Source organism: Rhinopithecus roxellana, chromosome 13 (genome assembly GCF_007565055.1).
Source record: "Rhinopithecus roxellana isolate Shanxi Qingling chromosome 13, ASM756505v1, whole genome shotgun sequence".
Taxonomy (NCBI): domain Eukaryota; kingdom Metazoa; phylum Chordata; class Mammalia; order Primates; family Cercopithecidae; genus Rhinopithecus; species Rhinopithecus roxellana.
Window position 1 is genome coordinate 109,275,180 of NC_044561.1, and position 118,773 is coordinate 109,393,952.

The following is a 118,773-nucleotide window of genomic DNA, read 5'->3' on the forward strand; positions in this document are numbered from 1 at the left end:
TTGTTGTTGTTGTTGTTGTTGTGTTTTGAGACAGAGTCTTGCTCTGTTGCCCAGGCTGGAGTGCAGTGGTGTGATCTCAGTTCACTGCAACCTTTGCCTCCTGGGTTCAAGCGAGTATCCTGCCTCAGCCTCCCAAGTACATGGGACTACAGGCGTGTGCCACCACAACCAGCTAAGTTTTTTTTTTGTATTTTTAGTAGAGACGGGATTTTGCCACGTTGGCCAGGATGGTCTTGAACTCCTGACCTCAAGCAATCTACCTGCCTCAGCCTCCCAAAGTATTAGGATTATAGGTGTGAGCCACTGTGCCCAGGCTTTCTTTCTTTCTTTCTTTTTTTTTTTTTTGAGTCAAAAAGTCTCACTCTATGGCTCAGGATGGAGTGCAGTGGCGTAATGTCGGCTCACTGCAACCCCCGCCTCCTGGGTTCAGGCGATTCTCCTGTCTCAACCTCCCAAGGAGCTGGGACTACAGGCATGCGCCACCACACTCAGCTAATTTTTTTTTTGTATTTTTAGTAGAAATGGGGTTTCGCCATGTTGGCCAGGCTGGTCTTGAACTCCTGACCTCAGGTGATCTGCCCATGTTGGCCTCCCAATGTGCTGGGATTACAGGCATGAGCCACCGTGCCCAGCCTCCATCACGGAAGCTTTCTAGCATCCGGTTATGTGGCAGTTGATGTTGTTGCCAGATTACACGCTGAGTTTTCCTGACCATGAGGACAAATAATGAGACAGCAAGGCAAACCCCACTGGCTTCTCAAAGCGCTCAGCGGTTCAGGTGTTGAGCTTGGAGGAGGGGTGGCAAGAAGTGCTAGGCATGCGATCCCCAAGCCGTTTATAGCTTAAACACACATTGCAACAGCCATGTTTGAGATGGCAACAGGGCGCTTCACTTACTTGTTTTCCCCATAATACATGTCCTTTTGGCATCCCACACTTCCCGGAGGGAACATTGCCCCAGGACACCCGGCCATGAGCAGGGCATCTGGGGACCCAGGTCCTCTCCACCAAGTCCAGCAGAACAGGGTCTCTTCCAGCTGTGGGAAGATGGCACAAGCCATCTGTGAAATGGTGGGCTCACCCACCTAACAGGCCAGTGACCTGGGCGCATTCCCCAGGGATTCCCACCCCAGGGCAGGCTACTGAAGCCCCTTTCAGCTTTGAAGTTCTGTGAGTCAACAGCAGAGCAGTCATGGAGATCTTACTGTGAGCTGGGGACGGAGAAGTAGCCCCCTCTTCAATGGAGCATCTACTGCATGCTCAACGTGGCTTCCTGTGTGTAACCTCACCTAATGTCACCACAGTCCAGTGAGAAACGTCCTCATCTCATCTGAAAGGGAACCAGCAGGGGCTGAGCCTGCCAGGCCTGGAGCACAGGGTGACTGACGGAGAACCCCACAACCTCACCCTTTCCTGTAGTGTTTGTAGATCACAAATTTTATTTTATTTTATTTTTGAGACAGGGTCTCACTCTGTTACTCAGGCTGGAGTGCAGTGATGTGATTTCAGCTCATTGCAGCCTCGACTTTCCCAGGCTTAGGTGATCCTCCCATCTCAGCCTCCCAAGTAGCTGGGACTACAGGCATGTGCCACTACACCCGGCTAATTTTTCTGTAATCTTTTTGTAGAGATGGAGTTGCGTTGCGCCATGTTGTCCAGCCTGTTCTCAAACCCCTGAGCTCAAGCAATCCTCCCACCTGAGACTCCCCAAATCCTAGGATTACAGGTATGAGCCACCGTGTCCAGCCATATTGCAGATTTTAACCTCAAGAGAATGGTCTTCAGTGGTGAGCATCAAGCTCCAGGACCTGGCATCTGGCAGCTGTGGTGAGAGGCTTCAGGACAGCCAAGATGCCTGGTATCCCCACCTCTTCGGGCTGTTGGGGGCAGAGCTGGGGGCCAGGGGGATGACAAGGTCTTGTTTGTGTGTGCTTGTGGGATTTGAGTTTCTGATGTGTCATAATCACTGCCAGGCCTTCCCAGTTGGAACCAGAGTGGGCACAGGGCCAGGGCTTGCTGCCCTCTGGGCAGATATAAGAGCTAGGGAGGAGAGCCTGGAGCCAGAGCTGGGGCAGAGGGGCCAGCCACCTACCCGGGGACCAGGGATCGGAGCTAAACCTGCCGCATACGGACCACCAGGTGGGCAGGGTCAGTGCCATCTGTGGCCCCCTATCTGGGGATCAGGGAGATACGCTAAAGGCAGGGTGAGTACATTCTTCCACGGCCCCTATTTCCCTTCTCCCTCTGAGTTCCTCACCCTGCAACTGACCAAGTGACTGCCTGTCCCAGAGGCACCCAGGTAGAGGCTGAGGGGCCACTTGTCAGGGATTCAAACCCTAGACTCTCGAAGAGTCAGTGTAGGGAGATTGTAATAAGTATTGCCACTCACCCAGCACCCACAAACAACAAAAGGTACTGTTATCTCACCAAACCGAGGTCAGTAGGTTGGATGCCTGGCTTAGCACCCTAGCTCTCTAGGATTTAACTTCATTTACTCTTACAACCAGCCCTGATGTAGGTGTATATATTAATATTTACAGGTGAGGTGACTGAAGCACAGAGATGTAAAGTAATTTTCCCAAGGCCACACAGCAAAGTAAGTGACAAAACCAGGATTTGAACTCCCTGACTCCAGAGCTTGTCCTCTTAACTGCCATACTACAATGTCAAGTGACTGATGAGTTCCTTCCCGTTTCTGAATGGCAGTTTCCTTATCTCTAGTCTGAGGGTTTTGAGGTTTGATGACCAGAAAGATATTACCTTGAGCTTCCCTAAAAGTACTCAGACATGGGTCAACTTTAAGCACCTGGGTAACTTTGTTGGAAACACTTATCAAGAACTATGTGTATGGCCTTTGATCCAGCATTCAACTTTTGAAATTTATCATAAAGGCTGCAATCAGTTTTATGAACAATGTTCATTGCAGTTTTGCTAATAATTAGAGAAAATTAGAAATAAACAAAATGTCCAACAGCAGGGGGAACAAATGATGAATGTCCTGTGATTAAATACTACGCAGCCACTCAAGGAATCATGCACTCCAAGAGCGTAGGGTACCTTGGAGAATTCTTGATTGTTGTTAGTAGAAAAAGTACTTTATAAAACTGTGTGGTTGGACGGGCGCAGTGGCTCATGCCTGCAATCCCAGCACTTTGGGAGGCTGAGGAGGGCAGATCATCTGAGGTCAGGAGTTCGAGACCAGCCTGACCAACATGGAGAAACCTCGTCTCTACTAAAAATACAAAAATTAGCTGGGTGTGTTGGCGCACGCCTCTAATCCCAGCTATTTGGGAGGCTGAGAGAGGAGAATCTCTTGAACCTGGGAGGCAGAGGTTGCAGTGAGCTGAGATCATGCCACTGCACTCCAGCCTGAGCGACAGAGCAAGATTCTGTCTCAAAAACAAAAACAAAAAAAAAAACTGTGTGGTCAATATGGTATGAACATATGGTGTGATCCCTTTGCCATGGGTATACGTGTCTATGTGCAATAAATACAAAAGACTGGAACATACACCCTTGGGGGTTAAGAGTTTATTTGTGACAGAGAGAATTGTGAACATTTTTATATTCTTATTCTTTTCTGGTTTCTCAAATTTTCTACAATATCTAAATATCACTTTTTTTTTTTTTTTTTTTTTGAGACGGAGTCTTGCTCTGCCGCCCAGGCTGGAGTGCAGTGGCCGGCTCTCAGCTCACTGCAAGCTCCGCCTCCCGGGTTGACGCCATTCTCCTGTCTCAGCCTACCGAGTAGCTGGGACTACAGGCGCCCGCCTCGTCGCCCGGCTGGTTTTTTGTATTTTTTAGTAGAGACGGGGTTTCACCATATCAGCCAGGATGGTCTCGATCTCCTGACCTCGTGATCCGCCCGTCTCGGCCTCCCAAAGTGCTGGGATTACAGGCTTGAGCCACCGCGCCCGGCTAAATATCACTTTTTAATTAGAAAAAAAAAAAGCTTTGGCCAGGCAAGGTGGCTCATGCCTGTAATCCCAGCACTTTGGGAGGGCGAGGCAGGCGGATCACCTGATGTCAGGAGTTCGAGACCAGCCTGACCAACGTGGAGAAACCCCATCTCTATTAAAAATACAAAATTAGCTGGGTGGAGGCTGAGGCAAAAGAATCACTTGAACCAGGGAGGCGGAGGTTGCGGTGAGCCCAGATGGCGCCACTGCACTCCAGCCTGGGCAACAAGAGTGAAACTCCATCTCAAAAATACATAAATAAATAAATAATTTTAAAAATCTTTTAAAATAATCTATTCTTTTCTTTCTTTTTTCTTTTTCTTTTTTTACTGAACATTAACAAAAGTTTATTTATGTTTCAATTTAGAAATGCATCTGTTCCCCCCACCCCCATCTGAAACTAAATATGGAAAAAGAAACAAAGACTTAGTAAAGAAACTTTCTGTTAAATGACAAGCAAAGCAATGATGAAAGCCTAAAATACATCTATGTTTAGGATGCAAAGTAAAAACAGATTTTTTTTTTTTTTTTTTTGAGACAGGGCCTCACTCTGTCGCCCAGGCTGGAGTGCAGTGGCGCAATCTCGGCTCCCTGCAGCCTCCTCCTCTCAGGCTCAGGTGATCCTTCCACCTCAGTCTTTTTTTTTTTTTTTTTTTTTGAGACGGAGTCTCGCTCTGTCCCCCAGGCTGGAGTGCAGTGGTCGGATCTCAGCTCACTGCAAGCTCCGCCTCCCGGGTTTATGCCATTCTCCTGCCTCAGCCTCCCGAGTAGCTGGGACTACAGGCGCCCGCCACCTCGCCCGGCTAGTTTTTTTTGTATTTTTTAGTAGAGACGGGGTTTCACCGTGTTAGCCAGGATGGTCTCGATCTCCTGACCTCGTGATCCGCCCGTCTCGGCCTCCCAAAGTGCTGGGATTACAGGCCTGAGCCACCGCGGCCGGCCACTCACCTCAGTCTTCCGAGGAGCTGGGATTAAGGCACACGACACCACGGCCAGTTAATTTTTGTTTTGTTTTTTTTTTGTAGAGACAGGGTTTCACCATGTTGCCCAGGCTGGTCTCAAATTCCTGGACTCGAGTTATCCACCTCCCTCAGCCTACCGGCATGAGCCGCCGCACACAGCCAGATTGTTCTTTTGGTCTAGGCATGCCCCCTTCTAGCTTCCGTTCTAACATACTCATCGGCTTGGAGAGGGAAGTGAATGGCAGCCTGTCAGTCCCGCAAAGGCTTCTGAGGTTATCTGGTTCAACATGTTACGTGTGGGCCGGGCGCGGTGGCTCAAGCCTGTAATCCCAGCACTTTGGGAGGCCGAGACGGGCGGATCACGAAGTCAGGAGATTGAGACCATCCTGGCTAACATGGTGAAACCCCGTCTCTACTAAAAAAATATAAAAATCTAGCCGGGCGCCTGTAGTCCCAGCTACTGCGGAGGCTGAGGCAGGAGAATGGAGTAAACCCGGGAGGCGGAGCTTGCAGTGAGCTGAGATCCGGCCACTGCACTCCAGCCTGGGTGACAGAGCGAGACTCCGTCTCAAAAAAAAAACAAAAAACAAAACAAACAAACAAACAAAAAACATGTTACGTGTGGTAAAACTGAGGCTCAGGAGTTCAAATGGGCTTATGCAACGTCATACGGCGAACTAGAGGCCCCAGACCTCCAGCCTGGGCCTTAGTCATCTGGCCAACGGCCCACAGTCCCCAGGCCAGGCTGCCAGAAGGGCAAGGAGGTGGAAAGGAATTGCAACTAGAATTTATGGTGTACGGTTAATCCATGTTAGATGCTAACTGCAGTGAGGCCTTGAATGCCGAGTTGCTCACAGACCCACCCAGCAGCAGCTCGGCCTGGGAGTGGCAGGTGAGGGGGAGCAAAGGGCAGCTGGGGTGGACATGGAGCTGGCTGGGTGTGTCCCAGGCCTCTCCCTCTCATCTCTAGGCCTCACCTATCAGCGCTTCCTTCCTGGGCAGGGCTGAGGATTCACTCACTGCCCACGGCCGGCTGGGCAGGGACAGGAGAATGAGAGGCCTCCGCTGGCGTTACACTCGGCTGGTAAGGGTTCCAGCTCCGGCTGTGGTGCAGGTTAGGAGGTGGAAGGAGGTGAGGTCTCTAGCAGGCTGGGGCCTGGGCTAGGGTTGGATGCGGGTGGTGACTTGTTCCCCTCTCCAGTCCCTCCCTGGCAGGCCTGTGGTTTGGAACAAGGACTGACTCAGGAACGTGGGGTCTTAACCCCCCTCCTCCAAGGTCCTCAAGGAGGACAGACCGATGTCTCTGTCCCTTCCTCCCTGGAGTGGGTGCTGGATGGAGCTCTGTTCAGAGCCACACACAGCTAGACCCTGCCTCAGGCCTGAGCCTGGAGAACAGAGAGGGGCAGGAGAGGGGGTCCTGTCCATCTCTCAGCCCCTGAGAGGTCTCTTCTTCCTGGGAAAAGCCTTCAAGGTCATTGTGTGGAGGCACGTGCACACATACATATACACACTCACACACATACACATGCAAACACACACACTCAAACATACTCAAATGCACTCACACACTCGGACACACACACGCACTCAAATACACACACACATACTCAAATGCACTCATACACGCAAACACACATACAGACATATACACATTCAAACACACACACTAAACACGCACACACTCACACTCTGGTACAGAGTGGAAGCTCAATTGAATGAATGAGTGAGTGAATAATGATGCCCCTGATGGATGTACATATTTACACCATCTCAACTCACACAAACACATTGATATATAAATACACAAATTTACACTCACTACCTCCTCACATTGATGTGCCTACACAACTCTATTCCAAGCCAACACACAATTCACATAGACAAACACATTTTACATGAACTTACATATATGATCTCACATATGACTGCGTGCATCATTTCACGGGCTTCATGGGGAAACCTTTGGGCTTCATTTTCTTCCTTTGGAAAATGCTGATAAATAAGCCGGGCGTGGTGGCTCATGCCTGTAATCCCAGCACTTTGGGAGGCCGAGCCAGGCGGATCACTTGGGGTCAGGAGTTTGAGACCAGCCTGGCCAACATGAGGAAACAGGCATGTTGGTGGGCATCTGTAGTCCCAGCTACTTGGGAGGCTGCGACAAGAAAATTGCTTGAACCTGGGAGCTGGAGGTCACAGTGAGCCAAGATTGCACCACTGAACTCCCGCCTGGGTGACAGAGCAAGATCCTGTCTCAAAAAAAAAAAAAAAGATGAAGAAGAAATACACAGAGATCACAGACAGCGCACACTGAACACACTGAGCACACTGAGCACACTGAGCACACTGAACACACTGAGCACACTGAGCACACTGAGCACACTGAGCACACTGAACACACTGAGCACACTGAGCACACTGAACACAGGCCTGGGTGAGGCTGGGCTTTCTGTTGTTTTCATTATTCAATGTACAAACACACACAATTGAAGCTCCCAGGGCTGGGCCACCATCTGCCTTCTCCTCTGCTCCCAAGCTTAGAACTTGATCCCTGCCACCCACCCAGGATCCAGGGCAAACAGGCCGACAAACCGCAGGGCCTACGGCCCCATCTGAGCCTTGTGGGGTGCTGGCGGGGGTCGGGGGGACTGTGCTCCAGCCCTGAGCCGGCAGGGACCAGGGAGGAAGCAGGCTGGCAGCAGGGGCAGCATCCTGTCTGTCGTGGAAACCCCCAACTACCCTGGGCTGGGCTGGGGGTTACAGGCACATGGGCAGGGAGTGATGAGGTGGCCCGAGGGGGCTCCTGGGCTCAGGAGATGGTAGAAGCTGGGACCTCCTGTCCCTGGACCCACCAGGCCTCTTTATGTTTTCGCAGCCCACCCAGGTGGAGGACACCCTGTCTGGGGAGGAGGGTAACGAAGAGGAAGAGGAGGAGGAGGCAGCTCCAGACCCAGCTGCTGCTCCTGAGGATCCCATGGTGCCCCAGCTGACAGAAGCCAGCCAAGTTTTGAGTGCCTCAGATATTAGGCAGGTCCGGACACTGCCCATGGCACAAGAATTTCAGCCCTAAACCTGAGTCTCACCCTCCTGCCCTATACCAGCCACACCCAGAGGCACCTAGAGTCATCCTTGCTCTGTTCTCATCATGCATTACTTCTGGCAAATTGCTTCTTCTCTCGGGGCTTTGCTTCCTTTCTTGTGAAATCATCCAGTGTTGCTAGCACCTCCCTCTACACTGGGCCAAGAGGTTAAGGAGGTAAAGAAAGAGGCTAGGACAGGCGCGGTGGCTCATGCCTGTAATCCCAGCACTTCGGGAGGCCAAGGCAGGGGGATTGCTTGAGGCCAGGAGTTGGAGACCAGCCTGGCCAACATGGCAAAATCCTGTCTCTACTAAAACTACAAAAATTAGCTGGGTGTGGTGGTGTGCACCTGTAGTCCCAGCTACTCGGGAGGCTGAGGCACGAGATTTGCTTGGACCCAGGAGGCGAAGGTTGCAGTGAGCTGAGATTGTGTTGCTCTACTCTGGCCTGGGTGACAGAGTGAGACTCTGTCTGAAAGGGAAAAAAGGAAAGAGACTAATTCCTACATAGAAGAAGCCCTTGGGAACTGAGGCCAAAGTTGGAAAGGGGTGGGTGGATGAGACGATGGATCAGGCGGAGGGGTTCAGCATCTTTCCTATTCTCTGGCCTCTGGGGGCCAGGGTGACTGAGCAGAAACAGTCCCGAGAGTCCTGACCCGGGTTCAAATCCTGGCTCTGCCATTCACTACCCATGTGAGCTTTGGGCTAGTTGTTCCACCTCCCTGAGCCTCAGTTTCCTCATCTGTAACATGGGAATAATAACCCTTATCTCTGAGGGCTATTGCTAATGGCATGAAAGTCCCTAGAAACAGCAAACTGCTCTATCGCCTGTAAAGCACTGGGCTGGATGCATGGTGGCTGTCCAAGCCCATCCCCAGGATATGGCAGGAGGGAGCAAGAACTCCTCCATTCACCTCCAGCCCTGTCCCCAGCTCAGCTTTCACTTCCCACCAAGAGTCACCGGCCATCCCTGGAGTCTGGTCTTCTGCACGTCGAGGGACGGTTTCAGCCTGCAGAGCCTGTACCGGCAGATGGAGGGCTGCAGCGGGCCAGTGCTGCTGGCGCTCAGGGACCAGGACGGGCAGGTGAGCTGGGCAGGGGTGCCACCCGAGGCTCTGGGGGCACCCCACCAGGTACCCGTGGGTCCCGACCCAACGCAGCTCAGGGACGAGCAGGCAGAGTGAAAGACTAAGTCACCTATAATGGACACTGATGATGGCAATGAGACCTGTTCACTCAGAGCCATTCCCCCATTTATGCGTTCAACACATCTACATGGGGCGCCTTCTGTGTGCCAGGTGAGAGGTGGGATAGAGCAGATCAACCCAGAAGCAGCCCCAGCTCTCTTGGAGCTAATGGTCTAATAGGGGAAGGGTCAGACAATTAAGCAAATAATCATTTGACTGTAAAACTGCATCTTCATCCTCAGAAGTAGAAGAAAGTGTGGGGGGTGCCGGGCACGGTGGCTCACACCTGTAATCCCAGCACTTTGGGAGGCTGAAGCAGGAGGATTGCGTCAGTCCAGGAGTTCAAGACCAGCCTGGACAACATAGCCAGACCCTGTCTCTAAAAATAAACAAAAACAAAAACAAACAACAACAACAAAATTAGCCAGGTGTGGTGGTGTTTGCCTATAGTCCCAGCAACTGCAGCTGGGGGCATTGTAGAGGGGTTGAGGCTGCAGTGAGCCATGATTGCACCACTGCACTCCAGCCTGGGTGACAGAGTGAGACCCTGTCTGGAAAAAAAAAAAAAAAGATATACACTGGCATTAAACTGATGTCAGAAGGAAACGTACCAAAATATTAAGAGTGATTATCTTGGGGAAGAAGGAGGAGGACTGGGAGATGGCTTTACTTTTTTTATTTTGCTTGTCTATAACTGCTACTTTTTTCTGTGATTACTTGCATAGAATATATATATATAAATATAAATATATATATATATATATATATATAATATTTTTTTTTAAGATGGAGTCTCGCTCTGTCACCCAGACTGGAGTGTAGTGGTGTGATCTCAACTCACTGCAACCTCCACCTCCTGAGTTCGAGTGATTCTCCTAACTCAGCCTCCCAAGTAGCTGGGATTACAGGTGCCCACCACCATGCCTGGTTAATTTTTGTATGTTTAAGTAGAGACAGGATTTCGCTATGTTGGCCAGGCTGGCCTTGAACTCCTGACCTCAGGTGATCAGCCCACCCCAGTCTCCCCAAAGTGTTGGGATTACAGGCATGAGCCATCGCACTTGGCCTAGAGTAAGTATATTTAAGAAAAAGGAGGGCCCTGACCGCCCAGAGGAGGAAGCCAGCAGGACCTCTTCCTTGGGGAGCATTAAGGGAAAGGATGCATAAGGATTCCTCCTCTTGGGTGTGGAGCCCCCATGCCTCAGCTCTGTCCCAGCTTCCCAGGTGACCTCTAGGATGAGCCTGTATTACTAAACCTGAAGAATGAGGGTCGTCAGAGGACCCCCAGCTCCTTCCAGCTGCAGACTGCAACTTCCGCTTTCCAGATATTTGGAGCCTTCTCCTCCTCGGCTATCCAACTCAGCAAAGGCTTCTATGGTACTGGCGAGACATTCCTCTTCTCCTTCTCACCACAGCTGAAGGTGATGTTCCCAACCTTCCATGGGGGGAGTGGGGTGTGTGGCGAGACAAAGGTCCTGGGGTCCCAGTGGCCCTCAGCTCCATCCTCCACGATGGGCTGCCTGGTGTGCCACCATCCTTCCACAGGGGGAATGAGCAGGGCAGTGGTGGGCAGAGCATCCCCCTTGACCTGTCTGTCCTGCATTTAAAACATACTTGGTGGGTCTGGCCGGGCGTGGTGGCTCACGCCTGTAATCCCAGCACTTTGGAAGGCTGAGGCGGGCGGATCACGAGGTCAGGAGATCGAGACCATCCTGGCTAACATGGTGAAACCCCGTCTCTACTAAAAAATACAAAAAATTAGCCGGTGTGGTGGCAGGCGCCTGTAGTCCCAGCTATTCGGGAGGCTGAGGCAGGAGAATGGCATGAACCGGGGAGGCGGAGCTTGCAGTGAGCCACTGCACTCCAGCCTGGGCGACAGAGCGAGACTCCGTCTCAAAAAAAAAAAAAAAAAAATACTTGGTGGGTCTCTGGCAACCGCTGACTGGCTGAGAGGAGGGAGGACCATGCTTTCCAGGCACAGGGTGGGAAGACAAGACAGACCTGAGGGCGTGGTGGCAGGACGACGAAGAAGGACACAGCCAGTGGCTTCTCAGGAAGTATGGGGGCCAGGCACCATGGCTCATGCCTGTAATCCTACTTTGGGAGGCCAAACGAAGGTGGATTGCTTGAGTCCAGGAGTTCAAGACCTGCCTGGGCAACATAGTGAGACCCCATCTCTACAAAAAATACAAAAATTAGCCAGACATGGTAGAGCACACCTGTAGTCCCAGCTACTTGAGAGGCTGATGAGGGAGGATCGTTTAAGCCTGGAAGGTTGAGGCTGTGGTGAGCCGTGATCGCACCACTGCATTCCAGCCTGGGCAACACAGCAAGACCCTGTCTCCAAAAAATAAAGAAATACGGGGTGAGGTCATTGCTGGAGGAAGGTGAAGGATCGGGTATCGCAGTCATCACAGGTGTGGGAAGGGAGGGAAGCCTGCTGGAGAACACCAGAGCAGCAGAAGTGCCGCTGGGTCGTGTGAGTGGCAGCTTGGGTTGTGAGGTTAGGGCGCCGCCACTTCTGTGACTGCTTCTTCAGCAGCATTGGCTGCTCAGCGCAGGCCTGCAGAGAGGGGACACCAGAGAGTGGACTGCAGAGAGCAGGCAGCCAGGGTTAGAGGTTTTGCCCAACTGGTTTAACAGCAGCAGAGAGGGAAAGAAAGTTGAAGGGAGTGACAATACAACATGGACCACAGAACCTCGAATGGAGAAGGAGGGGAGGGAAGCAGGGGGCACAGCGGGACACCAAGGCAAAGGTGGGCTCGGCCTGAGAGGTCTCCTTGACGTCAAAGGCTTGGAGTAGTGACAGCAGTTGGACAATGTGTTGGAAGACAGGATACAGTGGACAGAGAGAGGGACATTTGAAATAGGCTGTGGAAGAGCCACCTGCCATCCTTGCTGAGGACAAATTCTCAGATGTGACCATGGAAGACAGCAGCAGAAACCCATTCTAGGGCAGCGCCTGGACAGGTCCACGTGGATAGTGAAGTTTACCAGAGAGCTGTGAAGGGTTGGGGGTGGTGAGTCAGAGCTCAAGTTTCTAATTAATGACGAGTGGGAGAGTGAAAGGCACAAGATGACTGGTATAGTCAGGTGGCTCGACCTGCCCAGGAGCTGGGTGAGAATAATAGTCCCAAACATCTTCCATCCAAAGATTTCCTGCCTCTGGGTTATTTATCCACTAAAGCCACTGAGCAGTACCTGCTTGGCACAGAGCAGACTATTTTTACTACTAGTAAAAATGGCCAGGCCAAGCGCTGTGACTCATGCCTATAATCCCAGCACTCTTAGGGAGGCAGAGGCAGGAGGATCGCTTGAGCCCAGGAGTTCAAGACCAGCCTGGGCAACAGAGCAAGATGCTATTTTCCACAAAAAGGAAAAAACAAAAACAAAACAAAAAATGGCCAGGTGCGGTGGCCGGCTCACACCTGTAATCCCAGCATTTTTCGGGACTGAGGTGGGAGGATTGCTTGAGCTCAGGAGTTCAAGACCATCCTGGGCAACAGAGTGAGATGCTGTCTCTTGAAAAAAAATTTTTTTTTAATTGTTCAATGGATGAAGTCGTTCCAGGTATTTTGCTATTAGAGATCTCTCCAATGCACAGACTAAGATTCCTTCAGACACATCCAATCACACAGTCATCTGGTCTCATGACAGGGAGTTCACAAGGAGCTACGGACTGCTTTGCTAAAGGCAAAATACACCATATCTATTGCATTGCTGCCATCAGCTGGAGGGGCTCCATCAAGCTTCCCAGGATCCAGGAAAGGGTGAGGGAGGCATAGTGAGCCAGTGCTGGTACTACTCATCACCACTTGCCTTCCTGAACTTAAGTCTTAGTTCTAAAGTTCTAGAATTTTCCTTCCATTGCACTGACAGCTCCTAGTAGAATCTTTTGCTGGTTCCTCCTCATCTTCCCAGCCTTTCAACATCAGAGCTCAGGTGTTGGTTCTCATCTCTTCTCTAGCGACCCTCATTTATTCTGTGGTTTCATCCATTCCCACAGCTCTTCATGCTGCCTGTATACTAATGGCCTCTTCCCTGGACTCCAATCTCACATATATCCAACAACTGTCCATCATCTCTCTTTGCATCTCAAACATGGCATTTCTTTTCTCTTTTTTTTCTGAGACAGAGTCTCACTCTGTCACCCAGGCTGGAGTACAGTGGCGCCATCTCAGCTCACCACAGCCTCCACCTCCTGGGCTCAACTGATCCTCCTGCCTCAGCCTCCCAAGTAGCTGGGACTATGGGCACATGCCACCATGCCTGGCTCATTTTTGTAATTTTGTAGAGACGGGGTTTCACCATGTTGCCCAGGCTGGTTTTGAATTCCTGAGCTCAAGTGATATGCCTGCTTCCACCTCCCAAAGTGCTGGTATTACAGGTATGAGCGCTGCATCTGGCCCCAAACATAGCATTTCCAGCTTATCGTGTCCCAAACAGAGCTCCTGGCTTTCCCGCACACAGCCTCTTCCTCCTGCTATCTTCCCCCATCAAAGTGAATGGCATCTCCCTCTCCTGCTGCTGAGATAGAAAGTCTTGAAGTCCTCCTTAACTCTTGTCTTTCACAACTTCACATCTGAGCTGTCAGCGAATTCTGATAGCTCTGCTTTCTCTCTATATTCGGGATCCACCACTGCCATGTCCTTTGCTGCCATCTTGGTTCAAGCCACCATCATTACTTGTGTGTCCCTGCTATTGCCTCCTAAAAGGTCTCTCACTGCCTCCACTTCAGTCAGCACAGTAGCTGGAGCAATCCTTTCAAAAGGTAAGCCAGGGCAGGACGCAGTGGCTCATGCCTGTAATCCCAGCACTTTGGGAGGCCGAGGTGGGTGGATCACTTGCGGTCAGGAGTTTGAGACCCATCTGGCCAACATGGTGAAACCCCATCTCTACTAAAAACACAAAAATTAGCCAGGCGTGGTAGTATGCGCCTGTAATCCCAGCTACTCGGTAGGCTGAGGCATGAGAATCTCTTGAACCTGGAGGAGGCAGAGGTTGCAGTGAGTTGAGATCGTGCCACTGCACTCCAGCCAGGGTGACAGAGTGAGACTCTGTCTTAACACAAATTTAAAAAAAGGTGGGGGGAAGCTAGAACTCACAGCATGTCACTCCTTGGCTTCCTCTTTCACTTGGGGAAGAGCCAAAGTGTGTCCAATGATCTACGTCCCTATGCCTTCTGGCCTCTCCCTGAATGGCATGTCTTGCTACTTTTCCTTTCTCTCACTCTGCTCCAACCACACTGACCTCTGAGCTGGTCCGCAAACATGGAACTTCACGTCTTTAATGTAAATAAAGAGAAATAAAACAGGGTCTGGGAGGAAGGGCTGCTTCAGATAGGGTGGTCCAGGAAATTTCTCTGAGATGACATTTGGGTGGAAGGATGAGAGGTGGGCCCTCTGAGGATCCGGGGGAATTGCATTCTGGGCAGAGGGATTCTAGGGCAGGAACGGGCTTTGGGTGTTCCAGGGATGGAAAGACTGGAGTAGCTAATGTGTAGTCAATAAGGGGGAGAAGGGGCCAGAGAGAAAACCAGGGGTTAGAGCTGGCTGCACTTTTAAGTTTTGACAGTTTTTTTTTTGTTTTTGTTTTTTAGAGTTGGGGTCTTGCTCTGTTACCCATTGCTAGAGTGCAGAGGTGCAACCATAGCTCACCGTAGCCTCCATTCCTGGGCTGAAGTTATCCTTCCACCTTAGCCTCCCTAATAGCTGGGACTATAGGTGCACACCACCATGACCAGCTAGGTTTAAAAAAATTTTTTTAGGGCCGGGCGCAGTGACTCACGCCTGTAATCCCAGCTCTTTGGGAGGGTGAGGCAGGCAGATCATGAGGTCAGTAGATTGAGACCAGCCTGGGCGACATGGTGAAACCCGTCTCTACTAAAATACAAAAAGTTAGCTGGGCGTGGTGGCGCGTGCCTGTAGTCCCAGCTACTCGGGAGGCTGAGGGAGGGGAATTGTTTGAACTCTGGAGGCGGAGGTTGCAGTGAGCCGAGATTGCGCCACTACACTCCAGCCTGGTGACAGAGCGAGACTCCGTATCAAAAGAGAGAAAGAGAAAAAAAATTTTTTAGAGATAGGGGAGGGTCTTACTTTGTTGCCCTGGTTGGTCTAGAACTCCTGACCTCAAGGAAACTCCTGGCCTCAAGTGATCCTCCTGCCTCAGCCTACTGAGTAGCTGGGATTACAGGTGCACACCATCACACCTGGCTAGTTAAAAAATTGCTGGGATTACAGGCATGAGCCACTGCACCAGGCCCAGGCTGCACTTCTGGCCATTGTTAAGTTTAAGTTTATCCCCACTGCAATGGGAAGCCATTGGAGGACTTAGGCAGAGGAAACATCTGATTTGGACGTCGAACAGATCACGCAGATTGCAGTGTGGGTATGGCTGTAGGTACAAACAGTGGAGGCAGAGGGACCAGCTGGGAGGCTGTGATCCAGGCAGAGGATAGGATAGAAATGGCGGCAGGCAGGCTACGTCTAGAGCTGCGAGGCTTGTTGATGAGCTGGATGTGAGGCAGCGCTGAAGCGCAGGCGGACTGGTGTTGTCGGGTGAGAGGCGACGATGAGTTACTTAATGGCAGTATCAGTCCCCACTCCTGGCCTGGACTGCTCCCCTCCTCCCTCCAGCTTTGGAAACAGGAAGCCTCAGAGGTTGTTGTCCTATTCTAGAACAAGGTGGCTTCTAGGCTGTAGGAATTCAAACTAAAGGGCATGTGGCGGTGACTCCAAGGAGACTGAGAAGAGAAACCCCAAGATCCCTGAACCCGGAGTCCCACCTGTGGCTCGGCTGCGGCCTGGATGCAGTTCCCACCACAACATTGCCACCCAGTGGTTCGGGGTCAAACTGCAAGGGCGGGACTCGCTCCCGTAGTAACCTGAGCCTTTCCCATCACCCAGGTCTTTAAGTGGACTGGAAGCAACTCTTTCTTTGTGAAGGGAGACTTGGATTTACTGATGATGGGCAGTGGCAGGTGAGTGTCTCAGTCCTCCTGAGTCTTGGGGTGGTCTGTGTTCTGGTCCCTTTCCCTCTGCTGAACTGCTGGGCTAGGCTGCCCTTGATGCAATGGGGAGGCTGGTGGGAACTCTCAGGCTGTTCCCTTCATTGCTCAGCCTCCCAGCCAACCCCCTCACCCTCACGTTAAGCCAGTATTAAGCGGAAAGGATGTATGAGTGCCCCCACCGAAGTGTTACAGCTGGTGACAGTTTAGTCTGAATGTATGCAACTTTTGGAATAGAATTCCACATGGTTGGATGAGGCTAGCGTCAAGAGATGAGTGTGCCTCGTTTTTCCATCAGCCCAGGAATTGCAGGGGACATAACTCATTGCAGGAGCCTCCCTCGGTCAGGACAGGGGATAGAGAGAGGTAGGGAAAAAAAGTTGATCTCATCCTGGTGTGACCTTTACATTCAGGGGGCATGCGTCTTATCCTGAGGCCTGGGATGAGAACATTGCTTGATTAGTACCAGGCAAATTCTTTGCTCTCCCAACTGCCTGAAAAGCCTCCATTGAGGGGCAGCTTGGCACAGAACACATCAGCCATTGCTGATCTGCAGGAATTCACTTCCTAGCTCCGGCTGAGGTTTTCTATCAAATAAGGGGATTAGAATGGATGCTCTGAAGTATTTGGGCTCTCAGAGTTTGCACCCCGAGATGTACTAGCTTTGGTTAAAGAATTGCCATTTTTAATTTTTATTTTTTTATTTTTTTTTGAGACAGAGTCTCGCTCTGTCACCCAGGCTGGAGTGCAGTGGTGTGATCTCAGCTCACCGCAACTTCCCCCTCCCAGGTTCAAGTGATTCTCCTGCCTCAGCCTCTGGAGTAGCTGGGACTACAGGTGCTCGCCACCACGCTCGGCTAATTTTTGTATTAAGAACTGCCATCTTGGGCCAGGCTCATGCCTGTAATCCCAGCACTTTGGGAGGCCGAGGTGGGCGGATCATGAAGTCCGGAGATTGAGGCCATCCTGGCTACCACGATGAAACCCCACCTCTACTAAAAATACAAAAAATTAGCCAAGCGTGGTGGCTGGCGCCTGTAGTCCCAGCTACTTGGGAGGCTGAGGCAGGAGAATGGCGTGAACCCGGGAGGCGGAGCTTGCAGTGAGCCGAGATCGCACCACTGCACTTCAGCCTGGGCAACAGAGCAAGACACCTACCGAAAAAAAAAAAAATTGCCATCTTGGCTGGGTGCGGTGGCTCATGCCTGTAATTCCAGCACTTTGGTATGAGATGGGCAAGATTACTTGAGGTCAGGAGTTCGAGAGCACTCCGGCCAATGTGGTGAAACCCTGTCTCTACTAAAAAATACAAAAATTAGCTGGGCATGGTGGCAGGCATCTGTAGTCCCAGCTACTCGGGAGGCTGAGGTGGGAGAATTGCTTCAACCTGGAAGGTGGAGGTTGCAGTGAGCCGAGATCACGCATTGCACTCCTGGGCAACAGAGTGAGACTCCATCTCAAAAAAAAAAAAAAAAGAAAAAAAGAATTGCCATCTTAAAAATGCTCCAAATTTTTTTTTTTTTTTTTTTTTTGAGACAGAGTCTCGCTCTGTCGCCCAGGCTGGAGTGCAGTGGCCAGATCTCAGCTCACTGCAAGCTCCGCCTCCTGGGTTTACGCCATTCTCCTGCCTCAGCCTCCTGAGTAGCTGGGACTACAGTCGCCCGCCACCTCGCCCGGCTAGTTTTTTGTACTTTTTAGTAGAGACGGGGTTTCACCGTGTTAGCCAGGATGGTCTCGATCTCCTGACCTCGTGATCCGCCCGTCTCGGCCTCCCAAAGTGCTGGGATTACCGGCTTGAGCCACCGCGCCCGGCCTTCCAAATGTTCTGTGGGCTGTGGTGACAGTTGCGCCACTGTATATACTTATTAAAATACTGAACTGTTCAAAAAATACTCTTAGTCGGGCGTGGTGGCTCACGCCTGTAATCCCAGCACTTTGGGAGGCCAAGGCAGGCAGATCGCTTGAGGTCAGGAGTTCGAGACCAGCCTGGCCAACATAGCAAAACCCCATCTCTACTAAACATACAAAATTAACCAGGTATAGTGGTGGGTGGCCTGTAATCCCAGTTACTCGGGAGGCTGAGGTAGGAGAATTGCTTGAACCCGGGAGGTAGAGGTTGTGGTGAGCCAAGGTCGTGCCACTGCACTCCAGCCTGGGTGACAAAGCAAGACTCTATCTCAATAAATAAATAAACAAACAAACAAACAAATACTCTCAACCCCATGGGGAACAATGTGCTGAGTCCCCAATAATTCAGTATAAATTTCTTTAAGGGGAGGTAAGACAGGTGAAACTGGGCTGCCATCCTGGCATGGCCAATCAGTGGCAGAGCCTGAGGGTTTCAGCATGCAGGAGTGAGCTGCACCAAGACTGTCCTCTTCTCTCTAGTGGCCGGTTTGGGCTGTGGTTGGATGGAGACTTGTTTCACGGGGGAAGCTCCCCTTGCGCAACCTTCAACAACGAGGTGCTGGCCCGGCGGGAACAGTTCTGTGTCCAGGAGCTGGAGGTCTGGCTTCTCAGCTGATGGCCCTGCGGCAACAGGTACTCAGCCCTGCTCACGATGCCACCCAGGCCTTCCTGACACACGGCAGCCCGTGCTGTTCGAAACACAGATGCTGAAGGGCCCTAGAGTTGGCTGAGGCTGCTGGCCAGCCTCCTTGTGGCCTGGGGACCCAAGATACGGGTGGGGGCAGGCACTGCTCTTTTGCAAAGGTGACTCTGAAGGATTAAAAGATGCTTACACCTTACCCAAGCAGCACTGAGACCCTAAGCTAACAGGATCTTAGAAAACTAAGAAAAATCCACATCCCTTCCCATGCTAGTGCCTGCCTCCTGGCAAAGGGAAGATTTTTCACTATGCTGTTCCCCACCAGCTACTGAACGAGGAAAACCAACCTCATGAACATTATCATTTTAGAGGTTCTACAACGAATTCATGTTTATAGTAGAAAAACTAGAAGGCATTAAAAAAATGAAAATTGCCTAAAATTCAACCCCCTCAACTCTAACATTTTCATGTATATCCTTCCAGACAATGTTCCATGAATATGTGTGTGTGTGTATTCTTACAAAAACGGGACTCTACTCTGTATGTGTGGAAATGATTTACAGAATATTGTCAAACCTTAGAAACCTGGGCTTGAGCACTGGAACTAATAAAGACTCTAGCAGCATCATTCATCCTCTGGCCTGCTGCAGAACGTTGAGGCCCTTTTGTCTGCCACCAGTGCCAGGTTCTTGTGAATCTGCTATTTAATTTCATGATGAAGATATGAAAGGAGCAAATGAGTAATATGTATATTCAGACAAATAAGTCGAAAACTTTGTAGAACACAACTTTCAAGATGGAGATACATTCACGAAGCTTTATTGCAGCTGTTTCCCTTATCCAGTTGAAGTGGCCATTTTAATTTGCAGTTCTATTTACATTCCCAGGGTAACCACGTTCAGTAACTCTCTAGAGGCTAAGCTGTTAAAATTTCCATTTTTATACAAATAGCGAAGATGTTTCTTTCCTTCTTTTTTTTTTTTTCGTTTGAGACAGAGTTTCGTTCTTGACCCCCAGGCTGGAGTGCAGTAGTGATCTTGGCTTACTGCACACTCCGCCTCCCGGGTTCAAGTGATTCTCTTGCCTCGGCCTCCCGAGTAGCTGGGATTACAAGCACACACCACCACAATTTCGCCTGGCTAATTTCTGTATTTTCAGCAGAGACTGGGTTTCACCATGTTGGCCAGGCTGGTCTTGAACTCTTTACCTCAAGTGATCCACCCACCTCGGCCTCCCAACGTGCTGGGATTACAGGTGGGATTACAGACGTGAGCCACTTCGCCTGGCCAAGATGTTTCTTAAGGAAAATGTAACCTTGTAAATAGCGCAGAGTTATCATAATGAAAACAGTTGCAAAGAACATAAAGTACAGCTGCCTTACGTGTAACAAAAGATGCAAACAAAATCCATTCAAGTTGTTTCACAGACAGCACAGTGACACAGTATTAGGACTACAGAAACTCAGAGTAAACCACAATAATTTAAAGGTAAGATACACAGAAATAAAATGATTTTAACACAATATGACATTCCTGAGGCACCTTGGCTAAAGTGGGAATGACCTAGTGCCATGGCTGACCTCACTTGTGCGTCGCTGAGCCCATATGTGAACAGATCGCCCCGATACCATGGTAGGCATGAGAAGAGAACGGTTTTAACTATTCTCTTATGAATTGTAACCAACCCCTATTATCTACTGATAGATGGAATGTGGGGGTGGGGGCGGGGGTGGTGGGGGGGTGGGGTGATCATACAGGATGGCAGACATTCCAAGTACTCTTCACCCCAGTGTGGACGGAACAGAATCTGGCTACACGGTGGCCAGTGACAGACTGCTGGGAAATCTGCTGGCCTGTGGTCTGAGTTCCCCTACACGCTCAGGCTGACCCTCACTCCCAGTGTGCCAGGGAGGCTTAGTCCGGGGAGCACCAGAGCGGAAGACATTCGGGGCTCATGGCTCCCATCCCCACTAGCCTGCATCTTCAGCACCCTCTGGCCACCACCAGCTTTGGCTCTAACTGCAGACTTTTTTTTTTTTTTTTTTTTTTGAGATGGAGTCTCACTCTGTCACCCAGGCTGGAGTGCAGTGGCTCTATCTCAGCTCACTGCAAGCTCCGCCTCCTGGGTTCATGCCATTCTCCTGCCTCAGCCTCCCAAGTAGCTGGGACTACAGGTGCCCACCACCACGCCTGGCTAATTTTTTGTATTTTTAGTAGAGACGGGGTTTCACCATGTTAGCCAGAATGGTCTCTATCTCCTCATCCGACTGCCCTGGCCTCCCAAAGTGCTGGGATTACAGACGTGAGCCACTGCACCTGGCCCTGCAGACTTTGTTCTTGGTGAATTGCTATAGAACTGGGAATAAGGTGTGCCCTGGGCACAGGGACACTGCCCCACCAAGGTGGTGCCCCCTCCACTGCTGGGAAAACGAAGTTACCTAGGGGAGCCTGGAACCCACTGGGCAGTCACTAATTTCCGCACAGGCAGTGCAGTGTTTGCACTTTTTTTTTTTCTTTTTTTTTTTAGAGACGGAGTCTCACTCTGTCACCCAGGCTGGAGTGCAATGGCATGATCTTGGCTCACTGCAACCTCCGCCTCCCGGGTTCAAGTGATTCTCCTGCCTCAGCCTCCCAAGTAGCTGGGACTACAGGCGCACGCCGCCACGCCCGGCTAGTGTTTGCTCTTAAATACACAAAATGCACTGAACCAGCAAAAACAAAGTCCCAGGTCTGAGGAGCTCTGAGGATGGTGCCTGTGATGGCCTCTGGCCAGCTCTCCAGGATACTCAGAGAGCAGGTCAGGGGAGGCTTTCTCCAGGCTGGGCAGTGGGAAGGCCCTCTGGACCAGGGGAGTGAGTATTCAGGAGACAAAGGCACTGCCCAGGTCTGGAACCGCCATGGAGCCAGGGCACAGCCTAGTTTGGGGGATTCCTCTGTCACTGGGGGTAGGGATCTCCCAACAAGAGGCGGCTTTAGGCTCCACTCATGAGGAGGCCTGAGCTCTCAGATCTTCCCCAAAACCTAATCAGGCCTCTCACCAGTGTGTTGGAGGCCACTCCTGGCCATCATCTACAACTGTTTACCCCAACCTGGCACCTTGTAAGGGGGCTAAAAGGGTGAGGGGAGGTGTTTCTCGCCTATGCTTGAAGAGGACTATCCTCAAACTTGAAGTGACAGGGAACTCTTCACCGGGGCAGGATTTGATGTTTTGTTTTTAGCCATGTTTGTCTATGACAATGTCAACTTCTAATTCCAATTTGTACCCTTGTCTCATTTCTACATTAAAAACAAAAAACAATCATCCGTCATAAAAGTTCAGAGTAAGCTGGGTGTGGTGGCAGGTGCCTATAGTTCCAGCTACTTGGGGGGCTAAGGCAGGAGGGTCGCTTGAGCCCAGGAAAGTGCGAGTCCAGCCTGGGCAACAGAGCAAAACCTTGTCTTTTAAAAAAGAAAAAAAAGAGAGTTCAGAGTAGATAAAAGAGTTGTTATTCTAAGAAAATAGACTACTGAAGGAGAAAGACTTTAGTAATATTAAAAATAGGCAAGGTAATACTTTTCATAGTATAGTAAGATTTGCCTAATACCATCTTATTTCTTTGATTAAAAATTACTTAGCGTCAGCATGCGTGTACATTCAAATTACAAAATTAAAGCATGAGTTATCATAATTTTGCAGAATTCTATGAGTGAAGCCCCTAAATGAATTGTGCTGGGGAGGGAGTTTGTAAACAGCCGACTGCAGACATTCACCTTGGGTCATCTTTAAAAAGCTGGAGTCTGCTTTTGGATGCTTCTCGGAGGCAAGTTGGACTTTGGACTGAAGTCCTGTAGTTCCATTCCTTTTTCTGAGGTGTTATGAGTGGGGCTATAACATCGCCATCCTATTAGGAGGAGAGAGAAAAACAGAGAACAGAGAAAAGCCAGTTTCCATCATCTTATTTGTGAGTGAAAGTCTCAGGTGCGCACATCCTCATCTTGCATATAGATTGCTTCTAGGTGTCCTCACTCCAGGGAAACTCCAAATTACATATGCCCTGTGCTTGGGACAAATTAGAAACACTACAGTCTTATGCAGGAAGAGCCTTCATGAAAACAGACACTGGCCTCTGCAGAGATGACCGGAAGCAGCATACCACTGCCCACCTCTATGGCCTCCTTCACGGAGCACAAACCCTGTCCTGTTTGCCCAGGAGAAAGACAGGATGCACTGAACCCCCAGGTTCTCTCTCGCCTGGGCCCCTCTGCGATAAATGGCCCAGGCCTACAAGATGGCAAAGAAGGGGAGAAAAGACAGTATGTACCTGCAGAATTTAAATTTTTCTCTGCATCAAAGCTCTAACGTTGGCCCCATCAGCATAGGCTCCAGCCAAAGGACCTCCTCCACCCAAAATAAGGGAGAGATCCAAAGAGAGGTGATACAATGACCTGAAACCATAGAGGTAAGAAGAAGCAAGGCCTCCTAATACTCGACTCTATGCTAAACTGTTCTGAACTTGTGTGTAGATCCTCTTTGGTTACGAGAGGATGCAGGATCTTGGAGAGGTTCTGTTGTGTCAGGAATACAATGCTGGTAGGAGGATTCGTGCTCCTCATCTGCCTGTTTGCTCTCAGATCCATTCTTCACTCCTCCTCTCCCTACTCTGTTTCACCGGAGCTACTCCGGTAAATTACATTTCTCAGCTCCCATGCCTGCTGGTTTCCAGTTAGGTTTGGTCTCTCTGGTGGGAGACGAGGTGAGAAGAGGGCAGAGAAATCAGGTTATTTCTCTCCCTACCTCCTCTGGCACGAGTGGCAGTGGCAGTGACTCTTCTGTGGTTCTAGCTTCTGCAGGTGGCCCCAGCTCCGGGACTCCCACCTGCTCCCTTGGTCTCTCCTATCCTAGAGGTGGTAGCAGCTTCCTGCTTTTGAATCACCGTCCTCTGTACTCATTTAGCTCTGCCAAAACTTTTGTATCTCATCCCCTATGTTAAATTTCTTCTGTTGAACCACATTGGATCTGACATGATAGAACCATTAAAAACAGTATTCTAAAAATTTATCATTATTATGTTTTTGAGATGGCATCTTGCTCTGTCACCCATGCTGGAGTGCAATGGCACGATTTCAGCTCACTGCAACCTCCACCTCCAGGGTTCAAGTGATTCTCCTGCCTCAGCCTCCCAAGTAGCTGGGATTACAGGTGTGCACCACCATGGCTAATTTTTGTATTTTTAGTAAAGATGGGGTTTCACTATGTTGGCCAGGATGGTCTCGAACTCCTGATCTCAGTAAAGGCAATCATTTAGGCCAGGCGTGGTGGCTCACGCCTATAATCCCAGCACTTTGGGAGGCCGAGGCAGGTAGATCACTTGAGGTCGGGAGTTTAAGACCAGCCTGGGCAACATGGTGAGACCGTCTCTACTAAAAATACAAAAATTAGCTGGGCATGGTGTTGCGTGCCTGTAGTCCCAGCTACTCAGGAGGCTGAGGCAAGAGAATCACTTCAACCCAGGAGGCGGAGCTTGCAGTGAGCTGAGACCATACCACTGCACTCCAGCCTGGGCAACAGAGTGAGACTCCATCTCAAAAAAAAAGTCATTCTATTGCTGTGATACTTGTTCTTTTTTTTTTTTTTTTTTTTTTGAGATGGAGTCTCACTCTGTCGCCCAGGCTGGAGTGCAGTGGGCGGATTTCAGCTGACTGCAAGCTCCGCCTCCCGGGTTTACGCCATTCTCCTGCCTCAGCCTCCCAAGTAGCTGGGACTACAGGCGCCCGCCACCTCGCCTGGCTAGTTTTTTGTATTTTTTAGTAGAGACAGGGTTTCACCGTGTTAGCCAGGATGGTCTCGATCTCCTGACCTCGTGATCCGCCCGTCTAGGCCTCCCAAAGTGCTGGGATTACAGGCTTGAGCCACCGCGCCTGCCCGATACTTGTTCTTAAAGGTCTATTTCAAAATCGACAGTATTTATTTGTCTTTAAACTCATCTCTATTTCTTTCTTTCTTTCTTTTTTTTATTGAGATGGAGTCTTGCTCTGTCGCCCAGACTGGAGTGCTGTGGAGCAATCTCGGCTCACTGCAAGCTCTGGTTCCTGGGTTCACGCCATTCTCCTGCCTCAGCCTCCCAAGAAGATGGGACTATAGGCACCTGCCACCACGCCCGGCTAATTTTTTGTATTTTTTAGTAGAGACGGGGTTTCACCATGTTAGCCAGGATGGTCTCGATCTCCTGACCTCGTGATCCACCCGCCTCGGCCTCCCAAAGTGCTGGGATTACAGGCGTGAGCCACCGCACCCGGCCTCATCTCTATTTCTACCCACGTTTCTTTCTTTCTTTCTTTCTTTCTTTGAGACAGCATCTTGCTCTGTCAACCAGGCTGGAGTGTAGTGGTGTGATCATAGCTCACTGCACCCTCAGACTCCTAGGCTCAAACAATCCTCCCACCTCAGCCTCCCAAAGTGCTAGGATTATAGATGTGAGCCACCATGCCTAGCATATAGCCAACTTTTTTATTTACACTCATTCTAATTTCAATTCTAGTGAATTTTATAAATGTAAACAAATATGTCACTTTCCTGCTTAAAACCCTTCAGTGCCAATGCTCCCTACTGCTCTTGGCTGACAGGACCATGCATAAAGCCCCAGACACCTCCACACTCTATGCTCCTTCCTGAAATGCACCATGTTCTTTCTCATCTTCCGAATTAACCCTGTGGTGTCTATGCCTCAACCCCTCCCCTACCACCACCTCCTGCTGCCAGCCCTTAACCCAGACTACTCCTTACTCAACCTTCAGGTCTCAGTTTATAAGCCCTTCTTTAAATAAGCTTTTCCTGACCAACCAAGACCAGCTAAATCTTCCTTTTCCTCCTCTAAGACTGTGTACTCACCCTACACCCAAAGTACTTACCATGCTCCTATAATTATTAATTTATGGAGCAAAATTAATAATTATTATTATCCCCAACTAGATTGTTATCCCCAACCTGAATGGGATCCATGGGTTATTAGGAACTGTCTATCTACGTACTGTTCCAGGCACCTAACAAGGGCATGGCAAAATACTCACTCAGTGAGTAAATGTACCAAATTTATAGTAGTTATCATGACACAGCCAAACTTTAATAGCCTCTCTTGACTCTCTGTTTCCAGCCTCTCCAAGTTTCAGTCTATCTGCAGCTAGAGTGCTCAGTGATTTAGTTTCAGGGATTTAATTTCACAGTACCTAGGACAGACATACAGCTGACCCTCTGCATCCATGGGCAGATTCAACCAACTGTAGATAGAAAATGTGAGGGGGGAGACATGGATGCCTGTGTCTATACTAAGCATGTACAGAGTTTCTTCTTGTCATGATTCCCTAAACAATACAGTATTAACAACTATTTACATAGGATTTACATTGTAGTAGGTTTTATAAGTAATCTAGAGATATTTAAAGTATAAAAGAGGATATGCATAGGTCATATGCAAACACTATACCATTTTATATAAGGCACTTGAGCCTCCATGGATTTTTCTATCTGTGGGGTCTATGGGGGTCCTGAAGCCAGTTCCCCACAGATGCCAAGGGACAATTCTACTCTTATTCCCTCGGGTTTCACTCTAGTTGGAGCTGACACACATTCAGGCAGATGCTATAGTGCATGGCAACTCTTGAATGTGCTCAGTGATTCTCTCCCCACTATACGGAGAAAAAAATCTCCCAGCCAATTATCCAAGGTTCTCCATAATCCAGTCCAGCACCGACATCCTCAGCTATGCTTTCATGTCTCACCCTATACTTTGTTCCCTTTAGCACCTGACACACAGGGAGGGAGGTGTGAGGGAGAGTTCCAGACTAGGCAGTAAAGCACTGTTTCCCTGCTTGCCAATTATATTCATTCATTCAGTCAATAAATGCCAACTGGCCACATTGTCTGTGCAGACACCTACTATGTGTAGGTCAGTAACAGACAATTTTAACAACATTCTCTACAGGGTTGGCAACTGTGGCTTGGCTCCTCTTCCCTCTACTCCCATTCTTGATAATTTAAATAGCTAACTAATATACAGAAGTAACCAGGTTTAGAAACATGAAGTCTATTATCAATTGTATGTTAAACAAGTTAACTACTCAGCTTTGGTAACCTCTGAAAGATGGAGACACTATGAACAACCTTGCAGGGCCACTGGTGAACAACATTAGAAAGCATTATTTACATGTTCACGTTTGTATCTTTTCTTATTAGGACAATAATGCTAAACAGTATCCATTCCCAACTCCTGTAGGAAGAAATCACTGGTGACACAGATTCAGACATTTTAAAAGGAAAGAAAGTGAAAGACCTTATTTTCAAAACCATAACCAAGTGACTACAACTGAAATGGGAACTTTTCAGCAGATAGAATTATTTTTGGTTTTTACTTAAAAATAAAAAATTGTGCGAAGTTTGTGAGTAACAGGCCACCTACCTGAGGCTTGGTGAAATTTCTGTCTGCGCACCACTGAACAAAGTGTTGTTTTGCGGCATACAAACTCTTTCTGTCCATCTTCTTACAATATACTCGAATCAGCTGCTCTGCAAATTTCTCTGGCAGAAGTTGTGAAACCTTTTTAAAATGAAGAGATTTCACTATCACCTTGAATTCACACATTGGAGATACCAGCTGGTCCCTAGGCTCCTAACTATTTCTTTTTTTTCGAGACAAGGTCTCCCTGTCATCCAGGCTGGAGTGCAGTGGCACAATCACAGCTCACTGAGGCCTTGACCTCCCAGGCTGAAGCGATCCTCCCACCTCAGCCTCCTAAGTAGCTGGAACTACAGGCATTAGCTACCATGCCTAAGTTTTTTATTTTTTGTAGAGATGGGGTCTCGCTTTGTTAGCCAGGCTGATCTTAAGCTCTCGGTCTCAAGTGATCCTCCCGCTTCAGCCTCCCAAAGCACTGGGATTACAGGTATGAGCTACTGTGCCAGGCCCACTTTAATTGCAAAGATATGCCTTAAAACCTAGTTTGCATACAAAATGCTAATTTACCATAAAGATTTGCTACATGCCATTACAGTATATTTGTTTTGCCTAAGTAGTTACCTGGTTTTTCGTAATCCTGATTGGTCTGTTGGGGTCAGTCTTACAATAGAAGCTAACGTGATCAATTGGATTCTTTTCTTGCATTCCATAATCCATGTTGATAACCTAAATAAAAGCAATACATAAGTAATCATATAGCAACCAGGAGAACTGAATTCAGGGCTGTAGGAGCATAACAAGAAATGGAACAGAGGCCACCTGATTACAGGGCAGGGTGGCTCAGGCCTGTAATCCTAGCATTTTGGGAGGCCAAGGCAGGTAAATCATGAGGTCAGGAGTTCGAGACCAGCCTGACCAACATACTGAAACCCCCGTCTCTACTAAAAATACAAAAATTAGCTGGGCATGGTGGCATGCACCTGTAACCCCAGTTACTTGGGAGACTGAGGCAGGAGAATTGCTTGAACCTGGTAGGTGGAGGTTGCAGTGAGCTGAGATCGCACCACTGCACTCTAGCCTGGCAACAGAGTGAGACTGTGCCCCCCACCCAAAAAAAAAAAAAAGAAAAGAAAAAGAAATGGAATAGAGCCTTCTGGGGATTCGGAAGTAAGAATGTTGATAAGGTGACTCATGATGGAATAAAAATAACTGGTTCATGATCACTCTTAGGGATTTGGTATTGAAATCTGGGGAAAAATGGGAAATGTACTTGTGTGTTCAATCTAAGTATGGTGTAAACTCAATCCCTGCTATGTGACAGATACAGGTAGACACTACAGGTACAACAAGGACACTTTAAAATAAAATCCCAGACCGAACGCAGTGGCTCACTTGAGACCAGGAGTTCGAGACTACCCTGGTCAACATGGTGAAACACTGTCTCTACCAAAAATACAAAACAAAACAAAACAGAACAAAATTAGCCAGACATGGTGTTATGTACCTGTGGTCCAAGCTACTTGGGAGGCTGAGGCACAAGAATTGCTTGAACCTGGCAGGCAGAGGTTGCAGTGAGTTGAGATTGCGCCACTGCACTCCAGCCTAGGCAACAGAGCAAGACTCTGCCTCCAAAAATAAATAAGTAAAGAAAATTCTAGCCCCCACAAACCAGGCAGCCCTAGATTGAAGTTCAACAAATAATTATAAAAGTATGCAACCACAGTTGAAAAGCAAAGGGTACTTTGAAATGTTCTAACAGGGTACCTGATGTAGCCTAGGGTGCCCGGAGAAAACATTTTCCTGGGAAAGTGACTTTACTAAGTGAGCAAGAAACAAACAGGCTTAGGTGGGAAGAAAAAGAATTGCAGGCAGAAGAAACAGCTCAGAGGCAGAGAGTACTGAAACTATCTCCTGGATTTAGCAACTCTGAAGTCACTGGAGATCCTGGAGAGAGTATAGTGATGGTAACAGAGAAAAAGGTTCAGGAGAAAATAAGAAACAGAAATGTAAGAGGCGTGATGGCTCATGCCTGTAATCCCAGCACTTTGGGAGGCCAACGCGAGCGGATCACAAGGTCAGGAGATCAAGACCAGCCTGGCCAATATTGTGAAACCCCATCTCAACTAAAAATACAAAAATTAGCTGGATGTGGTGGCAGGCACCTGTAGTCCTGGCTACTCAGGAGGCTGAGGCAGGAGAATCGCTTGAACCCAGGAGGTGGAGGTTGCAGTGAGCCAAGATCAGGCCACTGCACTCCAGCCTGGGTGACACAGTGAGACTCTGCCTCAAAAAAAAAAAAGTAAGACAAGGCAACTTTTAGAAGTTTCGCTGTTCAGAGGAGGCAAGACGTTAAACAAAACAAAATTACAGCTAGATAGGAGGAGTAAGTTCTAGGGTTCTATAGTTCTGTAGGATGACTATGACTATAGTTAACAGTAATTTCCTTTGTTTTGACATAGAGCCTTGCTCTGTTGCTCTGACTGGACTGCAGTGGCACAATCTCGGCACACTGCAACCTCCGCCTCCTGGGTTCAAGTGATTCTCCTGCCTCAGCCTCCTAAGTAGCTGGAATTACAGGCATGCACCACCACGCCCAGCTAAGTTTTGTATTTTTAGTAGAGATGGGGTTTCACCATGTTGACCAGGCTGGTCTCAAACTCCTGGCCTCAAGTGATCCACCCGCCTAGGCCTCCCAAAGTGCTGTGATTACAGGCATGAGCCACCACGGCCGGCCTAGTTACCAGTAACCTATTACACAGTCTTTTTGTTATTTTTGATATGGAGTCTCTCTGTCGCCAGGTTGGAATGCAGTGGCTCCATCTCTGCTCACTACAACCTCCGCCTCCCGGGTTCAAGCAATTTTCCTGCCTCAGCCTCCCAAGTAGCTCCAAGTAGCCTCCCAGGTGCGTGCCATCACACCTGGCTAATTTATTTTATTTTATTTCAGTAGAGACAGGGTTCCACCATGTTGGCCAGGATGGTCTTGATCTCCCGACCTCATGATCCGCCTGCCTTGGCCTCCCAAAGTGCTGCGATTACAGGCATGAGTCACCGTGCCCAGCCTATTAGTTTTAAATAGCTTGAAGGAAAATATTAAATGTTCCCAACACAGAGAAATGATAAATGTTTTAGATGATGCATATGCTAACTGCCCTGATCTGATCATCAGACATTTATATACACTATGTACCCCATGAAAATGGGACAGTTATCATTTGTCAGTTTAAAAAATACATAAAATAAAAATATAAAGGAAAAAAAAGACAGCAAGAAAGAAGTACCTGGAGAGGAATTTGGTACCTTAGAAAGGTAAGGGAAGATGAGTCTGACCCTGAAAAAGAGGAGAGGGGTGAAGAGCAGTGCGGTGTTCATGATTTTCTTGAGACAGGCTCTTGCTCTGTCGCCTAGGCTAGAGTGCAGTGGTGCGATATCAGCTCACTGCAACCTCCACCTCCTGGGCTCAAGTGATCTTCCCACCTTGGCCTCCTAAGTAGCTGGGACTACAGGCATGAACCACCACACCTGGATAATTTTTGTGTTTTTGGTACAGATGGGGTTTTGCTGCAGCAAGCCATGATCATGCCACTGCACTTCAGCCTGGGACACAGACAGAGACCCTGTCTCAAAATAAACAAAAGTTTAAACTAACATTGGTTGGGTGTAGTGGCTCATGCCTGTAATCCCACACTTTAGGAGGCTAAGGCAGCAAGATTGCTTGAGGCCAGGAGTTTGAGACCAGCCTGGGCAACAGAGTGAGACCCTATCTATACAAAAAATTTAAAAATTAGCTGGGCATGGTGGCATGTGTCTGTAGTCCTAGCTACTCAGGAGGCTGAGGTGGGAGGATCGCTTGAGCCCAGGAGTTTAGGTTATAGTGAGCTGTGATTACATCACTGCACTCCAGCCTGGGCAACAGACCGAGACCCTGTCTCTAAAAAATAAACAAATAATACTAAATACAATAAAAAATGAAGTTATTCAGTTACAGCAACCACATTTCAGGTGCTCAACACCTGCATGCAGCTAGTGGCTATGAAAAGGGACAGCACTGACCAAGAATATCTCTGTCACTGCAGAAAGTTCTATAGGACAATACTTCTCTAGAACACAAGTAGAGTTACCCTAAGCCTTTGACAAGAACAAAGCTGTTTCCCCAGTATACAAATGGGAATACTGAATACAGTTGCCGATGGAGGCAGGCTTGTTTCTTTGGTGAGAAAGGTGTAAGGAGTTGCTACTTAATGTCCTATAGGTTATCTTGGAAATAAGAGTCAAAGGTTAGGTTATTCATGAGGGTGAATATAGCTGGAGGTGGGAAGCATGGTTGGATTTCTGAGAGGAGGGAGGACAGTTTGAAATGATGATGATGATTATTATTAGTATTACTTTTTGAGATGGGGGTCTTGCTCTGTTGCCCAGGATGGAGTGCAGTGGCAGGATCTTGGCTCTCTGCAACCTCTGCCTCCCAGGTTCAAGTGATTCTCCTGCCTCAGCCTCCTTGAGTAGCTGAGATTACAGGCACCCACCACCATCCCTGGCTAATTTTTGTATTTTTAGTAGAGATGGGGTTTTCCCATGTTGGCCAGGCTGGTCTCGAACTCCTGACCTCAGGTGATCTGCCCGCCTCAGCCTCCCAAAGTGTTGGGATTGCAGGCGTGAGCCACCATGCCTGGCCTGAAATGATTATTAGAGACTCGGAGAATCACACTAAGCCTGCCAGACGGCCCAGCTTAGTTTCGTGACCGGGAATTTATAGATATGCCTGTACGGTGATGGTATCCAGGAGCATTTATGTGTCCAGGTATAGGTGTGGAGATGTTTAGATTTGATTCATCTAGGTTGTATGGCCTTCTGCTAGGTAGATGCAAAGAAGGAAAAGAGAGTTGAGGGTAACTGCAGAAAAATGAGTGAATTACTGTATCACAATATCCAAGATACTTTTTTTGTTTGTTTTTTGAGATGGAGTCTCATTCTGTTGCCCAGGCTAGAGTGCAGTGGTGTGATCTCAGCTCACTGCAACCTCTGCCTCCTGGGTTCAAGCGATTCTCCTGCCTCAGCTTCTCAAGTAACTGGGATTATAGGCGTGCGCCACCACGCCTGGCTAATTTTTTGTATTTTTAGTAGAGATGGGGTTTCACCGTGTTGGCCAGGCTGGTCTCGAACTCCTGACTTCAAGTGATTCACCCTCCTTGGCCTCCCAAGGTGCTGGGATTATAGGCATGAGCCATTGCACCCGGCCTACATGTGGAAAGAAATGAAAATAGAAGGCCACTGACAAGCTCGAAGAAAGTGAGGACACAATAAACTAGAGGGCCTGATGAGCTAGGAAAACGTGGATGAGGAGGAAAGGGGTTTGTGGACAGAGAAAAGTATGTTTAAACTAGTGATTTTACAGGGAGGGCAGTTTTGAATGTTGATAAGGTCCAGGGTGTAATCTGCTGAGACTACTGGCCTGAGGTGCAGTGCTGTCTAGCTCTGTCACCCAGGCTGGAGTGCAGTGGCGTGGTATCGGCTCACTGCAACCTCCGCCTCCCGGGTTCAAGTGATTCTCCTGCCTCAGCCTCCTGAGTAGCTGGGACTACAGACACATACCACCACACCCAGCTAATTTTTGTATTTTTAGTAGCGATGGGGGTTTCACCATGTTGGCCAGGATGGTCTCAATCTCCTGACTTTGTGATCAACCCGCCTCAGCTTCCCAAAGTGCTAGGATTACAGTCATGAGCCACTGTGCCCAGCTCTTTTTTTCTTTTCTTTTTCTTTTTCTTTTGGAGACAGAGTCTTACTCTGCTGCTTAGGCTGGAGTGCAGTGGCGTGATCTCGGCTCACTGCAACCTCTGCCTCCTGGGTTCAAGCAATCCTCCTGCCTCAGCCTCCCGAGTAGCTGGGACTATAGGCGCGAGCCACCAAGCCTGGCCAATTTTTTTGTATTTTCACTAGAAACGGGGCTTTGCCTTGTTGGCCAGGCTGGTTTCGAACTCCTGACTCAGGTGATCCACCCACCTTGGCCTCCCAAAGTGCTGGGATTACAGGCGTGAGCCACAGTGCCTGGCCCTACAACTTTCTCCTCTGTGTTTGTATGCAGGCAACAAAAAAAAAATAAAATGTGTTACTTGTGTAATTAAAAATTTTTAGGCCAGGCGCGGTGGCTCAAGCCTCTAATCCCAGCACTTTGGGAGGCCGAGACGGGCGGATCACAAGGTCAGGAGATCGAGACCATCCCGGCTAATAAGGTGAAACCCCGTCTCTACTAAAAAATACAAAAAACTAGCCGGGCGAGGTGGCGGGCGCCTGTAGTCCCAGCTACTTGGGAGGCTGAGGCAGGAGAATGGCGTAAACCCGGGGGGCGGAGCTTGCAGTGAGCTGAGATCCGGCCACTGCACTCCAGCCTGGGCGACACAGCGAGACTCCGTCTCAAAAAAAAAAAAAAAAAAAAAAAAAAAAAAAATTTAATATAGACAATGTAATCACATGACCCCATTATATTAAAAATAATGGCAAAATATCACAAATCAAATTTTTTTGTGGTTAATAATATTGGTTCTCTTTGTAAGGGCACAGATGACTTCCTTTTATCTTTCTGCATTTTTCTAAGTAATTATAATGAACACGTACTACTTTTATAATGGTGGGTGCTTTATCGTTAAAAAATTATTCACTCAGTTTATTACTGGACTAATTACTTACATCCACTATAAAATCTTCAGCCTCCAGTTTTACTTCCAGCAATTCTTTGGGTTTAGCAGCAGCAACCTCTTTTGGAAGAGATTCATAGTCCTCCTGGAAAACACAAGACTCCTCATGTTGGAATCCATTTTTCGTCATTAAGCCTTCATGCCACAAACAGGTTCTCTTTATGAAAATGGCACCTAACTAAGAAAAATGATTAGAGATATCCTTAACAAATATAGCTCCTACCAATGTCACCCGTTAAACAAATAAAGCGATTTTTATAAAAAATTGTAAAAAGTGGCCAGGCATAGTGGCTCATGCCTATAATCCAAGCACTTTGGGAGGCCGAGGTGGGCAGATCATGAGGTCAGGAGTTCAAGACCAGCCTGACCAACATGGTGGAACCCCGTCTCTACTAAAAATACAAAAATTAGCTGGGCGTGGTGGCGGGTGCCTATAATCCCAGCTACTCGGGAGGCTGAGGCAGGAGAATTGCTCAAACCCAGGAGGTGGAGGGTACAGTGAGCTGAGATCATGCCACTGCACTCTAGCCTGGGTGACAAAGTGAGACTGTCAAAAAAAAAAAAAAAAAAAAAAAATTCACATTTTGAAAAAAAAAAAAAAAGAGTGGCATTAACCTATTAGTACAACAAGAGGAAGTATAACCCAAGAAATTATTGAGGTAGGATGTGGTTATAAGTATGACTTGCATATTATACTTTCTGGCAAAGAGAAACTCTTCAACAAGTAGGAGGTGAAAATAGTTATTTGAGTTAAAGAAGACAGGTATGTGCCATCTGGGAGACTGATATCCTGTGAAGGAACCAAGTCATTACAACAGGTCACCACAGCCTCAATGAAGCTCATGCAGGCACTTTCTTTGGAGGTCCCTTTCCCTTATATTCATTTTCCCATGCTTGAATCTAGCCAAAATTAGAGACCCACTCTCACTTCCTGGATGAGAGCAAAGATTTGGAGTTAAGTTAGACCTGGCTTTTGAATCCTGGCTAAATATGCTTTCATGAGCAAGTTATTTAATCTCAGTGAAGCCTTAGTTTCTCTATCTGTAAAACAGGCCTAAGACCCCTGCACTGCTGTAAAGATTAAATGAGAGTAAATGTAAAGCACTTAGTACAGAGTCATAGTATCACGATAGGTTAGTGGTTTCCTCTTGGAGGACAGAGGTAACCTTTCACTAATGGAAAGATGCCTGATAACTCACCTTTTTAATCTTTACTTGTCCCGTTGGCTGGGTCTCACCCACATACTTGAATAGATTACGGTATTCAATTTGTTTTAAAATCTCTCGTGCATCTTTCAATTTGGGATCAGTAGAGTATAAAATCTCCAGAAAAATGTTATCTGCCAATTTGATGACATTTCAGTTACATTAAAATAAAAACACAGAGTTAAAGAATTACATAATGCTATTCTACTGAAAAGATCTTAACAGGCAGGTACATTATTATTTTAGCAATATGAGAAAATTTTTTTAAATACTTAAGTGAAAAAATCTTTTAAAACTGTTCCAGTTGACCAGTCACAGTGGCTCATGCCTGCAATCCCAGCACTTTGAGAGGCTGAGGCGGGCGGATCACTTGAGGTCAGGAGTTCGAGACCAGCCTGTCCAACATGGTGAAACCCCGTCTCTAACAATACAAAAAAAATTAGCTGGGTGTGGTGGCGGGCACCTGTAATCCCAGCTACTCAGGAGGCTGAGGCAGGAGAATTGCTTGAGCCTGGAAAGTGGAGGTTGCAGTGAGCCAAGATTGCGCCATTGCACTCAAGCCTGGGCAACAAGAGTGAGACTCTGTCTCAAAAATAAAAGTTCCTGTCAATGACTTGGATTTAATTCCAGGCAGTCCAGAGAGTGGGGAAGGATAGAGAGAAATAAGACTGCATTGGAGTTGATGACTGCTGAGCTGGGTGATGGGCACATAAATGTGTATGGATTTATTGTTGACATGTTTTATTTTGTTTTTAAAAGAGAATGGTGGCTAGGCACTGTGGCTCACATCTGTGATCCCAGCAATTTGGGAGGCCGAGGCAGGTGGATCACCTGAGGTCAGGAGCTCGAGACCAGCCTGGCCAACATGGCAAAACCCTGCCTCTACCAAAAATACAAAAATTAGCTGGGCATGGTGGTGCATGCCTGTGGTCCCAACTACTCAGGAGGCTGAGGCAGGAGAATTGCTTGAACCCTGGAGGTGGAGGTTGCAGTGAGCCGAGATGGCGCCACTGCACTCCCACCTGGGTGACAGAGTGACACTATCTCAAGAAAAAAAAAAAAGAGAATGGTCCTGAAATATTTACAAGCAAAATTATGTCTAGGATCTGCTTCAAAATAGTCCAGTGTTTGACATGAGTGGGTAGATGAGGAGATGAGGCAAAACTGCCATGTGTTGATAACTGTTGAAGCTAAGTGACAGGTACTTTGTAAATTTCTATAATAATAAAACGATTTTTTAAGTGTCCCATTTGATGATGAGAGTAGAAGAAATATTTTTCCTTTCTTTCATTTTCTCCCAATTTTTATTTTAAAAAATTTCAAAATAAAATATCCTTCACTTAAATTCAACAATTGTTAATGTTTTTCTGCATGCACTTTCTCCATATATATATCCCTGTGCAATTTTTTTTTTTTTTTTTTTTTTGAGACAGAGTCTTGCTTTGTCATCCAGGCTGGCGTGCAGTGGTGTGATCTTGGCTCACTGCAACCTCTGCCTCCCAGGTTCAAGTGATTCTCTTGCCTCAGCCTCCTGAATAGCTGGGACTACAGGTGTGTGCCACCATGCCCAGCTAATTTCTGTATTTTCAGTAGAGATTGGGTTTTACCACGTTGGCCAGGCTGGTCTCAAACTCCTGGCCTCAAGTGATCCACCCGCCTCAGCCTCCCAAAGTGCTGGGATTCCAGGTGTGAGCCACTTCACCTGGCCTTTTTGGTTTTTTTTCTTCTTTTTAAGGAGACAAGGTCAGGTTCTGTGCCTAGGCTGAAGTGCAGTGGTGTGATCATAGTTCACTGCAGCATCAAAGTCCTGTGCTCAAGGCATCCTCCTGCCTTAGCCCTTGAGTAGCTGGGACTACAGATGTGCACCACCATGCCTGGCTAAATTTTTTTTTTTTTTTTTTTTTTTTTTTTTTTTGAGACAGGGTCTCACTGTGTCATCAGGCTGGAGTGAAGTGGTATATGATTATGGCTCACTGCATCCTTGACCTCCTGGGCTCAGGCAATCTTCCTGCCTCAGCCTCCTGAGTAACTGGGACTATAGGCACATGCCACCATGCCCAGCTAAATCAAAAGCTAGTTTAAATAAATGTAAATATAATTTGAAAAAATTAATCTTCCTGCCTCAGTCTCCTGAACAGCTGGGACTAAAGGCACATGCCACCACACCTGGATAAAGATGACTTTTTTTTTTTTTTGAGACAGAATCTCACCCTGTTGCCCAGGCTGGAGTGCAATGGTGCGATCTCGGCTCACTGCAACCTCCGCCCCCTGGGTTCAAATGATTCTCCTGTCTCAGCCTCCGGAGTAGTTGGGATTACAGGCACCAGGCTGGTCTCAAACTCCTGACCTCGTATTCGCCCGCTTTGGCCTCCCAAAGTGCTGGGATTACAGGTGTGAGCCACCGTGCCCGGCTGACTTTTTAAAATGTAGCATCACTTGCATTACTATGAATGAAAATTAAAAGTATCCTCAACTTGTTCAATTTTTTTTTTTTACTTTTATGTTATTTATTTATTTATTTATTTATTTCATGTTTGAGATGGAATCTCGCTCTGTCATCCAGGCTGGAATGCAGTGGTGCGATCATGGCTTACTGCAACCTCCGCCTCCTGGGTTCAAGTGATTCTCGTGCCTCAGTCTCTGAGTAGCTGCGACTATAGGCACCCACCACCACGTCAAGCTAATACTTTGTATTTTTAGTAGAGACAGGGTTTCACCATGTTGGTCAGGCTGGTCTTGAACTCCTGACCTCAAGTGATCCACCTGCCTCAGCCTCCCAAAGTGTTGGGATTATAGGCATGAGTCACCCTGCCTAGCCTTATATATATATATTTTAAAGAACAATGTATATAGTTCTTGTAAGTTAATTTTTTATTTTTTTCTCTATTATTATTATTATTTGATACAGGGTCTTGCTCTGTTACCCAGGCTGGACTGCAGTGGTGCAATCTTGGCTCACTGCAATCCCTACCTCCTGGGCTCCAGTGATTCTCCAACCTCAGCATCCTGAGTAGCTGGGTCTATAGGCACATACCATCACGGCTAATTTTTAAATTTTTTATAGAAACAGGGTTTCAGCATGTTGCCCAGGCTGATCTCAAACTCCTGGGCTCAAGCAATCCATCTGCCTTGGTCTCCTAGAGTGCTGGGATTATAGGCATGAGCCACCTTGTTTGGCCTATTATGTATCTTTTGATTGAATTTACTGAAAGGTAATGTGAAGTCTGTCAAGTTGAATAATAAAAATTTGGGCTTGTATTTTACATGCCTTTTCCCCCCATTTCATTTTTCTAGTAATTCATTTTTATCATACTTTACAGAAATAACAATCTGCATGGGGTTGGTAATTTAAAAAACTGGTTCTTCAAAGACAGTTTAGGAGGAGATAGTTTAGGTTTCATTTTGTCAGTGTGCAGCAAATAGAATCCAGCTGCCACAGAAGTAGCACTCTAGGCAGGAAGCTATGGTAGAGTGATTTGGCTGTGTCTTAGGTCACTTAGCTTCTGTTGTTTTTCTCCATTTTCAGAGCCTCCAACCTTTCCACGGATTCTGTAAGCTATGTGATTGCTTTCCAATTTTATTTTTATTTTTTGTTTATTTATTTATTTATTTTTGAGACAGAGTCTTGCTCTGTTGCCCAGACTGGAGTGCAGTGGTGCGATCTCGGCTCACTACAACCTCTGCCTCCTGGGTTCAAGCGATTCTCCTGCCTCAGCCTCCTGAGTAGCTGAGATTACAGGTATGCGTCATCATGCCTGGCTAATCTTTGTATTTGTAGTAGAGACAGGGTTTTACAATTTTGGACAGGATGGTCTCGAACTCCTGACCTCAGGTAATCTGCCCTCCTTGGCCTCCCAAAGTGCTGGGATTACAGGCATGAGCCACCATGCCTGGCCCAATTTTATTTTTAGTTAAACAGTTTCATAATTTGTAACTAAGAACTCTGACTGGTATATACTTTTCATTTTACTTCTTTTGCTTTATCTCAGTCAATACTTTCCCACAGTAAAGAACTAGCTGTGGCTGGGTGCAGTGGCTCACGCCTGTAATCCCAGCACTTTGGGAGGCCGAGGCAGGAGTTCCAGACCAGCCTGGCTGACATGGTGAAACCCTGTCTCTACTAAACATACAAAAAAAAATTAGCTGGGCGTGGTGGTAGGCACCTGTAATCCCAGCTACTCGGGAGGCTGAGGAAGGAGAATCGCTTGTACCCAGGAGGTGGAGGCTGCAGTGAGCCGAGATCGTGCCATTGCATTCCCGACTGGGCTACAAGAGCAAAACTCTGTCCCACATTCAAAAAAAAAGAACCTTTCCACACTAAGCTGCAGATTTTGTTTCTGCAGAAGTGTGGATAGATGTTCCTGGCATCTTGTGTTTTTGTAATGAAAATAATGTTAAATGGTCAAGTCAGTTTTTTGGTGTTCAATATTAGTCCAGGTATGAGTTAAATAATGACAAGTCTGGGCAACATAGTGGGACCCTGTCTCTACAAAAATTGAAAAAATTACCCAGGTGTGGTAGCACATGCCTATAGTCCCAGCTACTTGGCTGAGGCTGAGGCTGAGGCTGAGGCAAGAGGATCACTTGAGCCCCGGAGGTTGAGGCTGCAATAAGCTATGATGGCACCACTGCACTCCAGCCTGGATGACAGAATAAAATCCTGTCTCAAAATAAATAAAAAAATAAAAATTAAATTAAAAAGTTAAATAATGGCCCAGGCTTGGTGGCTCACACCTGTAATCCCAGCACTCTGAGAGATCAAGGCAGATGAATCACATGAGGTCAGGAGTTTGAGACCAGCCTGGCCGATATGGTGAAACCCCGTCTCTACTGAAAATACAAAAATTAGCTGGGCATGGTGGGGCATGCCTGTAGTCCCAGCTACCCAGGAAACTGAGGCAAAAGAATTGCTGAAACCCAAGAGGTGGAGGTTGCAGTGAGCCAAGACTGCACCAGTGCACTCCAGCCTAGGTGACAGAGCAAGACTCCATCTGCAGGAAAAAAAAAAAAAAGTTAAATAATGTATATTGAGTACTTATGTGTCAAGTCTATACTAGGTGCTATGCCTCATTTAAACATCACAACAAAACTGTATACTAGGTATCATTACCCTCATTTTACAGATGAAAGATTCAGATAGGTCAAATCCCTTTATCAAGGTCACTTTATCGGTACAAGACAGAAATAAAACTCAAATTCAAAAGGAGATAATTACTTGGGAAGCTAAAATCCTTCCACCAGCTGTGTACAGTGGGTCACACCTGTAATCCTGGCACGTTGGGAGGTCAAGGCAGGGAGATCGCTTGAGCCCAGGAGTTTGAGAGAAGCCTGGGCAATATAGTGAGACCCTTTCTTTCTTTTTTTAAAATTAAATAGTTATTTTGAAAAATGAAAAATAAAAGAAAGAAAAATAACTCACTGGCAATTCAAGGACATCTTATAGTTTATCTGAGATGGACCATCTATGTTACCTGTTACTTCTTACCTGTCAGCTTAGTATAGGCTTCCATGTCATCAATTGCTGTAGAAATGTGATACTTTTTTCCTCCAGCACCTGTAATCTCTATATAGTCGTCTGCTTTGAGGAAAGCATCTGTAATCCTAAAAATCATTTTGCAAAAATTTATGCTTATGAGAAATTTTGAATATTTGCCTTATGTCTTACTTAAGGAAATCTTTCTACTTTAGGGAAATAAAATAACGAGGCACAATGTTCTAAAGACAACTGCTTCTCCACCATACCAAATTTGTGCTTGGTGACCTGTGAGCTACCGTGCTTACTGTGTTCCAGGCACTGTGGCAGGGCTTTACATTCACCATCTTATTTAATCTTCCCAACAATAAGGTAGGTGTATTCAGCCCTCATTTTATAGATGCAGAAATGAAGTAAATTTTGATTTAACCAAGTTAGGAAGAAACAGGGCCAGGCTTTGAACCTAGATCTCTCTGAATTACAAAACAACAACAACAACAAAAACTCTTACCAAAGTATTAACATACAAATAGGAGAATGTACTCCAAGTAATCTGCTCATGACAAAGGATAGGTAAAAATAGGAATGAAGCTAAACTTCCTCAACACAAATGTGAAAACGAACATGAAGGGTTAATTAATTTAAGGCTATTTTAGAGACATGGAAGAAGTAACTTGGCTCACACCCAGTGTTTGATAACTCCTCATGGAATCTTTGAGTCACAGGGAGACCTGGCTGTACAGTTTTCTGCTATGGTTCTGACTGGGTTAGGAAGAGGTAAAATTGCTGTTGGTTTTACCATTTGGTACTAATTTTGATAAATATTTGACAGGATACAAATAGACATTAATCTTAATCCTTAAAGTTAATTTTTGTCATTAATCTCAGAATTCAAATATTCACGTCCTACCTCCCATTCTGCTGATGACTAATATCTGGTACGTAAGTGACTAGCTGTGCCGAGGTCCTGGGTGATCTCAGCACTGCCGCTTCATGTCTGGCCTAAGCCCCTTTATCCACTTCTCTCCTTTTCCTCCAACTAAATTAACTCTATGCTAGATTTTTTTCTTTAAGGAAACCATTTTAAATTTGATCACTTAATATTTACTTGAACTTATCTAGAAATGTCTAGTTGAGCCTAGTATGATACTCTAGCCAAGTATCAAGGAAAATTTTATAGGGAAATGACAATCAAGTTTCTTACATTGTATCAATAATGTTGCCAACTTTGTGTTGATAAGCTCTACGGTGTAAAGAGTTACGAGTGTGGAACATGTCATACAGATTTCCAACTTCCTGCAGGAAAACATGAAGTAAATATTAATAGGATCAGATTATGTTACTCTTATTAGAGACAAGTATACAGGACAAGGAAAAGTGATTGTGGCAGACAAGAGGGCTTTGAACAGGGACTTCTTCATTAACACCTTTGACCCCACTACAAAATGAGGAGGCAGATTAGTAAAGCCATTTATTGGCTTGCAACTTTCATTCTTTTTTATTTTTATTTTTTATTTTTTTAAAGACAAGGTCTTGCTATGTTACTCAGGCTGGTCTTAAGTGATCTTCCCACCTCAACCTTGCTGGGATAACATGCATCTGCCACTGTGCCCAGCTAACTTTCATTCTTTTTTTTTTTTTTTTTTAGACAGAGTCTTGCTCTGTTGGCCAGGCTGTAGTACAAGTCTTTCATTGCAAGAACTTTCATTCTTTTTCTTTTCTTTTCTTTTTTTTTTTTTTTTTGAGATGGAGTCTCGCTCTGTCGCCCAGGCTGGAGTGCAGTGGCTTGATCTTGGCTCACTGCAAGCTCCGCTTCCTGGGTTCACGCCGTTCTCCTGCCTCAGCCTCCTGAGTAGCTGGGACTACAGGCACCTGCCACCACACCCGGTTAATTTTTTTGTATTTTTTTTTAGTAGAGACGGGGTTTCACTGTGTTAGCCAGGATGGTCTTGATCTCCTGACCTCGTGATCCACCCGTCTCGGCCTCCCAAAGTGCTGGGATTACAGGCTTGAGCCACCGCGCCTGGCCAGAACTTTCATTCTTAATAAACTAGGCTAGGCATGATGGCTCACACCTGTAACCCCAGCACTTTGGGAGGCCAAGGTGGGCAGATCACCTGAGATCAGGAGTTCAAGATCAGCTTGGCCAACATGGTGAAACCCTGTCTCTACAAAAATACAAAAATTAGCCAGGCATGATGACAGGTGCCTGTAATCCCAGCTAATAGGGAGGCTGAGGTGGGAGAATCGCTTGAACCCAGGAGGCGGAGGTTGCAGTGAGCCGAGACCACGCCATTGTACTCCAGCCTGGGCCACAGAGCAAGACCCCATCTCAAAAAAAAAATAAAACGTGGCTGGGCGCGGTGACTCACGCCTGTAATCCCAGCACTTTGGGAGGCCGAGGCAGGTGGATCCCGAGGTCAGGAGATCGAGACCATCCTGGCTTACATGGTGAAACCCCGCCTCTACTAAAAATACAAAAAAATTAGCCGGGCGTGGTGGCAGGCACCTGTAGTCCCAGCTACTTGGGAGGCTGAGGCAGGAGAATGGCGTGAACCTGGGAGGCGGAGCTTGCAGTGAGCCGAAATCGAGCCACTGCACTCCAGCCTGGGTGACAGAGCGAGATTCTGTCTCAAAAAACAAAAAACAAAAAAAAAAAACAAACCCCTAAAATCTACTACATGCTCAAACTCTGTGACAGGTTCTGTTTCAGGCATATATATATGCATATATATGTATATAAATATATATTTTAATCCTCCCAATAACTGTAGGAAATAGGTATCACTATTCTTATGTTCTTCATTCTTGACTTTCTTTTTCTTTTTCTTTTTTTTTTTTTTAGACAGTCTCGCTCTGTCACCCAGGTTGGAATGCAATGGCACACAATCTTGGCTCACTGCAACCTCCACCTCCCAGGTTCAAGTGATTCTCGTACCTCAGCCTCCTGAGTAGCTGGGATTACAGGTGTATGCTACCACGCCTGGCTAATTTTTGTATTTTCTGTAGAGACAGGGTTTCACCATGTTGGGCAGGCTGGTCTCAAACTTGTAAGCTTAAGCGATCTGCCCACCTCGGCCTCATGAAGTAGTGGGATTATGGGATTACAGGTATGAGCCACCATGCCTAGCAGTTCTTGACTTTCTATAGTATAGTACTATACTACTTTTTGATTACATGACTGCCATCTAACAGGGACCTAGTGATTTCAGTTGTTTAACTACAGTTGACCTTTAACAACACATGTTTGAACTGTAAGAGTTCACTTATACAGATTTTCTTGCCCCACTGCCACCCCTGAGACAGTAAGACCAACCCCTCCTCTTCCTGAGTCTATTTAATGTGAAGACGATGAGGATGAAGACCTTTATGATGATCCACTTCCACTTAATGAATAGTAAATATACTTTCTCTGCCTTATGATTTTTTTTTTTTTTTTTTTTTGAGAGGAGTCTTTCTCTGTCGCCCAGGCTGGAGTGCAGTGGCGCAATCTCGGCTTACCACAACCTCCGCCTCCCAGGTTCAAGTGATTTTTCTGCCTCAGCCTCCCAAGTAGCTGGGATTACAAGTGTTCACCACTGCACCCAGCTAATTTTTGTATTTTGAGTAAAGACAGGGTTTCACCATGTTGCCCAGGTTGGGCAGGCTGGTCTCGAACTCTTTTTTTTTTTTTTTTTTTTTTTTTTTTTGTTGAGACAGAGTCTCGCTCTGTCGCCCAGGCTGGAGTGCAGTGGCCGGATCTCAGCTCACTGCAAGCTCCGCCTCCCGGGTTCACGCCATTCTCCTGCCTCAGCCTCCCAAGTAGCTGGGACTACAGGCGCCCGCCACCTCGCCTGGCTAGTTTTTTGTATTTTTAGTAGAGACGGGGTTTCACCGTGTTAGCCAGGATGGTCTCGATCTCCTGACCTCGTGATCTGCCCGTCTCGGCCTCCCAAAGTGCTGGGATTACAGGCTTGAGCCACCGCGCCCGGCCTCGAACTCTTAACCTCAGGTGATTCGCCCACCTTGGCCTCCCAAAGTGCTGGGATTACAGGCGTGAGCCACTGCGCCTGGCCTTGCCTTATGATTTTCTTTTCTTTTTCTTTTCTTTTTTTTTCTGAGACGGAGTCTTGCTCTGTCGCCAGGGCTGGAGTGCAGTGGCCAGATCTCAGCTCCCTGCAAGCTCCGCCTCCCGGGTTTACGCCATTCTCCTGCCTCAGCCTCCCGAGTAGCGGGGACTACAGGCGCCCGCCACCTCGCCTGGCTAGTTTTTTGTATTTTTAGTAGAGACGGGGTTTCACTGTGTTAGCCAGGATGGTCTCGATCTCCTGACCTCGTGATCCACCCGTCTCAGCCTCCCAAAGTGCTGGGATTACAGGCTTGAGCCACCGCGCCTGGGTGATTTTCTTAATAACATTTTCTTTTCTTTAGCTTACTTTATTGTAAGAATACAGTAGACGGGGCATGGTGGCTCCAACATGTAATACCAGCACTTTGGGAAGCCAAGGAGGGCAAATCGCTTCAGCTTAGGAGTTCGAGACCAGTCTGGGGAACATAGCGAAACTCTCTCTCTACAAAAAAAAAAAAAAAATAGAAAAATTAGCCCGGTATAGTGGCATGTGCCTGTGGTTGCAACTACTTGGGAAGCTGAAGTGGGAGATTTGCTTGAGCTGGAAACGTGGAGGTTGCAGTGATTGGAGATTGCACCACTATACTCCAATCTGGGTGACAGAGTAAGATCCTGTATCAAAATAATAATAATAATAATAATAATAATAATAATAATAATAATATAGTATATGATACATGTAACATTCAAAATAGGCTGGATGCAGTAGCTCATACCTATAATCATAGCACTTCAGGAGGCTGAGGTGGGTGGGTTGCTTGATCCCAGGAGTTTGAGACCATCCTGGGCAACACAGTGAAATCCCACCTCTATAAAATAAATTTCAAAATTAGCCAAGCATAGGCCTGTAGTCCCAGCTACTCAAGAGGCAGAGGAGGAAGGATCAGTTGAGCCCAGGAAGTCAAGGCTACAGTGCACTATGATAGTGCCACTGTACTCCAGCCTAAGTGATAGAGCAAGACCCTGTCTGGAAACAAAACAAAAACCAAAAAAACATACAAAATGTGTGTAACTGACCATTAAAGTTATCAATAAGGCTTCTGGTCAACAGAAGGCTATTAGTAGTTAAGGTTTTGGGAAGTCAGAAGTTGTATGCAGGCCGCAGGCCAGGCACAGTGGCTCACATCTATAATCCCAGCACTTTGGGAGGCCAAAGTGGGTGGATCACTTGAGGTCAGGAGTTCGAGACCAGCCTGGCCAACATGGTGAAACCCCGTTGTCTAATAAAAAGACAAAAATTAGCTGGGCGTGGTGGCATGCACCTGTAAACCTAGCTAGTCATGAGGCTGAGGCAGAAGAATCACTTGAACCCAGGAGGCAAAGCTTGCAGTGAGCCAAGATCGTGTCACTGTACCCTAGCCTAGGCAACAGAGGGAGACTCTAACTCCAAAAAAAATAAAAAAGAAAAGAAAAGTTATATACAGATTTTCAACTAGGAGAGGGGGTAGCACCCCTAAACATGATTTTGTTCAGGTGTTAACTGTATAAAATTTTTCAACACTAATATAGTGATTAAAAATGAGACTCTGGGCTGGGCGTGGTGGCTCATGCCTATAATCACAGCACTTTGGGAGGCTGAGGTGGCTGGTTCACGAGGTCAGGAGATCGAGATCATCCTGGCTAACGCGGTGAAACCCCATCTGTACTAAAAATACAAAAAAAAATTAGCTGGGCGTAGTGGCAGGTGCCTGTAGTCCCAGCTACCAGGGAGGCTGAGGCAGGAGAATGGCGTGAACCTGGGAGGTGGAGCTTGCAGTGAGCCGAGAAGGCACCACTGCACTTTGGGTGGTGGAGCAAGACTCCATCTCAAAAAAAAAAAAAAAAAAAAAAAAAAAAGAGAGACTCTGGAAACAAATTTTTTGGGTTGAGATTCCAACTCTACTACTTGTTAATTATATACCTTCTCTGTGCCTTAATTTGCTCGCCTGTTGAATGGAATAATAGTATCTATCTCACAGGGTTATACGGAATAAGTTGATCCGTCCAAAGCACTTAAAATAATGCCTCATACAAGCCAGGCATGATAATGTGCACCAGTAGTCCCAGCTACTTAGGAGGCTGAGGAGGGTGGATCACTTGAGCTCAGGAGTTCAAGACTAGCCTGGGGAACACAGTGAGATCCTATTTCAAAAAAAATGCAACCAACCAAACAAAAAAACCCCAAAACCAGTGTCTGACTCAAAACTTAATAAATGTCCATTTTAATTTTATTATTATTTAATAATGCAGTAGGAGGGAAGAGACTAAAGATATTTACAAATCCTAGGAATTAAGTAAAGAGATTGTCGATTTACCAATTATTCCAAATTGTCATATGGTTATTTCCAAATTTCAGACTAGGAACAACACTCTTCTTATTATCTCCTCTGGCAGAGCTTACCTTATCTCTAGCACAAATACGCAACTCATTGCCTACTTCACAGACACGGGCAAACTTAATGAAGCGCTTGTAATCAAAATTATTTTGGATTCCAAGATGATGGCAGTCCCTAGAAAGATTCCAAAGCAGAGATATGAAACTTTTCAACAAGGAAGCTGTACCTTAAATAGTAATACTAAATTTATATAAATATTTTAGCCAACTTTTCAGAAGTGTTCAGTGCATACCTGGCAAAATAATCCCATTTGTCCACATCAATGCCATTTCTTTTATTAGACACTATCTCATAAAGGAAGCTTTTCCTTTCAGGACGCCCTTTATATGGCCACTGGAAGGCAAGAAAACCCACTGAAAGTTTTAGGACAGGCACCAAATCTATTTATAATCAAAGCAAAGCCATTTTATTAATCTGTAAATTATAAACAGATACCTGACTGGGAATATAAGATAAACTAGAAGGTTCTGTTCCTTCTTCCACTTCATTTCAAAACTAGTAGAAAGGGAAAAGAAATGCTAAGGTATATGATACCTTATTGTTACCACATTTTCTTTTATTGTGCCACTGAAAAGATCTCAAGTGTATTACATTTCCCAAAACCAACAACAACTGTGTTTTCTTGGTTTATAAACCAAGTTTTTGAAAAATATAAAATCTAGGCCAGGCGCAGTGGCTCACGCCTGTAATCCCATCACTTTGGGAGGCCGAGGAGGGCAGATAACGAGGTCAGGAGTTCAAGACCAGCCTGGCCAAGATGGTGAAACCCCGTCTCTACTAAAAATACAAAAATTAGCCAGGCTAGGTAGCAAATGCCTGTAATCCCAGCTACTCGGGAGGCTGAGGTAGGAGAATCACCTGAACTCAGGAGGTGGAGGTTGCAGTGAGCTGAGGTTATACTACTGCCCTCTAGCCTGGGCAACACAGCAAGACTCCGTCTCAAAAATAAATAAATAAATAATATAAAATCTAATAATAAACTAATGATGCTTGAATTCATGCATTAAAATAGTACTATCTTTCAAAGTAGCTACACACCTAGTCTAAATAATATGCATTGTTGAATGCATTCTTTGAGCTCAATTTTTTTGAAAATAGGATATTTGCTACAAAACCCATCTCTTTACCTTTTTTTTTTTTTTTTTTTTTTTTTTTTTTTTTGAGACGGAGTCTCGCTCTGTCGCCTGGGCTGGAGTGCAGTGGCCGTTCTCAGCTCACTGCAGGCTCCGCCTCCCGGGTTTATGCATTCTCCTGCCTCAGCCTCCGAATAGCTGGGACTACAGGCGCCCGCCACCTCGCCTGGCTAGTTTTTTGTATTTTTTAGTAGAGACGGGGTTTCACCGTGTTAGCCAGGATGGTCTCGATCTCCTGACCTCGTGATCCGCCCGTCTCGGCTTCCCAAAGTGCTGGGATTACAGGCTTGAGCCACCGCGCCCGGCCATCTCTTTATCTTATACTGTAAGTACACTTGTATATATTTGAGGAAACAACCCTAAAAGTCTCAGGGGGAAATTATTTTCCAACTTTATTTTTAATTAAAAAAATACAAAAGATCAAAAAGGAAACAAAACAGATTTTCCATTGAACCAGTTCAACTTTTTTGTAGATCTTCATATATTTAAATATTTCAAATGTAATTTTTTTTTTTTTTTTTTTTTGGAGACAGGGTATAGCTCTGTTGCCCAGGCTGGAGTGCAGTTGCACAATCACAGATCACTGCAGGCTGCCTCAGCCTCCCAAGCATCCGAGACAACAGGCATGAGACAGGGTTTCAGTATGTTACCCAGGCTGATCTCAAACTCCAGGACTCAAGTGATCCTCTCATCATGGCCTCCCAAAGTGCTGCGATTACAGGCATGAGCCACTGAGCCTGGCCAAATATGTTCATTTTAATGGCTAGATGAAACATACACATTTACATTCCAAACAAAATTACTTTAGGCTTCTATATAAAATACTGCAGGCCAGGTATGGTGGCTCACGCCTCTAATCCCAGCACTTTGGGAGGCCAAAGTGGGAGAATCACTTGAGCCCAGGAATTCGAAACCAACTTGGGCAACATAGTGAGACCACATCTCTAAAAATTTTTTTTAAATGAATAAAATACTGCATATATATTCACTAAAAAATAATTTATGGCCGGGCACAGTGGCTCACGCCTGTAATCCCAGGACTTTGGGAGGCGGAGATGGGTGGATCACCTGAGGTCAGGAGTTTGAGGCCAGCCTGGGCAACATGGTGAAACCCCATCTCCACTAAAAATCCAAAGATTAGCTGGGCGTGGTGGCACACACCTGTAATCCCAGCTACATGGGAGGCTGAGGCAGGAGAATTGCTTGGGCCTGGGAGACGGAGGTTGCACTGAACTGAGATCGTGCCACTGCACTCCAGCCTTGTTGACAGAGTAAGACTCAAGAAAGAAGAAAGAAAGAGAGAAAGAGAGAGAGAGAGAGAAAGAGAGAAAGAGAAAGAAGAGAGAAAGAGAGAGAGAGAGAGAGAAAGAGAGAGAGAAAGAAAGAAAGAAAGAAAGAAAGAAAGAAAGAAAGAAAGAAAGAAAAGAAAAGAAAAGAAAAGAAAAGAAAAGAAAAGAAAAGAAAAGAAAAGAAAAGAAAAGAAAAGAAAAGAATTTATGTCAAGCACAGTGGCTTACACCTGTAATCCCAGCACTTTCAGAGGCAGAGCTGGGCAGATCACTTGAGCTCAGGATTTCAAGACTAGCCTGGGCAATGTGACAAAACCCCATCTCTACAAAAAATACAAAAATTAACTGGGCATGGTAGTGCACGTTTGTGGTCCCAGCTACTCAGGAGGCTGAGGTGGGAGGATCGCTTCAGCCTGGGAGGTGGAAGTTGCAGTGAGCTGAGATTGCGCCACTGCACTCCAGTCTGTGTGACAGAGTAAGAAGAAAAAAAAAAAAAAAAAAGAATTTCTGTATATATAGTTTTGGGAAGTAACTTCTAAATAATTCAGTTGAGAGGTAGAAAAAAATACAAGCCTTTTATTTTTTGCATTGAACAGTAGAAACATGGAACTCATATTTTACCATTTAGCTTCTAAAATAGCCAAATGTATAACTCAGAAGGAATCATGAAAAGGCTAGATGAAAAGCACCAGTCAGTTAAAATTAAGTTGTACATAAACTTACCAAAACATGTGTGACAGGTGATTCAAGTGGTCCTACAATTTGTTCCTTGATAAAGCAAATATCTTCTTCAGGGATGAGACCATAGTGTTCCATGACAGGCTTGATTCCATTAGAATTAATAAGGTGCTCAAACATCATAACTGAGCCTTGTTCATGCTAGGAAAAATAAGCACAATATGATGTGTTAAAGATTCTAGCCCACTGGAAGTCCTGATTAACAAAATTATCCTCAATTCCGGCCGGGCGCGGTGGCTCAAGCCTGTAATCCCAGCACTTTGGGAGGCCGAGACGGGCGGATCACGAGGTCAGGAGATCGAGACCATCCTGGCTAACACGGTGAACCCCCGTCTCTACTAAAAATACAAAAAAAAAAAAAAAACTAGCCGGGCGAGGTGGCGGGCGCCTGTAGTCCCAGCTACTCGGGAGGCTGAGGCAGGAGAATGGCGTAAACCCGGGAGGCGGAGCTTGCAGTGAGCTGAGATCCGGCCACTGCACTCCAGTCCGGGCGACAGAGCGAGACTCCGCCTCAAAACAAACAAACAAACAAAACAAACAAACAAAATTATCCTCAATTCCAAGTAATTCTGAGATGAGGGTCTATTGCATATTAATTCTCTAGTTTCTAACCACAATCTTAGGAACATTTTTAAAAACCTGTCAGATTTTTCATGATTTTACTAGTCTACAAAACTTTTACAAAACTTATTATTTCATAAACATATTTAACGCATTTTATGACATAATCACGTACAGTACCTAAGTGAATATTACAAGATCATGTAGATAGAATTACATTTTAATAAATATCATCATAAAATTGAATTTTATTTTTTCATCAGCCTTTGAACATGTGCAGTTATAAGCTCTGTTAGGCACTACCATCTAGTGGTGAAAAGGGGTAACTGCAAACTTGCTAGTAAAAACAAAGCTCTCCCTTGAAATCTCAAATTGGCCTGTTTGCTCATCTCTGCTCACTGATTCACAATCAATGTTAAGGATCAAATGAACTCCTGAAGACATCTGCCCTTTCCTAGGTCCTACCAAAAACTAACTCAAGATGAAAAACAAAACCTGAATTGTCCTGTAACTTTTTTTTTTTTTTTAAAGAGACAGGGAATCACTGTTGCCCTGGCTAGAGTCCAGTGGTATGATCATGGGGGTCACTGTAGCCTTGAACTCCTGGGCTCAAGTGATCCTCCCATTTCAGCCTCCCGAGTAGCTGAAACTACAGGTGGGCACCACCCTACCCAGCTCATTTTTAAATTTTTTTGTAGAGGCAGGGTCTTGATTTGTTGACCAGGTTGGTCTTAAACTCCTAGGCTCAAGTAATCCTCCTGTCTCAGCCTCCCAAAGTGGTGGGATTACAAGCACCTTGCCCTGTAACTATTCTTCCCCCCTGCCCAGAAACAATTCTTGCTCTAGAAATTATTATTATTATTATTATTATTATTATTATTATTATTTTTGAGACAGAGTCTCGCTCTGTCGCCCAGGCTGGAGTGCAGTGGCCGGATCTCAGCTCACTGCAAGCTCCGCCTCCCGGGTTCCCGCCATTCTCTTGCCTCAGCCTCCCCAGTAGCTGGGACTACAGGCGCCCGCCACCTTGCCCGGCTAGTTTTTTGTATTTTTTTTAGTAGAGACGGGGTTTCACCGTGTTAGCCAGGATGGTTTCCATCTCCTGACCTAGTGATCCGCCCGTCTCAGCCTCCCAAAGTGCTGGGATTACAGGCTTGAGCCACCGCGCCCGGCCTCTTTTTTTTTTTTTTTTTTTGAGATGGAGTCTCACTCTGTCACCCAGGCTGGAGTGCAGTGTCGCCATCTCGGCTCACTGCAAGCTCCACCTCCCGGGTTCACGCCATTCTCCCGCCTCAGCCTCCTGAGTAGCTAGGACTACAGGCACGTGCCACCACGCCCAGATAATTTTTTGTATTTTTAGTAGAGACGGGGTTTCACCATGTTAGCCAGTATGGCCTTGATCTCCTGACCTCGTGATCCGCCCGCCTTGGCCTCCCGAAGTGCTGAGATTACAGGCGTGAGCCACCGTGCCCAGCTGAAACTATTCTTAAAAACGGAATCAGGGCTGGGTGCTGTGGCTCACACCTGTAATCCCAGCATTTTGGGAGGCTGAGGTGGGCGGATCACTTGAGGTCAGGAGTCCGAGTTTGGCCAACATGGCAAAACCCTGTGTCTACTAAAAAATACAAAATTAGCCAGGCACGTAGTGCGCACCTATAATCCCAGCTACTTGGGGGACTGAGGCAGATGAATCACTTGAACCCCGAGGGTGGAGGTTGCAGTGAGCCGAGATCGCCCTGCACTCCAGCCTGGGTGGGCGACAGAGTGAGACTCTGTCTCACAAACAAACAACAACAACAACAAAAAGCCCCACAAAAACAGAATCAGGCTGGGTGCAGTGGTTCACATTTATAACCCCAGCATTTTTTTGAGAGGCAAAGGTGGGAGGATTACTTGAGCCCAGGAGGTCGAGACCAGCCTGGGCAACAAAGCAAGACCCTGTCTCTACAAAAAGATAAAAAAATTGGCTGAGTATAGTGGCATGCACCTGTGGTCCCAGCTACTTGGGAGACTAATGCAGGAGGATTGCTTGAGCCTAGGTGGTTGAGGCTGCAGTTAGCTGTGTTCATGCCTGCACTCCAACCTAGGCAACAGAGAAAGACCTTGTCTCCAAAAAACAACAACAACAAACAAATTGGCTGGGAGCAGTAGCTCACGCATGTAATCCCAGCACTTTGGGAGGCAGAGGTGGGCAGATCACGAGGTCAGGAGATCTAGATCATCCTGCCCAACATGGTGACACCCTATCTCTACTAAAAATACAAAAATTAGCTGGGCATGGAGAAACGCGCCTGTAGTCCCAGCTACTCAGGAGGCTGAGACAGGAGAAACGCTTGAACCCAGGAGGTAGAGGTTGCGGTGAGCTGAGATTGTGCCACTGCACTACAGGCTGGGCGACAGAGCGAGACTCCGTCTCAAAAAAACAAAACAAAGCAAAACAAAACAAAAAACCAAATTGAATCAAGATATATGTAATTACAAAGAGGAAAAATAGTAACTTTATAGTGGAGAAATTTGACAATGCCTTAAGTAATCAGAATTAATATCACTGGTATTGGCTCAACTAGGTTTTATGTGCCTCCTGAGATACACTATCAAGGACGTATCACTTTTTTTTTGGAGACAGAGTCTAGTTCTGTCACCCAGGCTGGAGTCCAGTGGCGTGATCTCAGCTTACTGCAATCTCCGCCTCCTGGGCTCAAGCAATTCTCCTTCCTCAGCCTCCCAAGTAGGCATGTGCCACCACCCCCAGCTAATTTTTTGTTTGTTTTTTTTTTTTTCACTCTCGTTTCCCAGGCTGGAGTGAAATGGCATGATCTTGGCTCACTGCAACCTGCGCCTCCCGGGTTCAGGTGATTCTCCTGCCTCAGCCTCCTGCATAGCTGGGATTACAGGTGACCATCACCACGCCCAGATAATTTTTATATTTTTAGTAGAGACAGGGTTTCGCCATGTTGGGCAGGCTGGTCTCGAACTCCTGACCTCAGGTGACCAACCCACCTCGGCCACCCAAAGTGCTGGAATTACAGACGTGAGCCACCACGTCCGACCTGGACACATCCCTTTTGTGGCATTCTACCAAAAATGCATGGCTTGAATCTATGAGGAAACATCACACTGAAACTCAAATTGATGAATATTCCACAAAATAGCTCACTTGCTCTTTAAAAAAAATGACAAAGTCACTAATGATAAAGACTGAAGAACTGTTCTAGATCAAAAGAAATTAGAAAAATGGCAACCAAATGCAATATGTAATTCTGGACCAGGGGAAAAAAGTTTTTTTCCTCTTTTTCTATATGAACAATTAGTAAAATTTGAAAATCTGAATTAGATAAGAGTACTGCATCAACATTAATTTACTGATTTTGATAATTATATTATGGTTATATAAGAAAATGTTATTTTTAGGAAATACCCACTGAAGTATTTCGAAATAAAATAGTTCAACAATTTACATTCTTTGAGAGACAGGGCTCTTGCTCTATCACCCAGGCTGGAGCTCAGTGGCATATTCATAGCTCAGTGTATCCTTGAATTCCTGGATTCAAGCAATCCTCCCATCTCAGCCTTCTCAGTAGCTAGGACTACAGGTGTGCACCACCATGACCAGCTGATGTTTTCATAATTTTGTAGAGACAGAGTTTCACTATGTTGCCCAGGCTGATCTTGAACTCCTGGGCTCAAAGCTATCCTCCTGCCTCAGTCTCCCAAACTGTTGGGATTACAGGTGTGAGCCACTGTGTTCAGTCTAAAAACAAACTTTCTTTCTTTGAGACAGGTTCTCACTCTATTACCTACTTTGGAGTGCAGTAGCACGATCACAGCTCATTGCAGCCTCGACCTCCCAGGCTCAAGCAATCCTGGCACCCCACCATGCCTGGCTAATTTTTAAATTTTTTTGTAGAGACGGGGTTTCACCATGTTGTCCAGGCTGGTCTTGAACTCCTGGGCTCAAGCGATCTGCCCACCTCGGCCTCCCAAAATGTTGGTATTATAACCATGAGCCACTGTGCCTGGTCAAAACTTACTTTCTAATGATTCAGAAAAAAAAAAATTTATATATGAAGAGAGAGTATTTTAAAAAATAAAAATGAGGTGGATCACTTGAACCTGAGAGGCGGAGGTTGCAGTGAGCTTAGATGACACCACTGAGCTCCTGCCTGGGTGACAAGGCAAGACCCTGTCTCAAAAACAATAAAATAAAAATAAATATATAAGTAAATAAATAAATAGATAAAATAAGTAAGGGATTTTCAAAAGAGTAGTTTTAAATATATCAATGCCAACTGTGAATATACTGGCAAACAGAAAAAAATAAGTTTCATAAAGCTAGCACAGACCATAATAACAATAATAACTAAAATTATAAGGAACTTAGGAGTAAGTATAACAAAGATGTATGACTTTCATGGCCAGCCTAGGCAACATAGTAAGACTCCATCTCTACAAATAAAAACCCAGGTGTGATGGTGCAGGCCTGTAGTCCCAGCTACTTGGGAGGCTGAGGTGCAAGGATTGCATGAGTCTGGAGGTCAAGACCAGCCTGGGCAACATAGTAAGACTCTGTTCTCCACAGAAAAGAAAAAATAAAAACATGAATCTTATTATAAAGTATGTCAACCTAAAAGGAAGGAGCTGAGGAATATTTAATATAGAGAGTTTATTTGGGCCAAGGTTGAGGACACATTTACAAATTGCCTTGGGGAATGCTTGGGGAGAACAAAAGAGAGGCTCAAGTTATTAAAGAAAAAAGGACTGGCCAGGTGTAGTAGCTTAGGCCTGTAATCTCAGCACTTTAGGAGGCCAAGGTGGGCAGATAGCTTGAGCTCGGCAGTTGAGACCAGCCTGGGCAACATAGTGAGACCCGCCTCTACAAAAAATACAAAAAATTAGCTGGGCATGGTAGTGTGTGCTTGTAATCCCAGCTACTTGGGAGGATGAAGTGGGAGAATTGCTTGAGCCTTGAAGTCGAGGTTGCAGTAAGCTGTGTTTGCACCACTGCACTCCACTCTGGGTGACAAAGCAAGATCCTGTCGAGGGGAGGGGAGAGGAGGAGGAGGGAAGGGGAGAGGAGGGAAGGGGAGGGGGAGGGGAAGGGGAGGGGGAGGGGAAGGGGAGGGGAAGGGGAAAGGGAAGGGAAGGGGGAAGAAAAGGAAGGGAAAGAAGGGAAGGAAGGGAAGGAAAGGAAGGTAGGAAGGGGAAAAGAAAGACAGAGAAAGAGTGAGACAGAGAGAAAGTGAGGAAGAGAAAAAGAGAGAGAAAGACAGAAAGAAAGGAGAGAAAGAAAAGAAAAAGAAAAAAAGAAAAGAGCACAAATCAGGAGGAGGAGGTGATCTCAAAGAGGAGGTGATCACGAAAGCTGTTAGGAGTGTTCACTGGCTTACAGAAATGACGTAGTTAGTGATTGGCTACATCTTATGAAGTACAGGGTGTATGGCATTTTATGGTTACCTGGCATCCCACACAGCAGCTGACTTCAAGAGGTAATGGTTATTTAGCTCCAGGGGGTGTGACATGATTGCTGTTCTATTTCAAGGCCTCTCTGGGCCTGATTATGTAAAGGGGCTCATATTTCTCAGATACAAATTTCTTTTCTTCTTTTTTTTTTTTTTTTCCTCCCCAAGTAACAAGTATGGAAACAGAACAGAATGCAGAATGATTCATTACATATGGGAAGTTAATAAATGTTGGGGTTGGTATTACAGTCAGTGGGGATAGGATGAACTATTTAAAAATTAGATTTCTCGGCCAGGCGCGGTGGCTTACGTCTGTAATCCCAGCACTTTGGGAGAACTAGGCGGGTGGATCATGAGATCAGGAGTTCGAGACCAGCCTAACCAACATGGTGAAACCCCATCTCTACTAAAAATACAAAAGTTAGCTGGGTGTGGTAGCACACGCCTATAATCCCAGGTACTCAGGAGGCTGAGGCAGGAGAATTGCTTGAACCCAGAAGGCGGAGGTTGTAGTGAGCAAAGATTGTACCACTGCACTCCAGCCTGGGTGATAGAGCGAGACTCCATCTCAAAAAAAAAGAAAAAAAGAAAAAAAGATTTCTCCCATTTACTTACACAAAAATAAATTGTACATGAGCTAAGGATTTAAACGTGAAAGGCAAAATACTTAAAGGAAAATACTTGGTAATGTTTGAGTAGATCCTATTAGATCAACTGCAGGAGAAAACAACTATAAGCTCTGGACAACTCCCTGAAGGTCCTGGAGAGAGACCAAAACCAAGCAGATGTTAGACCTCAATACTTAGAAGGGAGAAGTACTAGGTGACATTACGGTTTTATGGTCTTGAGCCTAAGGGCAGGCCCCAAGACAGAAAAAGTGGTAAGAAACTACCCATTTTACTGGCTTGAAGAACCAGAGTACTTCATCAAAATTGAAAATGTCTGTTTTTCAAAAGGCACCATGAAAAAATGAATTGGTCAAGCCAGACACTGGGGAAAAATATTCACAATACATATACTTAACCATACATATATAAAGAATTCCTACAACTCAATAATCAAAGAGCAAGCAATCAAACTTTTTAAATGAGTAAAATGTTGAGAGTTCTTTGCAGAAGAAGATATGTCAATAACAAAGTACAAAGTACAGGAAATAGTATTCAACATACATTAGAAAATCAAACCATGAAATACAATTTGACACTCATTAGAAGGGCTAATCTGAAAGGCCAAATGTTGGTGAGGCTGTAAAACAACTGGAACTCCAATACGTTGCGGATGGGAGTGTAAAATGGTACAGCCACACTGCACTGAAAACTCTGGTAGTTTCTGACAGAATTAAATACACATCTACCATGTGACCCAGCAATTCTAACTCCTCAGTATTTACCTAAGCGAAATGAAAATGTGTTTCTTTATCTATTTTTATGTTTATAAAATAAAATAATGTATTTCTGCTGAATGTATTTCTTGTTTTAAAAACGTAATTAACTTTCCACACTACAACACAGAAAATGTATTTCTACCAAAATCTTGTACGATAATATGCACAACCACCTTATTTATAACAGCCAAAACCTGAAAACAATCCAAATTCCAACAAAACGAGAAAGGGTAAACAAATTGTGACTTATTCGCACAATGTCACATTACATAGGTGATAAAAAAAAGGATCAACTACTGAGGCACACAACATGAACAAATCTCAAAACCATTATGTGGAGTAAATAAAGCAAGTAATAGAACCTCCTATATGATTCGGCTTAATCAAGTCTAAGAACAACAAAATTCATTTATGTTTGTGAAAATCAGAAGGTGATGGTGGGGTGAGGGGGAGTGGGAATTGGCTGGGAAAAAGAACATAGGAATTTTTCAGGAAGATGAAAATGTTCTATATCCTGACTGGGTAATAGTCATATGGACGCATACACCTGTCAAAACTCACTGAACTTAAGATCTGGACAACTTATTGTGTGTGAACTATACCTCAAAAAAAGAGAGAGAAAGAGAAAAAAAAGTGGTTGGCATGCAAGAAGTTTTCAATATATATTAATATCCTTTTCTATTCTCGTTCCAGAAATACAGTATAGTAAAAACCAATCTAATTTTACTTCTCAAAAATTGATCCCAAAATATGAGACAGCCACCTGCAAATGCCTAATTTTAAAATGATTCACTTAATATATATGACTTGGCTGGTAACAGTTCATGGTCATACCAAATGTGTCAGAATTGGAGTTGGCCTTTTAACATACAGTAGTACAATGGATCAGAAGGAGCATTAAACTGGCAACTGGTTTTGTATTGCTGATTCCAATAGTTAACAGCTTTGTGATTTTTGATGCATCAATACACATCCAAGAGTTTCCAGTTCCTTTATTTGTAAAAAGGGAGATAATGATAACTTCCTTACAGACTACTATGAGGACCAAATAAAAACATATATACATATGTGAATGAAAGCACCCTGGACACTGTAATGGGGAAGTATTTTATAACACAGTAGTGGAACCAAACAGATAAATTAACTGAATAACCTGCTTAAATAATCTTTCTTTTTATTGACTATTGAATGTATGAATACATACCGTCCATTTCACCTCCGGGCGAGCAAGTGGAATAAATCGTCCATCAAACATGTGAGAAAATGGCCCATGACCTTAAAAACAAAATCAGCCTTAGAACAAGAAAAACATCTGTAAAATAACATAAACGTTTTTCTTTCTTTTTTTTTTTTTTTTGAGACGGAGTTTCGCTCTTGTTGCCCAGGCTGGAGTGTAGTGGTGCGATCTTGGCTCAATACAACCTCCACTCCCCAGGTTCAAGCAATTCTCGTGCCTCAGGCTCCCGAGTAGCTGAGATTACAGGCGTGTGCCACCACACCCAGCTAATTTTGTAGTTTTAATAGAGATGGGGTTTCTCCATGTTGGTCAGGCTGGTCTCGAACTCCTGACCTCAGGTGATCCGCCCATCTCAGCCTTCCAAAGTGCTGGGATTGTAGGCGTGAGCCACCACACTTGGCCAAACCGAATTCTTTAATGTTTTTAGTTTAACTTGAATAGCAACAGAAATTAATAATCTAAAAATACAATCACAAAAAGGGACAAACCCTTCCTTCCTATTTCTTTTTTTTGTTTTTGTTTTTTTTTTGAGACAGAGTCTCGCTCAGTCGCCCAGGTTGGAGTGCAGTGGCGCGATCCCGGCTCACTGCAAGCTCCGCCTCCCGGGTTCACGCCATTCTCCTGCTTCAGCCTCCCAAGTAGCTGGGACTACAAGCGCTCGCCGCCATGCCCGGCTAATTGTTTTGCATTTTTAGTAGAGACGGGGTTTCACCGTGTTAGCCAGGATGGTCTCGATCTGCTGACCTTGTGATCCGCCCGTCTCGGCCTCCCAAAGTGCTGGGATTACAGGCTTGAGCCACCGCGCCCGGCCACCTTCCTTCCTATTTCTAAAACAGGAGAACAGGAAGCAGAAACATGGAAAAGTAAGCTCTCCATCGAGCGGTCTCCAGTCACCAGGGCTTACGTAAATCTGATAAAAGGGCAGTTTTTATTGTTTTATGAAGAGACAGAGTCTTGCTATGTTGTTCAGGCTGGAGTGCAGTGGCTATTCACAAGCATGATCATTATGCACTGTAGCCTTGGACTCCTGACCTCAAGTCATCCTCCTACCTCAGCCACCTGAATAGCTGGGACTACGGGCATGCACCACCACGCAGGGCTTGATAAATGGACAATTCCGTGTAACTGAAAAGAATGTTAATGCCAAAAACTTTTTGAAATCTTCAGATTGAAAATATCTGGATTAAAATAGCAGTTTTAGGAAAATCACTGGGGCCGGGGTGTGGTGGCTCATGCCTGTAGTCCCAGCACTTTGGGAGGCTGAGGCAGGTGGATCACTTCAAGTCAGGAGTTCGAGACCAGCCTGGCCAACATGGTAAAAACCCTGTCTCTACTAAAAATACAAAAAATTGGCCAGGCTTGGTGGTGGGCGCCTGTAGTCCCAGCTACTGAGGAAGCTGAGGCAGGAGAATGGCGTGAACCCAAGAGGCGGAGCTTGCAGTGAGCCAAGATCACACCACTGAACCCCAGCCTGGGCGACAGAGCAAGACTCCATATCAAAATTTAAAAAAAAGGGGCTTGGCGCAGTGACTCATGCCTGTAATCCCAGCAATTTGGGAGGCCAAGGCAGGTGGATCACGAGGTCAGGAGTTCGAGACAAGCCTGGCCAAGATGGTGAAACCCCGTCTCTACTAAAAATACAAAAATTAGCAGAGTGTGGTGGCAGGCACCTGTAATCCTACCTACTCAGGAGGCTGAGGCAGGAGAATCGCTTGAACCCGGGAGGCGGAGGTTGCAGTGAGCTGAGATTGTGCCACTGCACTCCGACCTGGGCAACAGAGTGAGATTCTGTCTCGGGAAAAAAAAAAGAAAGAAAATCCACTGGGGTGCAGAAGAAAAAAATAGAATTTATCTTATTACTCTCAAGCTTAAAAAAATCTATCTTTGGCCAGGTGTGGTGGCTCATGCCTGTAATCCCAGCACTTTGGGAGGCTGAGGCAGGTGGATCACCTGAGGTCTAGAGTTTGAGACCAGCCTGACCTATATGGTGAAACCCTGTCTCTACTAAAATTGTAATAATTAGCTGGGCATGGTGGCGTGTGCCTGTAGTCCCAACTACTCAGGAGGCTGAGGCAGGAGAATTGCTTGAACCCAGGAGGCGAGGTTGTGATGAGTCAAGATCGCACAATTGCACTCCAGCCTGGGCAACAGAGTGAGACTCCATCTGAAAAAAAAAAAAAGAAAAGAAGTGAGCCACTTAACTGGAGAGGGACATCTACCTAGACTAGTCCTGGCCCTTCTCTGCAAGTCATAGGCCACACATAAAGGCTGGCTAATGCAGTGCTCAGGCTCCTGGGGACTGGTAAAGGTTTCCCAATGATTCTCTCTCAAAATACCAAGAATCCATCAAATTTATCATTTAGGGGCTGGTATTGGTTCTTTGGAAGTTTCCAGGGGGACATAAAAAGAGTGCCTACTTGCTTTAAGTATCTAGCTATCTAAACAGGGGCACCTCCCTTCCCCTGCCCTGAGGGTACACACCAACTCTCAGGGTCCCTGAATAAGTAGGAATAAACTATAAGGATAGAGGTAAAAACTCCCATGATTTAAAAGGGACAGTCTTGGCCCAACGTGGTGACTCATGCCTGTATTCCCAACACTTTGGGAGGCTGAAGGAGGTGAATTACTTGAGATAAGGAGTTCGAGACCAGTTTCAACAACATGATGAAACCGCGTCTCTACTAAAAATACAAAAAAATGAGCCAGGCGCTACTCGGGAGGCTGAGGCAGGACAGTCACTTGAATCCAGGAGGTGAGATTGTAGTGAGCCGAGATTGTGCCAACTGCACTCCAGTCTGTGTGATAGAGCAAGACTCAAATAAATAAATAAATAAATACATAAATAAATAAATAAATAAATGGGACAGTCCCCTTTCTCTTTGTCACAGGAAAAGGATGATGCTCTTTTGCTTGGATTAAAGTGGCCCAAGACCTCACATGGATCAGAAAACACAAGGAGTTCTCTAAATGTGTTAATCCACTTCAGTAGATTAGAGATTATAAATATGAAAAAAATGGATTTGACCAAATAACTGTAGGAAAAATGGTGATTTTATTTAATAAGAAGGATAAAAGAAAAATAAAATTCACACACCATCCTAAAAACAGTAGCAAGAAAAACTCATTATCAAAACGCCCTTTCATATAACCTGTAATAAAGATGATGGCCAGGCACAGTGGTCCTGCCTGTAATCCCAGTGCTTTGGGATTTGGGAGGCTGAGGCTGGTGGATCACCTGAGTTCAGGAGTTCGAGACCAGCCTGGCCAACATGGTGAAACTCTGTCTCTGCTAAAAATACAAAAATTAGCTGGATATGATGGTGCATGCCTGTAATCCCAGCTACTCAGGAGGCTGATGCACGAGAATTGCTTGAAACCAGGAAGCAGAGGTTACAGTGAGCCGAAAATGAGCCGTTGCACTCCAGCCTGGGCAACAGAGCAAGACTCCGTCTCAAAAAAAAAACAAAAAACAAAAACAAACAAAAAAACACTTTTAGCAAAGATGTCTAACATGAGAAATTCACTGAAAGATGCCAAGAATATAAAATAGCAATGTTTTCTACTTATGAATCATTCTAGGAAGAAGCAACAGTACATTTATACTAATGTCAACTGAAGAATTAAAATACAACTTCCATATTCTCTTGGTTGATCTGATTTTTTAATGTCAAAGAGAGGTAACATATGTTATGATTTTACATAACAACTTTGTCTCTTTGTATGGCTTACCGAGATCATGACAAAGTCCAGCAATCTGAACACAGAGAATATCTCGTTCACTTATCTGCAGCTCTGGTTGTTTTTCACCCAGGGCGCGAACTAGACATCCTGCTAGATACCCCACCCTGCAGAGCAAAAACACAAAAAGTCACTCTTCCGTTTGCAAGAGGAGTGATGGTTCTGGTCCTCAAGAACTTCAGCATGTTTCCTCAAATATTCTAACGTATCTTCAGGGCAACTTTACTCAACAGTGTATTTCAGAACGAGGCAGGAACACACACAAACGGAATCCCAAAAGCAGGACCTCTGGCTCAGTATCACCAATCATTAGAGGAATGCAAATCAAAACCACAGTGAGATACCACTTCACACCTCTTAGGATAGCTACTGTTAAAAAAAGAAAACCAGAAAATAACAAGTGTTGGACATGATGTGGAGAAATTGGAACCCTGTGCACTGTTAGTGGGGATGTATTATGGGGTAGTTGCCATGGAAATCAGTATGGGTGCTCCACAAAAATTAAAAATGGAATTACCACAGTGATTTAGCAATTTCACTTCTGGGTATACACCCACAATAACAAAGTAGGGTCTTGGAAAGATTGGCTGGGCTCGGTGGCTCACGCCTGTAATACCAGCACTTTGGGAGGCTGAGGTGGGCAGATCACTTGAGGTCAGGGGTTTGAGACCAGCCTGGCCAACATGTTGAAGCCCTATCTCTACTAAAAAATACAAAAATTAGCTGAGCGTCATGGCAGGTACCTGTAATTTCAGCTACTTGGGAGGCTGAGGCAGGAGAATTGCTTGAACTCAGGAGGCACAGGTTGCAGTGAACCGAGATCGCACCATTGCACTCCAGCCTGGGCAACAGAGCAAGACTCCGTACCGCGCCCCGCCCCCCAAAAAAAGAAAGAAAATATATTTGTACAGACATGTTCATAGCAGCACTACTCAAAATAGCCAAGAGGTAAAAGCAATAGGTATCCATCAACAAATGAATAAACAAAATGTGGTGTATACATATGATAAATATTATTCAACCTTAACAAGGAAGGAAATAAAAAATAAATTAATTAAAAAACTAATAAAAAAGAAGGAAATACTGACACATGCTACAACATGGATGAACTTTGAGGAAATTATGCTAAGTGAAATATGCCAGTGACAAAAAGACAAATATTGTATGATTTCATTAAGATGACGTACCTAGAGTAGTCAAATTCATAAACAGAAAGAAGAGGGTCAGGCGTGGTGGCTCATGCCTGTAATCCCAACACTTTGGGAGGCTGAGGCGGGCGGATCACCTGAGGTCGGGAGTTCGAGACCGGCCTGGCCAACATGATGAAACTCCGTCTCCACTAAAAATACAAAATTAGCCGGGAGTGGTGGCGTGTGCCACCATGCCTAGCCTAAGATAACTATTTCATGAGAATACCTAAAAACTGCAAGTTCCCCACCCCATTCCCTTCTTACCCTAGACTATGCTCAAATCGATTGTGTGAAGCTCCTGGAAAAACATAGTAACCACCTCCCAGCTGTTTGATGTATCGAAGACGTTGAAATTGAGGTGTGTCAATGATGCGGACGAGGAGAGGGTGGAGCTCAATGTGGCCATGGATAGGATCATTAATAACCTAGAAAATTATGTTTAATTAATATGAGTAATAACATGTAAGTCCACCTGAAATTTGTGTGCAGCCATTCCTAATTATAGTGCAAAGTCAAAGCTATTTGATTTTTCAAGTAAAAATACTAAGGAAAATGACAAGATGGTAACATCATTACCTTATTTAGGTATCACTACCAGACAGATCAAGTATATTGGATCTGAGTATATTTTACTTCTTCTTAATGGATGTGAATAACAGAAAAATGAGGATTTTTATTTTTTAATTATGTATATGACTTAATTAGTCTTTAATAAGTTTGTCTTGTATTCAAGTTAAACATACATATTCATTTCGATTTAAACACATTCATTCACATCATGTAAGCCATATCACTATAGGTACTATGTCTAAATTTTTTTTTTTTTTTTTTGACACGGAGTCTCACTGTGTCACCCAGGCTGGAGTGCAGTGGCACAATCTCGGCTCACTGCAACCTCTGCCTCCCAAGTTCAAGTTATTCTCCTGCCTCAGCCTCCTGAGTAGCTGGGACTACAGGGGTGTGCCACCACACCCAGCTAATTTTTGTATTTTAAGTACAGACGGGGTTTCACTGTGTTGGCCAGGCTGACCTCAAACTCCTGACCTCAAGTGATCTGCCCACCTTGGCCTCCCAAAGTGTTGGGATTACAGGCATGAGCCACAGCGCCCAGCCTAAACTTTTTTTTTCTAAATGTGTCTATACAGTACTCATCATTAAAACAGAAAGGAAAGAAGGGAGGGAGGGAAAGAAAGAAAGAAAGATGGAAATTCCTCTACCATATAGATAAGAAATCATGGAGGTCCGAGTGCAGGGGTTCACATCTGTAATTCCAGCACTTTGGGAGGCCAAGAGTTTGAGACTAGTCTGGGCAACATAGTGAGACCTCATCTCTTAAAAAAAAAAAAAAATGCCAGGCGTGGTGGCTCAAGCCTGTAATCCCAGCACTTTGGGAGGCCAAGGCGGGCGGATCACGAGGTCAGGAGATCGAGACCATCCTGGTTAATATAGTGAAACCCCGTCTCTACTAAAAATACAAAAAAATTAGCCGGGCGTGGTGGCGGGCACCTGTAGTCCCAGCTACTCGGGAGGCTGAGGCAGGAAAATGGTGTGAATCTGGGAGGCAGAGCTTGCAGTGAGCCGAGATGGCGCCACTGCACTCCAGAATAGATGACAGAGCGAGACTCCATCTCAAAAAAAAAAAAAAAAAATGCAGTGGCGCACATCTGTAGTCCCAGGTACTCTAGAGGCTGAGGTAGGAAGATCCCTTGAGTCCCAGGGGACCAAGTCTGCAGTAACCTACTATTGTGCCACAACACTTCAGCCTGGGCGACAGAGAGAAACTCTGTCTCAAAAAAAGAAGATAAAAAGAAAATAATTTTGTACAGCTGAACAATGTATTTGTGTGTGTGTGGTGTTTTTGTTAGAGACAGGGTCTCGTTTTCTCACCAGGCTGCAGTGCGTTGGCTATTCACAGGCACAACCATAGCTTACTGTAGCCTCAAACTCCGAGGCTCAAGGGATCCTCCCGCCTCAGCCTCCCAAATAGCTGGGACTGCAGGCATGTACCACCATACCTAGCTAATTTATTTTTATTCTTTGTGGAGACAAGGTCTTGCTATATTGCCCAGGCTGGCCTCCAACTCCTGGCCTCAAGCAATCGTTGCACCTTTGGCCTCCTAAAGGGTTTTTAAAAAAATCATTTTTACCATAGTTTTACTGCCTTTTCTAAGTTTAGATATACAAATATGGCCAGGCACGGTGGCTCACGTCTGTAATCCCAGCACTTTGGGAGGCCGAGGTGAACGGATCACGATGTTAGGAGATAGAGACCACAGCACCCAGTTATTTCTTTATTTTTGAGACAGAGTCTCACTCTGTCACCCAGGCTAGAGTTCAGTGGTGCAGTCTTGGCTCACTGCAACCTCCACCTCCTGGGTTCAAGCGATTCTCCTGCCTCAGCTTCCTAAGTAGCTGGGACTACCGGCGTGCACCACCATGCCCAGCTAATTTTTTTTGTATTTTTAGTTGAGACGGGGTTTCACTATATTGGCCAAACTGGTCTCGAACTCCTGACCTCATGATCCGCCCGCCTCAGCCTCCCAAAGTGCTGGAATTACAGGCATGAGCCACAGCGCCTGGCTAAAGTCTACTTTTAAACCATTTAAGGACCTAAACGCCTTCACTGTAAATTTTTCAGGTGTAATAACTGTCTTTTTTTTGTTTTTTTTTTTTTGAGACAGTCTAGTTCTATCACATAGGCTGGAGTACAGTGGTACAATCATGGCTCACTGCAACCTCTGCCTCCCAAGTTCAAGCGATCCTCCCACCTCAGCTTCCCAAGTAGCTGGAACTATACCATGCCTGTCTAATTTTTCTTTTTTTGGTAGAGATGGGGTTTCTGGCAGGGCACGGTGGCTCACGCCTGTAATGCCAGCACTTTGGGAGGCCGAGGCAGGTGGATTACCTGAGGTCAGGAGTTCGCGACCAGCCTGACCAACATGACAAAATCCCATCTCTACTAAAAATACAAAAATTAGCCAGGAGTGATGGTGGGCGCCTGTTATCCCAGCTACTCAGGAGGCTGAGGCAGGAAAATCACTTGAACCCGGGAGGCGAAGGTTGCAGTGAGCTGAGATTGTGCCACTGCACTCCAGCTTGGGCAACAGAGCAAGACTCTGTCTCAAAAAAAAAAAAAGATTCATTGATACATTTGAAAAATTAGTCCTCATTATGTCAAACACTGCACTCCTTCTTCACCATTACACAATCTCAGCTTCAGAGGCCAACTGAACTAAATTTAGCATAAAGAACACTGTGACAAGAACAAACCGTGGTGACCTTGGGTTCGGCAATGGTTTCTTAAATATGACACTAAAAGTACAAGACACAAATGAACAAACAAATATAAATTGGATTACATAAAAACTTAAAACTTTTATGATCCAAAGACCACCACCAAAAAAGTAAAAAGACAACCCACAGACTAGGAAAAATTATTTGTGTATCATATCTCCCATAAGGATTTACATCCAGAACATGTAAAGAACTCTTACAACTCAAATAAAATTCTGTGTGATTGAACAACACTGTGAACTTTCTAAAAAGCACTGTCTTGGCCGGGCGCGGTGGCTCAAGCCTGTAATCCCAGCACTTTGGGAGGCCGAGACGGGCGGATCACGAGGTCAGGAGATCGAGACCATCCTGGCTAACATGGTGAAACCCCGTCTCTACTAAAAATACAAAAAACTAGCCGGGCGACGTGGCGGGCGCCTGTAGTCCCAGCTACTTGGGAGGCTGAGGCAGGAGAATGGCGTGAACCCGGGAGGCGGAGCTTGCAGTGAGCTGAGATCCGGCCACTGCACTCCAGCCTGGGCGGCAGAGCGAGACTCCGTCTCAAAAAAAAAAAAAAAAAAAAAAAAAAAAGCACTGTCTTGCACACTAAAAATGAGTGAATCATACAACTTGTGAATTATATCTCAATAAAGCTATTTATGTTTTAAGTATCAAGTTAGGTAGGTATCAAATTAGGGAAGAAATCCTCGAGGGCTGCAGCTGAGTAGCAAACTAGGTCAATTCTTTGCTGAACTGCACTGCTGATGAAGTTAAATTCATTTAAGGTATTGATTTCATTACTAGGCAGTGATTCGGTAGTTTGAAAATCTATTTCCAACAACTATCATTTATAATTTATAAATTAAGTTAAACAATGTTGGTGGTTTTTTTTTTTGAGACAGGGTCTCACTCTGTTGCCCAGGCTGGAGTACAGTGGTGTGATCATGACTCACTGAAGCCTTGACCTCCCTGGGTTCAGGTGATTTTCCTAAATCAGCCTCCCAAGTAGCTGGGACTACAGGTGTGCACCACCACACCCAGCTAATTTTTCTATTGTTTGTAGATGGAGTTTCACCATGTTGCCCAGGCTGGTCTTGAACTTAGGGGCTCAAGTGATCCACCCACCTTGGCCTCCCAAAGTGCTGGGATTACTGTGTGAGCCACCATACCTGGTCAACAGAAAGAAAAAAACTATTTTTCTTTTTAAAGAAAAATAGAAAAAAGAATAAAAGTGGGCAATTGAAACCACTGACTGCCTTAAATATTACTTCAAAAATATATTATTGGCCGGGCACAGTGGCTCATGCCTATAATCCCAACACTTTGGAAGGCCGAGGCAGGCAGATCATGAAGTCAGGAGTTTGAGGTCAGCCCGGCCAACATGTAACTTGCAAAAGCAAAATTAAAGTATGTATTTGAGTTATTTCAGATCCTGCTCTATAAGATCGCGCCACTGCACTCCAGCCTGGGCAACAGAGCAGACTTCGTATCAAAAAAAAAAAAACAAAAACAAAAACAAAAATTAGCCAGGTGTGGTGGTGTGCACCCATAGTTCAAGCTACTGGGGTGGCTGAGATGGAAGGATCACTTGAGCCAGGGAGATGGAGGTTGGAGTGAGCTGAGATTGGGCCACTGTACTCTAGCCTGGATGACAGAGCAAGACCCAATTTCATTTAAAAAAAAATAAAAATAAAAATAAAAAAGAATGTACAAAGGAGGTCTTCAATAATTTCTAATATTTTGCTCTAAAAATAACAGACTTGAAGCAAATTAGGCAAAATATTAAGATTGGACAAGTTGGGTAGTGGTCTACTTATGCTTTTCTGTATGCTTAACATATTTTAGTTCTTCTTCTCATTTAAATACTCTGTGCTCATTTTAGAAAGTGCAGAAAGTTTAGAAAAGATCCACTACTCGCCGGGTGTGGTGGCTCACGCCTGTAATCCCAGAACTTTGGGAGGCCAAGGCGGGTGGATCACAAGGTCAGAAGATCGAGACCATCCTGGCTAACACGGTGAAACCCCGTCTCTACTAAAAATACAAAAAATTAGCTGGGCATGGTGGAGGGTGCCTGTAGTCCCAGGTACTCGGGAGGCTGAGGCAGGAGAATGGCATGAACCCGGGAGGCGCAGCTTGCAGTGAGCCGAGATTGCGCCACTGTACTCCAGAATGGGCGACAGAGCGAGACTCCGTCTCAAAAAAAAAAAAAAAAGAAAAGATCTACTACTCGCAGTTCCATCACTGAGAAGCAGGTTTCCTCCTATTCTCTTCAAAATGAATTTTACATAATTGAGTTATATCACTTTATATTAAAAAAAAAAAAACAAAAAACTCAGATCCTCTTACCTTCATTGTATCAATGTGGATTTGACCCAATCGCTGGATATAACTAAGCAGCTTCTTCCTCTCCCCCAAGGAACTAAAATTACAACAGGATAAGCAAGTCTATCATTATTTGCTTAATAATAATCCCTGTAGCATATAGTAGACATAATCAACTTTAGATAACCTACAGTAACATTGAAGTTAGATTGGAAGGAACAATCAATAATTCAAACATACTCCTCCTAGAAACTGTCTCCTTCCTTTGCTGCTAAGATAGGGAACTCTCCTGCTGAATCAATGTAGGCCTCCCCCAGGCTTCTGTCCTTGATCCTCTTCTCTCTTGATAAACTTACGACTTGAAAAAGTCCACATCTGCTTCATGTCTACTCAATGCTCATGCTGTACTTCATTTTAACCAGACTGAAGTCAACATCTACCCTCGTAATCCTGGATTGATTTATGAGCACCAGGTATGACTCAAGCATGAATGAAATACATATGAAGGCCTTAACTTTATTTATATTCATTTTCCATTGTCAGTAATCCCTCATTAATGCTCCAGTTTCAAGAAAATACATAATGGGAATTAAATTTGAACAGCTCAAAGTCCTGTGATTCATCATCCTGCTTCATTTACAATTACTAGTTGGACCCAGCATATCCTCCTCCCTCTTGGCTGGGTGTCAACAGAGGGTGCAGTCGAAGGGTATTACTGATCTACTAGCTAACCAGATTGAAAAAAAGTATCTTTCTATAAGTCATACATAGACTGGGAGTCAGAGGCACTACACTGGCCTCTATGGTGTACCCTGAGACCCACGGTAATAAGAACACTTAAGAATGATTTCTTGGGATACATAGAAGCATTATTACAACTGATAAATTAAAAAGCAGCATATTTCATGTTTTCCCATTCCCCTATCCTCCTCATCAGTTTGACATAACAAGCACAGTGCAAAGCTAGGCTTTCAGAAGTACTTATAGGTGGACTCAGGTTAAGGGGAGTCACACAGTTGAGCATAACCAGAGTCACAGCATAAAGTATCAAACCTAAACTAACCCCATGGCCACCTACTGTTTTCCTAAACTGACACTCAGTATTCATCACTTAAAACCCAAAAATCGGCCGGGCACAGTGGCTTACGCCTGTAATCCCAGCACTTTGGGAGGCCGAGGTGGGCGGATCACCTGAGGTCGGGAGTTCGAGACAAGCCTGACCAACATGGAGAAATCCCATCTCTACTAAAAATACAAAATTAGCCAGGCGTGGTGGTGGCGCATGCCTATAATCCCAGCTACTCAGGAGGCTGAGGCAGGAGAATTGCTTGAACCCAGGAGGCAGAGGTTGCAGTAAGCTGAGATCGCACCATTGCACCCCAGCCTGGGCAACAAGAGCAAAACTCTGTCTCAAAAACAAAACAAAACAAAACCAAAATCACTGATCAGAGTATATAAAAATAACCACCCAAAACCAGGGAGTTGTTTTGTTTTGTTTAGCAAAGGACATGGCGTTAAATAAAGATTTAAAGAAGTCATGGGCCAGGATATTTAGACTACAAAATAATTTTATTCCTGTGTTCCAACATTTCTGAAATTTAATGCTTCTTACAACTGACATGTATATTTAATGTGACAATGTTTCTTACCTCTCCTTTTTTTTTTGAATTGGAGTCTTACTCTGTCGCTCAGGCTGGAGTGCAGTGACGCAATTTTGGCTCACTGCAAGCTCCACCTCCCAGGTTCACACCATTCTCCCACCTCAGCCTCCGAGTAGGTGGGACTACAGCCGCCCGTCACCACGCCCAGTTAATTTTTTTTTGTTTTTGTATTTTTAGTAGAGACGGGGTTTCACTGTGTTAGCCAGGATGGTCTCGATCTCCTGACCTTGTGATCTGCCTGCCTTGGCCTCCCAAAGTGCTGGGATTTCAGACCTGAGCCACCACGCCTGGCCTGTTCCTTACTTCTTAAAAAAACCTTTATAAATCAATGGTTGTTCATAAAATTGACAGCCTACTAGGAGTGCTTGTCTAAGCTGGATTCTCCCTAGAAAGCAGGGTCCAGGATAAGAGCTTGCAAGTAATTAATCTTGGGGTGTGAACTCTGGGTACAGGGATTGGGGGATCTAGGAAGGGTAAAGTAGGAAATTCGATAAAAATAGTACAAAGGTCCATTAACCAGTCAATTGCATTGGTATTAACCGTGAGCAACTGGATGGAGCGGTGGGTAAGGCTAATCCCACTGGCAACCTGTAAGGCAGCACTGTCCAGTAGAACTTTCTGCGATGATGGAAATGTTCTATATCTGCTCTGTCCAACACAGTAGCCTCTAGCCATAGTGACTACTGAGTACTTGAAATATGACTAGTGTAAATGAGGAATTTTTTATTTAATTTACTTCTAATTAATTTAAACATGAAGCTAGTTGTTACGATACAGAACAATACAGCTTTAAGGAGTCCTACAGAATTTGAGTTATGAGGTAGGGCACAGAGACGTGCAATATAGTGTTCCTTCTGGAATTCTGTCTGTTTTGTTCACTCATGTGCCCCAAGTTCATGGAAGAATGCCTAGTACATAGCTTTCCAAAAATATTCACTGAATGAAGCAATAGCACTTGGGTCCACAAAGACACACATGGCTCCCTTGAAAAGAAAGACTGTATTGGAACAAATTCCATTCAGGCCCAATAGTAAGCAACTATTATATACAAGAAATAAGTAATAAGGGGGGCTTTGAGAAGACTGAGAGAGCTGAAATGTGGTTACGAAAGAGGCATGCCAGGCGCGGTGACTCACGCCCTTAATCCCAGCACTTTGGGAGGCTGAGGTGGGCGGATCACAAGGTCAGGAGTTCAAGACCACCCTGGCCAACATAGTGAAACCCTGTCTCTACTAAAAATACGAAAATTAGCCAGGCATGGTGGTGTACACCTGTAGTCCCAGCTACTTGGGAGGCTGAGGTGGTAGAATCACTTGAACCTGGGAGGTGGAGGGTGCAGTGAGCCAAGATCACGCCACTGCACTCCAGCCTGAGTGACAGAGCAAGACTACATCTCAAAACAAAACAAAAAAAACAAACTTTGAGAGGCCGAGGTGGGCAGATCACAAGGTCGGGAGATTGAGACCATCCTGGCTAACACGGTGAAACCCCATCTCTACTAAACATACAAAAAAATTAGCTGAGTGTGGTGGCACACGCCGGTAGTCCCAGTTACTTAGGAGGCTGAGGCAGGAGAATCGCTTGAACCCAGGAGGCGGAGGTTGCAATGAGCCGAGATTGCACTACTGAACTCGAACTCCAGCCTGGGCAACAGAAAGAGACTTCGTCTCAAAAAAAAAAAAAAAAAAAAAAGAGCGAGCCAAGATGAGGTCCCTGGAGATTCTGATCCAAAGGATATTTACTGGAAGTCAGTTAAGTGTTCTGCAGTGATCTTGTTTCACAGTCCACCTCTGTTATCAATTACCTAAGCAACAGTGCAGGAAGTAATTCAGTATAATCCTTTGTTTTGATTCTTTGGTTACTGTTACCACAAACAACATGTAACTAAGTAAAATTTCAGAAGAGAAGGCCAATTCTCTAATAGAAACAAAATTTTTATTTTAAGAAGTATTTAAGGCTGGGTGCAGTGGCTCACGTCTGTAATCCCAGAACTTTTGGGAGGCAGAGGTGGATGGATCACCCGAGGTCAGGAGTTCGAGACCAGCCTGACCAACATAGAGAAACACCGTCTCTACTAAAAATACAAAATTAACTGGGCATGGTGGCACATGCCTGTAATCCCAGCTACTTGGGAGGCTGAGGCAAGAGAATCGCTTGAACCTGGGAGGTGGAGGTTACGGTGAGCCAATATCACGCCATTGCACTCCAGCCTGGGCAACAAGAGCGAAACTCTGTCTCAAAAAAAAAAAAAAAAGAAGTATTTAAACACCAGATCCTCAACTGAGATCTTTAAAGGAGCCCCACTCTAATCTAGACACTAGAACCTACAGCCATACACAGAGATGGATCCATGGGACTATGTATGTATGTATGTATCTATCTATCTATCTATCTCTCTAACTACCTACCTACCTATCTACCTACCTATCTAAGATAGGGTCTTATTCTGCTGCTCAGGCTGGAGTCCAGGAGCTTATCATAGATCACTACAACCTTGAACTCCTGGGCTCAAGGGATCTTCCTGCTTCAGCCTCCGGAGTAGGTGGGACTACAGGTGCATGCACAGTGCCCGGCTAATTTTTTAATTTTCTGTAGAGATGGGGTCTTGCTTTATCACTATCTATAAAATTTACTAAGAGTTAATCATATGCTTCATCACTTTATGTACATCATCTCGTTATTGCTATCCATTTTACAGGTACAGAAATTGAAGGGTTAAATGACATCTCCCAAATTATACAACTAAAAAGTGCCTGTTTTGCATAGAGTCTTTTAATCTAATATGAGGGCATATTTCAATCTTTAGGAAAACCTAGAAATATGCTCAAGGTAGGGATGTAGCCTTGGTTTTCTTACTAACATTTTTTCCCTGTTGGTTCTTATGTATTTCCCAGTGTGTATAATTCAATTATTCTGAACTTGAGAGTAAAAAGTTGGTCACTACAAACTTGATGAAGGTTTGTCTGCAAAATTATTTGAAATAGGAATAAGGCCGGACACGGTGGCTTACACCTGTAATCCCAGCACTTTGGGAGGCCAAGGCGGGCAGATCACCTGAGGTCAGGAGTTCGAGACCAGCCTGGCCAACATGGTGAAACCCTGTCTCTACTAAAAATACAAAACTTAGCCAGGCATGGTGGTGTGTGCCTGTAATCCCAGCTACTCGGGAAGCTGAGGCAGGAGAATGGTTTGAACCCGGGGGGTTCAGTGAGCTGAGATCACACCATTGCACTCCAATCTGGGTGACAGAGTGAGACTCTGTCTCAAAAAATTAATTAAGTAATTAATTAAATTAAAAATAAACTAAATAGGAATAAACAGTAATAGCAAACATAGGATTTGTACAGCGAAAACAAATAGCAGGTGGCCAGGTGCGGTGGCTCACACCTGTAATCCCAGCACTTTGGGAGGCAGAGGAGGGTGGATCACTTGAGGCCAGGAGTTCAAGACGAGTCTGGCCAACATGGCAAAACCCCATCTCTACTAAAAGTACAAAAATTAGTGGGGCAGCCTGGCGTGGTAATACCAGCACTTTGGGAGGCCGAGTAGGGCGGATCACGAGGTCAGGAGATCGAGACCAGTCTGGCTAACATGGTGAAACCCTGTCTCTACTAAAAACACAAAAAATTAGCCGGGCGTGGTGGTGGGCGCCTGTAGTCCCAGCTACTCGGGAGGCTGAGGCAGGAGAATGGCATGAACCCGGGAGGCAGAGCTTGCAGTGAGCCAAGATCACGCCACTGCACTCCAGCCTGGGTGACAGAGCAAGACTCCATCTCAAAAAACAAAAACGAAAACAAAAACAAACAACAACAAAAAAAAATTAGTGGGGCATGGTGGTGGGCACCTGTAATCCTAGCTACTCAGGAGGCTCAGGCAGGAGAATAACTTGAAGCCGGGAGGCGGAGGTTGCAGTGAGCCGAGATACTCCAGCCTGGGTGAACAAGAGACTGTCTCAAAAAAACAAACGAACAAACAAAACCAGCAGGCAAGGGATTCTGCTGTTTTAAAGCACTTCATAGATTTAAAATGAGGACAGTTTATATCAGAGATTTTGGGCTTTGTCCCTGAAAGATGGATAAAGTGTGTTTGGTTATAATGTGAATTTATTTCTTCATTCTTACCTTATTCCAAGATTTTCAAAACGAGACTCATCAAGACAGGGCAGTAATGCGCCTGTGATTTTGTTTTCTATGGAAGAAAAAAGACAAATTCAATGTATACAACATATGTTTTTCATTTTCTTTCAATTTGGATCCACCAACATTTACCCAGATCCACATAATAGAGTACCCACTACAGGCAATGGACTGTGCCAAGTACCATTTTTTTGATCTGCTACTTGTAAAGACTTAATTTTAATTAAATAACTAACCAAGAAGCATTTTTTTGATAAATCACGTGAAAATTTCAAAATTATTTGTGTAAATTAGTTCCAAGAAAAACCAGTCGCAAAAAGGAAAGTGAAACCTGACTACCTGTTGTGGTTTTGCCAGGTCAGCAGCTTCCTTTTAAACAGGGAAGGTTTGAGTTGGGGAGGGAAGGAAATGTAAGTCTATTGTTCTTAGAATTAACAAGCTAAAACCCTGGATTCAAGAGTGCTTAAAGTGTTGATTTTTCTCAAACCTCCTGGGAAAGCACTCAATACTCCGTGATTTGAAAGAGTCCTATCTCTCTCTCTCTCTATATATATATGTGTATATGTGTGTGTATAGTTGGGTTTTTTCCTTTCTCTTTCTATACAATTAATTCTAATCTTTCCTGACCTCAAATTCCAGAACTCTGAGCTATTTTCTTTTCTTTTATTTTTTTTGAGACAGGGTTTTGCTTTGTTGCCCAGGTTGGAGTGCAGTGGTGCGATCACAGCTCACTGCAGCCTTGACCTCCTGGGCTCAAGCGATCCTCCTGCCTCAGCCTCCTGAGTAGCTGGGACCACAGGTGTGTACCACTGCACCTAGCTAGTTTTTTATTTATTATTTTTTTTTGTAAAGTTGAGGTCTTCTGATGTTGCGCAGGCTGATCTTGAACTCCTGGGCTCAAGTGATCTTCCCACATTGGCCTCCCAAAGTGCTGGGATTATAGGTGTGAGCTACTGGGCCAGGCCTCCAGTGGTTTTTGATGAGAACACTTGTTAAGGTATAGATCATGTGAGTTCTGGAGTCCAAAGACCTAACCTTAAAAAATCTAGCTCTTTTTTGTAGTGGTGTGATCTCTGAAAAGTTACTTTACATCTTTGGACCTCGCATACGTCATTGGTAAAATGTGTTGAGTATAGCAACTTATTTCAGACTTCTTGTGAGGCTGTATTCCATAATGAGAAAAGGGACACTGTACCTTGTGCTTGGCTTGCCAAATAAAAAAAAAAAAAACTGGACTTTGATAAAGAGAGACTTTTTTTTTTTTTTTTTTTTTTTTGAGGTGGAGATCCCAGGAGGCGGAGCTTGCAGTGAGCCAAGATCACGCCACTGAAGTCCCGCCACGGGGACAGAGCGAGACTCCATCTCAAAAAAAAAAAAAAAAAAAGAAAGAAAGAAAGATGAAATATTTCTGGTAGGGCGCAGTGGCTAACACCTGTAATCCCAGCACTTTGGGAGGCCAAGGCAGGATCATCCAGTCAAGAGATTAAGACCATCCTGGCCAACATGGTGAAACCCTGTTTCCACTAAAAATACAAAAATTAGCCGGGCATGGTGGTGGGCACCTGTAGTCCCAGTTATTCAGGAGATTGAGGCAGAAGAATTGCTTGAACCCAGGAGGCAGAGATTGCAGTGAGCCGAGATCACGCCACTGCATTCCAGCCTGGCTACAGAGCGAGACTGCCTCAAAAAAAAAAAAAAAAAAAAAAAGACTATTGCTATAGGGAGAAAGTTCCAGTATCAGATATCTGCAAGAGGCTCAGGAATCAAACACATAGGCCTGGCCAGGCACGGTGGCTCTCGCCTGTAATCCCAGCACTTTGGGAGGCAGAGATGGATGGATCACTTGAGGTCAGGAGTTCAAGATCAGCCTGGCCAACATGGTGAAACCCCATCTCTACTAAAATTACAAAATTAGGCAGGTGTGGTGGCGTGCACCTGTAATCCCAGCTATTCGGGAGGCTGAGGCAGGAGAACCGCCTTGAACCCAGGAAGCAGAGGTTGCAGTGAGCCAAGATTGTGCCAGTGCACTCCAGCCTGGGTGACAGAGCAAGACCCCGTCTCAGAAAAAAAAAAAAAAAAAAGAAAAGAAATTTAAAAAAAGAATCAAACAGAGGCCCAAGAATCAAACGGAGGCTGGGCGTGGTGGCACACACCTGTAATCCCAGCACTTTGGGAGGCCGAGGCAAGCAGATGATCACTCGAGGCCAAGAGTTTGAGACCAGCCAGGCCAACATGGCAAAACCCTGTCTCTAATTAAAAAAAAAAAAAAAAAAAGAATCTAAGAGAAAAATGGTCTTCTTTTACATGGTAAAGGATGGGCAAGCAGAAGTAAGCAGAATCTTTGGAAGGGAACCTGGATGAGCAAGGGAAAATGAGCGGTGTAGCCCAACAGGACAGCATCCTACTGTGGTCAGCCATTTCTTAAAAGAAACTGACCAGAGGGAGGCATATTGCACTGCTTTAGGGCCTGCCTGCTCAGATCTGGGGGTAAGCAAGAGTTGAGGGGCCCATAGGGAAGAGAGAAGTCTGAATAAAGTTTGGTCAAGACAAAGCAGAAGGTAAGACATGAACAATTGGGAACAGTTGGTCAGTTTTTACCAAATGAAAGCACATAGTGTCTTTGATAGCACTGGGTTGTGGGTTCAAGAGAACACACATCATTCTGGAGGGTAACAAGTTAATCTACAGACCACTGAAACAGAGAGCCAATCACATTTTGAGACAGAAAATTTGGAACTACTTCACTCCACTTGTTGCTAGTCAAAGAAAATAAAGCAATAATCCATCCCAGCAGTGAAGGGAAACGAAAGGGCAAAAGGGGGAAACAAAAGAAAAAAGGAGAAATGCAATTTCCCATACCCATTCAAGCTATCTTTGGGTCCTGAACCACTATTGTTCCTCCTACCCCAGTTTCCAACCTAGCCAAACAGGGCTCCACCTAACAAATGCAAAAATGTACTAAATTTGCAAATCCCAACCACCAAAGAACCACCTTCCTATTGAACACCTAGAGGATACAAGGCAGGAGTCAAATCTCACACCCACTTCAAAAAGTTGAGCAGACTTCACAAGGATGGATGCTTGGACACGAATGCTTAAAACTCAACCTAAACACTTCTCCAGGTGATGTGGCCAAATTGTGGCATGCTGGGGATTAAGGGGTCAACTGAACAACTCCAGAGTTCAGATTTTGGAGGGGAACCTGCTTTTAAAGAGCAAAACACGATCCTTACAATGTTCTGCAAGTGCAGTCAACACACGCCCATCGGGCGCTACTGGGATGCCAAGGAAGGTGACGGGAATTCAGAGATTAACCAAGCCAGTTCCTTCCCCTTCAGGGAAAGTCTCAATTCAGGGAGGAAACAGAAACCTAAAAGCCCCAGAACATCCTCTGATGTGGCAAGTGTTCAAGGAGCTGCGGTTAGCGCGGAGGGGTCCCGCGAGCCTGGATGACAGCAAGCCGCCCACCAAGGTCTGGGGAAAAATCTCCTTCTAACTAAAAAAAAAAAAAAAAAGGGACCCGAGTCTCGCCTGTCCGGCGCCGGGGTGGCAAGTTAGTGAAGAAACCCACCAGAGTGAGATCCCAATCTATTACTGCCCCTCCCAGGTCCTCAATCCTGGCCGCCTGCTCCCATCCTACGGATCGCCTACCCCAGGCGACCCCATGTCTTCTTCCTCAGCCTCGGGGAGTCAGTCCCGCGCGCCCCATGCCGCAGGCCCTCCTGGGAACCCCCGCCGCAGGGCTCCCTTCGCCGCCTCGGGTCTTCCCTCCCTCGGCGCCCCCAGCGCAGGTCCGCCCTCCCGGGCGCCTCCTGCCGCAGGGCTCGCTCCCCGGCCTGGGTCCTCTCGTGGGGTCCCCTCCCTTAGGGCGCCTGGCCCGCGCCCCAGGTCGCCGCCCCTCGCCGCTCAGCCCCTCCGGAGCCGCTACCTCGGATGTTCTTCAGCAGCACTGGCTCTTCAAAGCCACCGCGCCTGAGGAAGAAGCACACCTGCTCCGGACCCCATGTCTTGTAGTCGGGATGGAGTTCCAGGCCCGGGGACCAGTCTGCCTCTGCGGAACGGGTGCTTGAGGGGGTTCTCGGGCTGTCATCGCAACGGGGCCGCTTGGAGGGCTGGTCGGAGTCGGAGTCGGCTTGCTGCATGGCTACACCCGGCGTCCAGCACAGCAAAGTCAAGAACCTCGGCTCCTGGCCCGCGCGCAGGCGCACTGACAGCAGGGCCCTGGCGGGGAGTCCAAGCAGTATTGGCAGCCTATTAGCCTCCTGCGCAGGCTCACTGACAGTTGAGCCCTTGGGGCAGGGCAGCCTAGCGGCTCTAGCCTTGGGCTCCCTGCGCAGGCGCAATGGCAGTCCAGTCTTCGTCAATCAATCCTGCCGGGACGCTGGACTTGAACGCGAAAGGGCGTGGCTAGAAGCAGAACTGAGGGTAGTGCTGGTGGAAGCGGGGACGAAAGAGCGCCCGGCCCCGCACCCGCAATTCGGGTCTCGTCTGGTGAATTGGGGGTATTCTTCGAATGAAGTACACTACCCGCCGCACCTTAGCCGGGTTTCAGATGCCCCAAACTTAAAAGAAACCTAAAAGGCCGTTAGGCTGCCAGCACCTTCCCAGTGAAGAGAAAAACAGCCAAGGTGTTGAAATGGAAGAACCCGGAATGATTTCAAATGTGACTTGAAGGTGTCTTCATTCCACAGTATTGCTGGGCAACTAGAGGGCCCTGGGATACCTGTTGTCTGGTGTCCACACAGGAGGGGACTTAGGACTTCTTTCCTACTGGAGACAGAGCCCTCCATCCCAACTGCATTCCCAGAGGAAGGGAAGTGGCCAGTCTGATTACTTAAAATTTAACTTCTGAGGACTTCTACTGCCTGGTTGTAACAGCATGTGAAAATGGCAGGCATTTTCCCATCATTTAACCCCTCTGCGGCAGGGCTCAAACTTCCCTATAAATACTGGTCCATGCAATTGCCTGGTAAAAGGACATATCACTATTACTGCTAATAAAGTCAACGCACCTTCCTAGCAACCAAGCCATAGACCTGTTTAGGGGGTCAAGGATGAATGCGGCGGATTAGCTTATCATCAAGCAGTATGAACTAGTGGTCTACTGGTGAGCCAAAATATTATTTGCAAACAGAGCTTTACTGTGTGCCAGGCATGGTTCTTAAGGGCTTTACAAATATAAAATAATTTTATATTTATACGTAATACTTAACGAATTAAATACATTCATTAAATTATTTAAATATTAAATAATTTTTATAACTTCTAAGGGTTTTACAAATATTGTAAAGTTCTAAGGGCTTTACACATATTACTTCATTTAATTATCACAATTACCTTAGGATGCAGGAAAAAGTAATTTGCCACAGGTCATTTTTTTTTTTTTTGAGACGGAGTCTTGCTCTGTTTCCCAAGCTGGAATGCAGTGGCGTGATCTCAGCTCACTGCAACCTCCGCCTCCCGGGTTCAAGTGATTCTCATGCCTCAGACTCCCAAGTAGCTGGGACTACAGGCGCCCGCCACCACACCTAGCTAATTTTTGTATTTTTAGTAGAGACAGGATTTCACCATGTTGGCCAGGCTTGTCTTGAACTCCTGACCTCAGGTGATTCCCACACCTCAGCCTCCCAAAGTGCTGGGATTACACAGCCATGCCCGGCTGCCCAAGGTCTTACAGCTAGGAAATGATGAAGCCTATATTCAAACCCAGGAGATGTAACCTGGCTCCAAAGTCCATGGTCTTGATAACTTGCCAATCACTGCTTGTTAAAGGGGGTTTGGGGCTGGGTGCAGTGGCTCATGCCTGTAATCCCAGCACTTTGGGAGGCCAAGGCAGGTGGATCACTTGAGGCCAGGAGTTCAAGGCCACCCTGGCCAACATGGTGAAACCCCATCTCTACTAAAATACAAAAATTAGCCAGGCGTGGTGGCGCATGCCTGTAATCCCGGCTACTCGGGAGGCTGGGGCATGAGAATCACTCAAATGTGGGATGTGTAGGTTGCAGTGAGCTGATGTCTTCCTGCTGCACTCCAGCCTGGGCAACAGAGCAAGACTCTGTTTCAAAAATAATAATAATTATTATTAATAATAAATAAAGGAGGGTTTGATATAAAACTATTTTCTATTATTTAACCCACAATTTTCAATTGCTCTCTTTTCCCGCAGACCCATGGGGGAAAGTATAAAGGTGATCCTGCCGGGTGTGCTGGCTCACGCCTGTAATCCCAACTTTGGGAGGCCGAGGTGGGTGGATCACCTGAGGTCAGGAGTTTGAGACCAACCTGTCCAACATGGCAAAACCCCGTCTCTACTAAAATTACAAAAATTAGCCAGGTGTGGCTGGGCACATAGCTCACGCCTATAATCCCAGCACTCTGGGAGGCCGAGGTGGGTGGATCAGAAGGTCAGGAGTTCCAGACCAGTCTGGCCAACATGATGAAACCCTGTCTCTACTAAAAATACAAAAAAATTAGCCAGGCTTCGTAGCAGGTGTCTGTAATCCCAGCTACTCGAGAGGCTGAGGCAGAGAATTGCTTGAACTCAGGAGGTGCAGGTTGCAGTGAGCTTAGATTGTGCCACTGCACTCTAGCCTGGGCAACAGAGCAAGACTCCGTCTCAAAAAAAAAAAAAAAAAAAAATTAGCCAGGTGTGGTGGCAGGGAGGCTGAGGCAGGAGAATCGCTTGAACCTGGGAGGCGGAGGTTGCAGTGAAGCATAGCCTGGGAGACAAAAGCAAAACTCCATCTCAAAAAAAAAAAAAAAAAAAAGAGGTGTTTTCCATCTGCACAGAAGGCCAGGTCCCCAAAAATCATGCCTTCAAACACTAGAGAACTTTGTGAAAAGACCTGACAGTTGCCAAGGCTTGTGAAACCAAAACAAGGGTGTAAGAAAACAGACAGCATATGTATGAAAGACTTAATCTCAAGTCAGAAATGGCTGATTTAAAAACTTGTGTTTATAAGACTTGTGGGGAAACCTGCCCTGACAGCAAGGTTTCTTGGACAATAGAAGGTATTATAGCAGGGTTTTTAGTTTAATCAACTGTGTTTGTTCAAAGCAGTTGCTTTTAAGAACTTTCGTTTTTTTTTAAATTTCATTTTATGTTTTTATTTTATTTTAATTTTAATTTTTTTTGAGACAGAGTCTTGCTCTGTGGCCCAGGGTGAAGTGCAGTGGGGCGGTCTGGGCTCACTGCAAACCTCTGCCACCCGGGTTCAAGCGATTCTCCTGCCTCAGCCTCCTGAGTAGCTGGGATTATAGGCATCTGCCATGACGCCCAGTTAATTTTTTTGTATTTTTAGTAGAGACGGGGTTTCACCATGTTGGCCAGACTGGCTTCGAACTCCTGACCTCAAGTGATCAGCCTGCCTTGGCCTCCCAAAATGCTAGGATTACAGGCATAAGCCACCGCGCCCATCCAGAACTTTTATTTTCTGTTTTTGTTTGTTAAAGTATAAGTTATTGCCATACTGACTATATTTTCCCTAATTCACTACTTTCACGGGGCCTTTGATCTTGTGCTAGGTGGTTAGTTACTTGTTCAGGGTCAACATGGCTGGTAAGGGACAGAGAGAAGATTCAAAAGCAATGCTCCCTCACGCCAAAGTATAGGCTCTTTCCAGTTTGCCACTTTATTAACTCCTGTTACAGTCCTAGCAATCCTTTTCCATCATCATTCCACAGCCTGGGAACCAACACCCACTAGACACAGGCCCTGGACTCTGGCCATAGTGAGAGAAATGACTGCTCAAGCTGTCCTCTTCTAAAATCAGTCTCAGTACGGTTAGGACTAGAAAAAACAATAAGATCAATTAATTTAAGGCCCACTACCCAATGACCTTGAATAACCCCAGCAAACCTTTCCTGACCTTCTCTATCTACCTTACACCCAGCCAGCCAAGCTGGGCAATTTTATTTCGGGCTGCATTCACCTGTGGTTTTTACAACTCTTCACAGCTTCCTTTTCAACCAATGTTGCTGGTTCTCAATGCCTGCTGACACCACTCTCTGCATCTCTGTTTTACTGCCTTTTCCATTTACTGAACTTAGCCTCCTCAAGACTTTTTTTCCCATCTGCCCAAATTGCAAAGTTGGGCCAAAAAAAACTTTTTTAAGTATTGATTTTCTTACCTGTTAAAAATAATGCTCAAGTGGGCCAGGCGCAGTGCCTCACGCCTGTAATCTCAACACTTTGGGAGGCCAAGGCAGGCAGATGACCTGAGGTCAGGAGTTCAAAACCAGCCTGGCCAAAATGGTGAAATCCCGTCTCTACTAAAAATACAAAAATTAGCCAGGTGCATGTCTGTAATCTCAGCTACTCAGGAGACTGAGGTGGGAGAATCACTTGAACCCGGAAGGCGGAGGGGTTGCAGTGAGCCAAGATCGCACCACTGTACTCTAGCCTGGGCACCAAAGCGAGACTCCATCTCAGAAAATAAAATAAAATGGCCGGGCGCGGTGGCTCAAGCCTGTGATCCCAGCACTTTGGGAGGCCGAGACGGGCGGATCACAAGGTCAGGAGATCGAGACCATCCTGGCGAACACGGTGAAACCCCGTCTCTACTAAAAAATACAAAAAAAACTAGCCGGGCGAGGTGGCGGGCGCCTGTAGTCCCAGCTACTTGGGAGGCTGAGGCGGGAGAATGGCGTAAACCCAGGAGGCGGAGCTTGCAGTGAGCTGAGATCCGGCCACTGCACTCCAGCCTGGGCCACAGAGCGAGACTCTGCCTCAAAAAAAAAAAATAAAATAAAATAAAATAAAATAAAATAAAATAAAATAAAATAATAAAATACTTAATGCTCAAGAAAGAAAACTTGAACTGGGTGTAGTGGCTCTTGCCTGTAATCCTAGCACCTTGGGAGGGCGTGGTGGGTGTGTCTCTTGAGCTCAGGAGTTTGAGACCAGCCTGGACAATGTGACAAAACTCTGTCTCTATTAAAAATATAATACAAAAAAAAAAAAAATGACCTGTGTGTGGTGGCTTGTGCCTGTAATCCCAGCCACTAGGGAAGCTGAGGTGGGAAGATCATGTGAGCCTGGGAAGTTGAGGCTGCAATGAGCCGAGATCAAGCCACTGCACTCTAGCCTGGGCAAAGGAAGTAAGACCCTACCTCAAAGGAAAAAAAAAGAAAAAGAAAGAAAGAACGCTAGGCCAGGTGTGGTGGCACAGGCCTCTATCCCAGCACTTTGGAAGGCTGAAATAAGAGGGTTGCATGAGACCAGGGGTTGGAGAGCAGCCTGGACAACATAGCAAAACCCTGCCTCTATAAAAAATAAAAATAAATAAATAAAAATGTCCGGGCATGGTGGCTCATGCCTGTAATACCAGCACTTTGGGAGGCCAAGGTGGGCAGATCACTTGAGCTCAGGAGTTTGAGACCAACCTGAGCAACATAGTCAGAACCTGTCTCTACAAAAAAATACAAAAATTAGCCTGGCATGGTGACGTATGCCTGTAGTCCCAACTACTCAGGAGGCTGAGGTGGGAGGATCACCTGAGTTTGGAGAGGTTGAGGCTACAGTGAGCCACGATTATGCCACTACATTCCAGCCTGAGCGACAGGGTGAGATCCTGTCTCAAAATAATAATAATAATAATAATAATAATAATAATAATAATAATTAGAAAGAGAGAGAAAGAAAGGAAACTTAGAGCCAGGCATGGTGGCTGGCTCCTGTAATCTCAGCTACTCAGGAGGCTGAAGCAGAAGAATCACTTGAATGCAGAAGGTCAAGGCTGCCGTGAGCTATGGTTGTGCCACGGCACTCCAGCATGGGTGAAAGAGTAAGACCTTATCTCAAAAAAATAAAAAGTAAAAAGGAAAGAAACCATAGAAAATAAATACACAAAATATATACACACACACAGAGCCAAAGGTCGCCTTTGAGTATGTTCACTATCAGTCCTTTTGTGTTCATAGATGTAGAAACATACATTCTAGTTGAGATAGGTAGGAGACTGGCAATGAGTAATAATAATATAAATAACAATAATGAACTTAGATTATATGGTAGAAGTTAGTGCTATGGAAAATAAAAACAGAGCAAGGTAAGAGATTAGGAGTAGAGGAGTGGGTGGGCACAGTGGCTCACGCCTGTAATCCCAGCACTTAGTGAGGTCGAGGTGGGAGGATCATTTGAGTCCAGGAGTTTGAGACTAGCCTGGGCAACTTGGCGAAACCTCATCTCCACAAAAAATACAAAAATTAGCTTAGCCGGGCGTAGTGGTGCCTGCTTCTAGTCCCAGCTACTCCAGAGGCTGAGGAAGGAGAATCATCTGAGCCCAGGAGGCAGAGGTTGCAGTGAGCCCAGATTGCACCACTGCACTCCAGCCTGGGTGACAGAGTGAGAGCCTGTCTCAAAAAAAAAAAAAAGAAAGAAAAAAGAAAGAAAGAGGCCAGGTGCAGTGGCTCACGTCTGTAATCCTAGCACTTGAGTAGGCGGAAGCAGGGCGGATCACGAGGTCAGGAGATAGAGACCATCCTGGCTAACATGGTGAAACCCGGGCTCTACTAAAAAAATAAAGAATTAGCTGGGCGTGGTGGCACGCACCTGTAGTTCCAGCTACTCGGGAGGCTTGAGGCAGGACAATCACTTGAACCTGGGAGGCAGAGGTCGCAGTGAGCCAAGATCATGCCACTGCACTGTAGCCTGGGCGACAGAGCGAGACTCTGTCGAAAGAAAAGAAAGGAAAGAGAAAAAAAAAAGAAAAGAGGAGTAGAGAGGAGGATAGGGTCACCGTCACCATTTCAGATTGAGTGTTCAGGATAGGTCTTTGAGAAGGTGACATTTGAGCAGAGAGTTGAAGGAAACGAAAGAATCAGCTTTGCAGATGTCTGGAAGAAAGGCATTGCAGAAAAGGGAAAGAGGAAGTCCAAAGGTCCTGAAGCAGAAACATGCCCGGATTTGAGCAATACCAAGCAGGCCACTGTGGATGGGGTAGAGTGAGTAAAATGGGAAGTAGTAAGAGATGAGCTCAAACGATGGGGCCAAATAGCTCTCAAATCCCATCCTTAGGGCTCCACATCTAGAGGTGAGAGAAAGCCTCCGCTTCTCCAGTTCCAACGGAAAAATTGCAAGGGAATAACGTCAACAAGTTCAGTTCAGCATCCACTACTGGACCAGTCACTGTGGACAAGGTCATAAAATGATTGACCAAATCAGGTCACATGTTTACCCTTTGGGTCACAGGGAAAAGACTACTCCTAGGAGGAAAGGAATTGGTTTCGGATAAAGTTCCCAGGTGTTTTTATACCCATTTAACAGACAAAGAAATGAAGCTCAGAGAGGTAAAATGACTCGTCCAGGGTTACACACATGTATGAATATTAAGTTTTCGGGCTTGCACCAAGATCTGCCTTGAAAACTATTGCTCACCCCGGACGTGGTGGCTTGTGCCAGTAATCCCAGCACTTTGGGAGGCTGAGGTGGGCAGATCATCTGAGGTCAGGAGTTCGAGACCAGCCTGGCCAACATGGTGAAACCCTGTCTCTACTAAAAATACAAAAATCAGCCAGGCATGGTGGCACAGGCTTGTAATCCCAGCTACTCAGAAGGCTGAGTGAGGCAGGAGAATTGCTTGAACCTGGGAGGCAAAGTTGCAGTGAGGCCCTTGGTGACAGAGTGAGACTCCTTCTCAATAAAACAAAACAAATGAAAGGAAACAAAAAACCCACGATTTCTCTTTTCTGCAACTCAAGCTGAGTACAAGATCTGTTGCTTTTAAATTATTTCAGGGAGAGAAGCCATCTCATCCTATTGAGTGTAGTGTGACTCCTTGCGAGTGGCTCAGTGCTTGGGGTGGGAGTGACTGTGTCATTTGGAGTTTGGGATGCTCAAACATACAAAGGAGTGGCCAGACTTCCCTTAGGAGCCTAGGGCATCCTTGGGTAAAAACAAGTCATGGATCTTTCAATTAATTAATTAATTTATTTATTTGAGACAGGATCTCAGTCTTGCCCCGACTGGAGTGCAGTGGTATATCGCAGCTCACTGCAACCTCAACCTCCCAAGGCTCAAGTGATCCACCTACCTCGGTCTCCCGAGTAGCTGAGACCAAAGGCACACACCACCTCGCCCAGCTAACTTTTACAAATTTTTTGTAGAGACGGCGTCTCACTTTGTTGCCCAGGCTGGTCTTAAACTCCCGAGCTAAAGCAATCCTCCTGCTTCAGCCTCTCAAAGTGCTGGAATTATAAGCATAAGCCACCATGCCTGGCCTAGATCCTTTTAAAAGACATTGCTAAGAGTCATTTACAACTCATATTTCAAATATAGCACTGATTCCTAAACTCAAATGGTAATTGCATCAGCGAGTCCTTTTTTTTTTTTTTTTTTGAGACAGAGTCTTGCTGTGTTGCCCAGCCTGGAGTGCAGTGATGTGATCTCAGCTCACTGCAACCTCCCCTTCCTGGGTTCAAGCAATTCTCCTGCTTCAGTCTCCCAGGTAGCTGGGATTACAGATGCATGCCACCATGCTAATTTTTGTACTTTTAGTAGAGAGGGAGTTTCACCATGTTGGCCAGTTTGGTCTCGAACTCCTGACCTCAGGTGATCTGCCTACCTCGGCCTCCTAAAGTGCTGGGATTACAGGCGTGACCCATCACGCCTGGCCTGAGCCACCGTGCCCAGCCAGCGAGTCTTAATCCCACATAAATTTGCTTGAGATCCCCTGTGTTACAACAAAAGGGGAATTCGCCATCCTAAAACCATTGGAAGAAGTTTATGAAGAAGCAGTCGCTATGGAAAGACTTTAGGCCTTTGATGAGAATATTCAGCCATTTGCTCAACCAACCAAAAAGTCCACTCTATCTTTGTACTTCTGTGGCAGGAAAATGCAGTCTGGAGGCAGGGAACATAAGGCCGATTCACACTTCAGCTATGACAGGAAATATCCTCTCCATACAGCATATGCCAAGTCGTACTTTGTAACTTTACTTCATCCTCTTCATTTACATAGGGCATACACCAAGTGACCAGTGGAAATCCCTAGAGGGTATTTAAACCCCCACAAATTCTTTTTTTTTTGAGACAAAATCTCGTTCTTGTTCCCTAGCCTGGAGTGTGCAATGGTGCGATCTCAGCTCACTGCAACCTCTGGTTCCTGGGTTCAAGGGATTCTCCTGCCTCAGCCTTCCAAGTAGCTGGGATTACAGGCGCGTGCCACCACACCCGGCTAATTTTTTGTATTTTTAGTAGAGACAGGGTTTCACCATGTTGGCCAGGCTGGTCTCAAACTCCTGACCTCAGGTGATCCGCCCACCTCGGCCTCCCGAAGTGCTGGGATTACAGGTGTGAGCCACCGCTCCCGGCCTAAACCCCCACAAATTCTGTGATGGGGCCTTTCATCCCCTAAGCCCGGGCCACTCCCATACTGTGTTGTGTACTTTCATTTTCAGTAAATCTCTTCATTCCTTCCTAGCTTTGTTTGTGTGTTTTGTCCAACTCTCTGTTCAAGACGCCAAGAACCTGGACACTCTCTCCCAGTAACACTTCCCACTACATGAGCCAGTACAATTTCCTTCATTTTTAAGCCAGCATTATTTGAACTTTCTCTTGCTTGTGTGTATGTTGAATTTTTAGATTTTTTTTCTCCTTTGTAACTGACAGCATCCCCGAAACACTTTGCAACTTCAACATCTGACACGCAGCTCCAGGTACCTAGTGTTATCTGGCTGGTTTTCCCCTTGTAGTGACACTTGCATGCAGTCCAGTCTACTCCAATTCCTCATCATCTCATGTCCTACTGTCTCTAGGGAATAGCACTGTCCATCAGTCAAGCTCACAAAGATCCTTTCCTCTGAGAAATTCCTTGTTTCTCCGAGTGAACCCACAGCATTATGGACTGAATTGTGGCCTCCCCGTCCCCTGCATTCATGTGCTGAAGCCCCAAACCTCAATGTCACTATATTTGGAGACAGGGCCTGTAAGGAAGTAATTAAGGTTAAATGAGACCAATAGGGTAGGATTCTGGTAGGAGAAGTGTCCTTATAAGATGAACAGACACCAGAGATCTTTCTTTTCCTGCTCACACACCAAAGGGAGGCCATGGGAGGATACGGCAAGAAGGCAGCCTTCTGCAAATCAGGAAGAGTGACCTCACCAGGAACCAGGCCTGTTGGCCCCTGATCTTGTAATTTCAGCCTCCAGAACTGTGAGAAAATACATTCCTCTTGTTTGAGCTGGTATCAACCACAGATTCTTCGACTCTCGTGTGACAGAAATTGATGGTAGGCAGGGCAAGTTTCCCAGACAAGGTGTTTATTAGGCGCTTATTTTCTTTTTCTTTTTTTTTTTTTCCCGAGAAGGAGTTTCATTCTTGTTGCCAGGCTGGAGTGCAATGGTGTGATCTCAGCTCACTGTAACTTCCGCCTCCTCGGTTCAAGTGATTGTCCTTCCTCAGTCTCCCAAGTAGCTGGGATTATAGGCATGTGCCAGGCTGCTCTCAAACTCCCAACCTCAGGTGGTCCGCCCACCTTGGCCTCCCAAAGTGCTGGGATTAGAGGCGTGAGCCACTGTGCGCAGCCTAGGGGCTTATTTTCGAACACAGAGAAGATAGCACAAGAGAGAGAATTCTCTGACTGGTTCCCCAAAGGGAGTCAGAAGAGTACTTTTTTGTTGTTGTTTTTTGATATGGAGTCTTGCTCTGTTGCCCAAGCTGGAGTGCAGTGGTGACATCTCAGCTCACTGCAGCCTCTGCCTCCCAGGTTCAAGAGATTCTCCTGCCTCAGCCTCCCGAGTAGCTGGGACTACAGGTGCATGCCACCACACCCAAATAATTTTTGTTATTTTTAGTAGAGAGGAGGTTTCACCATATTGGTTAGGCTAGTCACAAAATCCTGACCTCAAGTGATCTGTCTGCCTCGGCCACCCAAAGTGCTGGGATTACATGTATCAGCCACCATGCCCAGCTAGGAGAGTAATTGTAAAGTGGCAAAAAGCAGGAAGGGAGTGACATTTACACATGTAGAGGCAGAGAACTACTGGCACCTAAGCAGTATTGGGAACAGGTCCCCCAAAATCTGGCCATAAACTGGCCCCCAAACTGGCCATAAACAAAATCTCTGCAGCACTATGACATGTTCATGATGGCCATGACACCCACACTGGAAGGTTGTGGGTTTACTGGAATGAAGGCAAGGAACACCTGGCCCACCCAGGGTGGAAAACCGCTTAAAAGTGTTCTTAAACCACAAACAATAGCATGAGCGGTCTGTGCCTTAAGGACATGCTCCTGCTGCAGATAACTAGCCAAACCCATCCCTTTATTTCCCATAAGGAATACTTTTAGTTAATCTATAAGCTATAGAAACAATGCTTATCATTGGCTTGCTGTCAGAAAATACGTGGGTAAATCTCTGTTCGAGGCGCTCAGCTCTGAAGGTTGTGAGACCCCTGATTTCCCACTCCACACCTCTGTATTTCTGTGTGTGTGTCTTCAATTCCTCTAGTGCTGCTGGGTTAGGGTCTCCACCACCAAGCTGGTCTCGGCAAAGCAGTTCGGTTACATGCTTCTTCCTACATTGCATGTCTCATTAGCATGTTAAATCTTCACCCTGGGTGTGATTTTTCCTATTATCATCTTGCTAGGATTAAGGATCAGTCATTCTCCAGGCCCTGTGTGCATGCGGGTGGTGGGGTTAGTTTTCTTGAGCAGGATTTATGGTGGAATGCTTCTTATCTTGGTTTCTTCAGATAGCTTGCAGCAGCTGCAAGATTTTTTTTTTTTTTTTTTTTTTTGAGGCGGAGTCTCGCTCTGTCACCCAGGCTGGAGTGCAGTGGCCGGATCTCAGCTCACTGCAAGCTCCGCCTCCCGGGTTTACGCCATTCTCCCGCCTCAGCCTCCCAAGTAGCTGGGACTACACACGCCCGCCACCTCGCCCGGCTAGTTTTTGTATTTTTTAGTAGAGACGGGGTTTCACCGTGTTCACCAGGATGGTCTCGATCTCCTGACCTCGTGATCCACCCGCCTCAGCCTCCCAAAGTGCTGGGATTACAGGCGTGAGCCACCACGCCCGGCTATTTATTTATTTTTTGAGATGGAGTCTCACTCTGTCACCCAGGCTGGAGTGCAGTGGCGCAATCTTGGCTCACTGCAAGCTCCGCCTCCCGGGGTTCACGCCATTCTTCTGCCTCAGCCTCCTGAGTAGCTGGGACTACAGGTGCCCGCCACTGCGCCTGGCTAATTTTTTGTACTTTTAGTAGACATGCGGTTTCCCCGTGTTAGCCAGGATGGTCTTGATCTCCTGACCTCGTGATCCACCCGCCTAGGCCTCCCAAAGTGCTGGGATTACAGGCATGAGCCACCGCACCTAGCTACATGAAATTTTTTAAAAGGTAAAACCACAGTGACATGAAACAGAGCAACAATTGCCTGGGCGTGTTGTACAGAGGATGTGGGGAGGGCAGGGAAGGAGATCAAAGGGCATGAGAAAACTTTTTAGAGTGATGGAAATACTCTGTATTTTGTTTGTGGTGGTAGTTATACAACTATATGTATCACTAAATTCATCAAACTGCACACTTAAGATGGGTGTATTTTATTGTATGTAAATTATAATAAAGCTGGAAAAAATCATGTTTTACAACTTAAGATTTGCATAATTTTCTTCATGTAAAAAAATTGTAATAAACAAAAACAGGTGATCTCTTGTAATGGAGCAGCTTAACTTCAAAATTTATTTTATTTTATTTTTATTAGTTTTTGAGACAGGCTCATGATGTGTCACCCAGGCTGGAGTACAGTGGCATGATTAGGGCTCCCTGCAGCCTCAAGCTTCTGGGCTCAAGCAATCCTGCCACCTTAGCCTCTCGAGTAGCTGGGACTACAGGCAAGCAGCATTTCACCTGCCTAACTTTTTTTTTTTTTTGAGATGGAGTCTTGCTCTGTTGCCCAGGCTATAGTACACTGGCATGATCTTGGCTCACTGCAACCTCCGCCTCCCGGGTTCAAGTAATTCTCCTGCCTCAGCCTCCTGAGTAGCTGGGACTACAGGCACGCCTGGCTAATTTTTGTATTTTTAATACAGACGAGGTTTCACCATATTGGCCAGGCTGATCTCGATCTCCTCACCTCGTGATCCGCCTGCCTCGGCCTTCCAAAGTGCTGGGATTATAAGCTTGAGTCACTGCGCCCAGCCTACAAAGCTCTTTTTTTGAGATTGAGTCCTGCTCTGTGGCCCAGGCTGGAGTGCAGTTGCACGATCTCAATGCAACCTCCGCCCTCCAGGTCCCAGTTTCTCCTGCCTCAGCCTCCCACATAGCTGGGACTACAGGCGAGCACCACCATGTCTGGCTAATTTTTGTATTTTTAGTAGAGACAGGGTTTTGCCATGTTGGCCAGGAGGGTCTGGAACTCCTGACCTCAAGTGATCCGTCCACTCCAAAAGTGCTGGGATTACAAGTATGAGCCACTGCGCCCGGCCTGTGTTTACTATTATTAAAATTAAGTGATTAAGTAATAATAAAAAAAACTGAGACTTGCTAGTGATTTTTGATCCTAAGCCTTCTATCACTATTGGGCCTTCATTTGTGTACTTAAAATCAATATATGTACCAGTGTTGCACTAGTTTAAAGATTCTAATGGTGAAAGTTACCTAATTACTATATCTAGAAACCAATCTTGGAAATGTGAGATGATGCTCTTTTTTCCTTTTTAATTTACTTAAATATTTTTTCTTTAAATTTTTTATTTTTTTGAGATGGAGTCTTGCTCTGTTGCCTAGGTTGGAGTACAGTGGTGCAATCTCGGCTCACTGCAGTCTCCGCCTCTCGGGCTCAAGTGATTCTCGTGCTTCAGCCTCCTGAGTAGCTAGGATTACCGATGCGGGCCACCACGCACAGCTAATTTTTTGTATTTTAGTAGAGACGGGGTTTCACTATGTTCATCAGGCTGGTCTTGAACTCCTGACCTCAGGGGATCCGCTGGTCTCGGCCTCCCAATGTGTTGTTGGGATTACAGGTGTGAGCCACAGTGCTTGCCATTAAATTTTTTTCTCTTGTTTAATTAACTTCAATTCTGCCACTTCCTAGATGCGCTTTTAGAATAGCTGAAATTATTGTGTGCTTAGTTTCACTCTGTCCTTGTTTTGTTGTATAGTATTTTTTATTTTATTTTTTGAGATGGAGCCTCGCTCTGTCACCCAGGCTGGAGTGCAGTGGTGTGATCTCAGCTCACTGCAACCTCTGCTTGAACCAGATTCAAGCAATTCTCCTGTCTTAGCCTCACGAGTCCCTGGGATTACAGGCATGCATCACCATACCCGGCTAATTTTGTATTTTTAGTAGAGACGGAGTTTTACCATGTTGGTCAGGCTGATCTCAAACTCCTGACCTCAGTTGATCCGCCTGCCTCTGCCTCCCAAAGTGCTGAGATTATAGGTGTCAGCCACCACACCCGGCCTGTTATATAGTATTTAAATGAAAGGGACATAGAAGAAAATAGTTGTTGAGGTTTTAAGATAATCATTCCTACTTTCTCTGTTACTCTATTTAAAATGACGACGAGAAAAATTAATTGTCTTACTTTGCTAAGTTTGGCATAGGAGCTGTCACTCTTTTTTTTTTTTTGAGACAAGGTCTCACCATGTTGCCTAGGCTGGAGCACAGTAGTATAATCTCGGCTCACTGCAATCTCTGCCTCTCAGGTTCAAGAAATTTTTTGGACTCAGCCTCCCAAGTAGCTGGGATTACAGGGGTGTGCCACCACACCCTGCTAATTTTTGTATTTGTAGTAGAGATGGGGTTTCACCATGTTGGCCAGGATGGTCTTGATCTCTTGACCTCATGATCCGCTTGCCTTGGCCTCCCAAAGTGCTGGAATTACAGGTGTGAGCCTCCACACCTGGCCTCCCATGTTCTTTATGTGGACGAGAAGTCTATTTTTCAGTTAACTGATGCAAGGGGCCTGGACTTCTCTCCTTTCAAATAAAACCTTGAAGGTCCTGATGTATATTGAAAAGGGCAGCTGGGTGCAGTAGCTCGCACCTGTAATCTCAGCACTTTGATATGAGGAAAAGAAAGAGAGATCAGACTGTTACTGTGTCTATGTAGAAAAAGGAAGACATAAGAAATTCCATTTTGATCTGTACTAAGAAAAGTTCTTCTGCCTTGAGATGCTGCTAATCTGTAATCTTAACCCCAACCCTGTGCTCACAGAAACATATGCTGTACTGACTCAAGGTTTAATGGATTTAGGGTTGTGCAAGATGTGCTTTGTTAAAAATGTGTTTGCAGGCAGTATGCCTGGTAAAAGTCATCACCATTCTCCATTTTCAATTACGCAGGGACACAATGCACTGCGCAAGGCCACAGGGACCTCTGCCCAAGAAAGCCTGGGTATTGTCCAGGGTTTCCCCTTACTGAGACAGCCTGAGATACGGCTTCGTGGGAAGGGAAAGACCTGACCGTCCCCCAGCCCAACACCCGTAAAGGGTCTGTGCTGAGGAGGATGAGTGAAAGAGGAAGGCCTCAGCCAGGCACAGTGGCTCACGCCTGTCATCCCAGCACTTTGGGAGGCTGAGGCGGGTGGATCATGAGGTCAGGAAATCGAGACCATCCTGGCTAACACGGTGAAACTCTGTCTCTACTAAAAATACAAAAAAAATTAGCCGGGTGTGGTGGCGGGCGCTTGTAGTCCCAGCTGCTGGGGAGGCTGAGGCAGGAGAATGGCGTGAACCCGGGAGGCGGAGCTTGCAGTGAGCCGAGATCCGGCCACTGCACTCCAGCCTGGGAGACAGAGCGAGACTCCGTCTCAAAAAAAAAAAAAAAAGGAAGGCCTTTTTTTTTTTTTTTTTTTGAGACGGAGTCTCGCTCTGTCACCCAGGCTGGAGTGCAGTGGCCGGATATCAGCTCACTGCAAGCTCCGCCTCCCGGGTTTACGCCATTCTCCTGCCTCAGCCTCCCGAGTAGCTGGGACTACAGGCGCCCGCCAGGTCGCCCGGCTAGTTTTTTGTATTTTTTAGTAGAGACGGGGTTTCACCGTGTTAGCCAGGATGGTCTCGATCTTCTGGCCTCGTGATCCGCCCGTCTCGGCCTCCCAAAGTGCTGGGATTACAGGCTTGAGCCACCGCGCCCGGCAGGAAGGCCTTTTTGCAGTTGAGATAAGAGGAAAGCATCTGTCTCCTCCTCGTCCCTGGGAACGGAATGTCTCAGTGTAAAACCCGACCGTACGTTCTATTTACTGAGATAGGAGAAAACTGCCTCATGGTTGGAGGTGAGACATGCTGGTGGCAATACTGCTCTTTACTGCACTGACATGTTTGTGTAAAGTCAAATGTAAATCTGGCCTACATGCACATCCAGGCACAGCACTTTTCCTTAAACTTATTTATGACACGGACTCCTTTGCTCACGTTTTCCTGCTGATCGTCTCCCTACCATTACTCTATAGTCCTGCCACATCCTCCTCGCCGAGATAGTAGAGATAGTAATCAATAAATACTGAGGGAATTCAGAGACCAGTGCTGGTGCAGGTCCTCACTTGCTGAGCGCCGGTCTCCTGGGCCCACTTTTCTTCCTCTATACTCTGTCTCTGTGTCTTATTTCACTTTCTCAGTCTCTCGTCTCCACCTTGCGAGAAATACCCAGAGCTGTGGAGGGTCAGGCCCCCTTCACTTCGGGAGGCCGAGGCAGGTGGATCACTTGAGGTCAGGACTTTGAGACCAGCCTGGCCAACATGGTGAAACCCCATCTCTACTAAAAATGCAACAATTAGCCAGGAATGGTGGTACACGCCTGTAATCTCAGCTATTCCGGAGGCTGAGGCAGAAGAATCGCTTGAACCTGGAAGGCGGAGGTTGCAGGGAGCCTAGATTGTACCACTGCACTCTAGCCTGGGCGACAGAGCAAGACTCCATCTCAAAAAAAAAAAAAAAAAAAAAAGGTAAAAAGAAAAGAGCATGGAAGTGATTAGAGGAGGAACATTTATATTTGGGGTTCCTCGTCCTCCCAGGGTAACATGCAGAACGAATGTTTAAACAGACAAGAAAGTCCCTCTGCTATAGGAGGAAGTGAGAGACACTCATGGAAAGCCTTCACATACTCACAAAAACAGCAGCTGTTGGATTCAAGTGAGCAGTGTTGACTTGCCCCCTTGACATAAAGAAGGAACCTCCAGAGGACTTGGGGCTTGGGATAAGGGCTCGGAAATGGCAAAGCGGTGCTAACTTGAAAAAAAAGCCAGTAGGTAGGGTCATTAAAGGGCCACAGAATAAGGCCCTACGTAGGTAGACAAATTGCTTCAAAAGCCACCAAAAAACTTGGGCTTGGAGTGTGTAACAGGGATGAAAAGTATATGGTAAGTCACAAGGAGCTGGCAGAGCCTGGCTTCCAACTAGTGCCTGTCCCGGCAATGAACCAACAGACAGGGGAAGGTTAGGAGCTGGTAGGGTCAAAACAACTACAAATCTCAAGGGTCATCCACAAGGCAGACCGGCTCTTTGCCTGCTACACAAATGCAACAAAGGCCGTGGGAGCACAAATAACAAACAGGGATTGTGTGTTTAAGGCAGAGAAGGAAGTCATGCGTCATGCAAAGTGAAAGCAGAGAAAAGACAGACTTGCTTGCAAGGTGGACAGTCTGGTGGGTGCACCAGGTCATTTCAGAATACACACAGAGAAAACAAGAGAATAGACAGTGTAGGATTTGGGGAAAGAGCTGATTTTCGTTGAAGAAGCAAATGTAGCCTCACATATGATGTGGTGGCCTTTACCCTACCACTCCCACAATCCTCCTGTCTCAAGGGCCATTAGTGTCTCAGGTCTACTCAGTGTGGAATACAAGGTCCTTCCCACCCCCACAAGCCATCCATGAGGGTGAGCTGAGAGATTAGCCAGGAGGACCAGAGCCATTATGGCTGAGAGGAATCATTCTAGAGGATGGTTAGTAAACAGGAGAGCAAAAGGGGAGAAGGAAACTGCATATCGGGGTTAAACGCCTCCAGTGGAAGAAGGCAAGGTGTAGAGGCATGCATTAGTCTGTTCTCAAGCTGCTAATAAAGATATACCCAAGGGTGGATATTTTATAAAGGAAAGAGGTTTAATGGACTCACAGTTCCACATGGCTGGGAGGCCTCACAATCACGGCGGAAGGCAAAGGCGAAGCAAAGGCACATCCTCTGTGGCAGCAGGCAAGAGAGTATGTTCAGGGGAACTCCCCTTTATTAAACCATCAGATCTTGTGAGACTTGATCACCATCACAAGAACAGCACGAAAAAAAAAAAAAACACTCCCATGATTCAATGACCTCCCACCAGATCCCTCCCACCAGATCCCTCCCACCATATGTGGGGATTATTATAATTCAAGGTGAAATTTGTACGGGGACACAGAACCAAACCATATCAAGGTTTCTTACCACTAGGGAACGTTCTTAGTCGCGACACCAAAGCAGGTTACCAGCAGCAAATTTGTACAGATCTGCAGCAAACTCAATCCTTGCCTCCTCAGAGGAAAGCTTTTGGCAGGGGCAGAAGTAGTTTTAAGGCAGAGCAAGAGACTGAGGCAAGCTTAAGAGCGGGAATGAAAGTTTATTAAAAAGCATTACAGCAGGAGCAAAAGGAAGCAAAGTACATTTGGAAGAGGGAGAAGTGGGCGACTTGGGAGATTCAAGTGCCCTGTTCAGCCCTTGACTTGGGGATTTATACACTAGCATGGTTCCAGGGTTTTCTTTTCTTACTTGATTTTTCCCCGCCCCTTGACTGCTGTATGCGCAGGGTCGTTCAGCACTTGGGAGGGTGACCGCATGCACAGTGCCTTTACTGAGATTGTGCACGTGTTCTGTAGGTGCAGTTTTCCTTTACCAGTCGAACAACTGCAGAGGAAGATCAGACATGGGCCATTTTGCCTCTTAATGAGCCGGTCTGGTCTTAAACTCCTGACCTCAGGTGATCTGCCCGTCTTGGCCTCCCAAAGTGCTGGGATTACAGGCCTAAGCCACTGTGCCCAGACAATTTTTGTATTTTTAGTAGAGACATGTTTCATCATTCTGACTAGGCTGGTTTTGAACTCCTGGCCTCAAGTGATCCACCTACCTCAGCCTCCCAGACTGCTGAAATTATAGGCATGAGCCACTGCACCCAGCAGAACCTATCACATTTGTGATGCTTTTGATCACAGTTCTGTCACTAGATTGCTAGCAATTAGACATATACAATGAGTAACCTAACTACTTTAATACAGTGGTTTGAAGTACTTCAGGCAGTAACTACTAGATACCAAATCACAGCATTTTAATCTGTGACATGTTAGAGAGAATGTCAGGACTTTCTGCAGTATAAATGTTCTATTAACTAATCCTTGTGCTGCTAAATTATAGGGCTTCGGCTCCTGGGTCTGTAAAAGACACCAGTTCCTACTAAATCTTAAGAAACATTGACACCAGTCGATGCCTTGTCTTCAGATCCCAAGAAGATGACAATCAAAATGAAGTGCTTTCATGAGATATGGGCCAGAAACTGAAACCATTCAATCCCTCCAGGATCAGGGACTATTGCTGAAGAGGTGGGTTTGTGATATTATAGTTAGAGCCAATTTTGAGGGATAAAATTATCTCAGAGTTTTTCTCTAAATCAAACATTAGCATCCAAAGCTTACTGACACAAGGCAGGCATCTGGGTTCTTGTATCAGAATAATGGGGTTTTCTTAGGGCATTGATTTGATTTGTAATGTAAAAAAATTATAGGCGAGTTGTAATGTAATCTGAGCACTTTGGGAGACCTACGCAAAAAGATTAGAAGAGGCCAGGAGTTTGAGACCAGCCTGGGCAACATAGTGATGTTAGAGTAGGTAGTTAGACAGACATGAGCAGGGCAGGAAAAGGCCCCAAGTAATGTCAGGCAACCATCAGGTAACTGTGAGTTGGTTGTTAAAATGTTCCTCTGGGCTGGGAGTGGTGGTTCACACCTGTAATCCCAGCACTTTGGGAGCTCAGAGGAGTGGATCACCTGAGGTCAGGAGTTCAAGACCAGCCTGGTGAAAATGGTGAAACCCTGTCTCTACTAAAAATACAAAAATTAGCAGGGCGTGATGGCACACATCAGTAATTCCAGCTACTTGGGAGGCTGAGACAGGAGAATTGATGGAACCTAGGAGGCAGAGGTTGCAGTGAGCCGCGATCACGCCACTGCACTCAAGCCTGGCCAACAGGGCGAGACTCCATCTAAAAAAAAAGTGTCCGTCTAAAATAATAATTGGTAACGGTCAGTGCCAGGGGAAGAGACAGTCTCCCGATAGATAGAAACACCTGGAACTGGTGATCAGCAGCTTCCTGATAAGCTCTCAGGAGTTGGGTGAGTAGGCTCAAGCATGCACATTAATCCTGTTGCCCACTCCAGCCTGGGCAACAGGAGCAAAACAGTGTCTCAAAAAAAAAAAAAAAAAAAAAAAAAAAAAAAAAAAAAAAAATTAGCCTATCGTAGTGGCGCATGCCTGTAACAGCAACCACCCGGGAGGCTGAGTCCTGAAAATTGCTTGAACCTGACAGGCGGAGATTGCACCACTGCTCTTCAGACTAGGAAACATGGTGAGACCCTGTCTCAAAAAAAAAAAAAAAAGAGTGACAGCTCCTATGCCAAACTTAGCAAAGTAAGACAATTATTTTTTCTCGTCATCATTTTAAATAGAGTAACAGAGAAAGTAGGAATGATTATCTTTTTTTTTTTTTTTTTTTTTTGAGACGGAGTCTCACTCTGTCGCCCAGGCTGGAATGCAGTGGCTGGATCTCAGCTCACTGCAAGCTCCGCCTCCCAGGTTCACGCCATTCTCCTGCCTCAGCCTCCCAAGTAGCTGGGACTACAGGCGCCCGCCTCCTCGCCCGGCTAGTTTTTTTGTATTTTTTTAGTAGAGACAGGGTTTCACCGTGTTAGCCAGGATGGTCTCGATCTCCTGACCTCGTGATCCGCCCGTCTAGGCCTCCCAAAGTGCTGGGATTACAGGCTTGAGCCACCGCGCCCAGCCAGGAATAATTATCTTAAAACCTCAACAACTATTTTCTTCTATGTCCCTTTCATTTAAATACTATATAACAGGCCGGGTATGGTGGCTCACACCTATAATCTCAGCACTTTGGGAGGCGGAGGCAGGCGGATCAACTGAGGTCAGGAGTTTGAGATCAGCCTGACCAACACGGTAAAACTCCGTCTCTACTAAAAATACAAAATTAGCCGGGTATGGTGATGCATGCCTGTAATCCCAGGGACTCGTGAGGCTAAGACAGGAGAATTGCTTGAATCTGGTTCAAGCAGAGGTTGCAGTGAGCTGAGATCACACCACTGCACTCTAGCCTGGGTGACAGAGCGAGGCTCCATCTCAAAAAATAAAATAAAAAATACTATACAACAAAACAAGGACAGAGTGAAACTAAGCACACAATAATTTCAGCTATTCTAAAAGCGCATCTAGGAAGTGGCAGAATTGAAGTTAATTAAACAAGAGAAAAAAATTTAATGGCAGGCACGGTGGCTCACACCTGTAATCCCAACAACACATTGGGAGGCCGAGACCAGCGGATCCCCTGAGGTCAGGAGTTCAAGACCAGCCTGATGAACATAGTGAAACCCCGTCTCTACTAAAATACAAAAAATTAGCTGTGCGTGGTGGCCCGCATCGGTAATCCTAGCTACTCAGGAGGCTGAAGCACGAGAATCACTTGAGCCGGGGAGGCGGAGACTGCAGTGAGCCGAGATCGCACCACTGTACTCCAACCTAGGCAACAGAGCAAGACTCCATCTCGGGCCGGGTGCGGTGGCTCGGGCCTGTAATCCCAGCACTTTGGGAGGCCGAGACGGGTGGATCACGAGGTCAGGAGATCGAGACCATCCTGGCTAACACGGTGAAACCCCGTCTCTACTAAAAAATACAAAAAACTAGCTGGGCGTGGTGGCGGCGCCTGTAGTCCCAGCTACTTGGGAGGCTGAGGCAGGAGAATGGCGTAAACCCGGGAGGCGGAGCTTGCAGTGAGCTGAGATCCGGCCACTGCATTCCAGCCTGGGCGACACAGCGAGACTCCATCTCAAAAAAAAAAAAAAAAAAAAAAAAGACTCCATCTCGAAAAAATAAAAAATTTAAAGAAAAAATATTTAAGTAAATTAAAAAGGAAAAAAGAGCATCATCTCACATTTCCAAGATTGGTTTCTAGATATAGTAATTAGGTAACTTTCACCATTAGAATCTTTAAACCAGTGCAACACTGGTACATATATTGATTTTAAGTACACAAATGAAGGCCCAATAGTGATAGAAGGCTTAGGATCAAAAATCACTAGCAAGTCTCAGTTTTTTTTATTATTACTTAATCACTTAATTTTAATAATAGTAAACACAGGCCGGGCGCAGTGGCTCATACTTGTAATCCCAGCACTTTTGGAGTGGACGGATCACTTGAGGTCAGGAGTTCCAGACCCTCCTGGCCAACATGGCAAAACCCTGTCTCTACTAAAAATACAAAAATTAGCCAGACATGGTGGTGCTCGCGGCTGAGGCAGGAGAAACTGGAACCTGGAGGGCGGAGGTTGCATTGAGATCGTGCAACTGCACTGCAGCCTGGGCCACAGAGCAGGACTCGATCTCAAAAAAAGAGCTTTGTAGGCTGGGTGCAGTGACTCAAGCTTATAATCCCAGCACTTTGGGAGGCCGAGGCAGGCGGATCACGAGGTGAGGAGATCGAGACCAGCTTGGCCAATATGGTGAAACCTCGTCTGTATTAAAAATACAAAAATTAGCCAGGCGTGCCTGTAGTCCCAGCTACTCAGGAGGCTGAGGCAGGAGAATTACTTGAACCCGGGAGGCGGAGGTTGCAGTGAGCCAAGATCGTGGCACTGTACTCTAGCTGGGCAACAAAGCAAGACTCCATCTCAAAAAAAAAAAAAAAAAAGTTAGGCAGGTGAAATGCTGCTTGCCTGTAGTCCCAGCTACTTGAGAGGCTGAGGTGGGAGGATTGCTTGAGCCCAGAAGGCTGCAAGGAGCCCTAATCATGCCACTGTATTCCAGCCTGGGTGACATATCGTGAGCCTGTCTCAAAAACTAATAAAATAAAATAAATTTTGAAGTTAAGCTGCTCCATTACAAGAGGTCACCTGTTTTTGTTTATTACAATTTTTTTTTACATGAAGGAAATTATGCAAATCTTAAGTCGTAAAACATGATTTTTCCAGCTTTATTACATGCAATAAAATACAATAAAATTCACCCACCTTAAATGTAGAGTTTGATGAATTTTATTGATGTGTATAGCTGTATAACTGTCACCACAAACAAAATATAGAATATTTCCATCACTCTAAAAAGTTTTCTCATGCCTTTTGATCTCCTACCCTGTCCTACCCACATCCTCCCTACCACAGGTCCCGGCAACTGTTGCTCTGTTTTACATCACTACGATTTTGCCTTTTTGAAAATTTCATGTAAATATGTATACATATGCAAAGTATATAGTCTTTTGTATTTTAGTTCTTTCACTTAGCATATGTTTTTGAGATTCATCTCTGCTGCATGTATAAATACTTATTTTCTATTGCTGAGTAATCTTCCTTCGTAACCAGTTGATGGATGTTTGGGTTGTTTCCAGGTTTTGATTAATATGAATAACTATCAATATAAACATTTGTGTGCAGTCTTTGAACATTTTTGTCCCTCTGTTGCCCAGACTGGAGGGCAGTGATGTGATCATGGCTCATGGCAGACTCACCTTCCTGGGCTCAAGCAATCCTCGTACTTCAACCTCCCAAGTAGCTGGGACTACAGGCGTGCACCACTTTTTGTATGTTTTGTAGAGACGGAGTCATGCCATGTTGCCCAGGTTGGTCTTGAACTCCTGGCCTCAAGTGACCCATCCGCCCCAGCCTCCCAATGTGCTGGGATCACAACAAGCATGAGCCACCGCCCCCGGCCTGACCATACATTTTTCTTTCCCTTTAATTTTGTATGTGTTGGGTTCATGGGTCAAATGGCAAGTATATGTTAAACTTCCTAAGATATTGCCATATTCTTTACCAAAGTGGCTATCCATTTTGCATTCCAATCAGCAGTGTGTTAAAGTTCTAGTTGTTCTACATCAAGGCCATCTTTAGAAGTGAATCTTCCCAGACTTTAAAGAACTTGCATATATTATGCATTTTTAATGTAAAAATGGTTCACACATATCACTGAATATATCAGGATCATCCTTGTATTGTCTAAATTATACTTCTGTGACAATTTTTTAAAATTAATTATTTCTTTTGAGATGGAGTTTCACTCCTGTTGCCCAGGCTGGAGTGCAATGGCGCGATCTTGGCTCACTGCAACATCCGCCTCCCAGGTTCAAGCGATTCTCCTGCCTCAGCCTCACGAGTAGCTGGGATTATAGCGATGCGCCACCATGCTTGTCTAATTTTTTTGTATTTTAGTAGGGACGGGGTTTCTCCATGTTGGTCAGGGTGGTCTCGAATTTCTGACCTCAGGTGATCCGCCTGCCTCGGCCTCCCAAAGTGCTGGGATTACAGGCGTGAGCCACTGCGCTTGGCGTTCTGTGACAATTTTAATGCTGTGTTCTAATGTATGAATCTCCCGTTATTTGTGTATTTATTATTATTATTATTATTTTGAGATGGAGTTTTGCTCGTCACCAGGTTGGAGTGCCATGGCACAATCTTGGCTCACTGCAACCTCTGCCTCTCAGGTTCAAACGATTTTCCTGCCTCAGCCTCCTGAGTAGCTGGGATTATAGGCGTCCACCACCATGCCCGGCTAATTTTTGTATTTTTGGTAGAGACGGGGTTTCACCAGGTTGGCCAGACTGGTCTCCAACTCTTGACCTCAGATCTACCTGCCTCGGCCTCCCAAAGTGCTGGGATTACAGGCGTGAGCCGCCGCGCCCGGCCTCTCCCATTATTTATTACCAAACAAGGAAAGATAAAAAGGGTGAGAAGGATTTTCGTTGGATTTATTCCTGATATTGGCATTTGGAATAAATTGTTTTTAGTGAGTCTAAGGTTTGCAAAGGTAAAAATCAGGTATTGGCTAATGTATAACATCATGATACAGGCTTTTTTTTTTTTTTTTTTTTTTTTGACACGGAGTCTCGCTCTGTCCCCCAGGCTGCAGTGCAGTGGCGCAATCTCAGCTCACTGCAAGCTCCGCCACCCGGGTTCACACCATTCTCCTGCCTCAGCCTTCCGAGTAGCTGGAACTACAGGCGCCCACGACCACACCCAGCTATTTTTTTGTATTTTTAGTAGAGACGGGGTTTCACCGTATTAGCCAGGATGGTCTCGATCTCCTGAACTCGTGATCTGCCTGCCTCGGCCTTCCAAAGTGCTGGGATTACAGGCGTGAGCCACCATGACTGACCGATACAGGATTGTTAAAATACTGAAGATATTTCATCACATAAAGTTATCTTTGGCCAGGCATGGTGACTCACGCCTGTAATCCCAGCATTTTGGGAGGCTGAGGCAGCAGATCATGAAGTCAGCTTATCGAGACCATCCTGGCCAACATGGTGAAATGCCATCTCTACTAAAATACAAAAAAAAAACACAAAACAAAACATTAGCCCGATGCGGTGGCACGCACCTGTAGTCCCAACTACTTGGGACACTGAGGCAGGAGAATCGCTTGAACCTGGGAGGCGGAGGCTGAAGTGAGCCAAGATCCCGCCACTGTACTCCAGGCTGGTAACAGAGCAAGACTCGGTCTCGAAGAAAAAAAAAAAAAAGGTATTTGTGCTCAAGTGTCCAGTCACATTTCCTAGACCAATTCAGCTTTCCCTACACTCTTATCCTGTTGTATTTTCTTCCTAGCACTTCTTATCTACTCATGTACTAGCTGTTTCCTCACTAGAATATGCGCTCCATAGGCAGTATTTTTTTAATGTGGTTTTCCCAGGGTATAGACTGATGCATAGATTAAATAATTAAATATGGACTTGATATTTGTGAAATTAATGAATTTAAGAAGGAGGCCCAAGCATACTTTTTATTTTTTCAGACAGAGTCTCACTCTGTCATCACCCAGGCGGGAGTGCAGTGGTACTATCTTGGCTCACTGCAACCTCTGCCTCCCAGGTTCAAGCAATTCTTCTGAGTCAGCCTCCTGAGTAGCTGGGATTATAGGTGTGTGACAGCATGCCCGGCTAATTTTTGTATTTTTAGTAAGATGGGGTTTCACCATGTTGGCCAGGCTGGTCTGGAACTCCTGACTTCAAGTGATCTACCCACCTCAGCCTTTCAAAGTGCTGGGATTACAGGCATGAGCCACCACACCTGGCCACAAGCATACTTTTTATAATAACTGTATCTCACATGTATTCAACATTTTCTATGGGCCAGGCTCAATTCTCATAACACTCTGTAATAGAGCCATTATTTCTATTTTACAAACGAAGAAATTAAAGCTCAAGAGTTGGCCAGGCATGGTGGCTCCCACCTGTAATCCCAGCACTTTGGGACGGATCATGAGGTCAGGAGATCGAGACCATCCTGGGTAACATGGTGAAACCCCGTCTCTACTAAAAATACAAAAAAAATTAACCAGGCATGGTGGCAGGCACCTGTAGTCCCAGCTACTCGGGAGGCCAAGGCAGGAGAATGGCGTGAACTTGGGAAGCAGAGGCTGCAGTGATCCCAGATCATGCTACTGCATTCCAGCCTGGGCGACAGAGTGAGACTCCATCTCAAATAAATAAATAAATAAATAAATAAAGCTCAAGAGTTTTTAAGTAACTTGCCCAAGTTCACATTAGGATTCAAAACTAAGCACTGTGGTTCCACAGGCCCACTTTTTTTTTTTTTTTGAGACAGCGTTTCACTCTGGCACCCAGGTTGGTGTGCAGTAATGTAATCATAGCTCACTGCAGCCTCAACCTCCTGGGCTCAAGTGATCCTCCCACCTCAGCCTCCTGAGTAGCTGGGACCACAGGCATGCACCACCACGCCTGTCTAATTTTATTTTTTGTAGAGACAGGGTCTCTTATGTAGCCCAGGCTGGTCTCAAAACTCCTGGAGCCAAGGAATTCTCCTACCTCGGAGTCCCAAAGTGCTGGGATTCCAGGCGTGAACCATTGCACACGGCCTACACTGTGTCTTTTGATAACAGTCTTGGGCTGACTCAGATTTCTATAAGTATCCCCCATATTTTGGGAATTCCTAGGCTGTCGTCTTTCTTTCTCAAGCTTGTCTTCCTTTGTCCTGGAAAACATCCTCATTTGTTATCTCTATTTTGGAGTAAATCTTCCTTCTCACCCCTATCACACACAGAAGAAACTCAGCTTGTTGAAAGATTTTTATCACAGAAAACCTTTCTGGGGATGGAGAATGTGTTCCAATGAATCTTCTCCCTTTACACAATCTTCTGGCTCTCTCCTTGCTGTTCCTTGTCTTCCACACCTTCTCTCCCTAATTGTCTTCTGGGAATCCCCAACTCCTCACCTTTACTGTGACCTCTCTAAGCTTTCCATTGCCGAAGCTTAGCACCAGCTTCTACCCACACCCCGAAGGCTCAGTGCCACCTTAACTTCTTGCCCAAGGAAAAGGGTATTTCCCCTAAGGAAGAGCTGCTCCCTTCCTCAGAATCTAGTGCCAGTTTCCTCCCTGACACTCAGAGCATGCTTGCTAGGGGAAACCTCACTTCCCTGCAGCCACCCAAACTGAAAATAATACTCCTCTTTTTATTTTTCCAGACAGGGTCTTGCTCTGTTGGCCAGGCTGGAGTGCAATGGCACGATCTTGGCTCACTGCAACCTCTGCCTCCCAGGTTCAAGTGATTCTCCTGCCTCAGCCTCCTGAGTAGCTGGGACTACAAGCGCACACCACCATGTCTGGCTACTTTTTGTATTTTTAGTAGAGATGGGGTTTCACCACATTGGCCCGGCTGGTCTCGAACTCCTGACCTCGTGATCCGCCCACCTTGGCCTCCCAAAGTGCTGGGATTACAGGTGTGAGCCACTGCACCAGGCCTACTCCTCTTTAATGTGAATAATAACGAAGGTATTCTCAGTCTTGTAAAAACTGTGAATAAGATAATCTTTTTTTTTTTTTTTTTTTTTTTTTTTGAGACGGAGTCTCGCTCTGTCGCCCAGGCTGGAATGCAGTGGCCGGATCTCAGCTCACTGCAAGCTCCGCCTCCCGGGTTTACGCCATTCTCCTGCCTCAGCCTCCAGAGTAGCTGGGACTACAGGCGCCCGCCACCTCGCCCGGCTAGTTTTTTAGTATTTTTTAGTAGAGACGGGGTTTCACCGTGTTAGCCAGGATGGTCTCGATCTCCTGACCTCGTGATCCACACGTCTCGGCCTCCCAAAGTGCTGGGATTACAGGCTTGAGCCACTGCGCCCGGCCAAGATAATCTTAAACATTACTATGTTTATTAGTCTACTAGAAGTCACAATATAGGTAAACACAATATGCATGTTACACAAATGCAGCTTCAAATGTCACTCTCCCAGTCCCACCTAGGTTACTAGTTTTAAGGAATTAGAGAAATTACAGGCCTGAGCCACCATGCGCGGCCAATTTTTGTATTTTTAGTAGAGACATGGTTTAGTCATTTTGGCCAGGCTGGCATCAAACTCCTGACCTCAAGTGATCCGCCTGCCTCAGCATCCCAAAGTGTTGAGATTACAGGTGTGAGCTACCACACCCAGCCGCCCTTTTCAATATACATCTGGACCTTCAAGGTTTTAATTGAAAGTAGAGAAGTCCAGCCCCCTTGTGTCAGCTGAAAAACAGGCTTCTTGTCTACATAAAGAACATGGGAGGCCAGGCGGGGTGGCTCCCGCCTGTAATCCCAGCACTTTGGGAGGCCAAGACAAGCAGATCACCAGGTCAAGAGATCAAGACCATCCTGGCCAACATGGTGAAACCCCATCTCTACTACAAATACAAAAATTAGGTGTGCGTGATGGGGTGCACCTGTAGTCCCAGCTACTCAGGAGGCTGAGGCTGGTGAGTTGTTTGAACCCAGGAGGCAGAGGTTGCAGTGAGCCAAGATCGTGCCACTGCACTCCAGCCTGGCGAAAGAGCGAGACTCCATCTTAAAAAAAAAGAATATGGGAATTGGGAATATGAGAAAAGAGTTAATAATTTTGTTATTAAAATGCTCAGAACAAGAGTCGCTATAAGGTCATGGAGACAATGATACAGAGTGGCCCCAAACCACAGGTGCAAGGGACCAAAGTACCCAAAGAACAGTGATGAAGGCGAGTCCCCAGCTATAGGCACAAAACACACTACTCCTAGGACAGAGTTGAAGGCTGGTCCCAGAAATGGGATGAGACCAGGGTTAGGGGTACCCAGTAAGCACTGGTTCATTCTGGAACCCCTAGGATGAAGGGGGGACACCCTGTTCAATCTAGTCTGCCACAAGTGCAGGAAAAAGATAGTAGGGAAACTAGAAGAGATGCCTTTTCCCTTCTCTCTTCTGTTCTCTCTTCACAGATGGGTGATCACGTCTCCATACCACAAGATGTGCCCCTCGGATACATCTCAAGAACTGGGATAAGTTCAACCCCAAACCCTCAAATGAAAAATCAGTTTTCCTTTGCAAAACCAGAGGAACTCTGGCCAAAACAAACGTACAAATTTAATTTTTTTTTTTGAGATGGAGTCTTGCTCTTTCGCCCAGGTTGGAGTGGCGCCATCTCAGCTCACTGCCAGCTCCGCCTCTCAGGTTCATGCCTTTCTCCTGCTTCAGCCTCCTGAGTAGCTGGGACTACGCCCGGCTAATTTTTTTTATTTTTAGTAGAGACGGGGTTTCACTGTGTTAGCCAGGATGGTCTCGATCTCCTGACCTCGTGATCTGCCCACCTCGGCCTCCCAAAGTGCTGGCATTACAGGTGTGAGCCACCGCGCCTGGCAAAAGTACAAATTTTAATACCGTCTTCCAGCTGGACCTTTCCTGCCACCATCAGGGCAAATAGTTAGAAGTCCTCTATTTACAAACTTTCATGGCCTGAAGGAAAAACCCCACTCCTTATAAAGCTTGTAAGGCAAACCCCACTGTCCTAGCTATGCTTAGCTGCCTTCTCCAGGGCCCTCCACTGGGACTCACCTGCTGACTCCCTTCTCCTCCAAAAGCCAAGGGGAAAAATTGCCTCCTCCTCCTCCACAGGTCAAAAAGTGAAAAACAGCCACCCGGCTCCTCTGCTGTTTATCTCACTCCCAGACCTTGGCAATAAGCCCTGCCCCACACAGAGCCCCTTAGTTCTCCCTCCAGGCTCTGCCTGTTAGAGGAAGTAAGTGAGCCAGTTGGACCCATGCGAGTCCTCATCTCCTTTTCAGCCTGGACCTCTGGCAAATTAAAAAAAAAAAAAAAAAAAAAAAACTAGGAAATTTCTCAAATGACCCCGAGAGGCTCATTGAAGGCTTCCAAATATTGGCCCTTATATTTATTTATTTATTTATTTTTTGAGACAGAGTGTCACTCTGTCACCCAGGTTGGAGTGCAGTGGTATGATCTCGGCTCACTGCAACCTCCACCTCCTGGGTTCAAGCGATTGTCCTCCCTCAGCCTCCCAAGTAGCTGGGACTACAGATGCACGCCACCATGCCCAGCTAATTTTTCTGTTCTTAGTAGAGACAGAGTTTCGCTATGTTGGTCAGGCTGGTCTCGAACTCCTGACCTCAGGTGATCCACTTGCCTCAATCTCTCAAAGTGCTGGGATTATAGGCATGAGTCACTGTGCCTGGCCAGCCCTTACATTTAGATTAACTTGAAAGGACATAAATATCCTCCTGGGACAAGCCCTCTTACAGGAAGAAAGAGAAACCGGAATCTGGGAAGCAGTCAAACACTGTGGGGATGAATTACACCTGGCAAACGTCAACTACTCTCGAGGGGCTACAGCTGTTCCCCAACAAGACCCCAACTGGGACTACAATATCCAAGCAAAAATATGGGCTGGGAACCACATGCTGCTGTGTCTAATAGAGGGAATATAATGAAGTAAGGTTAAGTCTATAAAATCTAGTAAGTTAGCCACCATAAACCAGGGGCCAACCAAAAATCCTATAGCCTTTCTCAAAAGGCTACAGGAAACCCATATTAACCATACTAACTTAAACCCAGAATCCCCCAAGGGACAACTAGTCCTAAAGGACCATTTCTTTACCCAAGCCATCCTGGATATCAGGAATAATTACAAAAGTCAGCCTTAGGACCCAGTGCTCCTATGCCAGAAATCCTCAAATGAGCCTCCTTGATCTTTTATAACCAAAATCAGGACAAGGAGGACAGAGCTAAGGAAAACGAAAATGTAGGGACAAGAGGAAGGCTCAACTACTAGCTGTTATGCAAGCCCACCAGCCCCCTCCAGGTTGCCTTCAAGACACTCCTCCAGGTAACTGCCATCAGTGGGGAAGACTAGGCCACTAGAGAAGGAATTGCCCAAATGGAAGGATGCCACGCATAGCCTGCCCAATCTGCCATAAGCTCGGCCACTGGAAAGACTGTCCCAGGAGATAAAAAGCCTCCCGGTCAGATCTCCACCCAATAAGAGCCTTGAACTGAAGGCGCTGTCTGCTCACCAGCTTCCATATCAGACATTGTCATTAAAGGAACAAAGCCAAGGGCAACTCTGGAAGTGGCAGGTAGGACTCTATACATTTCTTTCGAAATACAAGAGCTGTCTACTTTATGCTGACCACCTTCTCCTGGCATCTTTCCTCCAAATCCTGTCGGGTAATGGGGGCAAGTGGCACCCCTTTCTTTCTTTCTTTTGAGACACAGTCTTGCTCTGTTGCCCAGTCTGGAGTACAGTGGCACAATCTCGGCTCACTGCAAGCTCCACCTCCCAGGTTCACGCCATTCGCCTATATCAGCCTCCCGAGTAGCTGGGACTACAGCTACTCGGACCACTACGCCCGGCTAATTTTGTTTTTGTATTGTTAGTAGAGACAGGGTTTCACCGTGTTAGCCAGGATGGTCTCAATCTCCTGACCTCGTGATCCGCCCGCCTCAGCCTCCCAAAGTGCTGGGATTACAGGCATGAGTCATTGTGCCCGGCCCCCTTTATTTCTTTTTGACATCTCTACTTAAGACCCGAGGAGCTTTCTATATTTGTGGCTAGTTATTTCACCAATGCCTCTACGCTAACTGGACTGGAATGTGAACCATAGGCTGTGTATCCCCAGACATCTTCAGAGCCCCTGGCAATCTCTCTTCAGTACCAATCTATGGATCTATGGGCATTCTTTTTTTTTTTTGAGTCGCAGTCTCACTCTGTTGCCCAGGCTAGAGTGCAGTGGCACGATCCCAGCTCATTGCAACCTCCGCCTCCCAGGTTCAAGTGATCCTCCTGCCTCAGCCCCCCTAGTAGCTGGGATTACAGGCATGTGCCCAGCTAAATTTTGTATTTATAGTAGAGACAGAGTTTCACCATGTTGGTCAGGCTGGTCTCGAACTCCTGACCTCAGGTGATCCACCCATCTCAGCCTCCCAAAGTGCTGGGGTTACAGGCGTGAGCCACCGCACCCGGCCCAGGCATTCCATCTTGCCCAGGGTGAAGAGGGCTATCCAATTAATTCCCCTTCTTGCTCAACGTGGCATTATATCCAGTATGGGAACCAGAATTGCCGAAGTCACAGAAGCCTCCTTGACCATATCTCAGCAGACATAGCCAACAACACTGATGCCACAGCTAAAACCTTAATAGCCGTGCAAGAACAAATGGACTTGTTAGCAGCCATAGTCCTCCCAAATTGCCGAGGACTACATATGTTAATGGCAGCACAGGGAATAATTTGTTTAGCCTTAGATGAAAAATGTTGCTTTTGGTTAAATCAATTGGAAAAATATAAGGTAACATCAGACAACTTGTAAATTGAGTCTCCTATTTATGGGAACAAGCCCCTTAGGGTTGGTCAGATTGGGAGGGAACATGGAAATGGTTCTCCTGGTTTGTCCTCTTTTATGCCCACTTGTTCGTCTCCTACTTTTGCTTCTTTTTGGTCCATGTCTTCTAAATCTGATAACCCAATTTGTTTCCTGTCACCTCTGGCCATCAAGCTCCAGATGACCCCCAGTGAGGGATACCATCCTCTCAATATTCAAGAGTTACCTTTCTACAGAGGACCCTTAGACGACCCATCAATGAGACACGACACAGGTGAAATCCTGCCCATCTCCCTTGGACCTGGCTAGATAGCACTTTCACCAACCGCAAAGCCACGCTTGCTGGAATCATATACGCCCCCTTGAGATTTTGGTCCATGAAGACATAGACCAAAAAACAGCAAAAGTGGGCCGGGTGTGGTGGTTCACGCCTGTAATCCCAGCACTTTGGGAGGCCGAGGTGGGTGGATCACCTGTGGTCGGAAGTTAGAGACCAGCCTGGCCAACACAGTGAAACCCTGTTTCTACTAAAAATATGAAAATTAGCTGGGCGTGGTGGTGTGTGCCTGTAATCCCAGGTACTCAGGAGGCTGAAGCGGGGAATCGCTTGAATCTGGGAGGTGGAGGTTGCAGTGAGCTGAGATTGCACCACTGCACTCCAGGCTGGGTGACAGAGAGACTCCATCTTAAAAAAAAAAAAAAAAAAAATATCAATGACCAGATTCCCTATGATTAAGGAATTGATACAAATAGAAAGTTGGGCGAGGGGACTAAAACTGGCCCAATTGTCCCATAGAACTGATGTCAATTGCTTAATGGGACTAATGCTTATAGTTTCTTTTGAATAAAACAAAATGAACTCAGTCTTAAAACTTAAGAAAGTTATATTTGTTTTATCTGAGTTCTTTCTCAGGAAACCAACCATCAGGGCTTCCAGATAGTATCTAGGAACTGAAACTCACCAGGATCACTGCATGAGGACAGAGAGTTGCCAGACCCTTCACCCATCATGATTCTCTATCCAACTACCTGTTTGACCAGCTCCTCTTCCTTACCCCACCTTAATTTCTATTTTTCTGTATGAAGTTATATTTCTTCCATGATAAATAAATGCCTGAATTTAATTGCTTAGGGAGATGGATTTGAGACTGATCTGCCATCTCCTCAACTGCAGTATGATTAAAGCCCTCTTCTCTGGCAATACTTGTCTCAGTGATGGGCTTTTTTTTTCTTTTCTTTTCTTTTCTTTTCTTTTTTTTTTTGAGACAGAGTTTTGCTTTTGTTGCCCAGGCTGGAGTGCAATGGTGAGATCTTGGCTCACTGCAACCTCCGCCTCCCGGGTTCAAGTGATTCTCTTGTCTCAGCCTCCCAAGTAGCTGAGATTACAGGTGCATGCCACCACACCTGGCTAATTTTTGTATTTTAGTAGAGACAGGGTTTCATCATATTGGTCAGGCTGGTCTCAAACTCCTGACCTCAGGTGATCTGCTCGCCTTGGCCTCCCAAAGTGCTGGGATTACAGGCGTGAGCCACTGTGCCCAGCAGCGATTGGCTTTCTATGCAGCCAGCAACAAGACCAAGATAGAACTCCTGGTGTTTCAGTAACTATTCCCTGGAGATTATGATTTCACTGGTTAAGGGTGGAGCCTAGGAATCAGTATTGTTAACATGTCTCTCAGATAATCCTTGTCCTTGCTCATTAGGAAACTGCAACTCTAAAATAAACATCAGATTTTGTCATTGTAGATCTATTTAAAATTAAAACCTCTTCAGTGGCTCCCTGATACGGTTTAGATCTGTGTCCCTACCCAAATCTCATGTCAAACTGTAATCCCCAGTGTTGGAAGAGGGTGTCAGGTTCCAACCTGAGCTGGGGTCCAAGAGGAGCTGGTGGGTAGCTGAAAGAACACTCTAGGGACCATAGGCAGTTGGGACATGGTCTTATTATCTCTCTCTCTCTCCTACAGAGTCAGCAGTGCAGTTATATTTTTCACAGACAACAGTGGCTCAAAGCCAGGTATGAGCTCACACAAACAGGATACATCAAAATGGCTATATAAATGTGATTACATAGTGCATGGAATTGTGCACCTGTGGTCCCAACCTGCTGTCATGCTGTACTGGATGTCTGCCTCGGCCTACTCCTGACTGAAGCACAGCCATTTTCCTTACAGAGGGGCCTGGTGGAAGGTGATTGGATCATGGGGGCACATTTCCCTCTTTCTGTTCTCATGATAGTGATTTCTCACAAGATCTGGTAGCTTAAAAGTGTGTAGCCCCTCCCCCTGCTCTCTCTTCCTCCTGCTCTGGCCACATAAGATGTGCCTCCTTCCTCTTCACTTTCCGCCATGATTGTAAGTTTCCTGAGGCCTCTCCAGCCAGCTTCCTGTATAGCCCACAGAACTGTGAGCCAACTAAACCTCTTTTCTTATAAATTACCCAGTTTCAGGTATTCATTTATAGCTGTGAGAGAACAAACTAATACAGAAAATTGGTACTGGAAAGTAGGGGCATTGCTATAAAGATACCTGAATATATGGAAGCAGCTTTGGAATTGGGTACTGGGTAGAGATTGGAATGGATTGGAGGGCTCAGAAATGACAGAAAGATGAGGGAGAGTTTGGAACTTCCTAGAGACTTGTTAAATTGTGACCTAAATGCTGAGAGTGATCTGGACAATGAAGTCCAGGGTGAGGTGGTCTCAGATGGAGATAAGGAACTTATTGGGAACTGGAGTAAAGGTCACTCTTGTTATGCTTTAGCAAAGATACTGGTGGCATTGTGCCGCTGCCCTAGAGATCTGTGGAGATTTGAACTTGAGAGAGATGATATAGGGTATCTGGTGGAAGAAATTTCTAGGCAGCAAAGCATTAGAGATGTGGCCTGACTGCTTCTAATAGTGTATGCTTATATGTGTGAATAAAGAGTTGATCTACAACTGGAACTTATATTTAAAAGGCAAGCAGAGCATGAAAGTGTGGAAAATTTGCAGCCTGGCCATGTGGTAGAAAAGAAAAACCCTTGGGAGGCTGAGGCAGGTGGATCACCTGAGGTCAGGAATTGGAGACCAGGCTGATTGACAATGTGGTGAAATCCCATCTCTACTAAAAATACAAAAATTATCCGGACGTGTTGGCACATGCCTATAGTACCAGCTACTTGGGAGAGTGAGGCAGAAGAATCACTTGAACCTGGAGGGTGGAGGTTGCAGTGAGCCAAAATCACGTCATTGCACTCCAGCCTGGGCAACAAGAGGGAAACTCCGTCTCAAAAGAAAAAACAAAAAACAAAAAAACAAAACAAAACAAAAATCCATTTTCAGGACAGGAATTCAAGCCAGCTACAGAAATTTGCAGAAGTAAAGAGGACCAAGTGCTAATAGCTAAAACAAGGAGGAAAAGGCCTCAAAGGCATTTCAGAGACCTTTGCAGCAGCCCCACCCAGAAAAATGGGGGCAGAGGCCTAGGAGGGAAGAATGGTTTTGCAAGCCAGGCCCAGGGTCCTGCTGCCCTGCGCCTTTTGCCATGATGCCTCCCCAGCCATGCTTCCAGTACAGCCTGTGGAACGATGAGCCAATGAAACAGTTTTTTTTTTTTTTTTTTTTAAAGACAGAGTCTCGTTCTGTCACCCAGGCTGGAGTGCAATGGCGTGATCTTGGCTCACTGCAACCTCCGCCTCCCAAGTTCAAGCAATTCTCCTGCCTCAGCCTCCCTCCCAAATAGCTTGAATTACAGGCTGTCAGGCCTCTGAGCTGAAGCTCAGTCATTATAACCCCTGTGACCTGCGCATACACATCCAGGTGGCCTGCAGGCGCCAAGAAATCTGGAGCAGCAAAAGAAAAAAACTACAAAGAAGTAAAACAGCCAGTTCCTGCCTTAACTGATTAACTAACATTACAATATTTTACTATTGTGACTTGTCCCTGCCCTACCTTAGCTAATCGATTGACTTTGTGACATTCTTCTGGACAATGTGTCTTATGATTTCTCCACCATGCACCTTGTAACCCCCTCCTCTGCTAACAATAGATAACCACCTTTTGCTGTAATTTTCCATTACCTACTCAACTCCTATAAAGCAACCCCTTCCCCATCTCCCTTCGCTGACTCTCTTTTCGGACTCACCTCACTTGCACTCAAGTGAATAAACAGCTTTATTGCTCACACAAAGCCTGTTTGGTAGTCTCTTCACACGGATGCGCTTGACACAGGCATCCGCCATCATGCCTGGCTAATTTTTGTATTTGTAGTAGAGATAGGGTTTCACCATGTTGGCCAGGCTGGTCTCGAACTCCTGACCTCAAGTGATCCACCTTCCTCAGCCTCCCAAAGTGTTGGGATTATATGGGATTATAGGCGTGAGCCACCGTGCCTGGCTGAAACCTCCCTTCTTGTAAATTACCCAGTTTCAGGTTTTTTTTTTTTTTTTTTGAGATGGAGTCTCAGTCTTATCACCCAGGCTGGAGTGCAGTTGCTCAATCTCGGGTCACTGCAACCTCCGCCTTCCAGGTTCAAGCTATTCTCCTGCCTCAGTCTCCTGAACAGGTAGCACATGCTCATAGTCCCAGCTACTTGGGAGTCTGAGGCTGGTGGATTGCTTGAACCCAGGAGATGGAGGTTGCAGATCACGCCACTGCACTCCAGCCTGGGTAACAGTGACAGTCCATCTTAAAAAAAAAAAAAAAAAAAAAAAAAGAAAAAGAAAAAGAAAAATTCCCCAGGTGCAGCCAATGTTGAGAACCACCAGAAATAATCAAGCCTGAGCTGTTTAACCTGTTGTTGAAAGCCCAACCATGAAAGCCTCCTGCCTGCCTTTCTAGCCCTATTTTCTATGACACTTGTGCATATGCACGCTACAGTCCAGCCTTGCAAAATTATCTTCAAATAGGGTCATGTAAAGATTTAAAAAATTAAATTACTTGTAATTCCCAAACCTATGGTACTTTCATACATCTAGGTCTTTCCACAATTTATTCTCACTTTGTCTTGAATACTTTTACTGTCCTGGCAAACAGTTATTCTCCCACAAGGATGAAATTACTGGCTGGGCACTGTGGCTCACGTCTGTAATCCCAGCACTTTGAGAAGCAGAGGCTAGGTGGATCACTTGAGGTCAGGAGTTCAAGATCAGCCTGACCAACATGGTGAAACCTCGTCTCTACTTAAAAATACAAAAGTTAGCCAGGCATGGTGGCAGGTGCCTGTAATCCCAGCTACTCAGAAGGCTGAGGCAGGACAACTGCTTGAACCCAGGAGGTTGAGGTTGTAGTCAGCGGAGATTATGACTGCACTCCAGGCTGGGCAATGGAGCAAGACTCTCCTTTTGGAGGTTCCTCTGGCACATGTGCTCAGGCAGAGTAAAACACTTCCTTCTTTGTGCTAAACTACCCCTCTTGGCACAGAGCTGTATTACTATACTTATCACAGCAATATTATATCTTGAGCACAGGAACTATGTCTAGTTCATCTTTATATCCCTTGCACCTAGCAGAGGGTAGGAACAGAGTAGGGAGTCAATAAATGCTTGTTGACTTAGTGAAAGCACTCACAAGGAACAAAATTAAAACAAGCAGGAACATTACCCTTTTTATAAAAATCAATATAATCTAATCATCTAACCACTTTTTTTTTTTTTTTTTTTTGTAGAGACAGGTGTCTCACTATGTTTCTTAGGCTGGTCTTCAACTCTTGGCCTCAAGTGATCCTTCTGCCTTGGCCTCCCGAAGTGCTGGGATTACAGGCATGAGTCACTGCACTTGGCTCATATTAAGATCTTAATTAGGAAATAATTTTTAAGGCCAGGTGTGGTGGATCATGCCTGTAATCTCAGCACTTTGGGAGGCGCCAAGGCAGGTGGATCACCTGAGGTCAGGAGTTTGAGACCAGCCTGGCAAACATGGTGAAACCCTGTCTCTACTAATAAAAATACAAAAAATTAGCTGGGTATAGTGGTGGGAGCCTAAAATCCCAGCTACTCAGGAGGTTGAGGCAGAATTGCTTGAACCCAGGAGGCAGAGGTTGCAGTGAGCTGAGATCATGCCATTGCACTCCAGCCTGGGCAACAAGTGCGAGACACCCTCTCAAAAAAAAAAATTTTTTTTTAAGCTGTACATCTCCTGTGGAGAAATACACCTTGAAAGCACTCCAAAGAGAGTAATAAGCCATTTCCTTAATTATCATAACTTAGTTCACATGTTCATTCCAAGGCCTTGAAATAATCCTGTTTCTTCATATGTATCTGATATGGCTTGGGTGTGTCCCCATCCAAAACTCATTTTGAATTGTAACTCCCACAATTCCCATGTGTCGTGGGAGGAACCTGGTGGCAGGTGATTGAATTATGGTGGCGGGTCTTTCCTGGGCTGTTCTCATGATAGTGAATACATCTCACGAAATCTGATGGTTTTAAAAATGGGAGTTTCCCTGCACAAACTCTCTTTGCCTGCCACCATACATGTAAGATGTGACTTGCTCTTTGCCTTTTGCCATGATTGTGAGGCCTCCCCAGCCATGTGAAACTGTAAGTCCATTAAGCCTTTTTTACTTCTTAGGTATGTCTTTATTAGCAGCATGAAAATGGATTAATATAGCAATTTGGTACCAGAAGTGGAGTGCTGCTGAAGAGATACGTGAATATGTGGAAGTGACTTTGGAACTGGGAAATAGGCAGAGGTTGGAACAATTTGGAGGGCCAGAAGAAGAGAGGAAAACGTGGGACAGTTTTGAATTTCCTAGAAACTTGCTGAATGGCTTTGACCAAAATGCTGATAATAATATGGACAATGAAATCCAGGATGAAGTGCTCTTAGATGGAGATAAGAAACTC

General features: G+C 45.8%; 2 protein-coding genes across 3 annotated transcripts; one reads left to right on the forward strand and one right to left on the reverse strand.

The window, feature by feature from the left end:
* Positions 1 to 7,781: 7,781 nt before the first annotated feature.
* Positions 7,782 to 19,182, forward strand: TLDC2 (TBC/LysM-associated domain containing 2). The gene is made up of 5 exons (XM_030915348.1): positions 7,782 to 7,949; positions 8,930 to 9,082; positions 10,510 to 10,605; positions 16,090 to 16,163; positions 18,579 to 19,182. Exons 1-5 carry the CDS (start codon positions 7,782 to 7,784, stop codon positions 18,712 to 18,714), a joined length of 627 nt encoding a protein of 208 aa, XP_030771208.1. The 3' UTR covers positions 18,715 to 19,182.
* Positions 19,183 to 22,241: 3,059 nt separating this feature from the next.
* SAMHD1 (SAM and HD domain containing deoxynucleoside triphosphate triphosphohydrolase 1) lies at positions 22,242 to 97,324 on the reverse strand. 2 transcript variants are annotated; one of them, XM_010355318.2, is made up of 17 exons: positions 97,195 to 97,275; positions 79,072 to 79,364; positions 75,129 to 75,195; positions 69,371 to 69,443; positions 64,016 to 64,176; positions 62,553 to 62,668; positions 58,791 to 58,861; positions 50,168 to 50,323; positions 47,255 to 47,355; positions 47,028 to 47,136; positions 41,744 to 41,835; positions 40,552 to 40,667; positions 35,061 to 35,200; positions 33,854 to 33,946; positions 27,788 to 27,892; positions 27,170 to 27,307; positions 22,242 to 22,618 (listed from the first exon to the last, which is right to left on the reverse strand). In XM_010355318.2, exons 2-17 carry the CDS (start codon positions 79,283 to 79,285, stop codon positions 22,484 to 22,486), a joined length of 1,887 nt encoding a protein of 628 aa, XP_010353620.2. In that variant the 5' UTR covers positions 79,286 to 79,364; positions 97,195 to 97,275; the 3' UTR covers positions 22,242 to 22,483. The 2 variants fall into 2 exon arrangements, with proteins under 2 accessions (XP_010353620.2, XP_030770066.1); XM_030914206.1 differs by lacking the exon at positions 79,072 to 79,364 and having other exon boundaries at positions 97,195 to 97,324.
* Positions 97,325 to 118,773: the final 21,449 nt, after the last annotated feature.

Excerpts from the sequence above, each read along its gene's own strand:
- SAMHD1 (XM_010355318.2), bottom strand. The coding sequence starts at position 79,285 with ATGCAGCAAGCCGACTCCGACTCCGACCAGCCCTCCAAGCGGCCCCGT. Across the intron at positions 40,668-41,743 it reads GGCAACATTATTGATACAAT|GATTACAGATGCTTTCCTCA; the intron begins GTAAGAAACTTG and ends AATGATTTTTAG. Across the intron at positions 33,947-35,060 it reads GACAAGTAAAGATTAAAAAG|GAGGACTATGAATCTCTTCC; the intron begins GTGAGTTATCAG and ends TGTGTTTTCCAG.
- TLDC2 (XM_030915348.1), top strand. The coding sequence starts at position 7,782 with ATGTTTTCGCAGCCCACCCAGGTGGAGGACACCCTGTCTGGGGAGGAG. Across the intron at positions 7,950-8,929 it reads GTGCCTCAGATATTAGGCAG|CTCAGCTTTCACTTCCCACC; the intron begins GTCCGGACACTG and ends CCCTGTCCCCAG. Across the intron at positions 9,083-10,509 it reads TCAGGGACCAGGACGGGCAG|ATATTTGGAGCCTTCTCCTC; the intron begins GTGAGCTGGGCA and ends TCCGCTTTCCAG.